The following is a 144,179-nucleotide window of genomic DNA, read 5'->3' on the forward strand; positions in this document are numbered from 1 at the left end:
CTGTGCTGGAATAATGAACCATGTTTGGCTAGGTGTAACTAAAACTACTTTTATCTAGGTTGTCTCTAATAAGCCTCCTAATCATTCCATGAGAAAAGTATCTGCTATGGATTGATTTATGCCCACCCCTCCTCCAAAATTCATATGCTGAAGCCCTAACCCCCAGTGTGACTATATTTGAAGACAAGGCTTTTAGAAGGTAATTTAGGCTACAGAGGTCATAGAGGTGGGGCCCTAATCCAATAGGATTCATGGCCTTATAAGAAGAGGAAGAGAGAGCCATCACTCTCCTGGTGTGCATGCACTCATGAAAGGCCATGTAAGGACACAGCAAGAAGGCAGCCATCTATAGGGTAGGAAAAGAGGCCTCACCAGAACCTGACCATGCTGGCACCCTGACCTCGGATTTCTAGCCTCCAGAGCTTTGAGGAAATAAATTTCTATTGTTTAAGCCATGCACTCTAGAGTATTTTGTTTGAGTTGCCTGTGCAGACTAAGAGTGAGATGGGAGGAGAACCTTTTGAAGCCAGACTTCTTGAAATCAAACCCCAGCCTTCCTGCTCACTAGCTCTAAGACTTTGGGCAAGTTATGTGACTTTTCTCTGACTCAGTTTCCTCATCTATAAAATGATTTCCTACATTTTTTTTTTAATTTTTTGAGGGGAAAATACTTGGGACAATGACTGGCACATATATATGGTGTATATGTGTGTGAGCTAGTCTTTATGGTATCTTTTAGAATTATAATGCAAAATATGAATTATGGTTTTTCCTCTGGATCTTAAATTATGGAATCTAAGAATTTTAGAAAACTATCCAATTCTCTGTTACTTTTACAGCAATGAGTGATATGTTCTCTCAATCTGTAAATATAAGGATCAATCCACTCATAGCTGACCCTAAGCCACTGACATTTAATGGTACGACCTCTCAGGGATCACCGAGGTTCAGAGAAACCAAATACACATTAAAACAGAGCCCTTGGTAAGATGCACCCGTAATCTCTTTAAGGAGAAAAGAATTTTCAAACTGAGGGTCACAATGTATTAGTACGTTGTGAAATCAATCTCATGATTTGCAACCAGCATTTTTTAAAAAAATAAACTAAACTAGATGAAAATATATCAGAATTCATTTAAGGTAGTATTGTTTTCAGAATTTTTGTTTCAAATGTGTGTGTAAGTGCACATGTGAGCATGTATGTGAGACAGAGAGAGTGAAAGAGACTTTTCTACCTCACTTTGCAATCAGAAGTTTGAAAGTCTCATCATCTCATTTCCTCTTCAGAAGTATTTCAAATGTAGACTCTCTCTTTTCCCACACTCTCTCCTCAAATGAAGCTCTTGTCTTTCTTCTGAGACTATTACAACAGACTACCAACCTCTGACATTAGGCTCTCCACAATAATAATTGTTTATGTGAAAAATTGAAAATCAAGGCAACTACAACAACCATACAAGAAGACAACTACTACAAAAATACACAAACGCTCTCCTTAAAAGCCTCCAGTGGTTGCCCAGTCTGTTAGAATGTTACCAAATTTCTCACGCAGGCATTTGCAGATCTTTGCAAGATGGTCCTTATGGGATTTTCCTTTGCTGAACCCTGGACTCTGGTCATATTACACCGTTCCCTCAACATCCTCCTGGAAGGCCGGGCCTTGAAACTCTTATACACCTCTGAGAAAGGTGAGTCCTAGAACAAGCCCAGAAAAACATCCTAGACATTATTCCAATAACTCTTTTCCCACAGCTCTGCAGGACACCTGCCAGCCCAGTCCTGTTAGAGATCTGGGTCTGTCGTTTCCACTGAGCTCTTCAGACCAGGGTTCCTGCCTCATATTTTATAGTTAATTAAGTGCAGGGACTGTATCTGTTTCCTTACATTTTTTTTTTTTTTGAGGGTGGAGGGTGAAGGGCGTGGGAGTGGGTATAGGGGTAAGGTTTGAACTAATGAAACCAGAAGCAAAACTCAGTTCAAGATGCCCTCCACAGGGGGACCTGATTTTGGCCAAGCAGATATCATGTGTGAGATCCAGGTAATTTACTCCATGCTTGAGGGTCTGCTATCAAGCCTTAGGGACTGAGAAGTGGTTTTAGTCACAAGCAATCCACATGCCTGTAGATCATTGTTTATTAGATTGTTTGCCCAAATAAGGTGTTATCCTGAAGTTTTTTGACAATTCTAAAAGCATCTTCCAACTCTGCAGTGAGACATCTAAGATATGTGTTACTTCCCTCATATACATAAATAATTTTCAATAAGAATCAGGGCGTGAATAATTTATTTTCTCCACCAACTGAAAGCCAACCATTTGGAAGACCACTTAGAAGAGAAGAGATAAGTCATTCGTTTAAAATTACTTTTATATTTACATGGAAAAGAGGAAGTTTTGTGCTTCTCTTTGAATTTTGTTGAAAATCGAGGGCTTTATTGAATAGTTTTGGCATTAGGGTCATTTTTCATTAAAAGGCAAAAAGGCATCTGAAATCTGTATCTCTATGGATTATTCGGCAGTGGAACCTGGGCGATTCCGTGCAGACGGTATTCGAGGCATTCAACTTTTGGGAGTGAAACAAACACAAATGCTCCTTCCCCAAGGGGCGGGGGCGGTGCCTGAGCGACGCACCAATCACAGCGCGCCCTGCCCTATATAAGGCCCTGAGGCCCGTGCAGTAGTTTACTCCACTTGCTAGGTGATACCTATTGCTCTACTTCTAATATAATGTCTGAGATGGTACCCGCCGCTCTAGCAGGCCCTGTTCCACCATCCATGGAGAAACCACTCCCCCAAAAAAGGGGCAAGAAGCCAGTTGGTTTGATGGGTGGAAATCGCAAGACCACAAGCGTGTCATTGTCCAAGTTGATTATCGAGGCCTTTTCCATTTCTCAAGAGAGAACTGGCATGTCTCTGGCAGCGCTGAAAAAGTCGCTAGCAGCTGTGGGCTATGATGTGGAGAAGAACAAGAGCCGCATCAAGCTGGCTCTCAAGAGCCTGGTTAGCAAAGGAATTCTGGTGCAGATCACGGGTACGGGTGCTTCCGGCTCTTTCAAGCTCAGCAAGGAGGTTGCTGCTGAACTCACCAAGGGAAAGATCAAGAAGCCTGCTTCTACCAAAACGAAAAAGCGGGTCTTGGCCAGAGACTTTAGATCTCCACAGAAAGCTAAGACCAACGAAAGAGCAAACACGCCGAGGACAGCAATGGCTGAGAAAGCTGGTACGAGTGGCAGAAAAGGTAAAGGCGCCAAGGGCAAACAACAACCGGAAAGTCCAGCGAAGGCTAGAGCAGGGGAGCCCAAGGCTCGGAATTCTAAACTGACCCAGCAGACTAATCCTAGGAAAACAACAACCAAGCAGTAAAATTAATGTAACGGCTAGTTTTCATAGAACCCAAAGGCTCTTTTAAGAGCCACTCAAATGATTTTAAGAGTGTGTGACATTGCGTTTTCAGAAGACTCCGGCCGAAAAGACTATTCGTCAACCTTATCGCTTGACAATAAGCAAGTTTGTGATGCGGTGATAGTGTCTTGTCAGACAAACGGTACAGACTCTGAAGAGCTTCGGATACTTAATGGTATGCTGACTGCCCAGTTCCAGAAAGTTAGGTTGTCCATCCTAATAAAAAATAAGGCACATTCCTTGTATGTAAGTTCCTAAATGCTTAGAGAAGTGCTGGATTTTAAGTCGAGAGGGGAGAGGAGATCAGCTCCGTGCCCAACCATACCTGACCATGTTTTTTACCTAATGCTACTCTAGTGTATGATTTAATGTGCCTTTCCATGTAAGATTTCTGAATTCAGTCTCCATGGACTTTACAGGGGTTAATATACAGAAACCAAGATCTCAATTTGGATTAGTGAGAAGTTTACTTCTCGTTAAACAGATTTCTTTCCACTATGAGTGATTAGTTGCATAAAATCACAGATGTTTCCGTTTTACATTTGCAAGAATATTGAAACGCCTTTCACCTTCCTTAGTTTGCAAGTAGTTACCAGATGACTTTATATATTAAGCACATACTGTTACATTAAAATTTGGTTTGATAATATAGTCTTAATATAATTGTTCTCTATTTATGAAGAGAATGATAGGCTTGTTCAGATTGTGCTACACAGGCTGGAAAATGTTAACTAAAACGTGTGGAGATGTTGGAGGTTCAAATATTAGGGTGTGACCTTTAAATCACAAGCCTGCTTGTACTAGGAAACGCTTAGGGTCGGAGTTAAAGCATCTTTTCCGCTTTAAACAGTTTAGTTTGTTTTCACTTAGTTTGTAATTTAGCGTTCTTAAAGATCCTCGTAAATAAATTTATACTGTTAATCTTATTTTGGGCCTTGGTATTGGGGGCGACTTCGAACAAAGCCCATTGCAAAACTACGAAATTAATGCAGTCACACATACAAACATGTTCTATATCCTGTCTGAATTCATTTGTATAACCGGGCCACAGGAAAAAAAAATTAATTGTATCCTGTATGGAAAACGACTAAATACAATGGTTTCAATTTGTACAGAATCAGCCACAGCCCTGCTTTGCTTGGATAAAGTGGCCATTGTTTTCCTCTGAGGTTGGAGTTGGGATAGTGCAGGAAAATTCTTCACTGGCCGGACAAGGCAGTGAGCTACTCTCTGTGTCCAGCAGTGGACTGACCCCAGACTATCATCGCAGAAAGGAGGAACAACTGGTTTCATCCCGCCCAGAAGCCAGCCGACCTCCCAGCATTACTCCAACCTGTGTAGAACCGGCTCGGCCACTCTGCGCCTTTGCTCCTCAGGCCCATTAGCGCCTGGATTGCATCGGATTAAAAAATTAACCAATGAAGGTTTTCCCTTAAGTTCCGGGTACCGGTATGAAACCCCTTGTTTTGGCCAATAGGAAAACAGCCTTGTAACACCACCCTCCGCAATTTAACAGTGGTTTCTTCGCCACACTGAGAACCAGCCAATGAAAGCTTGTCCCCAAAGAGCCTTCATTTGCATAGCTGTGTGTTGTGTGGGCGATACTGTGAACTTTTGTGCCATGGATGACTCCAGCCGTCCACTTAAGGACAGTTCTCGGAATATTTCCAGATGCACAAAATAGGCCCATTTCTCTCATGGGTCCAATCTTATAATCACTTCGCGTTTCACCGTTTCTGAAAGCCTCCTTTCTTCATAAAGACCCAAGTTTCTTAACACCTTAGTGAAGGGCAAGGCCCTAAGTATTGTTACATAACTGCAGTGTTAAAGCAGCTTCCGACCATACTTCACATGTTAAATTAGCTGATATTTGGCTTTCACACACCTCCGCAACGTCCAACAGCCCTTCAGCGAGTTTGTGGGCGGCCCTGAAAAGGGCCTTTTTGGTTTCTTAGAAAATGTCGAAGTCTATCTCGGCCGATGCCGTGATCAACCACCGAAGCCGTAAAGGGTGCGGCCCTGGCGTTTGAGTGCGTAAACCACGTCCATAGCGGTAACAGTCTTCCGCTTGGCGTGCTCGGTGTAGGTAACAGCGTCCCGAATCACGTTCTCCAAAAACACTTTCAACACCCCGCGAGTCTCCTCATAAATTAGCCCAGAAATGCGCTTCACACCACCACGGCGGGCCAGGCGACGAATAGCTGGTTTGGTGATGCCCTGGATGTTGTCCCGTAAGACCTTGCGGTGACGCTTAGCGCCGCCTTTGCCGAGGCCTTTACCACCCTTTCCACGACCAGACATGGCTGCTGGCACAGTAACTCCTTGAACTTAGCACTGCTCTTTAAATAGCATTCTTGCGGACCTGATTGAAAACGAGAGCCCTGGTGGATTTTCCAGATTAGGTCATCAAGGGGTGGGGCAAGGAGGGGCTTATTAACATTTCAATGTTTTGATTGGTCGGAATACCTCGCTCTTCGTCCGGAGGGCCGGAAGGTAAGGTGGCCTACAATCAGCTGAAAAGCTTTAGTTTCTATTTTGCCTTGCACTATTTTTCTTCTGTGTGCGTTTGCAAGTTGAGTATATTCAGCTCAAGGACACGGATCACAGAGCTTCACTCCACATTTCCTTTTGGTAACTTGGTAACTAATAAGTTAGATAATGGTTCCTTGGGGAAGGTAAAAATAATGTGTAAAGGAAGATAGAGTTATAGGTCAAGGGACTTTCCCTTTCAGTCCTTTTAATGTTTCAGTTTTAAAGGACGCATTTGGATGGGGCGAAGTATAAGCCTGGCCATGAAGAGGCTCTCGTCCTAAAAGATCTGTGTTTGGAAAGACAAAAAGGTAGACAAACGACTGCAAATTAAAACTTCTTTTCTTCTCTTCCTCAATTCAAACATGTACTGGGTGACTCTTTTTTCTGCAAATGCATGTGAGAGAAGGAATTTAAAACTAGGCTTGGGTAATCAGTTACCTCGACCCTCTTCCTGGCCTTCTGCGCCTGATTGGCCTGCAGTTCCTAAAAGCTCCTTTCCTTCTTTCATTAATCCTTTCTCAACCTTCTCTAGTTTTAGAGACAAGAACATACGTTTGTTTTGTAGAGTCCAGGATTACTAGTAAGATAAGGCTAATACTTGATTAAGGTCATTACAAAGCCTACAGGCCCCTCCCCTGGGAGGCCTATGATGAGATTATGGGTGTTTTGAACAGGTTAATCCCATTTTTGTTTTCATTCTTTTTTTTAAAAAAAAGCCGACTAGAACAGAACTGGATCTGAATATGGTTTGAAGAGAAGGATTTCTCAAATCAAAAAGTTTCTCTGGCTTCCTGACAACTTTAAAAAATTTCCACAGTAAGAGTCACTCTAGTTAAATTGAAAAAAAAAAAAGACACCCCTCCCCCCCCATCCTGGTTAATAAATAAATGTCTGTTGGGGAGATTTAGAATGAGATTATGGCCTGAGAGAGAACTCATATAATAACCTCAGACTTAGGTAAAAAGGGAGAAGAGACCCAAAGATGGAGCCAAAAGACCCAGGATAGGGCAGGAAAGCTCTGGATGACATATGGTTTGTATCACTTCTGAAATAATTAGATGGTTATATTCTTCTGCCCCAAAGTGAGTGTTTTTAGGATCCTGACTTTCACTACCCTTTCCCACCACAAACATGCACCTTATAAGCAGAGACTTAGCTAGGAAGAAATGCCATTCATTACAGAGGAAAAGTGCAAGGTCAGAGTTCACAGGTAAACATGAAATCTCAACATGCTTTTTAATTCATGAAAATAAATTTAAAATAATGTGTATAACATGGTTCTTTTTTTCTTATTCCCTTCCCCTAATTTCTTCTTTTCTAATTTTTTCTCAATGACATTGACTCAAAAATCGTGAATGTCAAAACAGAAATATTTAAGAGGTATACAATTATAGATTTATATTAAAAATGGATTCTTCCACTCTAGGAAGAGTTCAGGTATTCCTTGGTCCTGTAGCTTGGGAAAGGGTGGGTCACCCTGGAACTCTCATTCTCAGAGTGAACCTGGCTTCACAGAGCCCCATTCCTGTGAGCGAGGCTCTTCAAATAAAAACCCTGCAAACAAGTTGTGGCTAAATGGACACATGAAATATTCACACAAATAAAACTGCGATGTTAAACAAAAGTCTTCTAAAAATATAAAATGTCCAGAACCACTCTCCACAAACTAACTCAATCAGAATATCAACGTTGAGGAATATATGTACACATATCATCCCATGGAATATATATGTATTCAAAAGACAATTCTGATACTTAGCCAGGGTTGAAAACTACCAGAATATACCAACACTTTTTAGGGTACAGCTGTACTTTAGGAAAAAGAAATCCCAGGGTAGAAATACTTTTGAGCAATATTATAGTTGCAGAAATACATAAGTACAATCTCACCCCACTTAGCCTGACAGGGATTTATAACATGACAGCAGTTAGCTCTGGGCATTTGGGGACACCACTCCTGGTCTGGGGCAGACAGCTCATCTGACCTCTGGCTGATTTATCTCCTTCCCATCTAAGTCTTTAATGCATTTCTCTTTTTCAGCCACCTAATCTTTACTTTGTTATGATCTATTTTCTTATTCATTTTTCCTGATTTAAACTGTCATTCCCACTGGCATGTTTTTGGTTCCATAACATACATATACTGTGTCTCTCCATATTTTTCTCATTTCCTCTCCTTATCCTTCTAGGAAAACGTTCCTGCTTTTTCTCCTTATTTTATTTTATTTTTTAATTTTGGCTGTGCCATGCGTCTTGCGGGATCTCAGTTCCCCATCCAGGGATTGAACCCGGGCCACAGCAGTGAAAGTGCCAAATCCTGACCACTAGACCACCCGGGAACTCCCTGCTTTTTCTCTTTAGTTCAAACTCTTTTACTAAAAGTTTTTGGCACTTGCACTTTCTAGGCCTGCTGTCCTTGTGTGAGTTTTCTCTCCTAAATATTCGTAATACCTTTTGACCTTCTTTAGTAGGTCATTTGTTATTTGGAAAGAGAATTTCTAACAGTATCCTTTCTTAAACATTTGCTTCAAAATTTTTATAAACATGTTTGTAGTTAAATTTGATTTTCAAAATTCCATTGAATACTTCCTTAATCACACACACAAAGCCCAAAGAAAGGATTTTGCATTTGTTTTAATGGTGAAAACTGAACACAAAAGTACACAAAGCAAAGATCATTAACTGTTACATCCATGTTTAAAACAGGTGCTTTCTTGCACACATTATGAAGCTCCTTTGGCAGTATCCAAGTTGCTTGCTGACTATCTTATGAAAATGCCATTGTGGTCACTCTGTTTACAGAATAAGATCCAGGATATTTCATCAACTCATAGGGTAACGTTAACTGACAAGACTTTCACTGAAGTTTATACAAATATTGGTATTATCCTCACCTCCCCCTCCACACACAAATGCACTGAAGGCTCCAAAATTCTATTTTAGAATCTTTGGGTCAAAAGCCAGAATTTATTTTTTTTACTTAATTACTTTATTTACAATACTTTCTATGCAACTCTGGTGAAAAATGATTCACAGGTGCTTCAATGCTACCCATCCCATAATATCTCCCTGAATGATAAATAGAATAAATAAAAATGTGAATTTGATAGTTAGAATTTTGTGTGTGAACAGAAAAAAGAATTCCCAAATGTTTCAAATATTTATGAAAAAATTATAGAGTATATTCTGAAATGTTAAAACAGGTTCTCTCCTCACTCAGGAAATAATCAGAGGTGCTGCCACTAGACAGCAGAATGGATACTCAAAGGAGTATCCTAAAAAGATGGAACAATGCCAACCACATGTTTTCTTGATTCAGAGAGAGGGATTGTGTAGTGGCTATGAAGATGAGCCAGGCTAGCTGGGAAAAAAAATCAATACAATCATTTTCCAGCTGTGTAAACTTCAGCAAGTTAACCAACCTCTCTGTGCCTTGGTTTCCATACAGCAAAATAAGGGTAGCAGAATAACAAGAGTTTCTACCTCACAGGATTCTTCCGAAGAATTAAATTAATATTTAGAACAGGACCTGGCATCTAGTAAGTACTCGATAATTATTAGCTGAAAAAAAAGTTAGTTTTAGAAAATATTTAAGCCTAAGAAGACTTTTCTGAGAATGAAAATTCATTCAGCCAAGAAATAGAAGCTACAGAAGCATCTGCTTAAAACACATCATATGTATCTCTCATATACATGAGTAAACACCTTAGAGAATTCCTCAGAATCAGCATATGTGAGATACCAGCATGCATGCCAGGCCAAGTAATAAATGCATGCAGGATGTCAAGCCAACCCAGGCTTTTTAATCAAACTGTCACATGAAATGATTTAATATTGTATTAATATTCTACATGTTAATCACTGATTCAAAAAGGGAGAAGAAAATATGATGACCCAAAGTCCACAGAAACAAATCAAAATTAAAAATATCACTCCACGCGTGTGAAAATCTTCCATGGTTAAAGTCATGCATTTTTAAATTCTAGTTATTATTAGAGTGTGTCGCTTATAAGAACCTTGCAGCATTTTAGAGAAGGTCTTTTGTTTTTAAGTGTGTGTTTGTACCTGAAGAATGTATCAAGTACACGGTACTCTAAGACTATATGATTATAACTTAAGCCGAAGTTTTGCCTGTACCGCCCAGCAGCCTTAACCAACTGCTGGCAGGTTGCCTCAAAGATCAGCAGGTTTGTTCGTTTTTCTTCTGTTCTGTTCCCAGTTCAGGTAGCTCAACAGTGCCCTGTGATTCCAGCGATTCAAATAGCTGGTGAATAGTTTCAGCTTTGCTCTCTCAAATTTTCAGGGGCTTTTCTCCAAAAGTGATCCCCAGCGCCCCACCCCTTGTTTATTCTTTTCCCCTGAGGAACCCCCTCCCCCCACCCCATAGTCGAAAGACCACTGTGACATTTTTGGCCACCAGATGGCGCGCTTCTCCTTACTACCACCCTTGTCAGTGGTTTTGCCAGAGGCAAAAGAAGATACAGATTTTTAAATGTACAGATTTTTAAATCTGACTTTTCAAATGTAGTTGACCTTAAGAACTGATGAACAAGGCTAGAAAAAGTAAGCTCAGAAACACTGAAAGAAAATGGAGATTTATAACTAGAGTTATTAAAAAAAAATTAGCAGGCCACAGTTGCCGACTGTTAATAAATGTGTATTACTGTGAAGAGTAGAATGTTTCTTGAAATTTTGGCCTTTGTGAAACAAAACCAGTATAAGACAAATGTTGCCTAATTAATTGTAACCTATCCTTAATGAGGTAGGACGCTCAGTATGAGCCAGGAAGCTTTTTGGCAGTCTGCTTTGAGTATAGGATGATGTTTAAGGAGAAAGAATTTGTCAGTGTGCTTCCACCATGGTTTGGAGGTAAAATGACCAATGTGTTACAGCTTAGATGGTAATGTGTCTAGTGTGAAGAAAAACAATTAATTCAGTTACCATGGTTTAATGAAAATATTTCATGAAACAAAACATTAAAAAATTAGAAGCAGTATAAATGTCCCCAAAATAACACAATGATTAAGTCGATTAAGTATATACATAAGATGGACAAATACATCAGGAAAACCATGCAGTACACAACACAATGAATTATGCATTTATTAAAATATATGTATCTACTAATTTTATATATTTTAATATAGCAATAATAGTGAGAGGAAATATGCAAATTTTAATAGACTTTATGACTGACTAATGGAATCATAGTTTCAATTTAATTCATTTTCAACTTTTCTGTAGTAAGCACAAATCCTATATACTTTTATCCACTTAACTTTGGGAACTGCAAAAAAAGAAAAGTTTAAAAAAATAGTTGAGATCTCTTTGCCCAAGTTCAATATCTACCAAACAAACTTTTGAGCAGTATTTGGTCTGAGGCAGCTGCCCTCCAAGACAGAAAGCCTTGTTCACAGTTATGCAGCCAAATACACGTGGCAGGACAAAGTAAACACAAGTTTTCTGTGTGTAGATATTAGTACTCTTTTGAATATGGTCAGACAAATTATTTTCCCAGAATCGACTAATTCCTGAGTGACCTGGTTAATTTTTTTGAATGTGCACAGCTGGGGATGAGAACCAGACTCTCAAGGACCCCAGGAAGATGCTGGGGTCAGCATCTTGGTGCTGACCAAGGCCACTTGGTGGCTTCTAGTTTTCCATCTTTAATATGAGAGAAGTTGTTCCAGTTTGGGGAGGGAAATGCCTCCACCCTGGTGGTCCTGATTGGAGCAGGACACTGAGGTCCAACACAGTAACTAACTGACACCCCCAATCACAGTCCCATGGGTGATGCCAGATAGAGCTGGCCAGTGGTGGCAACAGGGGTCACATTCCAGGGTTCTTCCCTCAGGGACTTTGAAAGGAAACATGGCTGATATTGTTTTCTGCTGTTTTTTCCCTTCATTTGGATCGAACTCACTGAGAATATAGACAATGAGACAAGAGAAGAGTGATCTCCACAGCCATCTCCTTCCTTCCCCATTTACTCCAGGCATCTAACCATCTGAATGCAGCGCCAAAGAGCTGGATCAAAGAGCCAGATTGACTGAGTTTGAGACCTGTCTCTGTCTCTGGCAAGCTGTGAGATACTCTATTTTATATTTCACTTTCTTTATCTTAAAAAAAAAGAGGATAATAGTACTTACATCAAAGAATTATTGAGATAATGTACGTAAGTAGGCACTCAGAACTAAGTCTGGCACCAAGGAAGAGCTTTATAAATAAGTGTCAGCCACCTTTCCATTATCATCATCATCTTAATTATTATTTTCATTGTCAGAACAAGGAGAGGGTGTGAGCAGAGATCAAATCCTGTGCTACTTCAAGTCCGGCATTGTAAGTGTGGGTATCATTAACCTAAGGAAACCTACATGGCACCTTTGTGCAAGTTAGAAAAAGACATTCCCTCCTCAAGACACTTCCCACCCATTTTCGGGAAGACTATCATAACACGCACAAACATCCATGATGCCTCTTCTGGGAAAGGTGCCTCCTCGGGTTGTGCAGTGGACAATCTTCATGCTGTACAACGGTCCAGGTCTCCCTCTGATGGAAGAGACCATGGGGCTTGGAAACAGGTGAGTTCTTGTATAACAGAGAGAGGGTTAAAAGGAAACTTGAGTGGGTCCAGGAAATGCCTGAATGTGTGTGTCAAATTCTGGTAGGGGTATTAGAGTGTATGTCCCGAGGAGAAGGTTCAAAGCTATTCTCAGATGTTTAAAGGAATCACAAGTCCCCCCAAATTTAAGCAGACTCATTCCACCGTTAGGAGATGAGATGACGTAGGTGTATGGAGTCTGAGGTGATGCAGGAAATGGAGGCAGGCTCTAGATGCAGCTTGGGATTCAGGAGAGCCAGTTCTCAGGGAGAGGTCACAACTGGGGCCCTTTAAGAAGCAGGAACTCAGAAACCTGGATGGGGAACTTTTTGACAGTGAACGGGGAAGGCTAAGAGCAGAGAGTTCCTGAGACAGTTCCTATTTGTTAGGTCCAGCTGTCCGGAAACATGAAGAACGCCTCAAGTGCACCTTATCTTTCCCCACAAGGAGTCTGCAGGCTGCACTTCATTCACATTCAGCTAAGACATAGTCCCCTGCGGCTCCTCCTGTAAAGACAAGATTCAGGAAAGAGGCATCACAGACCTACGATCCTCTTGCCTCCTCCCCTCCCCGGCCACGTATGTCAACTCTTACCACCCCCTTCCCAAGGAACTCCTGGATTTCAGGCACCATTATCTCTCATCTGGAATTGCTGAATAGCTTCCTAACTGGTCTCCTTGTCTCCCATCTCACCTCCTAACAACTCACTCTCCATATCGAGGAGACTGGGTTCCTCCTTGCTTATTTAAGTCGCTGCATTGCTCGCCGCCCCTGCAGTGCTCATAACATAATATCCCAAAGGCCCCCAGGGCTCTACAGGAGTTGGCTTCTGTCTGCCCCTCTATCCCCTGCACCACCAATGTTCAGGGAGTAGAAATGCAGACTGAAAAGTACGTAAAGTCAAGGGTCAAATTGATAATAATTTCTCACCTCCCAGCATGCCTCACACTCTCCCACTTGCATGGTTGCTTCATCTGCATTGAATTCCCCTCGTCCTCAACCTCACCTAAAGAAATCCTACTTCTTCAAGATCCAGAAGCCTTTCTTGGTCCCCAGATGGACGTGGTCATCCCTTCCCTTGACACCCCAGAGCATTTGCTTCATATCTGCCTTAGGATCTTTGGGGGTCTTTAACTGCATTTACCTGTCATGGATTTCATTCCTTACTAGACCTGGGTTCTGAGATAGCAAAGGTGACTTAACCTCAAAGCACCTGCACTACCTAAAACAACACCTTGCAAATGAATAGGCATTCAAAAGATGTCTGTTGAATTAGGAGCTTTCATTCTGAGGGAAATCATTAATTCCTGCTCCCAGAGAGATGCCAAGGCTCCCAGAGAAAAAAAGATGAGAAGGCTTCTCATGGATGCCAACTCCCCTTTGCCCTCCCCCTGCCCCACTTCCTGCAGGAGGGTTAGTGTGTCCTGGGGGCAGAGATGCTAAGAGGCTTCCTCCTTCCTACTCACTGGAAGCCTGCCTTCTCCTCAAGATTCTGAACAAAATTCCAATAAGGAAGAGGATGATACAGACAGCAATTCCACTGATGATTCCAGTGACCAGGGTGCCAGACAGCGAGGGCTCTAAAATAGCAAAGGCAAGTGAAAGCCCATGATCACTGCCCCATCCCAGAGCCAACCCTCCCCTCACTGCCCTGTTGACCACTCCCATCCCACCCACACCAGGTTTACTCAGCCCCTGGCTCCCATCCATACCCCAGGTGGCAGTGAGGGGCTGATCCAGGCCTGGGTGCTCCACCTGGCAGCTGTATCTCTGCTCTTCCCCAGGGAGCACAGCCAAAGCCACCCAGCCCTGGTAGGTTCCATCCCCATTGGGCAGCACGTCCTCAGGCTCAACATCCTTGGCATCCAGTGGCTGCCTGTCCTTCAACCACCTCATGGTGATGTCCTGGGGGTAGAAGTTCAGAGCCTGACACCGTAGAGTGGTCACTGCAGAGGCCACGTGATGAGTCACTTTCACCAAAGGAAGCGCTGAACAGGAAGGAGGGAGGATCTGGAGGGGGGATTCCTACCCACGCCAGGAAGACCAGAACTTTCACTTCACTTTCTCTACGGGTTGGAGGAAGGAGTTTCCCTGTGCAGACAGAGCAAGTTGTAGGAGAGACACACCATTTTGTGCCCTAACACATGTTCCAAGATTGGGCTCTGATGTGGTGTCACATGGAGAATAGTCACAGTCATATCAGCCTGTTCTCCGGTCCCACATGTAAATATGCATACCTGTTGCCCATGTCTTATGTTCTTTGTTAGGATATTAAGTTGAATCAGATGAAATTGCCCCTATGAGGCTCAAAAGTGATTGAATATGTACTACTGGTAATTTCACCTGGTTCAACCCAATAAGTATTCTTGTAAGAAGGGGCCTTGTAAGATAGGCAGCCTACGTGACTACTACCATGTTCTGTGAACGTAACCTTTACCCTCCAAGATTCTGCTACACTGACCGGTCGCCTCCTTGGTATTCATTTCTTGCCTTGGTATGCGTATGATAATTGGCATCTCTGAGTTCCTAAAAGTTATAAATATACATAGCGTTCTTGGTTAAATCAAGAGAAAAATCACAGTTACTTCTTCTTTAGCTACGTGCATGGGAAAAAAATGAAAACCATGACTCATGGCTGGATGATACATTGCAATCGTAAGGTGGAGACCTCAGAGCTGGAGACCTCAGGGTGGAAAACTCAGACCTCATTACCTTCCCAGAGAGTTACACAACCTCGACCATCTCTGAAAACCCAGCCGGGGATCCCATGCCCTGCGTCCCCCTCCCCTCCGTCACGAGAGGGGCAGAGGGTGCTCCCGCCATACCTTGCCGGTCCAGGGCCCCTCTCCCCAGCTCCAGCAAGCGCTGCAGCTGCTCAGGGCAGTCCCGCTCGAGGTAGGCCCTGTTCTGCTTGGCCCGAATCTTGTTCACTTCCCACTCCAGCTTGGTAGTCCGAGCCCTGGGCTCTGCTGCTCTCCAATCCAGCGTCTCAGGGCGGAACTCAAGATGGTCCTGCCCGTCGTACCCGTACTTCCAGAACCCTCTGGTGCTGTTGTCCTCTTGCACTTCACAGCCCAGGATCACCTGCAGGGTGTGGGACTCTGGCAGCACTCTCAGCTTCGTTACTGAAACCAAAGAAGCAGGCCCCTGTTTTCGCCATTACAGGGACCCAGTGACCTCAGGAATCAAACTCCTGCCCTCTTCCCTGCCCCCGGATCTCAAATAGCCAGTTCTCTCCCTCAAGATGCATCCCTGAGGCAGGGACACACTCCACCCACCTCGGGAAGGTGAGGCGTGCTCTCCACGTACCCTTGCTCTGGTTGTGGTTGTCCATGATGGTCCACAAGTCCACTATGAACATGTGATCCCAGCCTTTCAGGCTCTGGCTCAGCTGCAGCCACAGCTGGCTGGTGGCCCTGCCCCAGAGCCACGGGGCACGAGGCTCTGCACGGCGACTCTCGTGATCGTAGGACACGAACAGCTGGTCGTCCACGTAGCCCAAGGCCTCAAACAGGGGCAGCCCAAGGTCTGGCTCGGAGGCACCCATGAAGAGGAAGCGCAGGGAGTGTGACCCTGGGGAGAGGGCAGCAGGCCTTCTCTGTGAGCTGCCTGGGGAACTGGGAGGCAGGCCTTCTGAATCAACTGGTACCAGCTGTGTCTGGTCCCACCCTGTGAAAGTGACATGCGGTGCCTGCCTTCCCTCCGCATGCCTCTCCCATCTGCTCTCCCCTTGTGCCCCTCTGCCACGTGTGCCTGCCACCCCACTGCAGGCCCCAGCCCCTGCCCCAGTAGTCACAATTACAGCAGCCTCCCTTGGATCCAACAGACTCTAGAAAATCCCAAGGTGTGTCTAGCTAGGGCAGTTGAGCTCGAGAGTTAGTGCTCAGAGCCAATTAGATCCAAGTCCAGGGGAATTATTGCTGTTTTTTTTCACTACTTCCATCTCTAAATGCTTTACAGTGTACAGGCAGACTTCGTCTTACTGCACTTTGCAGCTAACGTGTTTTTTACAAATTGAAGGTTTGTGGCAACCCCGTGTCAAGCAAGTCTATCAGCACCACTTTTCCAACAGCCTTTGCTCACTTCATGTCTCTGTGTCACAGTTTGGTAATTCTCACAAGATTTCCAGCTTTTTCATTATTATTATATTTGTTATGGTGATCTGTGATCAGTGATCTTTGATGTTACTATTATAAAAAGATTTTGCCTCTCTGAAGGCTCACATGATGGTTAACATTTCTCAGCAATAAAGTACTTTTAAATTAAGGTATGTATGTTGTTTTTTTTAAGACAATGCTATTGCACACTTAATAGAATACAGTGTCGTAAACATAATTTGAATATGTACTGGGAAACCAAAAACTTCATGTGAGTAGCTTTACTGTGACATTCCCTTTATTGTGGTGGTCTGAAACCGAACCCACAATATCTCTGAGGTCTGCCTGTAAATGTTTGCTGTCAAATGCTGGAAGATGTGCTGATAAACAGCTCAGGGCAGCTTTTCAGCAGCAAAACTGTTCCAAATCAAATGCAAATATAGAAAAACCCCAGTAAGCCCAAGAGGACAGACTTCTGGGCAGGTGAAAGCTTCCTTACACCTCCCCTCAATTCTAGAATGAGGGAGTTCAGGAATGTACCCGCAATGCCTAGAACAATGTCTGGCATGTAGTATGTGCTTAATACATACTTGTCGGGTGACTAAATGCTGACTTCTAGATTTTTGTCTCTGGCCATGAACTCTAGACTCTTACACTCCAACTGCCTACATGATACCACCAGTTGAATGACTCACTGGAATCTCAAACTTGAACAAGTCCAAAACCAGGCTCCTGATTCCCCCCAACTGCTCTTTCTTCTGCCTTCACCATCTCAGAAATGGCATCACCTATCGCCCTGTTGCTCAGGCCAATGAAATAAAAATAAAAATAAAATAAAATAATAACAGAGGCACCTTCGACTTTGTCTGTCATGTGATCCTTCATAGATCCCTCAACAACTCCCTTCAAAATAGATCCAGAATACAACCGTTTCTCACCACCACTTCTGCTCCCACCGGCCCAGTCCATCAACTCCTGCCTGTCTGCTTGCCCTGTTTTTATCGTTGCCCCCTTCACCATGCTTTCCACAGAGTAGCTGGAGCAATCTTTTCAACAGCTGTGCTTGATCACATCACTGCTGGGCTGGAATCCACACTGTAGCCTGTGAGGCCCCAGGACACTCGCCCGTGGCTCCTCTGCTGAGCCCATTGCCTATTCTAGGCCTCCGGCCCCTGTGCTCCTGCTGCAGCAGCGCCCTTGCTCTTTCTTCAACCAGGACATTTCGTCTCTTCAGGGACATTTGGCAATGTCTGGGCACATTTTCTGTTGTCACAAGTGGGGACTACTAACTTCCAGTGAGTAAAGGACAGGGATGCTGCTAAACATCCTACAATGCACACGACAGTCCCCACAACAAAAAAGTTGTCAGTAGTGCTGAGGTTGCAAATCCTTGCCAGATCTCCCCAGCCTATCCGGGAAGCGCTACTCCCAGGCGGCATCACCTCTATTTCCTTCAGGTCTCTGTTCAAACCCAGCCAGGGAGAGTGGCCTGCCCTGATCTCTGTGCTTCACACGCCTTCAGGGCACCCATTACCTGATGCTCTCTATCCTTTTGTGTATTGTCATCCCCGTCTACTTGACTGCAAAGCACCAGAGGCCTAGGCTCCCTGCCCTCTCCTGGGTCTAGAACAGCGTGACACATGGGTGGTGTTCCTTCAGTATTTGTGAACAGTGAAGACTTGTGTCCAACAAATTTTATGATTCAACCTCTAATGCAGTGTGACTTTGAAGAATCGCAGCTATGAAGCGGAGACACGGGCTCTGCCTCAAAAGCCCTGAGTAACATTGAGCAAAGTCACCACCTGTGAGCAAGTCTTATCTCATTCTCATCATCTATAAAGTGTGGATACACATACTACCTACCCTCCAAGTGTGGTTCTGAGGCTACATGACAAAGTATAAAGCGTCCAGAGCTGTGCCAGACAACAGTAAGGGCAAACGCTGTCAGCTAAGATTAGAACCAGTGGTACTTCATTTAGTGTCAGAAAACCTGATTGCCTGAATTCTTTGTAACCTGGGGAAAGGATTTAACCTGAGGTCATTAACCACTAGTAAAATCAACATACGAATAGCTCCTACCTTCCAAATGCATAGTAGAGTCAAACAAGATCACAGATCTGAAGGCGATTTAAAACTGAGGTCATTACTTACATGTTAATTACCATCCCTTTGGCATCCTTTAGTAAAGGCCGGTTAATTATACAATACTATTAACACTGCAAATCAACAACCCCGGGCTGAAAAGGAGAACTGTGCGATTCAGTTCAAAAGTTCAAAAACAGCAGATATGTTATTTTTCCAGGCAAAAGAACAATCACCAAGAGTCAGTTAGTCCCTAGGCCGACCTCTGTCAAGAACCTCCCACCCACAGCGCCAGTGGTTCTGAAATGGAAACCCGGCTGGCTCCGCCGTGCGTTCGCTCGTCCCAAAGTCTCCCAGCCGTTAGAGCGCCCGGGGAAGGAAACACCGAGGGGGCGCTCCGGCCGAGGTCGCCCTTGGTGAAAAGAACTTCCTGTTTGGGGATGATCGGGGGTAAAATGACACAACCACCAGTAGAAACAAGAATACCGAGATCCGAGTCCAAGGACCCCTAATCCGAGTTTGGCCTCGATGAGAAAAGGTTTATATCTAGAAACGTCACGCTCGGAGGAGGGAGTGGGTGGTTCCGAGTGTAACTCCATAGCAGCAGGGACAGCGAGCGGGCCGGGGGTGGGCGTGGAGGTCTTGGGGCGAGAGGCCCCGTAACCCCATCTGCACCCCAGTGACCCACGTCCCCTCCGGGGAAAGTTGGGGGAGGGGACCGCGCACAGGACTGAGCAGTCGTTCCGAGCTTAGCGAACTCCCAATCGCTAAGAAAAGCTAGTTTCGATTTTTCCTCCCCCCGCCCCGCCCCCGCTCCCCTCTCTGGCCCGCAGCCCCCGGACTCACGCGGCGGTCGCCCCTGCGTGGCCACCGTCCGCAGGAGAATCAGGAGGAGAAGCGCTGGCCGGGCTCGCGGGCCCATTTCGCCGGCTCGGACCGTCCGTCCTGGCGCTTTTCAGCCGCTTGGGTAGGGCGGGGAAACGGGGGTGGCCCAAGAAGTCACCCTGGAGCCATTGCCGAGGCTCCGGGGATCCCAGATGAAACTTCCTGGCCAGTGGGATCCTTTTCCGGGGCCACTGGCGAAAAGAAATGGGTCTCCTGCACTTGAACTCTCCTGCAATCCAGAGTACCTGCTTGGGAAACACTCGGTGACCCAGCTGTCCTTCTGGTTTTTAAACCCAGAGAGAATGTTGCTGACTGGGGAAAGTATATTTAACGATTTTCTGATCTACATATTGAATAACTTGAAAATTTAATTATACATTTTCAAAAATTTTAAGTTCAACTTCCCAATCCTGATGTTTTTGCATAAAAATTTTATTTTATTCTTTGATCAGAATTAGTTAAATCATAAGATTAACAGATTAGATCCTATCTACCGACACATCTTTCACCATTTATGTAGTTAAATTATATTTCACCAACTACTGCACATTGGAATCACCTGGAGAATCGTTAAACCTATTGATGCCCTGCTGTAGCCCCCAGACACTCTGATTTAATTGCTGTATGGTGCCACCAGAGCAACGGGATTTTAAATACCCCTCTTTCCCCCAACACACACAACAAAGTTTGAGAACTACTGTCTGAGAAATTTCAAAAGGATATTAATATCTGATTTTCCTGAAACCTTTAAGTGCCTAATAAGTGATACCTTTTAAAGCATGTATGCAAATTTTGGCCATCTCAGAAAAAATCAGAGTTGGAAATTAAGGCCTCTTAACTGTGTGGGGATATGAAATCGGGTGGGGAAAATGTTGAATATTGCTGATGAGCACATGGGGGTTGATTGTACAATTACTTTTTTTTCTCGGTAACAGCTTTATGGAGATATAATGCACGTACATACAATTCACCCATTTAAAGTATAAAATTCCACGGTTTTAGTATATTCATAAAGGTGAGCAACCATACCACAATCAATTTTAGAACATTTGTCATCCCCTCCACAATGAAACATTTTAGTACCAGTTAGTCATCATCTCCAAATTCCACCATCCTCCCCCTCTTTCGCCTTACCCAGTCACTAAGCTGCTGCTAAAAAAAATAATTCAGCAAAGTAAATTTTAAAGATTGGATTGGCTTTCTTGAATGATTCATGAGTCAGGCAGCATACCATCTAGCAAGCAGAGGAGAGCTCCAAAGAGCTACAAAAAGGGAAAGATTTAACGGTACTATGGCCTTACTCCAGTTTCTCTGAACCTCAGTTTGCTCATCTGTGAAATGGGGATAATAATTTCTGATCACCAAATGATACTCTATGTGAATGACCTCTTGCAGCTGTTAACAGACATGGACACCCCTAGAAGGTAATAATTACAGACTGGCAGATTAGGAATAAACTGTATGTTGTACGTTTTTGTTTAGAGTGCCATCAGAACTAACGAGATACCATGGTATAAATGTCTCTTTCATTGGGAAAGAGTTTGGGACCATTGCAATGACTATTTTTGTCAATTGTTATCTTTCAGCTCTTCCAAGAGCCTTAGAAATTTTAAGGGAGAAAACGTCCTCGATATTTAATATCTTCTAATGAAAACTGTCGTATATATTTTTTTCATTACCGATGAGAAGAAGAGCAAAGTCTACTCTTGCTCACTTTAGTATAATCAGAGTTTTTGTAAACTACCCTATTGTATCTCATTTCTGATGAGTATATATGTGTGCTTTAAAGGCACATGAATTATAATCAATTTTCAAGGGAAAGTTATACTGCAAAACCACTGAAACTCTCCGTCTCAACTTTCTCATTTGTAAAGAGGTGATAATAACAGCTACTTCATAAAATGATTTTTAGAATTAAGTGAAAAAGAATAAAAATTGATAAATGAAGCCCTCAACAAGTGCCTGGCAAATAAACAAGGCTAAACCATGTTTATTAGTAGTACATATTCTAATATCATACTAATATTATCAATGACATTTTTTATCTGAGGATGCTGCTCCCTACCAGGTGATAGGTCAGTATCCTCTTACAGATTGCCTGTATTGTGATTATCTCACTGTCAAAATAATAATAATTTAAAAAGATAAAACATATGCAGTCTCTTTAGGTCTTTGGGGTTCTTATGCCTAATTTGCTACTCACATTTAAGACACAGTTGAAGTGGCTTCTGCACAAGACTGTTTCTACCACCATGATTTGGTAAAATTGGCCATATCCTCCTTTAGTCTCTACTCCACACTATATGGTGAAATGTAAAACATTTCTGTCCATTCTCTTTCCATGCCTTTCCCCCTTACTCTAAACTGTATGCACTTCGAGGGTAGTTATCTGTGCTTCTCCTCCTTATTAATTGCTTGAGGAGGTGAATGAATCAACCATGGGTTTCTTGTCCATTTGACAATTTATTTCTCTTTATAAAGATTATTGACTCCAAAGGTCCTGGCAGCCAGCTTGGTACTTGAATGCTCTGGGCCTTTACTCCAGTCTCACAGCTTCTCAGTACTGTCACTGTCAACTGTAGGTAATAATCATTTCTGTCCATCAAAAGACTATATATGAATGAGTTTTGAAATCTTCTGGGTAATATGTCAACCCAGAGTTAATGATTGATGACTTAGCCCGGCCACAAGAAGCATCAGCTGTCCACCAAGGACAGTGTTAATTTGGAGCGCCGTCTAGTGCCTATTGGTGACAACGACATCCTACATTGTAAATGCCTTTGGGCAGGGAAGGGTTGAAGCCAAAACAAACCCATTTATTAAATTGTTAATTGGACTTTTACACAACCTACACTTCAGTGCAGTCTACTTCTTGGGGCTTTGTTTGGAGCGTGTGTGTTACAATGAAGGTGTTGGGTTGATCTTAGGCACATTGCAAAGTCAAAAACCCTTTAACTCTTTTTATCCTTATTAGCACATAGTGTGTAATAAATTTGCTATTACTATCACCATTGTCATAATTGATATACCTTAACCAAGATAGTACCAGTGTTGTTACCTTTGCATAATAGTGTTTTCTTCTGTCATCTTCCTCCTCACTGTGGTCATTTTTACTTTAAGAAAGGAAAGAAAAGTAATTTAGTATTTTAAAAGTTGCCTTTGTAAGACTATGGCTAACCTCCACGCCTGGGGAAAGTCCACTGTTTCCTCCTTTTCATGTCCACTCTGACCTTTTCCACAGCCATTATTCCATATCTTTTTTTAGGTTCCCATCCTCCAAATTCCACCATAAGGGTAGAGCCTGTCTTATTTACTTCTTTATTCCCTAAACCCAGATGGGATTATCAAAGGTGCAGATTAATTTTTTGTGGAATGAAATAATTATCCAGCATGATATTTCTGGACTACTTAGACAACTGTCAGTCCAAGCCACTTAATTTGTTCCTCCCTTGCTCTTGCCTGCCTATAGACTTGCCTAAGTCTCAGGGCTTCACAGCGGTGTCAGGATCATCATCTGTCAAACGGGAATAAAAATTTCTGTTCACCAAAAGAGACAGAAAAGTGTTAAGTTATAACGAAAGGTTAAAAATTATATAAGGGCCTGGAGAGACTGTAACATGCCAGCCGCCAAAATGAGCTTTGGTTGGTTGGGATCGCCATCTAGTGTCCATCAGAACAGACAGCAAGATGTGTTGTAAACACCTTTGATTCTGCCGGAAGGGTATGATTTCATGCAGAATTATTTGCATGGGTGAAAACACTTTCTGCTTACAACTCATTAAACAGACTAGTAAGTAATTAATAGTTATGGGAGTATTTTAATTTTATGCACTTTATAATAGAAAAACAAAGGTCTTTGACTTTAGTTCACTTGATATGTGTGTGTGTGTGTGTGTGTGTGTGTGTGTTCAGGGTACATGAATTGTAATCAGTCTGCAGGGCTCTCCTAGGAGAAATCTCAATTCTCAATCTCCATTTCCTTATTGGTGAAGTACTAATGCTTGTAATGGTAGTCATAGGATGGTGGTGAAGACAGAATGAAAATAGTGCATACAATGCCTGGTGCATAGAAAGTGTTCGGTTAACTGTTATCTTTATTAGTATTATTGACACTCTTAAACCAACAATTACAGAATGGTGTTGTGTTTATAAGAATGTAGGTATAACTTTTAAAATAATTTTAAAAATATGTATATAAAAATTTGTACTTACAACATGGCAGGTACTATTCTTAGAACTACATAAACATTAACTCATTAATTCTCATAGCAACCTATAAAACAAGTACAACTATTGCCACTTTATAGATGAGAAAACTGAGGCCTAGAGAAGGTAATAAAATTATCTAATGGCAAAGTTGAGTTTGAACTCAGGTATTCCAGCTTCTGAGCCAGTCCTTTTGATAAATATACTGTGCCACATCTGTATTTTTCCTGGATTATTTTATAAAATTAAGAGGAAAATATAAGTGCTACTATCATTAACCATGAAAAGTATAAGAAATCTATGTATTAACTGAAGCATAGCTACAAATTCTTAGGTAAGCTAACATTGTAAGAATTTGGTCCCAACCAGAAATTATGTTTAACTTAAGAAGGTTTAGGTGAGTTCAGTAATAAAAAATGCAGGGTGATGGGATACCTTGGTCCCTCTTTTGTACTGACAACACATGGTTCTCCCTGACAGCTATGCCTGTCTGCTGTTGGAAGTATGCTCACACTTAGGATGCAGAATGCAGGGAGGAGGTGACTATGTGAATGTCATCATAATCTTTTCCTTTTGAGTTTTGGTCAAGGAGTGAGCTCCAAGAACAGCAATGCAGGGGGTAGATTCTGAGTGACAGTGTTGGTCCTTGATTATGTTCTCTCCTCTCACTCCCCAGTACACATACACACACACACATCTCCCTTCTCTAATGGGCAAGCTTCTTTTCTTCTTATTAGAATCTCTTCTTGAGGTCTTCCTTGGGTTAGTTCCTAGGTCTGGTGACCTTTCGGAAGCTGCCAGGGGACACATACATAATTGGAAAGAATGAACCAGCTTGTTGGACTTGTTCTACTCTTACTCCTCCAAATGAAGGAGAGTATCAACTGTCTCAGGGTCACCCCAAGACAGGAGGCTCCCATGTACAAGGATATAATGGAAATAAAACTCAAATAAGAGGCTACTGTGTGTTCCGTCCAATCCCAGGAACTGTACGCACATTATCTAATTCAATCTTCACTATATTCCTGGGGCGAGGGAGCAGTGGGAGTGTTACCAAGGAGGAAATGAGTGTGCTGGCTCCAAAGCTGCTGTCTTGCCTTCTACTCTTTTGCACTAACAACTCAGCTGTGTTCCCAACCTTCAGGCAGCCTTACAAGTCTCAGATTAGCCTGGGGCTGTGAGGATTTTGAATGGGCTAGGGAATGAGGAACTTTTCTGAGTTGACCTTCTATCATTTACATTTATAATACATAATATATATATAGTATTACATATTATAGATTTCATATCCAAGTCTATATATAGTATATATAAATTATACATACTATGTAGAGATTTATATGTAAAATATATAGTAGTATGTATTTAATATTATATATTTATACTACTATATATTTTACATATAAATCTCTATATAGTATATATAGTATTATGTGCTAAACATTTTATGTACAAATCTATAGTATATAGTGTAAATGAATATATAATATGCTGTTTGTTATATATAATTATGAATAGATATAATTAATTTATAGGTAGTAAACATCATATACATATGATTATTAAATTTAATACTCAGTTTTAATTTCTAAAGTAGTAAATATCTACATATATATGTAACTTACATTAACAAAACTTACTGGGGGGCTACTAATTTTTAGAAATGTGAAGGGGTCCTGAAATCTAAATTTTGAGAACCACTGTTCTAGCCTGTTCTCTGATGTCTTAATTTCCCAATTGGATTGGAAGTACTTGAAGGCAAATGTTTAAGCAGCACATGAACATTTTTGGTTTTTATACTTCTGTTCTCTCAGTGGTTTGTGTCTTTCTTATCAGATTTATCACACTGTATGATAATTATATTTGTCTGTGTCAGTCTCAAAACGTATAATTCCTTAAGAGGAGACACTTTGCTTGGCTTACCTTTGCTTTTGTTCCCTCCTGGTGTCCTTTGCTTAACAAGTGCTCAGTAAGCATATGTGAAAAGCTTATGCATGGCATGGTATTGAGCTAGGAAATAAAAAGCAATAACATGTCCTAACAAATCTACCAAAATGTGTATGCCCCTGTTTCCTCCAAAATAGTCATCGTGTAAAGCCATATATTTATTCTGATTAAGGCTATTGCCTAATATATGTTTTCATCTTGTGCTTTATAATTGCCTTCATTAGCAGCCTAAACTGAGAAAGTGTAAAAATGTATATCTTCTCGCTATTGACAAATCCTTTTCTTTTGAGGGTAGGTTTCACTTTTGAAACCATTTAAAGTCATTTGAAAACAAGCTTGAAAAATCGGGTGGCTATTAATGCCCTAGTTTCTTGTGTCACTTATGTGATTCTAATAGCAGTTCCAAATGTTTTGCAATGTATTGTTCCTTTTGTAATACTCTCTATGTATTAACTGAGCTCCCACTATGTGCTTTACTACTATATTCTCTGTTGGTTTCCGCAGTGTATTTTGAGAGTGTGTCAGGGAATAAGATAACAGAAACTTTAGTCTCAACCGAAAGTTTCCTTGGCGAGTCAGGAAAAAAACAGGTTTTAATAACTTCCATTTGGGGCCTAAAACGAACAGACAGAACACTCTTCTGGCATGGTAGAAGGAGGAAGTGAAAGAAAAATCAGTTGTCAGCCCCTGATCCATACACCTGTCCCAACATCTCCTCTCACTCTCCTTTGAGTGTGTCTTGCTGTTTGAGTCTCTCTCTCTCCAGCTCCATTTGGGCTTGACATTCTGCTCTGCATCTTTAACTTTGTCCGCCAGCTTTCCCGACCCGAAGAACGTGAAACAAAATTAGCCAACCCATAATATTTAGGATGTGTGTAAATACAAGAATACACAATTTATTTCATGGCAACATTTAACTTTGTCCTCAGTTTATTGCTGGCTATCTTGAGACCATCAATTGTGAGTGAGCAGACCACACCCTTAATCTGAATTTTCCCTGGAGCTAATTTTAGTAGGTCTTTTGTTGCTCACAGGTTTGTTCAATCTTACTTCAAAGCCTGAGACTTCATGGGACATCTACAAGATCTAAGGTGGCTTTATAGCTCATGGTCAAAAAATCTTGTATCTTCCAATTTTTTAGAATGGTTTCTAAAGATTCTGATTCAGAGCTTGTAGGACAAACTGAATAACCAACTGTAAAAGTATAATTTTCAAAACATGACTCTCATACAATTACTGTGTATAGTGAGCTTGTGCATGGGTCAGAGAATGATTTCAGTATTAATGACGGAGCAAGCAGAATGACAAAGTTATGTCAAAGCAGGATACAGGAGAACGAAATATGTATTCAGTCAGGGCAAGAAAGAATGCTGGAATGCTGAAAAATCAGATACAAAATTGTTTAACGTCCTATTAGGCAATGCAATCATAACGTTTAGGGTTATCTTTTCTACTAGAAAGAATTCACTTGCACCTCTACTAAACAAAAACTTTATTAATGTATCAATCTTCTACAAGTAAATGTATAATTTTGCATACTCTGAGCCCAATCGAAAAGGAAATATTAAGTCATACTGGACAGCGTGCTGTCCAGTATGACAGCTATTAGTCACATGTGGTCATTGAGCACTCGTAATGTGGCTAGTCTGAAATTTTACAAACGTAAAACACACACCAGACTTTGAAGACTTACTATATGAAAAAAAGAATAGAAACTATCTTATATTTTAAAATATCGATTACATGTTGAAGTGATAGTAGTTTGGATATACTGAGTTAAGTAAAATATATTATTAAAATTAGATTCAACTATTTCTTCTTATTTTTTCATTGTGACTACTAGAAAGCTTAAAATTACGTGTATGACACATTCTATTTTACTGTATAGCATGGCCTTAGAGCATTAGATGAACCACAAGTGGACTTGTGGAGAATTCTCTACTACAGCTTGAAAAGACATGAAGAAATATCTTTGCTTTGTTTTTGACTTTTCTCAACACAAGTTACAGGGATCTAGAGAAGGGCTACTTGTTTTTCTGCCTTCTGGCCTCTATTATGTGGCCAGGAGGTTGAGAGCAAGAATTTGAGTGGCTGATGTCTGGTTCTGGACTTCAGATTTGCATATAGAGAGATGTGATTTGACTGATTTAAACTGAGTGGTCATATCAGAAAACTGAATTACAGTAATCAAATTTACATGCTGCTGATTTGCAAAAAGGGACACCAATTTTTTTTTTTTTTTTTTGCAGTGCGCGGGCCTCTCACGTCACTGTTGTGGCCTCTCCCGTTGCGGAGCACAGGCTCCGGACGCGCAGGCTCAGCGGCCATGGCTCACGGGCCCAGCCACTCCGCAGCATGTGGGATCTTCCCGGACCGGGGCACGAACCCGTGTCCCCTGCAACGGCAGGTGGACTTTCAACCACTGCGCCACCAGGGAAGCCCAGGGACACCACTTTATAGTGAAGGGAGGTTCAGTGACCTGGTAATCAAGACTCCACACAGCTCTTTTTCTGGTGGTTATGCATACTTAGCTGAGTTTCAGATGAAGAGGGGGCTCATTGCACATAGAATCAGAACCAAATGGCATGTTCTTATTTTATTTTTTTACCAAAACATATTAGCATGATGAAGGTACTTTAGTTGTTCGTACACATTCAATGATTTCTTACAATTCCTATACCCAAAGTCACACTGATGGATGGCAGGTCTAAAGCGATTTTCTGCGGTTGCTAATTCATCCATCACTAATCTTATTAGGCTGTTAATTCCCAGAGGACATGACCAGTAGTAGACATAGTTTCCAAATGTTGAATGAATGTTATTCAGTGAAACCATGGGGTTATCCTTAATCTAAAAGAAGATACCTCATTTTTCAATCATCACTGAACTTAATTTGTATAACCCCTTTTGACTATCACATCTAAGACTGACATCTTTAGTACATATTTTCATCTAGATGTAGTAGTAGTAAAGGGAGCTTTAGAATAGAATACATATGGCCGGCTTTAGAGGGGTTAAGAGGTGAGCTTATCAGCAAAAAGTGGCATAATAATTTATTTGTTCTAGTAATTTTCCTCTATTTCTGTTAAAATTTTGCCATTTCATCTCTGTTTCAAATCTATAGTTCATCTTAAAAGTCAAAAGTGTATCTTGTTGAAGTCAGTTGCTTTATTTCCATCTGTATCTTTGGGTTCCCAGTTAGAGAGTGTCCTGTACCACGACATGTGTTAGATATTGTTAGTGGAAGTAACCTAGAATTTTCACGTGCTGAAATTCATCTCTTTATTGCAGCATGCAAAAATAAATAAATAAATGCTTGTTTTCTTTGAAAACAGATCATCTAAATGTCCCTAGCTGCCAAGTCTATTTGGGGGTTATTTGCAGGCTTAGGGGGTCTCCTTTGTTTCCTCATTATCCCTGTCCTTGAGGGCCAGACCCCCTGCTTTGCACAACCCAGAGGGAAACCTGAGAGCTTTTAAAAAACAGCCCAATTTCTTGCCTTTGGAGAAGTGAGAAGAGTGCCCCGCCCCCATCTATGAAAAGAGGGATTTCATAGAGTTTCAATGTCTTCAAATCAAAGATTTAAGTCTCTAACCCCCCATCATCCAGGACCCCCCCAAGGCTTACGAACCCCCTCCCATCCCGCCCTAACTGCTTTGGACTGGCCCCAGAATCCTGGTCCCAGTCCACAGTTCCTGTGGGTCTGTACGAAGAATTCACAGAGGACCTGTGTTACTTCCCTTGCGAAGAAACAGAATTATGGTGAAAATTTAGGTGGAAACCATTTCATTTTTGGCTCCAAAAGAAGGGAAGCATGTGCCCAACCACCCCTGAGAAAAAGAACTTTCAGGGGCAAAGGAGCGAACAGGTAATTTAGAAGAAAAACAGAAAGTGGTCTCCGACTGCCCAGGACTTCCCTAGGAGTTGGGGGAGTTGGGGACGACTGGACGAGTAGTCTTTGTGGTTGCGGAAAAAATAAATGGAGAGCACGAAGCCTGAGGCTTCTCGGATCCTTTCCCGACCAAACTCGGGTGATTTGGTGCTGCGTATTTTAATATTTTCCCCCTTTTGTGAAGTGGAACAAACACAACTTGGGCGCACCGCGGCGGCTCAGAGCCTGCCAGCCAGGCGGGCGACCGGAGCACCAATCAGCGCGCGCCTGCGCTCTATATATACGGCGGCCCGGCCCAAGCGTAGTTCCATCGGCGACTTGCCACTTGTACCCGAGTCCTAGATCTTCAGCATTCAGCATGTCGGAGACCGCTCCTGCCGCTCCCACCGCCGCGCCTCCTGCGGAGAAGACCCCGGTTAAGAAAAAGGCGGCCAAGAAGCCGGCCGGGGCGCGCCGGAAGGCGTCTGGGCCGCCGGTGTCCGAGCTCATCACGAAGGCTGTCGCCGCTTCCAAAGAGCGGAGCGGTGTGTCTCTGGCTGCGCTCAAGAAGGCGCTGGCGGCCGCGGGCTACGATGTGGAGAAGAATAATAGCCGCATCAAACTGGGTCTTAGGAGCCTGGTGAGTAAGGGCACTCTGGTGCAAACCAAGGGCACCGGTGCTTCCGGCTCCTTTAAGCTCAACAGGAAGGGGGCCACTGGGGAAGCCAAGCCCAAAGCTAAGAAGGCAGGTGCGACCAAGCCCAAGAAGGCTGCTGGGGCAGCTAAGAAGCCCAAGAAAGCCACGGGTGCGGCCACCCCGAAAAAAACCGCCAAGAAGACCCCGAAGAAGGCGAAGAAGCCAGCCGCAGCTACTGTGACCAAGAAAGTTGCCAAGAGTCCAAGGAAAGCTAAAGCTGCTAAACCCAAGAAGGCCGCCAAGAGCGCAGCGAAGGCAGTGAAGACCAAAGCCGCCAAGCCTAAGGTTGCCAAGCCCAAGAAGGCTGCACCCAAAAAGAAGTAGGTTGTTAATCGTCTGCTTCTAAAACCCAAAAAGGCTCTTTTCAGAGCCACCACTGATCTCAAAAAAAAGACCTGTATACTCCTTCCGTACTTGCTGTTTCTGTATACTTATATCACTTTTCGCCTTTTAATCTAGATCAAGGTTGCGCAGGAGTCGTTGCAGAAGGCTGCTCACGCTACCCTAAGATGGGCAGCAAGGGCTTGGGAGGGTGACTGCTGTGGGGTTGCAGGGCATAGACCCATCCTTGTGGGTTGCTCCTTGCTCTGCGGTGCTTTTGGTTAGTCTCCTGGTCAGCAATTACAAGCGCTGTCCGGAGACTTGCGTACTTGGGCTATCTGCCTGCCCCGCTCCACTCCTGTGAACAGCAAATACAACCACAAAGAAATCCAGCCAGTTTCTTAGTCTTAACGGGATATTCCGATTAAGCTAAGAACTCATTCAAAAGTCCCGCCCTGCTCGCGGGTTGGCTCACTTCTCCAGCCTGTGATTTTCACCATGTATTTAATTGGATGGTGGCCGGCCTCCATCCTTAGTCTCCAATGTTTGTTTTCCTTCCGTTGGGTTAGCACTATTCGCTTGATACAGAAATGTATCTGGTATTTCGGACATTTTCCATGTTTCGAAAGTCAAGTTGCTGGCTCTCGGGGGCGTTGGTATCATCCGATCCTGGGAGGAGGGTGGGTGCAGACGCTCTTGCCTCGCATTCTTTTGTTAATTCCTGTGGGCTGTGGCAGCAAAGGAACATTTGAAAAACTGCTACAGCGGTGGCAATGACTCTTCCACCCAGGGCAAGGCTGGACCAGGGATCTTTCTGTTCCTCGCATCGTGTAACTTTCAACAAATGTGTGATGGATTTGAGTGTATGAAAAACAACTTTTAGTCGGCCATTTTGTCCTGGCTGGCCAGTCAAGGATTCTCATTTTAGGTGGGCTTTAACATCTAAAAATCGAAGATGCTCTAAACGCATTTTTGTGCAATCCAAAATTTTCTACGCGAAGGAGAAAAAATATATTGGTAAAGTTTTGGAAATTTTGTGTGTATTGCGGGGGGAGGTGATGTCTCTAATAAAAGGCTTTAGTTTTCATTAACAGCATTATATGTGGATTCTTTCATATTCATGGCATTTCTCCTGGGTAGAGAAAGTCCAGCATCCTATTTCTATTCTGGTGGGCAGAGAATTTCTCAAGGCAATTTCCAGGGTCAGGGGCTTCTGCAGACCTGCAGCTCAGTTCTTCAACCATTGCCACAAGGACGAATCTGTGAGTTGAGTTATTTCTTGCATTAGTGGTAGTGGCCATGGAGTTCATTCCTCGTCTTAGTCACTGTGTAGGAGAAACCAAGAGATCTAGTGGATAAAAAGAGTAGGATGGAGCCAAAGTGCATAGAAAAGCAGAGATGAGAGGTGTACAGGGAGTGCTGCAAGATCTGGGTTCCTGACATCTCCTGAGTTCCTGGTTCTTTGAGCCACCTGAACTCCTGCCACCGGGGCCTCTCCACTTAGCTCAGGTTGGGTCAAGTTGCAACAACCAGGAGACCTAATAAAGACACTCCAAATATAATCACAGATAGGGCTTATAGTAATAGCACCATGTACTTCTATGTTCCCTTTCTCCTTCAAATAATTTCAGTTCCACCCATTTGCTTGATTTTCACATCAGCTCTAAGAGGCAGGGAAGGAATCAACCTAAGCAAAGAGAGTCGATTCTCTAATTTTTCTTCAAACTTCTTGTGAATGCCCTTTGGGGTGTAAATTTATTGGGTTTATATACAGTTGATCCTATCATTGAATGTTTCCTGCAAATGTATTTGCATAGTTGAAACATGTCCTTTACTTTCAAGTAAAACATATTCCTCAAAAACAAATATAACCATTCTTTAGTAAGGCTGCAGGAAGAGTTCATTCACAGAGAGCTAAGTTATTGTTAAAAATCTCTAATTTTATCTAGTCTTTAGACAGTCTTCAACAATGTTTCCTCAATTTTGTCCATGTTCTTTAATTTTGTTCCATTCCCTCACAACTGTTCACATAGTTTACTGGCTTGGGTCTAATAAGACATTCATTCAATTCTAAAAATTGGCTAGTTTAATGAAAAGGTCTTTGTCACGATTTTGTTTAGTTTATAAAACCTATATTTTATTTTGACATTATTAATATTATTTTCAGTATTCACTTATTATAAAATAATATTGACAACAGCAATAATATACTCAAATAATTGGCCAAACATGGCTGATTAGCCAAAAATGGCAATGAATATTGCATAAACTAAACTGCTGACTGATAATGAGGAAAATTCATGAAATGTTCATGTACGTTGAAAGTGCACACAGAAATTAAAGGTTCCTTGTAATGCATTATTGTAAAAAAAATTTTTTCTGTACATACATAGTGCTCTTATGGATGAAAAATTAAATATCCTATTACTTCCCCTAGGCAGTGCTCTAGATTTTATTTCTTCTAAGACTGAGGGAGATGTAAAAGGTAACTTTGTGGTTGAAATCCATGCCAGAGAGGAACAGGTCCAGTACAAGACGTGATTACATCATTAGAGAATTTCAGAAGGGAACAGGGATATAGGGCACAGTGGTAACAGCAATAGTGTTGACAGCTAGCATTTCTTGAGCACTAATTTACAAGGGTGCCAAGCACTATTGCTGAACACTCTTTATTTATTTTCAAACACATTCTTTTCACAGCACCTTGAGGTAGGTGCCATTATTACTGAGGCTTGGTCACATTAAGGACATAATGAGTTATGTGAGCCAGTATAATTATCCTCCATGTATGAGTGCTGTTCCTCACAAATATAATGAGCCACATAAGTAATCAAAAATTTTCTAGTAGCCACATTTTAGAAAAGTAAAAAAGCAAGTAAAATCTATTTTAATAATATTTTAACCCACTAAAATAAAAAGATTTCAACAAGTCATCTAAGGTAAAAATATTAAGGAGATTTTAAATTCTATTTTTCATACTAACTCTTTGAAATTTGGTATGTATTTTTACACTTAAGCTCATCTCAATTTGGACTAGCCATGTTTCAAGCGCTCAATAGCCACATATGGCTATTGGCTACCGTCTTGAACAATAAAGATCTATAGTAAACGCTGAAAGGAGCACACAAGAGTATACTTGCTCTAGAGTAGAATCTAGATGTTTCCAAGGAAATAATTATGCTGACCTGATCCTATAATTATGCTGACTCTATCTCAGAGTCCTGAGTCATCCGAGACCAGTGTTTCTCAACAGGGCATTCTGCTGAGGTGTGGTATAACAGAGTGGTAGGAGGGCAAGGAAGGCCATGTGTAATTTGGAAAAGCATAGCCTGTGCTGAGAAGCAGATTTACCCTGAAGTTAATGAAACTCAAGTGTCAGACCCTGTACTTCCAAGGTCCTGGGAGGGGCCCCTGGGAGTATAATATGTTCACTTGCCCTCATTTTAAAAAATACTTTTGGGCTTCCCTGGTGGCGCAGTGGTTGAGAGTCCGCCTGCCGATGTAGGGGACACGGGGTCGTGCCCCGGTCCGGGAAGATCCCACATGCCGTGGAGCGGCTGGGCCCGTGAGCCATGGCCGCTGAGCCTGTGCGTCTGGAGCCTGTGCTCCGCAATGGGAGAGGCCACAACAGTGAGAGGCCTGCGTACCGCAAAAAATAAATAAATAAATAAATAAATAAATACTTTTTAAAAAATTGCAATGTTGACAGATTTTAATCACAGCTGGTAAAAACCATTTATTTCCATTCAATCTTCTCTTCTTTTACAATTCACCTTTTGTCTGATTATGCTGGGATGTTGATGAGAATATTTGGGACTTGAGAAAATTTACTTGCATCTATATTTTGTTTGGGGTTAATGACATATATAAAGTGATGTGCAGATGTGCTCATATATATTGATAGTTCAGTTGTTGCTAGCCAGTCTGATCTAAGAATGGCTTCAAGGAATACTCCTACTGCCCACTGATAAACTCACCTGGATTAATGGCAAGAAAATATGGGACTAGATGTCATATATCCATGTACCCAGCACTGGGAGTGAATGCATAGAGGAGAATTGAGATTTGAAATGTATAGAGCCAGAAGCTAGTCTGTGAAGAATTCTTCCAAATTTTACAATTCACATATGAAAGAAGTTTGACAGAGGATTTTCCAAATTTGAAAACGATCCTAAAAACTTGACATCACCTACAGTGCTTTGAAGCTGAAATTCTTCTAAGTTATCAAGGGACTAAAACAAATTGTGATCAACCACCCTAGAGGGAATACTGAATTCTCTTCCCACTGTCTACACTCTATAGAAAATATTACTAAACAATTTTCCTTTAAAGAGGGAATCAGAGTATGCTGTCAAAAATATAGGAAAATAAAGCATTGCAGTGTGTATTCAACTTAATAAAATGTGCTTTTTCTGAATTTTGTGATAGCTATGGTTTTGTCTTTTTGTAAAATTGGAATTTGTTAATTTATTTTCTCATTATAAATATTCAGTATCTAATTTGTAATTTTGTTTGTAGTTTTAAGTCACCGCGTTGTGTAAGCGTTAAGCCTCAGAAAATCATCTGCTCCATCAGTTACATTGTACATCAATATGTGGAAATTTTTTTTAAAATTAACATTTAAGTAAATGTTCTTTGTATTAAAAGGGGGCATGGGTAAAAAAAAAAAAGCTCTACAGTTGGTACCCTTCAGTATCTCAAACCCCCTTGATTTTAAGATGCATAGGCAAGTCTTAAGGTTACATAAATTCAGTGTATCTCTGCTGGTGAGTACTGAGGTCAGTTCCTATTGCCTGAGCTACAATTCCATTTTAGGTAGACCAATTGACCTGAAGACAGCATTTTAATTATGAGATAATTCCCTGAATAACTCTAACCCGAATAAAGGCTTATTTTGGATTTTATGAATACGAAATTCCCTTACTTGAATTTTTACTATACGCTTTCTACCATTAGTGACTTCTAACACCTCAGCAATCATGTCACAACCGCCTTTAAGTAAAATTGTGGGTGGCTCTTAAAAGAGCCTTTTTTCAATTAGGAAGATTACTTTCTTTATGCTCTCTCCCCGCGGATGCGGCGGGCAAGCTGGATGTCCTTAGGCATGATGGTGACGCGCTTGGCGTGGATAGCACACAGGTTGGTGTCCTCGAAGAGCCCCACCAGGTAGGCCTCGCACGCCTCCTGCAGCGCCATCACGGCCGAGCTCTGGAAGCGAAGGTCGGTCTTGAAGTCCTGCGCGATCTCGCGCACCAGGCGCTGGAACGGCAGCTTGCGGATCAGCAGCTCCGTGGACTTCTGGTAGCGGCGGATCTCGCGCAGGGCCACCGTGCCGGGCCGGTAGCGGTGCGGCTTCTTCACGCCGCCCGTGGCCGGTGCGCTCTTGCGGGCCGCCTTGGTGGCCAGCTGTTTGCGCGGGGCCTTGCCGCCGGTCGACTTGCGAGCGGTTTGCTTAGTGCGAGCCATGACAAGTGACCACACACCCACTGTCCTGTTGCAGTCTTAGGCAGTTGTCTTTAAATATAGTTAGAAGCATCCTGATTGGTCTTGTAGTTTTTCAAAAGTACCGCGCGATAAAACCATTGGCTGAAAGGTGACCGGGAAGGAGAATTAATTACTAAAGAATCTGATTGGATGAATTCCTTTACCACCCATTCCCGGTGCCTTTTTTTGCCTCTGGGATCTGAAGGAATTTTCATACGTTCTATTTCATCCCGCCGCCAACTACAGCGTGCATAACGAGACACTTAAGGACCATGTTAACTTCCGATTCAGTTGATGAGTTCCCCTGATATTCTCAATATTCTCAGCGTGTCAATATTGACACGCTCGCGGGTTGTCAATACAGCTGGTCCACACACTAAACTGAGTACAATCGTTTTTTCTCCCCCAGACAGCTGGGGTAGGTTTAAATAAATCTCGAACCGCCAGGACTGCCACTTTCTCTGGTCATCACAGCTCCCCTAACCCTGAGTTTTTCTTTTGTGAAACTACATGGCAGTGTCACTGAGTGGATGATTCAAAAAATCACATGTAAAGACCGATTTGATGACAGATACACACTGGACTGCAGCCAAACTTTCGTCAGAAAAAAATAGATTTTTCTTAACTTTACAACCTTGAAAGCCCGAACAGGTTTATTACTGGCAAAAGGAAAATTTCTTTGCTTTTTGTTATTCTCAAGCCCGAGCGATGCTTCTGCCTCCTCTTTAGAAACGCTTTTGTTGACTACAGAAGTTTCACCCGGTATGCACTAAAATAATTCTTGTGGGAAGTCCAATTTCCCTGGAAGTCAGTGTTTTGACGTCACTCTGTCTTTAAAAAAACAGAGATAGATACCTGGCTACCAGCTTTTTTAATGAAAATGTAGATGGCTCTGAAAAGAGCCTCTAGACAGTTTATAAAAAAGAATTTCGTATTTTGTCTAGGCTTTACTTGCCCTTGGTCTTGCAGTGGCTCTCAGTCTTCTTGGGCAGCAGCACAGCCTGGATGTTGGGCAGGACGCCGCCCTGAGCGATGGTGACTTTGCCGAGCAGCTTGTTGAACTCCTCCTCATTATAGATGGCCAGCTGCAGGTGGCGCGGAATTACCCGCGTCTTGTTGTCGCGGGTCGGGCTGGCCGCCAGCTCCAAAATCTCGCCCATCAGGTACACTGGGGCCCCGACACCGACCCGTTTGGAGTAGTTGCCCTTACGGAGCAACCAGTGTACGCGATCTACTGGGAACTGCAAACCAGCTGGGGAAGATCGAGTTTTAGCTTTAGCTCGAATCTTGCCTACTTATTCACCACGTCCAGACGTAATCACCTTACACAACTTAACAACAAACATTGTGAGCAAAAGGAGAAAACGCTGGATGACATATGAACAAATCATTTTACAGACAGTACAGGGATGCCCCAGTAAGCTATCCGATTGGTCAAAAGTATGCTGTTTTTCTATCCAATAGAAAAACAAATTGTGTATCCCTTATTTGCATAAAATACGCCCCTCCCGCCCTTTTGTGACCCTGTTCTGCTCTATCCAATCAAAAGTAAGAACTCTTGATTGCTCGTTTGCATTGAACGACTATAAATAAATGGGTTCTGAACTCTTCTTATTAGTAATTTTAGTTGTGGAGGTGGACTAACGTTTACTACAGCTCTTCGGAAGAACTATGCCAGAGCCATCTAAATCTGCTCCGGCCCCTAAAAAGGGTTCTAAGAAGACCATCACTAAGGCGCAGAAGAAAGACGGGAAGAAACGCAAGCGTAGTCGTAAAGAGAGTTATTCCATTTACGTATACAAAGTTTTGAAGCAGGTCCACCCAGACACCGGCATCTCATCTAAGGCCATGGGTATCATGAACTCGTTCGTCAACGACATCTTTGAGCGCATCGCGGGTGAGGCGTCGCGCTTGGCGCATTACAACAAGCGCTCCACGATCACATCTAGGGAGATCCAGACGGCTGTGCGCCTACTGCTCCCTGGGGAGCTGGCCAAGCATGCTGTTTCCGAGGGCACCAAGGCCGTTACCAAGTACACCAGCTCCAAGTAAGTGCTTGTATAGGCACTCGACCCAAAGGCTCTTTTCAGAGCCACCCACTTTGTCGAAGAAGAGCTGAAACTTCTGTTTTTTTGATGATGAGTGCAATTCTCTACTGGTTATATTTACTTTCAGGTGTTTTTTCCCGTGGTATTGATAGTTGAAGCAATTTTGGAGCCAGAGCCCCAAGCGACTTGGAAGGTTTATCGGCTTTAAAACACATGAATTACTGTGTCGCATTACCCAAAAATCTCATCTTTTTCCCAAGGATTAAACTTCCAGATGCTTATTAAGCTGTTGGAAGTGTTCACTCCTTTCTACAAAGCCTCCTGAAATTTCTAATGGTGATGGGAATGTCCCTCCTTGGTAAGGAAGCGGTTAGGGGATTTCAGAGAGTAGAGACCCTCAGGAGATGATTATCCAGGCTGTCTTTTCAGGGGTGGGGGCGGGGGGTGAGGGGCGAGGGGGAGGGGTGGGGGCGAGGGGGAGGGGTGGGGGGAACGGGAAAGAGGGGTAAGGGGGCGAGGGGGAGTTGTGGGGGAGCGGGGTGGAGGTGTGAGGGGGGAGGGGATGTGGGGGAGCGGGAGGGGGAGAGGAGGGGTCCCTACGGAACAAAGGGCAGGTAGTGGCATTTTCTCCGGGAGCCTGAACTCCCCTGGGATTGTAGAAACAGTAAGCAAAATTGCTTATTGTTCCTTTAACAAGCTGTGGGCCCTTCTGTAGGGTACTACCTCAAGCCCTCTTCACACGGTTGAAGTGAGATTTTCTAATTTCGCATTAGAATTGTTTACTGATGGCAACAGCCAATCTAAAGCCGTTGCAATTTTTCTTTCATTTCTGAAATCTGGGCTCCCGTTTCTTGGGACATTTACCGTTCAGGGATGCCACTAGAAGAGCTTGAAAGGGTGGTACTCCAGCTCGAGGAGGGATAAAGGATTTGAATTTCCCGCCCTCCCCATCTGGTGTCACCTCGTCGCAGACCGGGAGGGCCCCCAGCTGGAGAGGAAAATGTGCTGATTTTTCTTGGAAACCTTTTTCAAAGAACCCGCGACTCCAAAAATAATCTCGATAGGAAGGGCCTTGATTGAGGAAAAGGAGTCAGTTGGGGCTGGGCTAGGCCTGGGGCTGGGGGAGGGGAAAAAGAGCCGGGAAAAGGGGCAGCAGTTGACTGCCTATTAAAAAGGTGGGGGAAAGTCTTTTCCTTTGGTTTATGAGCACCGTATGTAGGTGACATACAACAGTGTGTCTGGATGAAGAAGTAAAACTTGAAGTAGAATTTCTCAAAAAGGACCACTTTTAAAAGAAAATTTAAATTTAAATGATCTTTTCCCAGCTCCCACACAAATCAGCTGACCGCTATATGAGAAGCATTTCTTATCTAAGCTTACACAAAACATAGTTGTGAAAGAGAAGCTTGTCTTAGAAGTTGAAATTTTTGTTTTTTAGATTATAACTACCCCCCACCACCCCCGTAAAAAAAAATTATTGAACTCAAGCTGCAGTTTAAGAATAACTCCCTGGAGGGGTGAGATCTGGGAAATAATATCTCAGTCTCTTCAAAATGATCTCCTAAGGTAAGAATTATTTTTTCCCCATCTTGTCTTTCATAATATTTGCCTACTTGCTTGCTTCTATCTTTCTTCTCTCCTCTCTCCCGCTTCTTCCTAATAGTTGATATTTTACCTAAAACTATACCCTTAAATAAGAAGCCCAAACCAAAACCTGGGTCCCCTAACTCAAGGCTAGGCCCTTTTGACCTCTATACTGATACCTGGCTGATCTTTAACAAGCAAAAAGGAAATTAAAAATCAGATTCCTGGACTCAGGGCTAGACTCCAAAACTATGTGGGGAGTTGTGAGAAGCCAGAAAAAAAATTCATACATCTCCCCAGCTGATTCTGATGAGGCACCAACTTTGCTCATTTAAGTGTTTTTATGATGGCTGGTTTAGAATCCTAGTTGGAGAAATTCTAACATATGTGTCTCTTGGTCTTAATATATGTTGATTATCTTTATTCACTCAAATGGAGACTTCGGTATGACAGTGATCTTTTTTTTAAATAAACTTATCCTGGGCATTTTGGGTATTGTTATGAGACTCTAGATTTATTTAAATTTATGGTCTTAAGAGACCTCCCCCCCCTTCCCAGCCCCCTTCCCGCCTGGGGTAGAAGGAGGGCACTGCCTCATTGTCAGGTGGGCGTGGCATCCAAGTTTCTTGCTCAGCCTGTTTGACATTGACAGGGAAGAGGTGCCTCATTATTGCTGGGTAGGGGGTGGAAGTCCAGGATCCCCATGTGGCCTCTGTAGGAGGGGGAACAATTTTCTTCGGTTGGTCTAATAATTAAACTGATATGGCAGTGATGGGTTTCAGGGAAGACCTTCCCAAGATGTGCCACTTTGGCATGCAGAGAATTTAGAGCTGAAAGCAATAAAAGATGCAAGAAGATCCTCTGACCTTCCCCCTAAATGCCTAAAAGAATTTTAGATAGAGAACCTGTTCCAGGAAGGAAGCTCTCACCCTAGATAACTAGGTGTGAACGAGGTGTGCAGACAGGGGGGAACCTAGCAAAGACTGCTCATTAAATTTTTTTTCTGGGTGCCATTGTTTCTGTTTGGCCCAGCAAACATTTGTTCACAAAACATTTTATTTTTTTCATCTTCCTGTGAATTGCCTTCCTACCCTTTGAAGTCCCAAGCCCCTAACCTCTTCTCTCAGATGGCATAACAAGCCTCAACTGCCTAACTTGTCCTTGGGTCTCATTTTTCTTATTGTGTCCGACCCACAAATGAAATGAAATTTAATTTTTTCCTGTTAATTTGTCTCATGTCAGTTTAATTCTTAGACCAGCCAGAAGAACCTAGAAGGGTAGAGGAAAATTTTTTCCTGCTCAGCGACCCCAAGGGCACACCATGTCATCACCTAGAACACTCTGGCACTATTTATTTATGTTGAATAAATGCTAAATGTACATCTTTTTCGAGTTCTGTTGACCCTTCTAATTCACAGTGATTACTCTTCTCCATGTGCTCTTATAATATTTATTGCTTAAAACCTTCAGTTTTGGATGCAAAAAATGCTGTACTATTTAAACTTCAGGTATACATCCCCCCAGTTCCCCTCCCCCTGCCCTTTTCAAAAGAGTATGAAGTCTTCAAGGGAGCATCTGAGATACCTTTTTACATCTCCATCACGGGTTTTGAAACATTTCAGACACTGAGCCAGTGTTGATGTATATTGCTGTTGTCCATGGTGAAGATAATAATAAATAATAAAAAGGAAGTGAATATTGTTAAGAGAAAACGTCATAAGACTTGAGAGAAGGTAAAAAAGAAACAGGAAGTGAGCATCTTTACTCTCCTGCTTGGTTGCCTGGATCAAAATATAGTTCTCTGACCGAGTTGGTTTAGAAGTAATTTTCTCACACTCAGGCTCTTGTTCCTTTTACCATCCTGTTAGTTAGAAGACTTTTACGCTGGAGTCCTCAAAAATACCTGAAATAGGGCTTCCCTGGTAGCGCAGCGGTTGGGAGTCCGCCTGCCGATGCAGGGGACACCGGTTTGTACCCCGGTCCGGGAAGATCCCACGTGCCGCGGAGCGGCTGGGCCCGTGAGCCATGGCCGCTGGGCCTGTGCGTCCGGAGCCTGTGCTCCGCAGCGGGAGAGGCCACAACAGTGAGAGGCCCGCGTACCGCAAAAAAAAAAAAAAACCTGAAATAGTAATCCGCCTCCATCTGGGCCCCATCTATTTCTATTTCATGGACCATTAAAAGAAAAAACAGCAAGATCTCCCTCGGTAATTTCTCTTAATTTTATGTTCCTCGACATGAGAGCTTAAGACCAAACACTCTGTAGTAATATTAATATAGTGTTTTATAGTAATATACTGTAATCTCATTTTGAGTATTTATGTGCTGTGGGGTGTTTGTTCTCTCTCATTTCTTAGGAGTCCTTATGTGCTGCAAAATTTTCACTCTAACTGCAAGAAGTTCAGTGCGATATGGAGAATGATGGAGGAGTTTTCTAAAGTAATTAGAATCCTGTGTGTGGTAGCCAAGTGAAAAAAAGAGGGAGGGTAGGAAGATTAAGAGTGTCACCGGGAACGATGACAAAGTTTTTCAGCCAGGATTTTGTTGTCCTTGGTCCCATTAACCTTGGCAAAGGCAAACAAGCTGGGTCTCTCAGTTTCGCAATCTCTAAAATGAGGACAGTACTCACTCTACATACCTCCCAGGTGATCCTGGAAGGCCTCATAGGTAAGCTATGAATGAAACGGAAGACTTGCTGGATCTTCCAGTTCTTGCCTTCAGTTTTCATTGTTCAGATAGTTTAAGACTTGGGCCAGGACAAAAAATTATTTGTTTCCTCTTCTCCCTCTTTCCTGTCAAAAGACTTAAAGAGTTAGAAGAGTTAAAGTAACACTGGGCATAGAAGTAACTCCCTCTTAAATATTATGTTTCGAAACTGTTCTGCGTTTATTCCTTTCCAAAAATCATGAGTCACAATTTCAAGAGCAAAAAGTCAGAACAATACGAAGAATCACTCCTGCTTCTGATTGCATTTAAGAACAGTGCTTTGAAAAAACCAAACAGACTCCATTATTAACAGTATTGAAAGCCCACCAGACTGTATGAAATTGGAGCAAAGAGAAAACTCACACTAGACGGAAGCCTTATATGCAAATGAAGGATGCAGGTTCTGATTTCCCATTGGTTGTTAAATAGTAGCCAATGGGAGAATAGCACAAGCCTACCTCTGGTTAGTATAAATATTGCTCTCGCCGCTGTTTTATTTATTGTTTGCTTTTTATTTTGAAGGCTTGTGAGTTGTGGTCTATTAGTTATGTCTGGTCGTGGTAAACAGAGCGGCAAGGCTCGTGCTAAGGCTAAGACCCGCTCCTCGCGAGCTGGGCTCCAGTTCCCCGTAGGCCGGGTGCACCGCCTGCTCCGCAAGGGTAACTACTCCGAGCGTGTCGGTGCCGGGGCGCCGGTGTACCTGGCGGCGGTGCTGGAGTACCTGACGGCCGAGATCCTGGAGCTGGCGGGCAACGCGGCCCGCGACAACAAGAAGACGCGCATCATTCCGCGCCACCTGCAGCTGGCCATCCGCAACGACGAGGAGCTTAACAAGTTGCTGGGGCGCGTGACCATCGCTCAGGGCGGTGTCCTGCCAAACATCCAGGCGGTACTGCTCCCCAAGAAGACTGAGAGCCACCACAAGGCCAAGGGCAAGTAAAGTGTTATTTTTTTGCACGGCATTTTTGTTTTCCATTATCCAAAAAAAAAAAAAAAAAGGCAACTTACAAAGGCTCTTCTCAGAGCCACCCACCTTTTTCGTTTAAAGAGCTTGTTATGCTTTTCAGTTTTGCCCATATGAGGGTTGTGACATCAGGCGAAAAATGACAGCTAATAAGTGAGTGTCCCGAGGGAAATCAGTAAAGAATATATGCGAAATGACTAGCTTTAGAGGAAAGCCACACGAGTTTAAATTGACCGGATTAACTACAGGTGAATCAGTTTATAGTCAAACTACTTTCCTCTTTGTTTCAGCAGTGACTTTTGGAAAGTTTTTGCACTGGAGTGAGGAAAGTATACTCACTTTCAGTGTAGTGAAAAGCGCTGTATTCTTCAAAGTTAACCTTCAACATTTTTTGTTGACTTGAACACCCAAAACCTCTGCATCTATTCAACTTTATAAAAACATTACACATTTCCTGAAGGGATTGAGTAAATTACAGATCCTTGGTACTTCGCGCTCGTGTCAGAAACATCTTCCTGACTCCACAATGTGTGCCAGACTCAAGAAAATCTGAGTATCATTTTAGATGCAGCCCATCTAATTTTTCTAAGCACTTCCAAAATATCTGGTGATTATACTTTTAAAAAAAGAAAAGTGAGGGCTTCCCTGGTGGCGCAGTGGTTGAGAGTCCGCCTGCCAATTCAGGGGACACGGGTTCGTGCCCCGGTCCGCGAAGATCCTATATGCCGCGGAGCGGCTGGGCCCGTGAGCCATGGCCGCTGAGCCTGCGCGTCCGGAGCCTGTGCTCCGCAACGGGAGAAGCCACAAGAGTGAGAGGCCCGGGTACCGGGAAAAAAAAAAAACAAAAAACCCACAAAAAAAATCAATCCGTTGGCGGTGCCCGCGTTGCTTTGTGTAATTTTGCCGTACGTTTTAGAAGCGAAAGCGTAAATAAAATGACGTCAGGGTGTCGGACTCGCTATAGTTAAACGGCAGGGTTTAGGATTCACTCACCAACCCGAAAGCAGCTCTTAATTCTTCCGGGCCAGGCACAGAAATGGACCAATCCGAGGAGGGCTCGGGTACTTTTGAATGTTCTTGGGTCCAATAGTTGGTGGCCTGGCTGTATAAAAGAAGGGCGGCTGAATGCTTTCCACTGGTATTTGGGCGAACACTTATTGTGAGGCTTTGTCATGGCTCGTACTAAGCAGACCGCTCGCAAGTCTACCGGCGGCAAGGCGCCACGCAAACAGCTGGCCACCAAGGCGGCTCGCAAGAGCGCGCCGGCTACGGGCGGCGTGAAGAAGCCGCACCGCTACCGGCCCGGTACAGTGGCCCTGCGCGAGATCCGCCGCTACCAGAAGTCCACGGAGCTGCTGATCCGCAAGCTGCCGTTCCAGCGCCTGGTGCGCGAGATCGCGCAGGACTTCAAGACCGACCTTCGCTTCCAGAGCTCGGCCGTGATGGCGCTGCAGGAGGCGTGCGAGGCCTACCTGGTGGGGCTTTTCGAGGACACCAACCTGTGTGCTATCCACGCCAAGCGCGTCACCATCATGCCCAAGGACATCCAGCTTGCCCGTCGCATCCGTGGTGAAAGAGCGTAAACTTCTTTTTCCATTAAGTGCCAATCTTAAACCCAAAGGCTCTTTTCAGAGCCACCTACAACTTCATTTTGAAGAGCTGTACCGTAGGCAAGTAAAATTCTCCCCTTAATGAGGGTGGGTTAGGGTAGAATTCTTCCTGTCCCAACCCCTTCCGCCACAGCCAAACATTCCTGGAGTTGTAAGTGTGAGGCGAGGGTCTAACCATATTTCCTTAACAGGTAGCCATCCAGGCATAGTTTATCAAACATTATTTAATTATGACCCTGCTTGTAAATAGTCCAGTTGATTGCATTGCTGTATCTCACATTGCTTTTGTCTCTTCTAGGGCTATGTACCATGGTATGCTATGCTGTACAATTTTTTCACAATTCTTTGCTGTAGTTGTTACTCAAATATAGGACTTTGGCCATTTGACTCTGATCTTGCTTTTACGTTTTTTCGGTTTGGGGATTCAGTACTGGGTGAATAGTGACACATGGGATAGTGACCAAATGTGAGAAGAAAAATAACCTTTGTATTGTGTAGCTTTTACACTATATTTTACAAACTATAAAACAATACAGAATGCTGAAAGTCATGACAGCCACCAATTCCGAAGGCTTTGCTTCAGTTTTTTCCATACCTTATTCCTAGTAGTCTCTGCCTACCTCTGAGATGAGAATTGATTCACCTTGCTAAAATGATTTGCCCAACTCCCACCTACAACAAAACTCAAAATACACAGAAGAGTAATGTGTGTTGTGTTGTTCACTTGGATTTATTTACATTTCAGGGTTTCAATAAAAACTTTTGGTTTACAAAATAATTTTTTTTTAAATGACAAAAGATATTTCTCTCTGTGTATGTTGTTTTATTTTAACATTTTATTTTTTTCCAGACTGGTATAAGCCTCTGCCTGGCACAGACCTTTGTTACCCATGTAAGGGGTCTGTCAGAGGAACCAATGCCCTTGGCTTAAACCAAGATGATTTTCCCCTCAGCTCTTGGCCCCTGCTGAAGTCCAGGTATCTTGGTTTTTCTTGTTTATTGCTGTGCTGGCTCTTATAGTACACTGTTTGGCTTTTTCCTTTAATATTTTATGTATCTTGGGGAAAAAGTGTTTTATGTACAGGGCCTGATAGGATAGCTTTTAAAAAGTAAAAGTGCCCATTGCTGTCTGAGGATCAGATAGGCAGGGGACAATGACTGGGACTGGCTGATCCTTCCCCTCCCCAGCCAAGGAACATGGATATGGCTTTAAGTCTTCATTTACTTGAGCCCCTCAACAGAACAACTGTGCAGTATCTAGGGATAAGAGGTTAACACAGTCTTACAATTCATAACCTTGATAATTTTTCTAGGGTATACTGTGCAAGCTGGCAGCATTTGGATGCTAGCTTACCCGGGTTCATATCCCAGCTTTACTACTTAATGTGTCATCTTAAATCAATTTCTCCATCATCAGAAAAATGGGGGTAACACTACCCACTTCGTAGGGTTGTTATTAGAATAATATGCATCAAGTTTGGGACACATAGCATTATATAAATGCTATTAATTTTCCTGAACTGTGTATCATTTTCTCTCATACTCTAGGATTTTTCAAAATTTGAAATAAAAAATTTAGCTTCTAAATTTCCTTTTTATTTGGCATTAGTTACTTGCGTAGATTCTGCTCAGTTTAGAAATAAAATTCAGCAGACATTTTAAAATCAAACGTGGAAGAAAATCAAATTTGTGAAAAAAAATTTACTGAACACTTTGAGCAGGGGGGTGGTGCCAGCATTTTAATATCATTGCATTAAGCATCTGTTATTTTATATTAGGGGAGTGACTGAGGTCGGGCTGAAGACAAAAGGGGGTGTTTAATGTACCGAATGTATCTTTTAAATGGCTGCTACAAGGTCTTCAATCAGAAAGGGTTTTTCTCACCCAGGCCCACAGAGTGATGTTATACCACAGGTTGAAGTTTACAGCTAATGCTGTTGGAGTCTAGAATGAGTTTTGATTTGTTATAAAGACTCTCAAAGGAAAGGAGGAGGAAGTCAAGGTCAGGGTAAATTTTTCAGACTTAAAAATTTAGTAGTAGCCTTTCCAGTTGTCCCAGTAGAAGTGAGTTACTGCTCAATGAGTGTTTTCAAGAGATTTAACACAATAGTGGGAAACTGGTATGGAGATTTGAACAGCACCCCAGGCTCGGCTACAGGAAAGCTAGAAGCCTGAGGTTGTCAGTGCACCTTGGGAGAGGGCCCAAAGGAACATATTTGGACCCACCATGTTTAACATGTCGTATGAAAACAAAACAATGCTTTGATGCTTTGTGCTTTTTTAGATGCTGTGATTTAAAAATCAGTCCTCATGAGTAAATGCATCTTTGTGTGATTGATACTGTGTTAGGAGTAAAGATGAGACCTTAGGGCAATATCTCAAGTCCAGGAAGAATCTTTAAGAAATAATACCAACTGAAAACAAGTCACATTTATATAGGACTTCATGGGCCAATCTCTGTTCCAATGCTTTGCTTACAGTAGCTAAATTAAATCTTCACTAGAGTTCCATCAGTGTTATCATTACCCAGTTTTACACATAAAGAAAACAAAGGCAAGGTTAAAGGTCACACAGCTGTAGGGAAGGAAAAATAACTTTCCCTCTACGAGACCCCTGAAATAAAAGACAGATTAACAAGAGAAAAACAAAACAGAAATAACATGTAGCCCTCATGTATACGTGGGAGATACGCAGGGAAAAATGAGTAACTCCTCGAGGTGGCTTAAAATTCAGACTTAAACACCATCTTAATAGAGAAAAGGGGTTGGCGGGTGGTATGTATGTAGGCCTCTTAGGGGAGAGTAAATAATTTTTAGGAAAGATGATTGGGCCCTTAGAAGAATAGATGGGAGAGGTATGGCAGGATCAAATAAAATTATGTTTAAGGCAGGACAAGAAAATTTCTAAACATAAAATTTTCTCTCTGCTTATTTGGGCCACTACCCCTCTTTAGTGTGCATTGTGCACATTACAGATTGACCAGACTTCCTTAGAAGACACAGGAATGCCTGCTTCATTGAAAAGAGCCATTTTCTCCTGGTTCCAGCAAGGTAACTCCTTAGGAGATAACATTCCTTTCTCAATCCTGTAAGGGATTGTGATGCCCCACTACTCACCTTGTACGTGAAGGTCTGGACTATGTAGAATCAATATATAACTTTGATATATGATTCTTTGTCTCAAAAACTTATATAACTGTGCTTTGACCTCTGACAAGCAGAATAGTCCTCAGAGTTTTCTGAAAGACTGTCTCCCAGGTTATAATCCTCAGGTTGGCTCTAATAAAATCCTCTATTTCTTTCTTAGATTGACAATTAATTTTTGTGGACAATAGTTTGTGCCAAGGTTTGTCTGGGTGTGGTGTCAATTTTTAGTGTCCTTTCCTCAGATAAGTGTCACTCTTCCCTAGTTAATGAAACTCCTTGGGAAGGGATTTATGACAATTGAGTTCCTTTTGGAGGATCTGTCTTTAGGCAGATAATGGGAGTTCAGAGAAATCTTCCCTCTGCATTTGCTGTTTTTCTGCTACAGTTCAAAATAATCAACATACCTATAAGGGAGGGAAAATAACTTTCCTTCTACCCTTCTAAGTTCTTGGCTGAGAACCACTGTATAAAAGGTAGATTAACAAGAGAAAAGCAAACAGAAGCTTAATAACATGTATACCTCACATAGGCTTGAGAAATACCTAGAAAAACTGAGTAAACTCCCAAAATTGGCCCAAGCCACCACCTTAAATACCATCTTCAGCTAAGAAGTGGGTGGGAGCCAGTTATGAGAGGTTACCAGGGAAAGGAACAAGGAGGGTAAGGTTGTTATAAAGAATTAAGTCTAGTGCCTCCTCATTGATGAGATCCTCTGGTGATTTAGTCATCCTTCTCTTCCCGGTACAGAGAAAAAGACACAAATTAAAATTCCCTTTATAAATGTAAATGTCCCTCACAAAAGAGTAAATTCTACTCTGTTTTTAGAAATGTTTTTGTGTATGGTGTTTTTAAAAAAATAATCAGCTCAAAAATAGTCCTGCCAAAGAAGCATATGGGAGTGGGGGAATGGGGAGTCATATTCTGCTACCCTTAGCAACTAACAGTCACTTCCTCCCGAATGAGAAAGTACAGTATTTGCCATAAAATACTGTATAAGCCTCCACTAAAATTCTCAGGCGAAGAAATAAACAGCCTCAGATGCAGAGCAAAGGGAGCAAAACAATCCAGAGTTTAAAAGTGAATCTCTTTACTAGCTTCTCTCTCCCACATAGTCATTGGATCACTGCCGAGAGGGGCGGAGCCAAAGGGGCGCTGTCAGTGCCTCTTTTCCCTCCTGCGCTTTCAGTTCTCAACGAGGTCCGACTATAGCTTATAATTACTTTTGACCAAGCAGTGGCCTATTGCATCCTGTACGTTTGCGACAACTTAGGTAATCATGTCTGGACGCGGCAAAGGCGGTAAGGGTCTGGGTAAGGGAGGTGCTAAGCGCCACCGCAAGGTTCTGCGCGACAACATCCAGGGCATCACCAAACCCGCTATCCGCCGCCTGGCCCGGCGTGGCGGCGTGAAGCGCATTTCCGGTCTCATCTACGAAGAGACCCGCGGGGTGCTGAAGGTATTCCTGGAAAACGTGATCCGGGACGCCGTCACCTACACCGAGCACGCCAAGCGCAAGACTGTCACCGCCATGGACGTGGTCTACGCGCTCAAGCGCCAGGGACGCACTCTCTACGGCTTCGGCGGCTAAAGTCTTATTCTATACATTTTTTTAAAGGCCCTTTTCAGGGCCGCCCACCTCCGCTCAGGAAGAACTGTACGCGACTTCCGTGTTCAAAACGTATCTATTGGGAAAAAAAGTTCTGTTTTAAGGCTAACGTGGCCTTAACTACAGGCCAAACTGTTCGCTTTCACTGCCGGTCTCCATCAGCCAATCTTTGGGCACCTGCTAGGAGTAGCGGTACCTTCGCCTAATCAGGCTGCAAGGGCTCGCTTGTGGGTGGGGCTAACGCTGGACTAAGGAAAGCTAATGAAGAAGGGTTTGGAAGTCCCGGTAACCTCGATGAAGGACTTATGGCCCGGTGTCCCCGGCTTTTTCTAGAGGGAGGGATTCTGCCTACCCAACATCGTCTGTAAAAGGAGCATCAATTGCCAGCCCGAGTTTCGTCGAGGAGGCAGTTCCTTTCCTGGGAAGCGGGCATTACTGAATCGCCGCCGATCTTGTTTTTGGTCCTGGGAGGGTTCAGAAAATACTTGTACAAATTGCCAGAACCTGCGAGGGTGCTGCTTCCCTCACAAGGACTCAGAAGCCAGATCAATTAAAATACATTGCCAGCAAGACGCCAGCTGTTAGTCCCTAATGTATTTGCCTTTAGCAATGTCAGGAAAGATCTACCTTCCATGATCTCTCTCTTCCCAGCACCTCCCCGTCCTCCGCTGGGTCGCGCCCCAGACCTTGGCCTCAGGTACCTCTAGAATTTGAGCCAGGCATCATGCTGAGTGTCGTCACCCCCCGTAAAGCCAGTGATCTCGGGTTTAAAAATGCCTCGGCATTGCTGATTTTCATCCTCAGGCTGGGGGCCCTCCCTAAACCTCTAGCTGAGCAGAGTTTGTAAATTCCCATTTACTAGACTAAGGGATTCTGTTCTGAACTCCTAGGCCTCTGTCAGGTCCTTTGAGGTTGTCGGAGAAGCTCCTTCCTTTGTGGTTGAGTGGCTCTTAGGTGGCTCTCTTGCACTTCCACCTTCCTTCCAGCTCCTCTCTTTCCTCTGTCTGCAGTAAACTGTATTTTTTTAAATGAAACTTTCAAACATGACAACATGGTTATTATAAAAGGTTTTTTAAAGTATGTCCTCAAATTGATAAACCAGCTAACTGAATAATCAGCATCTTTGATTTAATGTTTGAAAAGGGTGTACTGATGGCTGCTCTAGAAAACATTTTGCTGCCTGGTTACTCTGCTAATGTCTCTCTCTTGACACCTACTGACTAGGTGGTTGGGAAAGCGAGATTCTAAAGTTCAGGTGAGAGGTCTGGACTAGATAAAAATTTGGGGGCTCATCAACATACAAACGGTGAGACTGGATGAGATCACTAAGAACTTAAACATGCTTTAATGCAGCCCATTGTTTGTAATAGTAAATGAGTGGAAACAATGTAAATTGTCATGAGGAGGGACCAGATAAAGAAAATATTATCTATATCCATAAAATGGTGTTTTGGTTCAGCCTGCTATAATAAAAACACCATAGACTGTGCTTTAACAACAAACATTTCTCACAGTTCTGGAGACTGAAGTCCAAGATCAAGGCACTGGACAGATTCAGACAGATCTGGTGTCTGATGACCCATTTCCTGCTTCATAGACTGCTGTCTTCCCTTGTGTCCTTTCATGGCAGAGTTGAATGAATGCATGCATGAATTTTCTACACAAGCGCTCAGGCCCTCTCCCCCCGCCCCCCAGCCCACCAGAGGGCTGGCATAATTGATCCCCCATCTACAATTCCTTGACTTGGCACTGCCTGAATCAGTCAGCATGCCAGGTTTTCTCTGGCTCTTAGGAATGATGCAGGAGTGGCAAATCAGGCAGCATTATCTTTGTTCTGAACAAGGACTTCATGACTGTTAGGCCTGAGGAAGGCTCACAGGTTTTTCACTCAGGTAGTGGGTGTGACTAAAATGAGTGTGATACTATCTACACGGCTTATGAACTAAAAAAGACAGGCCAACCATAACAGAAGCTGGTCTATGGAGCAACCACACCTCTCTCCAGTGTAGGAAAACTATCCACACACTTCATTACATACGCTCTGAATGGAGGACAGGAAATTCTAATTTGCTTACTGATGTACCCCAATGCCTACAACAGTATCTGGCACATTACATGAAATCAATACATATCTCCTGACGGACACCAGGACACCAGCTAAGGAAAACATAAAGTGACCACTCTCCCAACCAGGACCATTTTTGCTCCTCTGGTCATCTAGAATGCAGCCTTGAACTCTCCCCATTGTCAGTTTAAATTAAGCCAGGCTCTGTACTTTTATCATTCCCTCCAAAATCTTGGAGGACAGTTATCAGGTGGGAAATGGGACCAAAAAAGCTAGGAGAAATACTGACTGAAACTAACACACTGAGGCTGAAATCAGCCTTCTATAAAAATGATACAAAAAGGAACCCAATGACAGAGGCATTTGTGAATATCTTTTTAGATGAGGATAAGCTGTTTCCCTTTTAGCCAACTTCAAGTGAATTCACATCCTTTCTCCAGCTGAGTTCTAAAGTCTGGTGTGCTACTGGAACATATAACTGGACTAGAGACATTCTTGCTTAAAAACCTCCTGTGGCTATAATGACAGACTAGACCAAGCAGGCCATACTTTCAACTTTAGCAAGAGAACCTCTTCACAGACCAACAGTGCCTACCCTACAAACAATCTCCTGCTACCCTGCCTGGTGATTATGTGTGTGTGTGTGTGTGTGTGTGTGTATGTATATGTGTATATGTATATGTATGTGTATATATATACATATACACACACACACATACACATACATTTACATATATACATATATGTAAAACAGCTTTATTGGGATATAACTTACATACCATAAAATTCACCCACTTTAAGTGTACAACTCAATGAATTTTAGTATATTTACTTAGTTGTACAACCATCACTACAATCTATTTAATTTTAGAACATTTCCATCACCCTAATTTCCATTCCTCTGTGAAGTAAAGAAAAAAGTACAGCTAACTGCTGAGGGCCGTGTTGACACTGAAAGAGAAGGAAGCGCGTTTTCTTCGTAAACGAGATTTTAATTTCGCCTGAATTCAGTGCCCTGGGTTTGCTGGCAGTCTGAATTCGGTTTCCCCTTCTGCCTAACACGTCAGAGATTATTTTTTTAGAGACAAATCATCCTATTAGCGGCGGTAATTTCAGTACTGTTCTCAGGACATGACTGAGAGCCATTCAGATGTCTCGTCGGAGTCTATTTCATAACCCGTAAAAACACAAATTTAAAAAATTCTCTAAACAGGGGCTTTGGCGTTTCTCGCCCGATTTCCCATCCCCCAAATTTGGGTCGCCGCGGGGAACCACATGAGATCATCAGTTCTGATTGGTTGAAATCTATGGATGGGGCTTGCTGATTGGGCAGTGCTTCTCTTTGTTCCTACAAACCGATTCAAGTTTCTCGCCATACTTGGTTCTTTTCCACTTTTCTTTAGTAAGTTGGAGTACCATCTTTCCCCCCTACCTGTGTCCAGGGAATGGAGGCGAGAGCAGGAGTTACGTGGATATATACAGACATTAATTTTCGCAGTGTTTTCTGACTCGGGGATGTCTTAGTAGTTTTCATTTTAACCACACCATTGAGCTGCAGACTCCTGTGCCTTGGCTAATGGTTACAGCTTTCTTTTATGAGTAGTTGGGTGGCCCTGAAAAGGGCCTTTGGTTGAGAAATGCTAATTCTTGATGGCGAAATCGGAAAGCTTAACCGCCGAAGCCGTACAGAGTGCGTCCCTGGCGCTTAAGCGCATAGACCACGTCCATGGCGGTGACAGTCTTGCGCTTGGCGTGCTCGGTGTAGGTGACGGCGTCCCGGATCACGTTCTCTAGGAACACTTTCAGCACCCCCCGGGTCTCTTCGTAGATGAGACCGGAGATGCGCTTCACACCGCCACGCCGGGCCAGGCGGCGGATGGCGGGTTTGGTGATGCCCTGGATGTTGTCGCGCAGAACCTTGCGGTGGCGCTTAGCGCCTCCCTTACCCAGACCCTTGCCGCCTTTGCCGCGTCCAGACATGGTTTCGAGAGAAGCAAACCAACAGCAACTGACAAAGAAGGGGAGAGCGGATCTTTATATACCTACCACCTCTCCCCCGCCCAACCCCGCCCAACCCCGCCCCCCAAAGAGAGAATGGAAAGCGCGCAAACCGGAAGTGTGACGCCAACAGTCCCCTCCCTTAATCCCGCCTCCAAGCCTCGAGAACTCCCGCGGAAGGGCGGGGAGGGCGGGGCGGCTGGGGCAGGTGGGAAGAGGTCAGTTTGACCAATAGCCTTTGCTTCCTTGACTGGGCTACTGTTTTAACTACAGTACTTGGAGGAATTAGGCTTAGAGGAAACATGATTCCAAATATCCTAAGTAGAAGAAATACTTAAAAAGGCGAAAATTTATTATCAATAAATTTACATAATCGTAAAAATATCAAGATCAAAGTTAGAAACGTAAAAATGTTTATACTCATACTATTCCTGTTTGTTTCACAACTAATACAAGGACATGTTTTAAAATGCTCTGCAAATGCCAATCATTTTGGGTGCCTCTGAAACTCTGGCTCTTTACTAAGGTAAGAGAAAACAGTACTATTTACATAAACACTTATAAAGGGCCAGTGTGTTCGCATACGCAGTGGATATTTAGACAAAAATTATCCCATAATCCGACAAGTGTTGATGCATGTCTTTTCATTCCCAAGTAGATGCAGTTATACTGAACAACTTGAGTTGGAAAGTTAGTTTCTTACAGCCTTTACTTGAAAACGTGGGTGGCTCTGAAAAGAGCCTTTGGTTGAAGTTTCAGAGAAAAGCAGTAATTATGCCCGCTCCCCGCGGATCCGGCGGGCTAACTGGATGTCCTTGGGCATGATGGTAACACGCTTAGCGTGGATGGCACACAGATTGGTGTCCTCGAAAAGACCCACCAGATAGGCTTCGCATGCCTCCTGCAGTGCCATTACCGCCGAACTCTGGAAGCGCAGGTCGGTTTTGAAGTCCTGGGCGATCTCACGCACAAGGCGCTGAAAAGGCAGTTTACGGATAAGAAGCTCCGTGGACTTTTGGTAGCGGCGGATCTCGCGCAAGGCCACCGTGCCGGGTCGGTAACGGTGAGGTTTTTTCACGCCGCCGGTGGCCGGCGCACTCTTGCGAGCCGCCTTGGTGGCCAGCTGCTTGCGAGGCGCTTTGCCACCAGTAGACTTACGAGCAGTTTGCTTAGTGCGAGCCATGACAAGTGACAGGTACACAGACGTAGCGAATACTAGCGCAAAAACATCACCCAGCAGTTTGCTAGTATTTATAGTACCTAAGGTGAAGTGATTGGGCGAGAAAAATGTTTGAATATTACGTTACAGGCTCTGATTGGCCTACATTTAAACGTTCCAAAAACCGTGCAGTTTCGTTGGCCACTACGTTATATCCTCGGCTCTTTTCAAATTTTTTTGTTTTTCCGACCACGATTTTCATGAGAACGCAATGCCTTGGGCGTTACCTTTTCGAAAAAACAGACCTTAACTTCATTGGTAGTGTAGTTCTGTGTACTTATTTAGGTTCGAGGGGAGGGGAGATTGAGGGAATATTGCCCTTATGTACTCTACATTCCCTGCTCGATAACTCGATAACGGATTATAAATTTCCAAAACCATTTCACAAAAAAAGAAATCCCTCTGTAACGCTTAAACTGAGAAACTTCTTTGAAACCAGAAGATGTAAACTCAAGCATAGCAAAATCAAACTAGCGTTTCCAGAAATATTTCCTGTAACAAGGTACTTCTTTGTTAAGTGTTTATGCTCTGACTTTACACTTGGAACTTACTGAAACTTAAGTTTTCTAAAGTTTAGAATACATTTAGCCGGGTACAACGCCAGACACATAATCACGGTATGCGCGACGTCTCAGAGTTTACCTAGGAGGAGCAAGCGATGGACTAGGGCCTATGAATGGATTACGGACCAAAACGAGGACAGCTTAATACTGCCAACGACTGTCCCTATACGTCACGCAAAATAGTCGACTTTAAGAACAGCGAATGAGAACCTTTTATACGAAGAGGCGGTAACCCAGATTCTACCTTCTCATTGGCTAAGTTTATTAAACTGGGTAGCCATTAAAAAAGGAGATCTAGCATCCTTCATTTGCATGGAGCGTTTCTATTGCATTGGAAGCTGTTTAACCCATTAGACACGGGAGGTACAAATTATTATCTAAATAAGAAAATTCTGCATGCATATTTTCTCTTTTAAAACCTTTGTCTGATTAGAAGCCACGTTTATTACTCTAAGAAAAGTTTATGTCTTTCCAGAAATTTTCACTTACAAAAACTTCACCTTGGAGAAAGATTGTATACCTGTGTTATAAATGACTATCCGTCAAACTAAGACGCATAGTTCCAACTGTCCTTTTTCAAGTTCTTAGAAATTACGTAATGCATTTTGTAAATACAGACTCTCAAGAAAACAAGTAACAAAGGGTGGTAAAGAAGATGGAGGAATCGTGCGTCTGGAACCCTTACATTATTGGCCACAAGCCGGAAACAAGCTCTTGTGTTGTTTGAGGGCTACCACGGAAGCTCCGGTTACTGAGGCCCGTGCGGACTTGTTTGAAAACTGCAGTCGCGCGCGCGGGAGTGACTCGTCCCTGCATTCTCCCTGCTGCTAGGCGATCCCAGGGCAGAATTGTGAGGGGATGTCACCCAGAACGGGGCTGTGAGAGGGGCATTTTATTCTCTCAGTAGTTAGCCTGATTCGCAGTCTGAAGTCGTTTTAGCATTGTTGACGCTTTTACAACAAAAACAAGTTAAAGCGAGACTGCCCTAAAATGTTATCCCCGGGCTGTGCTTTCACACTAAAGCAACGTATCCCCCACCCTCGCCCCGACACCCACACCCACACACTTCCCCGCGTGCAATGCCTTTCTGGGAACAGTTCAGTCCACCCAGTGCTTACTTGATGTTTCTCTTGTGCTAGGTTTTGAGCTTGGGATATGTTGTGAGGATGAAAAGGGGTCAAAAGTTCGTTAAGTGCATTACACTATAGAAGCAAGTTGCAATTACAGAAATTGCGTGCTCTTTTCCACCGGTGCTGCTTGAGTGTTAATTACGGTTAGCCAGTTCTTTTGCTTTCTACAATTCTCCTTTGCCCCAAATAGATACACGCTGGTTCAGAGCAAGGGCACCGGCGTCTCGGGTCTACCACACATCACTCAGCGCTGCCAGGAAAGGCAATGGCATCGATGAGAACTTGTCCCAAACCTGCAGACCAGGCCTACATCCCCTCGCTTTCTGCTCTCCCTCCCCAGTCACTCAAGACACAACGTTTTGCATTTATTGCAGATTAGAAACAAATGTCCTTTTGACATGGCTTCCTGGAGACAAGGTTTCACGTGAAACTCCTTGGATTCTTACGTGATTGCCTTCTTTACAGCTCTTTCCCACCCCACCTCCCCCTAGGAAAAAACCCTGCTTTTTTAAAGAGAAGTAGCACCCTCTGATGGTAATGGGCGGCAGAGCCGTACCCTTCCCTGCCTAGTATTTGTCTCCATTAGGCGACCAGCGTGGGGGATGGAGGGAGGCAGGCTGCTGTCTGGGTGCCTCAGTGCAAGCGGCAGGGAAGAAGGCCTATAGGCCCCAGCGGCCGGCATTGGCCTTCGGAGACCCGGCGGGGCGCGCAGGGGGCGCTAGGGTGCCGGGGGCGGGCGCCAGCGCGCACCAATCACAGCGCAGCGTCGCCCTATAAATACCGCGCACTTGGGCCGCTGGAGTTTTAGTGCTTTGTCAGGTTGTAGTAGTTTACTTAGTTCTTCTTTGTTTCCGTCATGTCCGAGACCGCACCGCCCGTTCCAGCTGCTTCCACTACCCCCGAGAAGCCTTCAGCTGGCAGGAAGGCGAAGAAGCCTGCGAAGGCTGCAGCAGCTGCCAAGAAGAAACCCGCGGGTCCTTCAGTCTCGGAGCTGATTGTGCAGGCCGTTTCTTCTTCTAAGGAGCGCAGCGGCGTGTCCTTGGCTGCGCTCAAGAAGGCGCTGGCGGCCGCCGGCTACGACGTGGAGAAGAATAATAGTCGCATCAAGCTCGGCCTTAGGAGCCTGGTGAGCAAAGGCACTCTGGTGCAGACTAAGGGCACCGGCGCCTCGGGCTCTTTTAAGTTCAACAAGAAAGTAGCCTCGGTGGATAGCAAGCCCAGCGCCACAAAGGTAGCAGCGAAAGCGAAGGTAACAAGTTCTTCTAAGAAACCCAAGAAGGCCACCGGGGCGGCTGCTGGTAAAAAAGGTGTCAAGACTCCGAAGAAGGCTAAAAAGCCTGTGGCGACAAAGAAGTCCTCCAAGAGTCCCAAGAAGTCCAGGGTTGTGAAGCCTAAGAAAATAGGTAAGAGTCCTGCTAAAGCCAAGGCTGTGAAACCCAAAGCGGCCAAAGCAAAGGTGACCAAGCCAAAGACTGCTGCCAAGCCTAAGAAGGCAGCACCGAAGAAAAAGTAAAAGTCCTGGTTGGAAGCTGTTTCCAATAACCCAACGGCTCTTTTAAGAGCCACCTACTTATTTCAGGGAAAGAGCTTTAAGTACACAGCTCTCCTGTCTTACAAGTTTCATAAATTTCGGCCCCATGCAAAAACAGTGTGTTTAAGCCAATCCTTGCTCCACGTCAGAATTCTTTTGAGCTTAAATTCTCACTGTGGGATTTGTAAATTGATAACTGAGGAAGGTGGTGTTTTGGTTTTTTTGTTTTGTTTTGATTTTGGTCTCCCAAGTGATTTAAACTTCAACGCTTAGGATCTGTTTCCCTAGTCCCGTTTTAACCTGAAGCTTACATCTCTACCTGTACGTTAGAAATACCTGGGGGAGCTTTTTGAACCGATCCTGAAGTCCCATACCCCAAACATTCATCCTCAGTGGTAACTGCCTGTAGCTGCGATTGAACCCGTGGCTGAGGCTGGGTCCGTGTACTATGTGCTCATTTGTCTACTCAACATTTCCTTGGCGTTCTCTGTGAGACCAAAGTTGGGGACATTATGTTCTTGGGCAATATTGCTAAATCGGCTTTTTCCAAAATTGGGTGGCCCTGAAAAATGCTTTTGAGGAGATGTGGCTCAAGAGCTGTCTGACCTTGGGAATAACGGTGATCCTCTGGCTTACATGGCACTCAGATTGGTGTCCCTGAGCTTACTAGGTAGGCCTCACACGCCTCCTGCAGCGACATCACAGTCTAGCTCTGACCTTGCAGATCGTTCATGCTCGGCGACTTACCCTGGGTCCATTTGCAGGTTGTCAGCTAGTCCCGGCTTCTCTTGATAGAAACAGGACTGCCCTGATTGGATAATATTTGAAACTCCCACTCTGCCTAACTAGATTGTATTTCTCCGCCTGCAGGATTTTCAACCCTGGTGCGCAGCACCACGTTAAATACTCGGGGACACTTTCATAGAATTGCCCCTTTAAACTTTTGAAATTTTAATTCTGAGATTCATTTTAATAACGTCTTTTTTCACATCCGAGAAAAAAAAAGTACCATATGTTGAGCGAGGTTTACTCACTTTTACTTAGTGAAGCTCAATTAGTTGTAACACTTTTACATATGTGCATACAAATTCTTTAATAGTCAATTGTTTTGTTTTGTCTTTTTTTCCCCATTGTTTTGCATGGCTCCTTGCATCTCCTTAATGTCTGCCTTACTGTCACTTCACATCCCTACTCCCCTTTCCCAAACAGGTATGTAGCTATTCATGTTTTCCTTTGAATTCAGTCTTTTACATACACTTATCTATAAACATGCATGATTGTTTTCTTTTTCTGGTAGTGTTTTATTATTATTTACAAAATGGCGATATATACGCTTCTCTGCTTTTCTCTTAACCTTAAAGGAAATCCTTTCAAGTCAAATCTTTTTTTTTTTAATGTCCTGAATGTGAAGTAGAATAATTTATTCATCCATTTCATATTGATAAGTATTGACATCTCTATTTACAACTGCTGAGCATGGTGCAATAAACAATAGAATTCCAAAGCTGAAATTGCTAGATTAGTTAGAGTGTATTTTAAATTTCAGTTGGCCCTGACATAGCCTGAAAATGGCTCCCCCTCCTGCATTCCAACCATCAGGGTGTGATCTCATTAATTTCTGTCAGTCTAAAGGGGGTAAAATTATTTCACATTGTCACTTTGATTTGCATTACCATGACCACCAGTGCATCCTTTCTTTAAGTTCATTGGCCATTTGAATAAGCTTTTCAGAGAACTTCCATTTATATCTCTGCTAATTTTTCATTAGGCAGTTTGTCTTTTTCCTGCCCAGTTGTGTTTTTTATATGATAGAAAAATGAACCTTATACTTATCACCTGTGTTGCAGATAGTTTTCTACTCTTGGCTTTTATCTCTATATTTCCTTTGTTTATAGTATATTTTCCGTTTATATGTATGATATAAAATTTATTAGATATATATAAAATTTGAATATTAGACATTTTAATCACAGATGTATCTTTTATAGCTTCTAGATTTCCACTCTTGGTTTAGAAACTGAATCCCACCCCTCTATTATTTATTCACCTCCTAGCTTTTCTTCTAAAAATTTTTGCTTCTTAAAAAATGTTTAGTTTCTAATCCATCTAGAATTTGTTTTATGTAGTTTAAGAGAGAATCCAAGTTTACATCCTTCCAGATGGATGGCCAGTTGTTTTAACACCATTTGTTAAATAATCCATTCAGTTCTCACACTGAACTGAAATATATCATTTTTATTATTTATTAAATTCTTATATAATGAGATCTATTTCTGTATTCTCATTCTTTTCTACTGTTCTCTCTGTATGAGTCATGTGTCCTCAATTCTATTCCTAATTAATTTATTTCCTTGTTTCTATTGTGAATGGAATACTCATTTCCTATTTTTAGGTCTTACTGCTAGGAAGGAAGAAATGTATTGATATGTTGTATCCAGCAAACTTACTGATTTCTATAATTCTACTTTCTTTACTCCTTAAACTAAGAGCCCCTTGAGTTTTTCCTTGTCATTAGCAAAATAATTTTAACTTTTTTTGTTTTCCTTAAATGTGAAAACCAAGCATTTAATTTTCTTTTTGTATAGCATTTGCTAAGAATTTCCAAAATAAAGTTGAATAATATTTTTAGGAGGCATCCCTTTTTAGTTCTTGGTTTTAATTAGCATGGTATTAAGAGTTGTCTTTTAGAATAATATCTGTTATTAACTTTTTGTATCTCCATTATATTTAAATGGTTACCTTCAATTCCTATTTTACTTTAAAAAAAAAAATTGAATGGCTGCCATACTTCATGTATTGATATAATCATATGGTTTTTCTCTTTTAATTTGTTCAGTGCTTTCTTAGATGTTAAGCCCTCAAACTCAATGTGGCTGAAAGAATGAGATGAGTTTTCCTAAGGCAGTCACCTATAAGAGAGAAGCAAGTGTGTTGTGGTGGAGTTGGGGGAGGGTGAATCAGAAATTCTGTTGTGAAATTTGCAGAGTCCAAGAGATTACCAAGTGGATAAGGGAGTAATCAACTGGGTTCAAATGTTGATGATAGACTGAAGTGATTAGAAGCCTGAGAATAGTTCCTTGGTTTAGCAGTATGGAGGTCAGTAGTTTTGACAAGAGTAGTTTTGGGGAGGATGGAGTTGAATTAAGATGGAGTCATTGGTCTATGGATGGCATTTAAAGTCATGGGACTTCGTGAGGTCACCAAGGGGGCGACTGAGGTAGAGAAGAATATAAAGAAAGGGGAAAGGACAGAGGAGACCGGGCCCTGATCATTTATCATCCATAAATCTGAATCATTATTCTACCTCTTTGTGCTTCCATTTGCTTATTTAAAAGCAAAACGGTTAGATTAGAGTAGCGTTTTTCATGGCCTGTTAGGAATAGAATAGACTAGAACATATTAGAGTGTGCACATTGTAAGGATAAATACGGCTTCCTGGAATTTAGGCTTCAGACACTTATGTTGTTAGGCATATGCGTGTACGTTCTGGGTCATAAAGAAGAAAGCATATCTTATTGGGGTTACAGTCAAAGTAGTCTGAAATCCAGTGTTTAACATGCTCCTTATGGTCTTTTACAATTCCAGGAGTCTATTGTTTTGATGTTCTGACCACAGAATTATATCAGCTCTAACATCCATGTAAGAGGAGACAGACTTGAAATCAATCTCATTGATTGTCTGAGAGATCTTCTGAGACAAGTAGGTAAGAGTGGTGACACAGAAATTATATTCTTTACTAATAATTGGTTTGATTATCCCTGCCTGTGGGGTTTTTTTGAAAGAAAAGAAAAAAGAGAGGGACAGAGAAAAGAACAGAAGGTTATATGACTGCCAGAACAATTGAAGACCAGTGGGGCCTCCTTAAGAAGATATAAACCATAAATAAGGGGTTTTGCTGTGTAAGATGTACAATAATAACACGTAAAAGAAAAAAAAAAAAAGATGAGGAGAGAACTCTCTCATCTTGATGCTACAAGTTTTATTGTATCCTATGTGGCCAAAGTAAAAACGGGGAATATTGGGGGAGGAGAAGGGAATTTGTTCTTTTCTTTATACCACAACATATTTTTCAGCTCTTCAACAATGTGCCCATGTAGAAATATGTAATTATTCTGCATATAAAAACAGAACTGGATTAAAAAAGAAGTACTAACTCCTAAATAGTAAAATGGCGGCCTTGCAAATACCCACAGTATTCCATTGTGCGATGCTACATAGTTTATTTCACAAGTCACCTATTGCTGGATTCTTAAAAATTTAGTTAACAACAATTACATAATCATTTTCAAGTGTGTCTCAAAAGTAGGTCCCCAGAAGTTGGATTTCTATTGCAAAGGGTGAAAAGTAACATTGCAAATAACAGGGCATGGTAAAAGTATAACAATGGAAGCTTAAAAACAAATACAAATACCTAAAGACAAAAATATTACTAGATTTTAACTATCATGGGTCACATCTTTTTATTTTATTTTTTAATAAATAATTTGATTCAAAAATCAAAACTGTATGAAAAGATATTCACCTAGAAGTCAAGTTCCACACCACTGTCCCTGACGACACAGTTCCCCTTCTGCTATTTCTTTATGCAAACAGAAATGAAAAATATATATACTCTTCCTTCTCACCCTTTCATAGGATAATATATACATGTTCTCTACCATTGTTCGCTTAGCAGTATGTCCTGGAGCTGTGTCTACAACAAGAAACAGAGGTCTTCCTTTTCCTTTCCATGGGTACATGATATTCATTGTGTAAAGGAACAACGGTTTATTCTGGTTTCAGAATCTCTATATATATTAGTGAGATTAGCCCTTTATAATGAGTTGCAAAATATTTTTTTCAGATAGTCATTTGTCGTTTAACTTTGATTATGATAAAATTTGTTATGCAGCCTTTTTATTTTTATGCAATTGAATTTACCAATATTTTCTTTCATGGCTTTTGGATTTTGAGTAATATTTAGAAAGGTCTTTCCCACTTCAAGAATCAAAGGAATTCGCCTATATTTTCTTTAAGTACTTCTGGCTTTTTGTTTTGTTTCGCTTTTATGTTTCAATCTTTCATCTACTTGAAGTTCCTTCTGGTGTTTTACAAATGGCTATCTAGTTGTCTCAGCACTTTTAAAAAAGTCCATCTTTACTCCTAGTGATTAGAAATCCTTTCTTTATTGGATACAAAATTCCTGTATTACTTGTCTATTTCTAGACTTTCTATTCTGTTGTGTCAGTCTTTCTGTTAAGTACTAATACCACATTGTTTTAATTGAGGATTGATGATCCTTTATAAAATATGAATAAGATCATCCACTCTTCCTGTTCTTATTTTTCAAATATAGGGCAATTGTAGGACAATTCCAGCTTTTCAAAGAACTGTGGAATTCTTAGAGCTAGAAAAGCCTTAGAAGTCATTTAGTTTTTGTTTCTTCCAGGGAAAATTCTGTAGGAATTAACGTGCTCTCTGAACTCCACCCCACAGCATCTCCTTACCAGCTATTAAAGGCCAATAATATCTTAAGGGTAGTACGCTTTTACGTCGAATCTATACTGAGCCATGGTCAATGCAAAAATGTGAGAAGAAAGGGGAGTACATTTTATAATTTGTGGGTGTTCTCTTTGAACTAATTTATCACTTCTTCCTCTAAACTCTCTGGAGGGTCACGATGCTTCCCTTTCCACATGGGAACTCCTAACTACAAAGGGAGATGTAAGGAAGTAGGTGAAATATTATCATTCCGGTACCTAGGAAGATGATGTAGGTTTGGTAAACAGCCACTCTCTGCCACACTTCTGCATGTTTCTGTTTTTTAAAGGCTCATTCACTTATTTGTTGACTCTTCAGAGAGAGGGCAAGGTCCAAGTGTGCAAGCCTAGACAATGTGCAGGTTGAATTATGTCCCACCCACCCCCCCTTCCCCCAAAAGTTATGTTTAAATCATAACCCCCATTTCTTCAGAATGTGACCTTATTTGGAAATAGGGTGGTTGCAAATGTAATTCAGTTAAAATGAGGCCACGGTTGAATAGAAAGGGCCCCTCTGATTGGCAATTCCTCGTAGACCAGCTCCCGCCAGTTCGCGGAGGCCTGGACTCCATTCTGCGGCCGCCCGTCCCACCTGCCACCCGCCTGCCAATGTGGAAGGGAGGCCGCAGCCCGAGGGCAGCCCCCAGGGGACCTGCTGCCCACCCTGCTTTAGTTGGGGGGAAACACGTGGCCCGAGTGGGGGTGGGACCTTGAACGCCCCCAGGACCCACATCTGGAGAGAAATGAGAGTGCCCCGTGGAGGGGGGGAGGTGCTGAAGTTATGTTGTGGTTCGTCTGTGGTGTGGTGGGCCTGGGTAAGGCTAAAGAAGTGACACCCGGCAACACCTCCCGGGGAGAAGACCCTTCAGCGTCACCTACAGAACCGCAGGATGTCAGTCCTCTGCCTGAGCTCCCCTCTCTCACGTCCACATCCCTTTTTAGTTTGTCTGGAGCAGGCCAGTCTTCAGTAAGTTATTTAAAAGCTCTCTAGGTACCAGAATTTGCTTCAAGGGCTGAGAACCACTGATCTGGGCGGAGCCCCTCACAGTAGTGAATGTTGTTTCTTTGTCGATCTCTAAAACTGAGTTAATATTTTTCTGGAGTAATGGTAGGCCCATAGAAAGAATTGAATTACCCAGGATTCCACAAAGATTAAGTGATGGTGGCCCAAGAATTCCTCTTCAACAGGTCAGAAGTATAAAAGTGCTTTGCAATCATTATATAAATCAACAAAAATCCTGTTTATTGTGTTGTATACCTAGTGCTTTGTGCCTGAGCACTTCTCACTACAAACTGGGATTATTGACCCACTATTACACTTGAGGAAGTGGATGGAGGCACAGAGGGGTGGTGTCACTTGTCTACTTGTAAGTCAAATCAGAAATTGGACATAGATCTGTCTGGATCATAGAAAGGTGGAAATTTTTATTTTTAAATTTTACCTAATATCTTTAATGGATCGCATGATGTCCAGAGAACTAAAACAGGAACTCAGGAGTAGCATCAAGATTGAAAAAAGGAAAAAAACCAGTCCCATCCTCAGAGAACCTAGAGAAAAGAGATACAGGGAGACTGATGGCTGAGAGACAAGATGCGGGAAGGAGAAGGAGCTCTGAAGACTCGAGGCCCTGCCCATGAATTGGAGTGATGAGCGGACACCCAGTTCCTGGAATATGACAGATTGGATCATTTTTACTTGTCCACGGGCATCAGGATAAAATCAAGGAGATTAGCATAATCTCTTGGCCACAAGCTAATTAATATGCTAATCAAGCACCTTCTTGAACAACGATCACTGTCTTCCTTATTCCTGGTGAAGGAGGGGCTTTTTTGGGGTGAAGAGCCTATGTGCAGAGCTTCCTGCATTTCCAATCCCAGCTGCCTGATAACACCGTTCCCTCGCTGCGAGTCCCAGAGAACCGGTGCACAGGCTTCACTTCAGGCTGTTGGTGTGAGTGGGCGTGAGAGGCAAGGCTGAGAGAGGAGGATGTGAGGAGCCGTTCTCACAGAATCCCAGGCACTGAGGCTGTTTGTGTGGATGAAGAAAGTGGAATTATTGATGGTGCTGAGAGCTCTAATAGACCTTGTCTTTGGGGAGAAACTGGTGCTGAATCTACTGAGGACTAGGCACTCAGAATGTCTCTGCATCTCTGTCCCTCCTTAATTTAGATTTTGAGACTGTATGCAGCAACTTTCTTATGATAGATTGCAAAAATTGCCCCAAATTTATCTCATCTTATTGCTCATTACAATGTGACATTGTAGCTCCTCTCATCAAGAGGTGGAGTTTATATCTCTGTCCCTTGAATCTGGGCTTGGCCAAGTGATCTAACAAATGTGACCTGAGCAGATGCTTGAAAAGAGCCTGGCACATTGCAGCTTGTCCCTGTCTTGGTTCTCCCACAGCCCTGAAACACCCATGTCACGAAAGAGACTGAGCTCGTCTGCTGGAGAATGAAGCACCCAGTCAACAGCCTACCAACTGCCAGACTTGCAGGTGGGGCCATCCTATATTACCCAATGCCAGCTCACTCTCCAGCTGATAGAGACACAGGAGAAGAACCAGCAGAATTCAACCCTGACTACAAGAACCACCAGCTGACCTACAGAATTGTAAGTGAATAAATGGTAGTAGTTTTAAGCAAATAAGTTTTGGGGTGGTTTGATACTCATCAAAAATTGACACATGCTTAGTGAATGGCCATGAATTAGTCTTCTAGGACAGTGACAGCTTTGCCTGTCCTTCAGAAGAAGCAACCATGCTTCTGCAGCAAATCCCAGATGCATCCAGCTCCTTGTTCTCTCCCCTCCCCCCTCCTTTTTTTTTTTTTTTCCATTTTTATATCCCTCCCTTTCCTACATTAGGAAACAGAAGTGGGGATTAATGAAGTGGTCTAGGCTCCAGTGATGTTTTCACCTGCAAACTTTAGCATTCTCCATTCCCATCTCCTCGGAAAGATTCTCCCATCTGATTTACCAGCCCATAGTTTTTCACATTATCAAAGCCCCTCCAGGTTCCCAGCTCCTGGAGGGGTTGGCTGATGACAGTGAGAGTTATGGAAACAGAAGAGGTGGGTAAGGGAAGTGGGGGAAAGGGAAAGAGGGAGATAAGAATATATCAATAGTATTTTAAATAAATGTTCACATACTGTGACTCGGAAACTTTCTTTCAAAAACCCACCCTGAGGTAAGCAAGAGAAGTGAAAACCTACTTACATACAGTGATGTTCATTTGAACATAAGTTATAATTGCAAGAAACAACCTGAGCCTATGTGCTATTATGAGATCGCTACAGTCACTTAAAACCACATATTAGCATGTTTAATGCCATGGGGGAATGCTCACACTGAGAAAAACATGCAATATCAAATATATGTATGGGGAAGGTGATTTACCACCACAGTAGGAGTGTTCATTCCTTAGAACTGAGAGTATAATTTATTGTATTTTACAGTATTCCATAATAAATATCTGTTAATTTAATCATTTAATATCTATATCTTTCTATACATATATTTATATATAGAAAGAGGACAAGAGTGGGGGAGGTAGCAGTGGTTGCTGTCTCTGAAAAGTTGAGCTCAGATCTGGTTGTGTGTGAAGGTGGTAACTAAGATGTGACCCCAGAATGCAGGGTGTTGGCACAGGGACGATGGAAAAGGCAGTCACAGGTGCATTCCTGACCTGGTTCCCACTTTGAGCACTTGCTTTCATTTCCCTGGATGTCCTCTGAGGCACTGTGTAGATGGGGTCTCAGAACTGTTCGTCTGAAGCTCATTTGGTTGAAGCTTTATCCATCCACACCATTACCTCTTCAGTTGAAGTTTTACTCCTGGGATGTTAATTCCCTAACACTTTCTGTCTGCCAAGCTGGTGATCAAAATGAGCTCACCCGGCTTCAGAAAAACCTGGGAAAGACTACTCTGAACCTAGAACACATTATGCTCAAAGGCTCTTGGACCAGAATGACCTTGGCATTGTCTAGGACCAAAGAGAAGGCCACTGTACATGGAAAATGAGAAGTGGGAAGAACAGATTATTAATCCAGGAAGGCAAGGTCTGCGGGGCCAGAATTTGCCTTCTAGGCCGTTATGAGGAGTTTGGACTTTACCTGAGAACAGACTCTTTCTGTGTCAGTTGGACTGTTTATGTTCCTCTGCCTCCTTCAGTTGTTATCCTGTCTGTCATTCCTGCAGTTCCCTGCCTGTCTGTGTCTCTGGTCCTCTGCCGCAGCACCACGTACACTACACATACCTGACCCTTCATGCAATTACAGGGGGAGGGGGTGTCAAAAAGGTATGAGGAAGGGGCACCAGAGGGCCCCTCTTCGTTTGTTTCCTGGCTAAATATGTACCAGATGCTGAGGGTTTTCCAGACTGGCCACGTGAGACATTGGTCTGGGTGGGTGTGGGAGCCACACTCCCTGTAGCTCTCTGATGAATCTTGCTCAGAATTCTAACAACGTAGAGCTAAGCTGCCCGAGTTCATGTACTGCCTCACCAAGGTGGAAGGTGGCTTTGGACTAAGTTCTGGCTAATGGGATGCAAGCAGAAGGTTGTAGGGTAGGTAGTAAAAAGATAGCTCTTGGATACATGTCCTTTGCTCAACTTCTGTATCTCTCCATCTTACCTCTTGGAATGAAGGTGTGATGCCTGGAGCTTTAGAAGCTGTCTTGGATCCTAGGGATGGTGGGAGGGTTGCTGGAAGGCTTGGCGATTTTGTGGAGTTGCCATACCAGCCCTGGACTTTCTGGATTTCCTGCACTTCCCCATCTGGACTGCCTTTACATGAGAGAGACATGAACTCATTTCAGCCACTGTCCTTTTGGGTTTTCTATTCTATAGAACTTAATTGAGTCTTCAGCAGTACAATGAGTTGCTATCCTTAAAAAAAAAAAATGCAGCCATAAATCCATGAGCTCTTTATTTGTTTTGCTTTTTTCCCCTTATTTAATTGGAATTCTGTAACTTTCTGAATTTCATTTGTATGTATTAGTCTGTTTAGATTTTCTTTCCCTTTCTTCAGTCAGTTAGGTCTTTTAGTTTCTTTTTTAAAAAGTCACTTAGTCAAGATTTTCAATTTTATATGCACATAATTCTTCAAATTGTTCTCAAAATTATCTCCAGTATATGCTTTTTCATGTTTCCATTTTTTCTGTATTCTCCTTTATAAAAAATCTTTATTAGAGCAGCCAATGGTTTATCTAACATAGTAGAATTTTTAACCCATAAGGACAAATAGGACTTATTTTTCTTTCTATAACTTGCCTGCACCACAATCAACTTGTAATTTTATCTTTCTTATCCTATGGTTTCCAAAGATTTATTTTGTTAACTAAAATTTTTTTTTCTTTAGTTGAATGTTTATCATCATTTTTTCTTGGTCAGCAACTTAAGTGTTTAAGGACATAGAATTTTCTCTGAGCAAAGCACTCTAGGCCCTGACACCATTTTAAGGAGGCCACCCCTCACTGGGCAGGACTGTACTTGGATAAGACAGGACTGCAGGGCACCTAGAGGTAGAGATGAACTTAGCAATATCCAGATGGTGCCTTCACTTATCCTGCACGAAGGTGGGGTCTCTCAGTTATCCAGTGGGTCTGAGGCTCCAGAGTGGGTGCATGTGCTTGGACTATGGGGACAGAGAACAAATAACATTGGGGTTGCTTGTATAGGGGAGGAAACAATCATTTTCCTCTACCCATCTTAGGTTCTCCAACCAGGGACCTGTAAATTAGACTAACAAGAGAAAAACAAAAGTTTATTAACATGTTGTGAAATAATTATAAAACATATGTACATATATATATATATATATATATATATATATATATATATATATATATACACACACACACACACACACATATACTGGCCTCTTCCCTTGGTTCCTAGTACAGAGCTCCTAAATCCCTTGGAACTTCCTAGGTGATAGGAATGTCTCTTGTTCTAATGAGGTAACTCTTGGTGAGCTCCTGGATAGGTCAGGATGGGGGCTAATCACCAGAAGGACCAGGCCATGATTAGTTGCTTGGAACTTTCAGCCTCACTCCCTAGCCTTTGGGAATGGAGGAGGGGCTGGAAATTAAATTGATGGTTGATCATGCCCACATCATGAAGCCACCATAAAAATTCTCGAAGTACAGGGTTTGGAGAGCTTCAGAGTTGGTGAATACATCCACATGCTGGGAGGGTGATGTACTCCAACTCCATGGGGACAGAAGCTCCTGTGCTAGGGACCTTTCTGGACCTCATCCTATGTATCTTTTCATTTGTTTGTTTATTTGTATCCTTTATCATATCTTTTATTATATAAAGTGTTTCTCAGAGTTCTGTGAGGTATTCCAACAAATGATCAAACCCAAAGAGGGGAACACGGGAACCTCCAATTTATAGCCAGTCAGTCAGAAGCACAGGTGACAACCTGGACTTGCAACTGGCTTCTGAGATGGGGGTAGGAGGGTGGTTATTGCTCAAGCAGATCTCACCAGTTCTGGTAGCCATCCACACTTACTACATCAGATTATTGATGGCTCAGATTATTAATGGCTTACTGTGGCTCAGATTATTAATAATGTCAGTGGTTAGATGAGTCATTGCATTTTTTATTTTCCTGCTCTTTTCTGCAGTTGATAGAGACAATTGCAGCTTTTCCTCATCCCCCATCTATGAGTTTAAATGGCACCAAACAAACTGGGAGAAGTCAGACCTCCTGGTCTCTGAGTCACCCTCCCGGTCACTCAAGAACTCTTAGAACTCAAAACTCTGAACCCACTGAAGAGGGATGGAGAGGACAAAGCATAATCATCACTATTATCTTGCTTTTCCCCAGCTCAGGCTGACCACTTGGGGTATTTTTACAGTCATTATAGTCATTTATTCAATGCAGATTTATTAAGTATGCACTAAAAACCCAGCACTGTTTTAGGTACAAGGAAATAGCAGCGAAGAAAAGAGACCACATTTCTGTCCTCATGGGATTCAGATTATACTCTCTATGCCAGTTAAATCAAGGAGGAGACTTTGCTCCTTCCCTTACTCATCTGGGGGAGGCAGGAACAAAGGAGAATATTGATAGACCTGGAAATAGGGCCGGAGAGTGTCAGAGAAGGAGGCCTTTGGAAAGGTGAAGATGTGGGAACCAGTGGTCATGTTGTAAAAGGATACAACTCCAGCCTCGAAGTCCAGAAAAATCCCCACAACCAGGGGCTGCTCCCTCAGCTGAAGGGAAGTTAGGGGAGAGGTAAGCGCTACATAGCCTTTCTTTTTGCACAATCTGATGGCCCAGAATCCAGACTGAGGCGTCTGCACCATGACAGTGTCCCTCTGCACATTTTCCATACAGACTCCTAAATCCCACCCAGTTCCCTCTCCCACATCCACTTCAAAGTAATGTTTTCCTGAGGTGAAGCCTTCACAGCCCAGGATACAGGGTAAGGCACTAAATCTCCTAGAAGAAGTATCAAGATTCTCCTGGGGGCATCCACGAGTCACTTGTCTCCGATCCTCAGACAGAATTAGTTCGTAATAAGCTGTATCTGGATCCAGAGTCACACTGACTGGGGGAAAAAAAAAGACATGATTTTTGTAGCTGAGAGCACAGTTTATTTTAAATAAAACCAGCCTGCATTCAAATCCAAGCATTGTTTCTTTTTTTATTTTTATTTTTATTGGAGTACAGTTGATTTACAATGTTGTGTAAGTTTCAGGTGTACAGCAAAGTGAATCTGTTGTACATATACATATAACCACTCTTTTTTTTTCACAGCTTACCCTTCCCCCTATAACCACTCTTTTTAAGATTCTTTTCCCATATAGGCCATTACAGAGTATTGAGTAGAGTTCCCTGTGCTATACAGTAGGTCCTTATTAGTTATCTATTTTTTATATAGTAGTGAAAATATGTCAATCCCAATCTCCCAATTTATCCCTCCCCCCACTTGCCCCACTGGTAACCATAAGTTTGTTTTCTATGCCTGTGACTCTATTTCTATTTTGTAAATGGGTTTATTTGTACCATATTTTTAGATTCCACATATAAGCGATATCATATGATATTTGTCTTTCTCTGTCTGACTTACTTCACTCAGTATGACAATCTCTAAGTCTATCCACGTTGCCACAAATGGCATCATTTGGTTCTCTTTTATGGCTGAGTAATATTCCACTGTATATATGTACCACATTGTTTCTTACTAGCTGTTGTGAGCTTAGGCAAATCATTCTCCAAGCCTCAGTTCTGTTAAATATAAAGTGGAAATCATCGTATCTGTCACCAAGCATGGTGGGGAGGATTGAAGGAGCTAATGTATGCTGAGTGCTTAGTAAAATTCCTGGTACATAGTAAGTGCCCTGTAAATGGCAGTAATAATAATGATATCATCATCTTCAACATCATCATCAGCTTAGTCACTCAGAGAAGCCAAGGAGCAGAACTAACCAGAGTTAACATGGTTACTGTCCTCTCCAAAGCCCTTCCTCTCCCTTGTAGGACTTCTAGGAATCATGGAATATTGGAGCAGAAATGAGCCCTTCATCATCTCTGCTTAATTACCATTAACACTGAGGATCAGAGAAGGAAAATGACACAACTAATGTCATAACTTGTTATTGGAAAACCCAAAATTTTACCCAGGCTTCAGGACACACACCTAGTCTCCCGACTTTTAAGTGTAAGCTCTTCTTTCTTGCTTCAGGTAATGCTCTATAGGGATTAGTATAAAGTAACACACCAGAGACCAATATACATGAAAAATATCTGACTAGAGTCAAGTAAGACATAAAAAAGTATGATAAAGTGTGATATTGGCCAGCAATGCAATTTTAAAAATGAAAGGTGGTAATGGGGTGGTCCAGCAAGAGAGTTAGCAAACCACTGTGTTACTGGGTTAAACACTGATCATTTGGGCTGTGGCAATACGGGAAATCAAGTATTAGGAAACACTTCCACTGCTGGATGTTCTCCACTTGCCCCTCCAGATCACTCCCCACCTTTCTCCAGCCTGCTCTGTGTCCAGGAAGGCTAACCCCTATGGACACATCAATCAGGCTCCCTTCCCTCTGAATGCTATTTGGTTAAGCCAATGAGAAGCACTAGAGGAGACCACAGGGCAAAAAGAAATAGAGTTAGAAGTATTTAGTACCCCAAGTCCCTCCCCACTAGCTATGATTTGGAGGGTCTGCATTCCTCTGCCTCTGGTTACAGCTCCCTCCATCTGCTACCGAAGCCTTGGGGAGGTGATGGCTCCCTACATATTCCTAGCTCTGGTTTGCTTCACTGTTCCTTGATGATCACCCAAATCCTCGTCTTTGTAAATAATCCCTTTATTAAACTCTCTTCAGTCAGTCCTTATCATGAGCCTGACTCACAAAAGTTTCAGGCTTCATTAGTATTCCCTGAATGATCCAGGAAAACCAAGCTGAGAAATTAAAATGTTTACAGGTTGGTAATATCACTAGAAATATGGCTGATTCCTGAGCTCTTTGGAAACAAAAGTCATAGACCTTGAAGACAAATGTGTCTACTCTAAGTTTGAATCTCTATACATCAAAAGATAGGATGAAAATGTAAAATGTCATACACATAACAGAAGATGTTGGCTATAATAAGCTCCCATAAATCAATAAGGAAAAGAACCCAAAAGAAAAATTCTTAAAACACAGAAGAAGCCTGAAGGGCTAATGGACTTACTAAAAGAAGCTCAACCTCATTAGTGACATTGGAGAAACTCAAATTAAGTCCACAATTAGGTACCATTTCAAATCCATCAGATGGCCAAAAATTATAAGCAGAGAGTCAGGGAGATGTGAAACAGTGGGATCTCATATGTTGCTGGTAGGGTATAAAGTGATACAATTTCAAGATCTGTAGTATCTAGTAAAATTAAATGTGCATCTCTACACAGCAGCATTTTTAATTCAAGGTATATCCCCAGAGGAAACCATTCACAGGACACAAGAAAGCATGGACAAGAAAGTTCACAGTAGTATTGTGTGTAATAGCAACAAACAAACAAAAACCAACTACACATACCTTCAGTGTCCACTCCACAAGATAATGAATTAAAAAATACATCATTTTCATTTTTTGCCACATTGCAGAGTGATTAAGAGAGTGAGTTCTAGAGAGATACTATCTGAGTTACCACCTGCTGGTTGTAGGAATTTACAACAGTCACATAACCTCTCTGTGTTTTGGTTTCTTTATCTATAAAGTAAAAAATGCTCCCTACAGAGAGGCTTGTGGTGTAAAACAAGATAACACATGTGAAGCTCTTCTCATCTGTCGCAGAAAGAGTGTTCAGTATGTGTGAATCGTTTTTACTGGTGCTGGTGAGAGAGTGCATGTTGCTACATTGGAACAAGTAATCTAGTAACATGTGTTAAGATTAACAACAATCCCAGCTTTAGGTATACGCCCTACAGGAATGAAAGCACCAGGATATAAGGTTGCATGGACTAGAAAGTTATTGTTGCAAATGTTATAATACCCAAGTGCTGAAAGCAGCCTGAAGCTCCATCAGTAGGAATATGGTTACGTATAGTTATGACGTACTATGGAATATTAGACGGCTTTAAAAAGCAATGGGTGAATAGGAAGAGATGATCTATGTATTAAATGTTTGTAAAAACATAGAGAAAGACCTAGATCTTGTTACCTGCAGAAGGGTAAGAGAAACCTTGAACTTTTTTTTCATATCTCTCTATACTGTTTGAGTGATTACAATTTATTTATATTACTTTTTTAATAAGAAAAGCTTTAATAATGAGGGTTTCAAAAAGAAGAATTATCTAGTTAAAAGATGAGCTCATTTTAGAAACAGATTGACTTGAACCATGTTGTAATGCCTTCTGTGAAAGATAAGAGTAGAAAAATCAACTCAGTTAAATCTGGACATAATTTATATAAAGTCCTTCCTTGCATCTGTACAGGATCAAATACAGAGTTGCTATTTTTTGGTAGTTGTTATTGTTGTTTGTTCTTGTTAACTTGAGGGGAACCTGAATACAGGTTCATAATCCTTATCTGAAACCCCTGGGGCCAAATCAGTTTTGAAATCCAGAATATTTTTGATGTTATAAAGGCAAATAATACAGATACTCTAAATTATGTGCCCACCCCTGGAAGGGTCTAAGGCATTGTCTTTTAATCTAATGCATCAATATTTCTGCAGTAAAACATAAATTCAAACTAAGCGGGATAAATAAAGACTTTAAATAATCTCATATCAGGCAGTTCAGGTTCAGCCACCATGTCACTCAGACACAAGGGTAGCCTTCCGTCATCCTGCCTCTTGGTGTTCATACCTTTATGCAGTTCTTTCCCTTTGAGTGTGGGCAGGACCTGTGAATTGCTTCTGACCAATAGAATATGGCAAAAATGATGGGATGTGACTCCTGTGACTATATTTCATTTTATAAGCCTCCATCTTTTTCTGGCAGACTTGCTCTAGGAACTCTCTCCTGAGCTTACTCTGAAGAAATAATTGGCCATGTTGGGAGGCCCATGTGCAAGCAGCTGATGGCTTGCTTCTAGAAGCTGAGGGCAGCTTCTGGCCAACAGTCAGCAAGAAGCCAGGGCTCTAAGTCCCATAACCATAAAGAAATAAATTCTGCCAACAACCTGAGTAAGCTTGGGAGAGGATTCTTCCCCAGTCTAGCTTCCAGGTAAGAACACAGCCAGGCTAACACCTTAATTGCAGCCTTGTAAGACCCTAAGCAAAGGACCTAACTAAGCTGTGCCCAGCTTTATCTCACAAAACCTGTGAGATAATATATGTGTATTGCTTTAAACCACTAAATTTGTCTACAGCAATAGATAATTAATACAGCCACCAAATCATTTTAGGTTAGGTCCAATTTTGCAGCCAAACAAGTTATGAAAAAATTGTCAGTTTTCAGAACTTTTGGAATCTTGTAGTTGTGGATAAGGGATGGTGGAGATATAGCAAGCATTGGTGAAGAGAATCAAAGGAGCAGGAAGCTCAGGCTTTGGAATTGGTGAAACTTGGTTTTTGTCTTGGTTCTAACATTTACCATCTGTGTTATCTGGGCCAAGGCCCTAAAACATTTGGACCACAGTCATAATACTCACCTACCTTTCTTGCATTGCTCTGAGAATTGACCAAAATATTAACAATAAACACTATGTCCCAGACACTGCTAAGCACTTTACACGTGTTGACATATTTAATTTTCCCGACAACCCAATGAAGTGGGAGTCATTAATATTTTCATTTTTCAGATGGGGAAACTGAGGAGGTTATTTGACTGGAATGACATAGTTGATAAGTGAGAGAGCAGGAATTTGAAGGGTCTTCACAGGTAACCAGTATGCCATGTCCCTGTCTAAGCACTGGAGCAAACTAACAAGGGAGAGGGTGACAGATCAACTGAAAATATCTGAATGACCCCTCTGGCTGTGAGCCTGCCCAGGGATAGGTGGTGAACTTGGCTACCACTTAAGGTCCCTCTGTCCGTAGCATTTAGGGCTTCTTCACCTACCTTGATAGCTCCTTAACATTTTCTTCACATCAAAGTAAAGCTCAGAAACGTTGCACACAGTATGAAGGTCCAAAGAGAGGGCCTCTGGTTGTTCTAGCTTCACAGCCCAACTCCTAGAATAAGCAGAGACCAAGACTTCTTCAGTGGTAAATTCCATTCAGCTCTATATACCCACACCCCTTCCCTCCTGCATTTGTACAGGACTCACCTGCTCAAAGTATCTTTCACATCCTATGGAGAAAGACAAAATGTAAGTGTGGGAGCATCAGCATTTCATGGGACTTGGCATGTGGGGCTGTCCTCTATAAACACTCCTTACAAAGAAGTAAAGAGAGTAACCCTGGCCTTAGATATTGATGGATACCCAGATAGAATGACTTCCATCCCGGCCCCCTGGGATATTCAGCATATCAGAATGTTTATCTGTTATCTTCCTTGCTGTGGTCTGTGGAGAGCTGCAGTGTCTGCAGTCACATCTACCTGTGGGCTGCTTAGGATAGAGGGCCAAGAGCTTTGCCCATGCTCCCTCTGGAAAGACTTGCTTTCAGTGACCTAATTTCCTTCAGAGTGAGCCAACAGTAGAGACCATTCATTGCAAAGGTCCGTAATGGTGAATCCATGCATAGCCCCTGTGACTGGGCCATTAAGATGGTAGCAGCAGGTATCACATGGTGGTGGGACAGTCATGCTACATTCTCAGGCTACAGTGTGACCTCCAGTTCTATTAGTGGGGGAATAGAAAAAACAGCTCCAGTCGTAGTTTGTCTTAATGGGCTGGATCCATTATGCAGCTGAAAGAAGGACCCGAAAGAGCTCTGGAGGGCTCTACAAGCAAATCAGGGAGAAGGTTATCACTCATAACCTTCTTTTGGCTGCCCCACTTTGTTGGCACCCACCAGTCATTTGGAGGAGTATTTCAGGAGACAGTTTGACAGTCAGAGTTTTGTGAACATGGGACAGAGGCAAATGGTAACAAAAGTTATCCCATGGTTCCATTTGGCCAAGGAACCCACCATATCTATATTTTTTCTGATTCACCTAAAGCTGTTCTATAGACCAGTGAAGGCCAACTTGCAAATATTGCTGTGCATCCAAAAGAAACATTACTTTAAATTCCCTACACTAATGTGCCATTTTTGAGTGAAACAGGCAGGCCTTGCCCAGCTTCCCATGCTTCCTCACCATTCTCCTCCTAAAAGCTCAGGAACAGATACCTTCCTTCCCTTCTCCAAGTTCATGGCCTTACCTGCAGCAGATTTTGGGCTGAGCCCTGACATTTATGCTCTAGTTGCAGGATGTAGCTCTCGAGTTCATGGCTCTTCTGTTCAAGATTGGCCTCATTGTCCCTCAGTCTCCTCAGAGTCTGCTCTTTTTCTTTCTCCAGTTTCCATAGGTAAGACTTCTCTTCCTCATGAAGGAAGCTCTGGAGATTCTTAAAGTCAGACTGGATTTTTTGTTTCTGAACTTCTATCTTCTCCTAGAGTCAAGAAAGGTGGAAACAAACAAAATGTCCATTGATGGATGAACTGATAAACAAAATGCAGTGTATAGATATAGTGGAATACTATTCAGCCTTAAAAATGAACGAAATTCTGATACATGCTAAAACACGGATGAATCTTGAAGACATTATGCTAAGTAAAATAAGCCAGAAAAAAAAAGAACAAATATTGTATGATTCCACTTATATGAGGTATCTAGAATAGTCAAATTCATAGAGACAGAAAGTAGAATAGTGGTTACCAGGAGTTACGAGGAAGAAGGAATGGAACTGTGCACATAAAAACAGTTAAAGAGTAAATTTCATTATGCATATTTTAACACGTACGTACACAAAAGAAAGTTTGCTCAGCTACCATAACATTATTTTCCCATGAATCATTCGAGCTGGAAGAACGTCCCAAATTGCCCGCTGCAGAGTCATGCCTGAAAGGCAGGTACTCAGATGTGGGAGAGGTTATCACCTTATTAATATCCTTCTTCAGGCAAGGTGCAGGAGTGCTAGATAATTTAATCATGGGACTAGGGCCAAGGTTAAAAACTTTATCAGTTACAAAGATAAAAATGAGTTTTTATTCAGGATATAAGAAAGTAGCTCTGAGTCTAAGGGAATTTCTTGAAGCAAAAGCTTGTAATGAACATCACCAAGACTGGACTTTAAGACAACCAGGCTATTAGGAGAGTCCATGATTCTCAGTAGCGGGAGGTCTGGGTATCAGGCATTTGTCATAGTTAACTACGAAATAGTCATCCACCAACTCGGGTCCACCTACTCATCCTTATGTATAAGAAACCAAATGGTACACCTTGTCGGACTCAGCTTTCATTTGGGGAGATAAGAATTGCAGTTTCCCTGAGTGCTTTTTCAATTTACGCAGTGTTTTGATGACTGTGATGTTGTGGTAGAGTGTCATTGACAGCGTTTCCATATGTATTAGTTATAATCAAGATCCTCCCCATTGCCCAAGATCCCAGAAATGAGGGAAGCAAGAGTGTCCTCTGAGAGTTCAAGTTTAACAACTGTACACAAAGGATTGGGCAGAGGTTGGAAGGTTGGAAGAAACCTCTGAAAGAGGCAAAATGGCTCACTGGCCTGTGGGATTTGACTGTAAGCCGGTTAATTACATAAATATTTCCATAAAGGAATGCATCTCTGATCACGGGGAGGCTGGTCAGCCATGGAAACAGTCTTTCAGACCCTAGAGGCTACAGTGCCAAGTGTGTAGGTTCTTGGAGCACTCTGGTCCTCCTTATAAATCAGATAGATTTCCTTCTTCAGTCTAATGAGCTTGAGTAATAACGAACCTCAACCTGGAGTGATTCTGTTTTCTTAGTGCTCACAAAGGGTGGTTTCTGAAACTGTAAGGCTGAAAGCCATACCCTGCACTGTGGTACATGTGCCAAAGCAATAAGGTTAATAAGGCCTTCAAATCCAGAAGGTACTTTGAGATATTAAGAACTGAAACCCAGTCAAGAATGGCTCTAGGTAAATGGGCACACCTGTTCTGCTTCTCCTAACTGAGGTTTCGGAATCCTAGCCGGTTACTACTGAAAGGTTGAAGGGGCTGGAGATAAATTCTCATAGATATTAGACAATGAGGGACATAAAAACAAATGTGGTTTCTTCTTTGTGTTTTATCTGTTTGGTCTGGTTTAGTGAGAATAAGCCATCACTATGTTTTGCTCAATCATCCCCTGTACCTAAGCTCTAGGATGGAAACTAGCTTGAGATCAATAAACCCAAACTCTTACATTCCATTCGGTTATTTGCTTTGCCGTGAACACCTTCAGGTTCATACATTCCTCTTCCAGTTGCCTCAATTTTGTCACAGCTTCCTGGAGCTTTTCCTGAAGGAAAAATTGGGTGAATAAAGTCTTTTCAATTCAACGATTCTTCATTGGGCACCTAAGGAGCATCCCAGCCCTCCAAGACTATTAGAATAGCATGACTATTGAATATGTATTGAGTCCTTACACTTTACCAGGAAGCATGCTGAAGGCTGTATAGGCGGTAACATATTTGATTCCCTTGGCAACACTGAGCAGTTAGTAGGATTTTTAACATCATTTCTGTGCCGCAGAAACTGAAGCTTAGAAAGGGGATAAATAACTTGCTCAAGATGCAGTAACTGGTGGGTGGTTGGGCTGTGATCCCAGCTCACCTGCTGACCCTGAGCCTGAGCTATATCCACCACTAACAGTCTTGCCAGGGAAATTCTGCACATAAAACAAGATAATAATCACCTAAAGAGATTTTATGAAGTAATGTGCTGACCCAAACAGAACCAATACCTGAGTGTTTGGCACACATGGAACTGTATGTATTATGGTGAGTCAGGAAGGAAAGACAGACCAAGATGCCAGCTGAAGTTATTAGAAACAGTTAATGGAGGAGCGGAGCTCTGAGACCTTTTGAAGAATGGTATCATGAAGCCCTTTAAAAATGATTTAGTATCCATATCAAGCTTTCAGGTTATTTTTCAAAATAGTTTCTCACATTTTCATGGAAAGCAAGTTTAAGCTAAACCAAATTGCTACTTGTTATCAACACTAAAAGAATTGGCTCTTGGGACTCCCCTGGTGGTCCAGAGGTTAAGAATCTGCCTTGTAATGCAGGGGATGCAGATTTGATCCCTGGTGGGGGAACTAAGGTCCCACATACCACAGGGCAACTAAGCAACTAAGCCTGTGCACTCTAGAGCCTGCATGCTGAAACTAAGACCTGACACAGCCTAATTAATTAGAAAAAATTTTTAATCTTGATTTAAAAAGAAAAAGAATTGGCTCTTGTCCTAAAGCCAATAAGTATACTCAATTCTCACGTGCTCTCAAGCAAGGGCTCTATAGAACTTGTTAGCAAAAGACTGTATTGCCCTCACTACGCGCCAAGTGCTATTCTAAGCTTTACATGTATTAATGTCCCTAAAGCTTATAATAACCTCCTGAGCATGTATGTTGGAGAGGAAGGGAACTACTATTATTCCCACTGATAGTTGGGGAAACCAAGGCATGAAGACATTACATAACTTTGCTCAAAGTCACCCATCTAATAAGTAGCAGAACTAAGATTTCAAACTAAGCAGTCTGACTCTCAAGGCTTAGAACCATCACCCCATGCTGCTCCTTTTACTACTTGGTGGGAAAATAATTCCAATGGGAATATCCCCATTACAGTAATTAGCTGCTCCATGGAGTTTAAGGAAGAGCTGCCATGTGCCGAGTGGTGGTCAGTATTGACGTGTCCTGATGAAGGACCCAGAACCTTAATAGAAGACCACCTCCACGTCATAGGGGAGGGAACAAGGAGCTCACACTGGGGATGACAATTTTCTCAAATCTAGCCAGCGCAGAGAAGGAATAAGGCAGCAGGACCATGCCCCCTCCTTCGTTCCACAATAGCAAAGGTCAGCCTTCCTTTATATGCTCTTAAGTGATAAACAGGAGTGGCCCACAACCTCTCCCTCCATTTCATACTCCATGACCAATCACTTCCAAACCCTTCCACTCATTCCCCTTCCTGAATCTTGCTTGGAACTGCTCCCTTTCCCCCTTCTTATAGGAACAATCTAAATTTTACTCTTTGGTATTCCTTTCATTGTATCGGTACCAGAATGTTCTTTTCAACGTCACCCTGATCCTTCACTGTGCAAATGAAAATCCCCCCGTGGCCAGGACTACTCTGGGCTAGGGCTTAGACTCTGAGCGGATACCAAGTTCTGGGCCCTGACTTCCTTTCCCATGACATCACCTGCCTTCCCTGCACACAGCCTCTGGCCTGGTCACAGCGAGTCAGGTACGCTCTCATGGCTGTGCCTTTGCACGTGTGGGCCCCTCGGTCTGGAATGCCCTCTCTCTTCTCCCTACTTCTATATCTGGCTAATTTGTATGTGTTCTTCAAGAGTCACTTTGGGGACGATTCCTCAGTTACCATTCCACACCCCTTGGTGCTCCTCCCCACCATCCAAATCAGGGGACTCCAGACAGTCTTTTTGCTGGTTTGTCTGCCCTATTAGACTGTAGGATACCTAAAAGGGGGTGTGTCTTCGTCCCCTGTGTTTTCAGACTCTATCCCATGGACTTGCACATTGTGGTTTCTCAAATTACACACACGGTGTGAGGCAATAGAACATGCAGGTGTGCATTGGAACACATGGCATTCTAGAGCAGGGAGGAGTTCATCTGAGCAAGAGTGGATAGGGAGAAGAGTGACCATCAGGCCTTGATTCAGTGAGGGCCCATCATAAACTACTTTTCAGAAGAATGACACGATGAAAACTATATTTCAGGATCCCAATCTTGGGTTTCAGGCTAAATAATCTCAGGTCTTGGGGGGCAACATGAGGCCGGGTACTCGCCAAGGTCCTCTGGCCCACCACTCACCTTGTAACCTTGGCATGCATCTTCCACCAGAGCTGTGGTGTGCCCTTTGTGCTGCAATCCCCGATCACAGCGCCAGCAGATGAGCTGGCCCTCATCTTCACAGAACAGATGGAGCTTCTCTCCATGTTCCTCACATGACATTTCCTGGTCCATCTCCTTGATGGCCTCAATGAGGTTTCCCAGCTGCTTGTTGGGTCGGAGGCTCGCCATTTTAAATGGCGCCCGACACTGGGGACAGGAGAACGTCTCCAGCCATGGTTGCATCTCACAGAAGCTCACTATGCACCAGTGGCAGTAGCTGTGTCCACAGCTGATGCTCACTGGCTCAGTTATCAGTTGCAGACAGATGGAACAGGTGGCTTCCTCCCTCATCTTCTTGGTGATTGGGGTTGAGGCCATGGCTTTCTCTGAAAACCTCTAATATTGGATCTAAAGGCAGATGAAGCAGCCAGAACTTTCCCACAGTGATGGAACTTCACCTTGTCTGAGCCTCTTTCCGATGCACTGGCTGCCACTGGCCTCCACAGGTCACGTGGTCTTCTCTCTAGAGAGAAGAAATAGATTGGAATTTAGAAGACGCATCAAATGTAGCTGTGCTGTGGAATATGGTAGTGACTATTACATGTGGCCACTTTGAATTAATAACAATTAAATAGAATTTAAAATTCTGTTTCTCACACCCACTAGCCACATTTCAGTGCTTAATAGGTGCAGGTGATTGGTGGCTACACGAAAGCCCAGGGAGAGAACACTCCATTATTGTGAAAAGTTTTCTTGGACCAAGCACTGAGAGAGATAGAGAAATAAGGCAGACTTCTTCACCAAAGTTGCAGCAAGAGAGAGAACTCAGTGAGGGACTGTCAAACTCTTTCCTGCTCTAATGAATATTAAGAATACTTAGTACCAGAGTTACTTCTTTGTAACTGATAGTAACACTTACATCCAGGTAACCCAGGTAACTGGGTGGTCTATGAAGGATTTCATTGAGACAATCACATTTGATTCTAATTTTTTGTTGTTTTTTGTTTGTTTGTTTTGGCCACGCCTCTCAGCTAGTGGGATCTTAGTTCCCCGACCAGGGATTGAGCCCGAGCCCTCGGCAGTGAAAGCAAGGAGTCCTAACCACTGGACCGCCAGGAATTCCCTAAATTTGACTCTAATTAAACCCTCACTCCCACCCCACAAAGAACAAAAGACACCAGGTTAATAAAGTCCCCAGTGGAGACCCACCCAGGATGATAATGAAAGTAAAAAAAGACAACCAGAAAAACCAACAAGTTCTTTTTGCCCTCCCTGACCTGAGGAAAAGAGAATTGGAAAGAGAGCTGGGAAGAGAAGGAGTTGGTCTTGGGGTGCAGAGCTCCTGGAGACCTAGGGAGGTGACTATCTTTTCAGGCCAGGACTTGTCTCCCAGGAGAAGTTCAGGGTGACTGGAACACAGGGGGTTGGCAGAACCCAGGATGTGGGGAAGGTGGGGCCTCTGTAGGATCCTGGGTGCTGGACACCTAGTGTCCACCAGCGAGGACCTGACAACCAATAGACAAAGGAGAGGTGACTAGGAACAAAGGACTCGGTCCCTTCACCCACTGCTCCGGTTGCTTCGTGAACCTAGCCCTGTTCCCTGCTTCCCCATTCCTGGGAGTTTGTCAGGGAGGGCAGCAGAGGACGGAGGAAGAGAGCGGCCTTTCCTTTGAACTGACAGTGGCAGAATTAAAAGCAGGGATGCAACTAAAGTTACTGGATAGGCTTTGTCCCTCTCATAACCAGGACGGCTCTCTTGGATCCGTAGAGAATTTCTTCCGGAGACTTCTATCCTTTGGCAGGTTATCTCCCCCAAGAGATACACTAGGCTCCGCTCTGCCAGGGGTGCTTTGCTCCCGGGGACAAGGACCTCCCCCTCCTCTGAGGCCCCAGGGTTCCCGTCCTGGGCCTTCACTCACCTCACATCCTGGATCTTCGGAGATCTGACATGGAGTCTGGCGAAAGAGAAAGCAGACAGGGTGTGAGAGCTATGAAGCACAGTCCTGACCATTTTCAGAGTTCCAGCAGCTGTTATCAGGAAACGAACTCCCTTCTCCGTGCCGCCCACCGCACACACACACACACACACACGCACGCACACGCACACACACACACACACACACACACACGTCTCCTTTCCCTCCACCGAAAAAACCTGGGCCTGGACCCTTCCCACTCTCTTCACCGTGCAGCAGGCACATATGCACTGCTAGCTCCCTCCGTAGCTGCCGGTTCCTGAGATCTGGATGAGGAAGTTAACTCAGACTGGACTAAACTCAGAAGTGAAACTGCTGTGGGAGGTGGCGCCCTGTAGGTCCGGGGAGGAAGCTCGTGAAATTGCCCGTATCTTTTGCACTCAGCTTGTCCTGAAAGGGAGGGGAGACAGTAGGAAAAATATTTTTCTTTTACAGCAATAAAACGAAGGGACAAATTAATAATTCAGTAAACTCTTTTGTGACCCCAGCACAGAGGATCTAAAAGCAGGAAGTCTGCAGAGTTCACAGACTCTGACGTGAGATCTTTCTCCTTTTGCCACCAACCCCCCTTGGGATTTATAAGCCTTTCTGGCCGATGTTATGTTTTACTATTTTTAGTCACTGATTGTATCATAACTGCTCTGAAGGGTGTGGTGAAAAAAGGGGCGGTACAATAATAGGGCTCATTGGTATCAGAGAATTTGCTCAAGCCATTCTCCTATTCTCTTCTGTCCTGATACTGTGTCTCATTTTCCTCCTCGGTATCCCTTCGCAAGATTCAATTACTTATCAATAGTCAGAGTCAGGCACCAAGGACAGCAAACAGGAGTCACTAATGGCCCAGCAGTGAGTGGCCTCAGCTGGGGGCCATGTGAGGCCTGGGGGCCATCACCTGCAATGTGCAGGAAAGACTGTGGGGTCTGGGGTTGAGTAGTTGGTGTCTTAGCTCCAGCCTCTCCAGTTCAAAGTAAGAACAAATATACTGTCCCTACCCAATTTAGAGTTATTATTTAATGGGCAATAAATAAATAAATAAGACCCTGCCACATTTATAGCCTTAGGTGTAAGAGGTATTTATGATAAGTGCACAATAAGTGTTTGCTTAGGAAATAAATATATGCAGTGGCCCAAAGGAGCCAGTAAGGAAGGCTGAGGACACAGGCAGGGGAAGTTAAATTTGGCTTCTGAGAGCTGCCTGGGGTAAACTCTGGGCCCCTGGCCTGGCTGGTCAGCTGCTGACCCTGAAAGCTCATGGAAGCCTGTGCTCAGGGCAATGGACCCACAGATGGATACTGGGGGGAGTTGGGTGCAGCCACAGTCCTGCTGGTCCAGCAGCTCAGTCTGGAGGCAAAATTGTGAAACAGGTTCCTCTCTTCCCACCAAAACAGGAGTCTCTCTTCAGCACTGCATCCTCCTGGGTGCCCACAGAGCCTTCTGCCATTTTGCCACCAGGTGACTGAATCATCGTGCTCAGGCATGTCCTGTGGTAGCAGGCCCTGCACACAGTACAGGACAGATCTACTCCTGAGGCAACCGGCACACAGACAGAAGAGAAAGAATGAGCCCCTGTATCCCTGATCCAATGATGACTCCTTACAGATTCCCACGACTTTCATTGTTGTGGCTGTGACTCTGGATGTAGGCACAGCTCACCCCAAATTTGTCCTGTCAAAGGATCAGGAAAAGGAAGCTAGTGAATGCCCCAAAGAAAACAGACTGCCACTACAGGCAACGAAAGCAAGACAAAAGCATCAACCTCATGTGGGGACTGTCTTGTGACAGCTGCCCCATCTTGCACCTCTTTCTTGTTGCATGAAGGAGGGACTGGTTCACACAGAGAGCTGAAGGTCTTAAAGGGGAGAGGGATGCAGATGAGGCTTCAGAGATTTGTTCTCCAAAGTTGAGCCTAGGGAGAGACCAATCGGAGCTGCCCCATGGGGGATGCATCCCCTCCAGTAAGTAAGGCTGGGCTTGACCCTATGAGTCTGGGCTGTAGGAAGCTGAAGACCCAGAATGGGGAGTGGGTCACTGGAGTCTCCTTAAAAAGGCCTGGACTCTGGCTGTTCCTTCGGTGGGGAACAGTCATCCCTTAGATATCCCTAGGGTGCCTTCCCTCAACTCCTTCAGGTGTCTCTTCTCAGTCAGGCTTACTCTGACCACCTAGTTTACAGTTGCACCCCTCCCCCACTCCCAAGCCCTCTAACAGTGCTCTCTTTTGTTCCCATGGCACTTATTACTGAATATTTTATTTATGTATCTTGCTTATTGTCTGCCTCTTGCATGAGGATGCAAATTCCACAGCGGTAGAGAGTTTTGTCTGTGTTTTTAATTGATGAATCTCAAGTGTCTAGAGTGGTTCCAGGCATAGTGGTATGTGTTAAACAAGAGAGTAACTTTCTATGCTGCACTAAACACACATCATAGGAGGTGTGCACACATGTGTGTAATGTATGTAGTGTGGCGTGGGTGATATGTGAAATGTGTGATGGTTTGTGCTATATGTAGTCTGTGATTTATGCTTGCATGAGTGTGATTTGTGTGATACGGTATCTGGTACGCGTGTGTATGTGTGTGTGTATAGTGTATGTTGTGGGGTGTGTGGTGGTGTGTGCTAGGTGTGGACTGTGATACATGGTTTGTGTTTGTGTGATATGTGTGATGGGGTATGTCTGTGGAGTGTGAGCAGTGTGTGTATGTACATGTTGGAGGTGGTAGGCAAGTTAACATGGCAAATACTGCCAGAAAATACCAGAATCCATGATGGCTACTGGTTTTCTAGAGAGCTGTTTCTCTCTCCTGTAGGATATATTAATGATTTGAACTGGAAGAAAATGAAAATGAAAGAGAAGACCTAGGCTTCTGAGAAAGAGAGCTTAGCAGAGGTTTGATAAGAGCACACTGCAAAAGTGATCTTGAGGACAAATTTTTCAGATGAGCAAAGGGGAGAGAGGAAGCAACACCCAGAGGTAAGAAGAGAGGACACAGGATTATAGGTTTAAAAAAAAAGCCTGAGAGAAGACTTATCTGAGCTATTCAGAATGATGAGCATAACAAAGACTTCTCCAAAGAAGTCTTAGCATCCTTTGCAAATAGTTTGTACCTATATCTCTCATGATATAGATGACTGTTTCACTGAAGCCTGCTGTGAGGTGAGCTGGGACTTAAAGAGGAGCATTTTCCTTGGCTGGCCCTAGGAAGAGCTGGTAATAGCACACCTAACAAGAAAAGGATGTGTGCTCTTACCATTTCTATTCAACATTGTACTGAAGGTTCAAGGAAATAAAAGACATCCAGATTTAAAAGGAAGAAGACAAATACTCTATTTGCCAATAACATAATTTTGTATACAGAAAATCTTAAGGAATCCGTATACAAAAAATATAGATCCAATAAATGAGTTCAGCAAGGTTGCAGGATACAAGATCAATATATAAAATTTCATTGTATGTCTAGATACTAGCAATGAACAATCTGAAAATAAAATTAAGGAAATAATCATTTATAATAGCATCAAAAGTAACAAAATACTTAGGAAAATTAACAGAAGCAAAACAAAATTGTACACTGAAGCTTGTAAAACATCACTGAAAGAAATTAAACTGACCTAAATAAATAGACATTGCATGTTCATGGATTAAAAGCCTTCATATTGTTAATTAGCAGTACTTCCCAAGTTGTTCTACAGACTCAGTGCATGCCTATCAAAATTCCAGCTGGCGTTTTTTTTTAGACATTGGCAAGCTTATCCTAAAATTCATCTGGAAATGCAAGAGGCCCACAATAACCAAAACAATCTTTAAAAAAGATCAGAGTTGCAGGACTCGCAGTTTGCAATTTCAAAACTTACTATAACACTACAATAATCAAGATATGTGTTACTATCATAAGGATAAACCTATAGAGCAATAAGATTTAGTATAGAGTCTAGAAATAAACCCATACATTTATGGTCAATTAATTTTAACAAGAGTGCCAAAACAGTTCAATGTACAAAGAATAATCTTATTACCAAACAATAGTGGGACAACTGGATAATCCATATGCAAAAGAATGAATTTGGAGCCCTACCTCACACCATATACAAAAATTAACTCAAAATGAAACAAAGATCTAAATGTAAGCACTAAAACTCCATAAAACCCTGAGAAGAAAACTTTGGGGCAAATCTTTGTAATCTTAGCTTAGCAATGGTTTTTTGGATGACATCAAAAACACAAGCAATAAAAGAAAAAAACAGGTGAGTTGGAGAGCATCAAAATTAAAGACTTTTGAGCTTCATAGGACTCCATTAAGAAAATGAGATGACAGCCCACAGAATGGGAGAAAATTTTGTGAATTATATATCTGACAAGGAACTTGTATCTAGAATGGTAACTTGTATATAAAAAGTTCCTACAACCCAATAACAAAAAGATAAATAACCCAACTTAAAAATGGGCAAAGGGTCTAAGTATACATTATTCCAAAGAAGACATACAAGTACCCAATAAGCACCTGAAAAGATAGTCAACAACATTAGTCATTATGTAAATGTAAAACAAAACCACGAGATACCACTTCACATCCTCTAGGATAGCTATAATAATAATTTTAAAAACCCAGACAATAACAAGTGGGGAAATTGGAACCCCATACATTGCTTGTAGGGATGTAAAATGGTGCAGTGTTTATGGAAAACTGTTTGGTAGTTCTCTAAAAAGTTAAACATAGAGTTACCATGTAATCCAGCAATTCTACTTCTATGTAAATACCTAAGAGAATTGAAAACATACTCATGTAGAAACTTGTACATGATTGTTTATAGTAGCATTATTCACAGTACCCCCAGGGTGGAAACAACCCAAATGTCCATCTACTGATCAATAGACACATACAATATGTTAAATCCATAGAGTGGAATATTATTCAGCCATAAAAAAGAATGAAGTACTGATATATGTTCCAACACTGATGGACCTTGAAAACATACTAAATGAAAGAAGCCAGACACAAAAATAACACATATTGTATGATTCTTTTTATATTACATGTCTAAGATAGGCAAACTCATAGAGACAGAAGGTAGGTTAGTAGTTGCCAGGGGCTGAGAGGAGGTAATGGGGAATTGCTACTTAAGGATATAGGGCTTCTTGTTGAAGATCTTGAAATATTCTGGAATTTAGATAGTGACAATGATTGTACAACTTTGTGAATACACTATAACCACTGAATTGTACACTTTAAAAAGGTGTGTTTTATGGTATATGAAATATATCTTGATAAAAATTTAATATTGAAAAAAACAGATATGCAAACAAGAAGGAAAATATATCCTAGGAAAAGAGAGGAATCAATCAATCAAAATTCACCCAGAACTGACACAGGTGTTGGGATTAGCAGATAAAGACATTTAGAATGTTTTTATAACTGCATTCCATATGTTCAAAAAGTTAAATAGAGACCTGAAAGATTTTTAAAAGACACAAATTAAACTTCTAGAGGTGGAAACTATGGCATATGAGATAAAAAGTACTCTGGATGGGATTAATGACAGATTAGACTTTGCAAAAGAAACAATTAGTGAACTAGAAGGCATAGCAATAGAAACTATATAAAATGAAATGCAGAGAGAAAAGAGAATAAAAATAAAAAGTGACTACGGCACCAATGAGCTGTGGAAAAGCTTGAAGTCTCAAATATATATGTACTTGCTGTCCCTAAAGGAGAGGAAAAATTGGAAGAAGGGATAAAAAAGAATATATGAAAAAATAATGGCTGAATTTTTTTGAAATTTGGTGAAAACTATAAACCTACTAATCCATGAATCTCAATGAACCATAAGCATGAGAAACAGGAACAAAGCTAAACCAATACATAACATAACCAAATTACTCAAAATCAATGATAAAGAGAAGATTCTTAAAAGTAGCTAAGAACAAAAGTCATATTATGTATAGAGGAACAAACATAGATCACAGATTTCTCATTGGAAACAATGCAAGCAAGAATACAGTGGAGTAAAATCTGTAAAGTAATGGAAGGCCTAGAATATTTTACCTAGCAAAAATATTTTTCAGAAATGAAAGTGAAATAAGGGCTATTTCAGATACATGAAAGATAAAGGAATTCGTCTAGTCACATGTAGGAATTGAATGATGTTCCTTACACCATAGGTGTAAGTTTTCTGTTTTATTTTTAAAATCACCTATACAATTAAATATTTTGTTAATGGATAATTTTGTTTTTTAAAATTGACTCAGCCCTTAGATGAAATATTGTAAAATATTTTTTCTTTATCTGACCAAAAGCAATAAACACCTAATCAGCAGATTAGAACTACGAGAAATATTAAAGGAAGTTCTTTAGACAGAAGATACCAAATTGAAATACCAATCTGCACAAAAGAATAAAGAGTACCAGCAATTGTGGCTTCATGGGAAAATAGATTTTAAGAGTTTAATGTTATTTAAATCTCTGTAAAAAGTGGTTGACTGTTTTAGCAAAAATAGTAACAATGTAATGTGGGATTTATAAGATGTAAAAGTAAAATGCAAGGTAACACCAGCACAAAAGTAAGAAAGAGAAATGGAGTAACAATTTTAAGGTTCTTATTCTATATAAGTGTTATATCACCTGAAAATGGACTGTGATAAATTAATGATGTACCCTATAAAGTCTAAAGTAACCACTGAAATTACAAAACAAAGAATTATGGCTAATAAGCCACAAAAAGAAATAAAATAGAATCAAAAAATATTCATGTTGTTCAATAGAAGAGAATACTGAGGGAAAAGGGAACAAAGAATAGATGGAACAAATGAAAAAGTAATAATAAGGTGACAGACTTAAATCTACACATATCAATAATCACATTAAAAAAAATAAATTTATTTATTTATTTTTGGCTGCATTGGGTCTTTGTTGCTGCAAGTGGGCTTGTCTCTGGTTGCCGTGTGCGGGCTTCTCATTGCGGTGGCTTCTCTTGTGGAGCACGGGCTCTAGGGGCACGGGCTTCAGTAGTTGTGGCACACAGGCTCAGTAGTTGTGGCTTGCGGGCTCTAGAGCTCAGGATCAGTAGTTGTGGCGCACGGGCTTTGTTGCCCCACGGCATGTGGGATCTTTCCGGACCAGGGCTTGAACCCGTGTTCCCTGCATTGGCAGGTGGATTCACAACCACTGTGCCACCAGGGAAGCCCTCAATAATCACATTTAATGTAAATGATCTAAATACTCCAATTCAAAGGCAGAAGTTGTCAGATTGAATACACACACACACACACACACACAGATCAAGCCCCCTCTATATGTTGTCTACAAGAAACTCACTTTAAACAGAAATACATAAATCATCCACCATCACTTTTCACAGGTTTATTGAAACTTCCTAACTAGTCTCCATTCATCTATTCTTGCTTCTCGCCCTCCAGTCCATTCTGTGTGCTTGGTTGTTTTACTATTATTTTCTTCATTGTTCTGGTAAAATTATTTGTGGTTTTGAGGACTGGGGTGAAAGTGCTTTCCTCCAGAGGTGATTTGTGTTTGCTTTTGCCTGGCAGCTAGCATACTACCAGTCAAGAAGTAAACTCAGTTCATGGCTTGAGGGTTTTTTGCTTTTGTTGTTGTTTTTTTGATAACCCAAGTGATGTGAAATTTTACCCCAGATATGTATAAAAATTGGCTTGTGGTTACAACTTACCAGAGTGTCTCTCTCTCTCTCTCTCTCTCTTTTTCTTTTCTTTGTTCCCTGCTCTGCTCAGCACCAGAGTTCCCAAATTCTTGAAATTTCCAGGAAGTGAGATCTGTTTACTTCTAATGCACCTTTATCACCCTTTGGGATCTCAGTTTTATAGGTAGTGATGGCGGTGTGTGTCTTCTCTTAGATATACCACCTTCACAGGATCTAAGCTTTGATTTTTGATTATCTTTGTTTTCTAATGTAAACAGTTTAAATTATAAACTTTCCTCTAGGCACTGTTTTAGTTGCCTCTCACAAAGTTTTGTATGCCTTATTTTCATTATTCTGTAGTTCAAAATACTTTATAATTATTCTTATGATTTTTAAAGTGGTAGATTATTTAGAAGTATGCTTAATTTCCAAATATTGGGGGTTTTCCCCTAGATACCTTATTTTTTATTGATTTCTAATTTAACCCTCCTGAGGTCAGATAACATACTCTATAGGATTTAAATCCCTCTAAATTTATTGACTTGTATAGTGGTCCAGAATATGGTCTATCACTATGAATGTAACCGTGTGTACTTGAAAAGAATGTGGATACAAATATTCAGGGTAATATCCTATAAATATCAATTCATTCAAAGTGATGGATAGGGTTTTTCAGATCTTCTATGACTTTTCATATATTTTATCTAGTTATTCAATCATTACTGGTATTAAAATCTCCAACTGGGATTGTAGAATTGCTTATTTTTCCCTTTAATTCTTTCCATTTTTACTTCATGTATTTTGAAACTTTGTCATTAAGTTCATACACATTTATGAGTATGCTTCCTGGTGAACTGACCCTTTTACCAATATAAAATGTCACTTTTTATCTCTGAAAATGTTCTTTGTCTTCAACTCTACTTTATCTGTTTTTAGCATAGATAATCCATTCTTTTTATGCTTACTGTTTGCATAGTACATGTTTTTCTATACATTTATTTTAAGCTTATCTGTGTTTTTATATTTCAGGTGTTTTTGTTCTAGCTAACATATGTTCAGTTCTTACATTTTTAAAATCCATTCTAATAATCTTTGCCTTTTAATTGAAGTATTTAGACATTTAACATTAACCTTTATTTTTCTTCCCATACTACACTGGCTAGTATATCCCATACAACATTGAACATAAATTGAAATAGTTGGCATCCTAATTTTATTCCTAATCTAGGGGGGAAGGACAGAAGTGGAAAAAACTTTCAATAGTTTATCATTTTGTATAATGTCTCTTGTTTTACTGATTTCTTTTTCATTTAAAAATATCATTATATTTTGCATAAATTACTAGTATAAAATATTTTCCAGGAAAATACCATATAATATCTGTCAATTTTGCTTCCATCTTTCTTTCACATTTTATACAAGCTACATAAGGGACACATTGAAAGTAAACATATTTTACCTGGCTTCTTAGTGCCTTATCTGTTTATATGTTTACCAATAGATGGCACTCTTGCATTTTTGGTGGCTTATGTGCCTATGGTTTTGCCTTTATGAAAGCATAACTACTTCTTTGACCAATATTAAAGAAATGTAAATTTAATCTGGCTCTTATGAATGATTTTAAGTGATTCATACTAACAATGGCAATTAAATCCAGTCGTTTAAAAATGTATTCATTTATTCACACAGTGAGCATTTATTGAACAGCTTTTTTATGGCAGACACTAGGCTGGACCCTATGGATATATCAACTAAAAAAGAATGTATTTCCTTTAAAAGTTTCCAGAAAGTTAAAATATCTTTTAAAAATTAATTATATTCTAAGGGCTTCCCTGGTGGCGCAGTCGTGGAGAGTCCACCTGCCGATGCAGGGGACACAGGTTCATGCCCTGGTCCGGGAAGATCCCACATGCCGTGGAGCGGCTGGGCCCGTGAGCCATGGCCGCTGAGCCTGCACGTCCGGAGCCTGTGCTCCGCAACGGGAGAGGCCACAACAGTGAGAAGCCCGCATACCGCAAAAAAAAAAAAAAATTAATTATATTCTAAATGTTATACAAGGTAAGAGAAAGTGTTGAGACTGAGGAAGAAAAACAAAGAAGCAAGTAACACTTGGCAGAACTTGGATACTTCTGCAGAGGTGATAACCTCTGAGCTATGTTCTGAAGAAGAAGTAAAAGTTCACCAGGAGAAGAAGGGAGTCCGGGAATTACAGAAAGACTCTTGTAAAAATGTCAAGGGTCATTAAAAATATTCCATATTATTTGCAAGTTCAGGACTGAGAGCCTGGACTACATGAGGTGGATTGATTTCAAATAAATCTGGGGGGACTTCCCTGGTGGTCCAGTAGTAAAGAATCTGCCTTCCATGCAGGGGGGACGTGGGTTCGATCCCTGTTCGGGGAACTAAGATCCCACATGCTGCGGGACCACTAAGCCCGCATGCCACAACTACTGAGCCCACAGGTGCCTCAGTGAGAGCCCATGCACCACAACTAGAGAGAGAAAAACCTGCATGCCACAACCAGAGAGAAGCCTGCACACTGCAAAAACAGATCCCACATGCCGCAACTAAGACGCAGCACAGCCAAAAAAAACAAAAAACAAAAACAAATAAATCTGGGAATGAAATAGTCAGGCATCCAGCAGAGCTCACATCTCCTTCCTCCCCTTTCCCATGCACATTTTCTTTATGGAGTGATTACACGGCTGGGAAAATTCATAACCACCGTTGGTCCGGAGTGCTGGGGTAAGGTGGAGAATGAACCTGTTTGTTTGCTTATTCCAAGCTAGGCCCTTCCTCATTCTCACATAATCCCCTCCCCTCAAAGGGACCTAGATAGCCTAAGTCTAGATCTCAAGGACCCCTTACCTGAAGACAGAACCTGATTCCATCCAGAGATGAACAAAAACCCTTCCCTGACACTTAGCCACAGCCAAACTCAATCTCAGCCTCCCTTCCCATAAGTCTCCCACCTCTAGGAAGACTCCTCTACATTCTAACACCCTTCAGGACAGTGACGGTGTTGCCAGGTCCCTAGATCTATACCTGATAAAGCAGTAGTGGGATGATAAGGCTTTCAGCCCTTGGATCAGACCCTTTTCTGTGGTTCCTATGTATCTTACACACTTGTTTCAAACTCTGCTGCCAATACATCTTTGGTCTTCAAGGGCACATTGCTAGGAAGTTTAAAAAATCAATCTATAAAACACCTCACATATAATCCTTAAAAACTCATTGTCACGAAAGATAAAGAAGCTGAGGAACTTTTCCAAATTAAAAGAGACTAAAGAAACATGACAACTAAATGCAATGTGTGATCCTGAATTGAGGGAGGGAAATGTTATAAGAGACACATTGGGACAGCTGGCAAAGTTCAAATTTAGGGATAAAGTATTAAAGCTGAAAGAGGATGAGACCTACAACTTATTCTCAGATGCTTCAGCAATTATACATATATAGAGAGATACAGATCTATAAATAGATGGATAGGTGGAGAGAAGAGTAATATTAACAATAGGTGGATCTAGGTAAAGGTTATATATGAGAGTTCTTTGTATTCTTCTTGTAACTTTTCTGTAAGTCTGAAATTATTTCAAAATAAAAAGTTTTTTAAAACCACAAGTCCCATTGACCCTTGACCCATATCGCTAAGAGTGCAGGCCAAGTAGGTGCCCTGTGTCTTTAGGCTGCAAGATGGAGGAATCCTAGGAAAGAGATAAGCTGTTTTGTTCCTCCCTATTGGGGCTGGGGCTCTATCTCTCTTTTTGTCTCTGTCTATGTCTGTCTCTATCACTCTGTTTCTCTCTCTTTCTCTCTCAAACACACACACACACACACACGCCTCTGAATATCAAATCACGCTATCACTCCTTAGTCCAGTCTTCCTCTCTCTCCCCTCCACGGTTTTGTGTTGTGGTGGCTTGTTTTCTTGCTTGCTTGTTTTGTTCTTTTTCTCTGTCTGCACCTGAGAGAACTTCCAGACCAGCCTTTTGCCCATTAGAGTTATGATGGCTCCATTCAGCCTTCAGAGAGAGAGATCTGGGTCAACCCAGGGTCGGGCACTGGGGGTTCAGCAGTGGGGAGCATTTATCCAGTTCAAAATAATGCATTCTCTCCAAGATATAACTTGAAATAAAACAATACTAAAATACAAAATTTGATATATGCTGAAAGTTGAATCATATTTTTCCGTATGTTTGGGGTAGAAAGTCATGCACACACACCCACACACACTCCTGCTTTGCCGATTGACACAGTGGTCAGTTTGGTAACACTTCACTGGGAATTAGTATTAGAGTGGGAGAGGGTACAGTCTAAAGCCAAGACTCCTATTGCTTCATCCAGCATTTTCTGGAGTATCTGTCCTGGGCCTGCTTTAGATACAGTGTGTCCAGGGCTTCTTTATACATCTAGAAGAGGGCAACGGCTTTCTTTGGGAAATGAGTCTGTGGCCTCTCTTTTATTTCTGCTGACTGATCCATAGTCTAGCTCAGCTGTCCAGAATAAAATTTCCATGTGAAGGGTTTCAATAATTTCAATAATGTTCAGCCTGGCAGAACATTAGAATCACCTGAGGAGCTTTTAAAATTCTCATCACCCAGGACACACTTGAGAATAATTACAACAGGATCTCTGGGGTTTGGCTCAGGCACTAGTGCTCTTTAAAGCTCCCCAGGCAGTTTGAATGTTTATCCAAGGTTGAGAACCACTAGGTTAAGGCCAAGCTTTATAATAAAAATTTAAAAAGTAGTCTTCATTTGTCTAGAGATGCAGCAGCTGTTTTTTTAAAGGGGAAGTTTTGCTGCCATCCACATGCTTAAGCTTCACTCCTGAGAAGCCTGGCACCTGTGTTTTCCTAAAATTCCCCAGGTGATTCTTTTTTTTTTTTTTTTTTTTTGTGGTACGCGGGCCTCTCACTGTTGTGGCCTCTCCCGTTGCGGAGCACAGGCTCCGGACGCGCAGGCTCAGCATCCATGGCTCACGGGCCTAGCCGCTCCGCGGCATGTGGGATCTTCCCGGACCGGGGCACGAACCTGTGTCCCCTGCATCGACAGGTGGACTCTCAACCACTGCCCACCAGGGAAGCCCCCCGGGTGGTTGTGAAGCTCCCTCCTAGAGAAGAGCCACTGACCCCGGAATGTCTCCACTGCCAATCTTCCCCATGAAATTTGGGAAGTGGTAAGTTGATTGTTGGAAGATCTTGGGCCTTTAAATCCTGAAAAATATTTTCTATCTCATTCAGACTAACATTTGGTACAGTGCAGCAAGTTAAGTGAATTTTGGAGACCGAGTCCTTTCACAGCTTTTGCATTGGAAGATGCTCAGGTGGTAATTATGTAGTTAAAACTATAAGCTCCGCTGAAGGCTTGAGAGACAGTGTGTTCCGTTGGATGTGGTCTAAAGTTTCGGTTAAGAATTCAGACAAATCCAGGTATCAAACTTCAGGGGTAACTGCCTATCCTAAGACCCAAGTCATGCAAAGAAATTAGGTGGAAAATGACATTGGAGAGACTTGAGGTTATGACGGTTGGACATTTTTCTAAGAGGAACTTCTGCCTCTGTTCTGGAGGAGATAGAGTTGGTACTCCCAACAGCATCAACACAGGGTTATTGAGGACTTGGGGTGTTGCATAAATTAGAGAAATAAAAGCAGAAGAACTGGAGACTAGGATTGCATAAAGTACAAGGGCATGGGCCTTGTTGGAGAATTGCCTGTTGTAAATGTGAAGTAATGACCACCCTGGAAGGCAGTCTGGTAGTAACTTTTACAACTGAGCCACTTATTTTACTTCCAAGACATTATCTGAAGAAAATAATCAGACCAGTGTGTAAAAATATATGTTTTTTTTGTTTGTTTGTTTTTTCAGTTTTTAAGTGTCTTTTTTTTTTTAATATCTTTACTGGAGTATAATTGCTTTACAATGTTGTTACAATGTTAGTTTCTGCTGTACAACAAAGTGAATGAGCTATATGCATACATATATCCCCATATCCCCTCCCTCTTGAGCCTCGCTCCCACCCTCCGTATCCCACCCCTCTAGGTCGTCACAAAGCATCGAGCTGATTTCCCTGTGCTATGCAGCAGCTTCCCACGAGCCATCCATTGTATATTTGACAGTGTATATATGTCAATGCTACTTTATCACTTTGTCCCAGCTTCCCTTTCCCCCCTGTGTCCTCAAGTCCATTCTCTACCTCTGCGTCTTTATTCCTGTCTTGCCACTAGTTTCATCAGTACCATTTTCTTAGATTCCATAAATATATGGTTTATAATAGCATATGTTTAGGTAGGCATATATTTATGATAGAAAAACACTGGAAACAAATTGCATGCTAAAAAACAATAATTTAAATAAATTATGATTCATCTATACAATATATTATATAGATATTAAAAAAGGAAGATGCTCATATATACAAAGATTCAATATTATATAAAGATCTCAACAAAATATTAAGTAAAGAATAGGTCACAAGACAACATGGATACTTTAATCCTATTTGTCCCTTAAAAAGTGCATGTTTTAATGACAATGAAAACACAACAACCCAAAACCTATCGGATGCAGCAAAAGCAGTTCTAAGAGGGAAGTTTATAGCAATACAATCCTACCTCAAGAAAGAAGAAACACCTCAAATAAACAACCTAACCTTACACCTAAAGCAATTAGAGAAAGAAAAACCAAAAACCCCAAAGTTAGCAGAAGGAAAGAAATCATAAAGATCAGATAAGAAATAAATGAAAAAGAAATGAAGGAAACAATAAAAAAGATCGATAAAACTAAAAGCTGGCTCTTTCAGAAGATAAACAAAATTGATAAACCATTAGCCAGACTCATCAAGAAAAACAGGGAGAAGACTCAAATCAATAGAAATGAAAAAGGAGAAGTAATAACTGGCACTGCAGAAATACAAAGGATCATGAGAGATTAATACAAGCAACTATATGCCAATAAAATGGACAACCTGGAAGAAATGGACAAATTCTTAGAAAAACACAACCTTCTGAGACTGAACCAGGAAGAAATAGAAAATATAAACAGAGCAATCACAAGCACTGAAATTGAAGCTGTGATTAAAAATCTTCCAACAAACAAAAGCCCAGGACCAGATGGCTTCACAGGTGAATTCTATCAAACATTTAGAGAAGAGCTAACATGCATCCTTCTCAAACTCTTCCAAAATATAGCAGAGGGAGGAACACTTCCAAACTCATTCTACAAGGCCACCATCACCCTGATACCAAAACCAGACAAAGATGTCACAAAGAAAGAAAACTGCAGGGCAATATCACTGATGAACATATATGCAAAAATCCTCAACAAAATATTAGCAAACAGAGTCCAACAGCACATTAAAAGGACCATACCCCATGATCGAGTGGGGTTTATCCCAAGAACTCAAGGATTCTTCAAGATATGCCAATCAGTCAATGTGATAAACCAAATTAACAAATTGAAGGAGAAAAGCCATGTGATCATCTCAATAGATGCAGAAAAAGCTTTCGACAAAATTCAGCACCGATTTATGATAAAAACCCTCCAGAAAGTAGGCATAGAGGGAGCTTACCTCAACATATTAAAGGCCATATATGACAAACTCACAGCCAACATCGTTCTCAATGGTTAAAAATGAAACCATTTCTACTAAGATCAGGAACAAGACAAGGCTGCCCACTCTCACCACTCTTATTCAACATAGCTTTGGAAGTTTTAGCAACAGCAATCAGAGAAGAAAAAGAAATAAAAGGAATCCAATTTGGAAAAGAGGTAAAACTGTCACTGTTTGCAGATGACATGATACTATACATAGAGAATCCTAAAGATGCTACCAGAAAACTACTAGAGCTAATTAGTGAATTTGGTAAAGTAGCAGGATACAAAATTAATGCACAGAAATCTCTTGCATTCCTATATACTAATGATGAAATATCTGAAAGAGAAAATAAGGAAACACTCCCATTTACCGTTGCAACAAAAAGAGTAAAATACCTAGGAATAAATCTACCTAAGGAGACAAAAGACCTGTATGCAGAAAACTATAAGACACTGATGAAAGAAATTAAAGATGATACAAACAGATGGAGAGATATACCATGTTCTTGGATTGGAAGAATCAACATTGTGAAAATGACTATACTACCTAAAAGAATCTACAGATTCAATGCAATCCCTATCAAACTACCAAAGGCATTTTTCACAGAACTAGAACAACAAATGTCACAGTTTTTATGGAAACACAAAAGACCCTGAATAGCCAAAGCAATCTTGAGAAAGAAAAATGGAGCTGGAGGAATCAGGTTCCTGGACTTCGGACTATACTACAAAGCTACAGTAATCAAGACAGTATGGTTCTGGCACAAAAACAGAAATATAGATCAATGGAACAGGATAGAAAGCCCAGAGATAAACCCACGCACCTATGGTTAACTAATCTATGACAAAGGAGGCAAGGATATACAATGGAGAAAAGATAGCCTCTTCAATAAGTGGTGCTGGGAAAACTGGTCTGCCACATGTAAAAGAATGAAATTAGAACACTCCTTAACACCATGCACAAAAATAAGCTCAAAATGGATTAAAGACTTAAATGTAAGGCCAGATACTATAAAACTCTTAGAAGAAAACATAGGTGGATCCCTCTATGACATAAATCACAGCAAGATCCTTTTTGACCCACCTCCTAGAGAAATGGAAATAAAAACAAAAATAAACAAATGGGACTGAATGACTCTTAAAAGCTTTTGCACAGCGAAGGAAACCATAAAAAAGATGAAAAGAAAACCCTCAGATTAGGGTTATATTTCAAAAAAATATTTGCAAATGAAGCAACTGACAAAGGATTCATCTCCAAAATTTACAAGCAGCTCATGCATCTAAAAAATATATCAAAATATCAAAAAAACAAACAACCCAATCCAAAAATGGGCAGAAGACCTCAATAGACATTTCTCCAAAGAAGATATACAGATTGCCAACAAACACATGAAAGAATGCTCAACATCACTAATCATTAGAGAAATGCAAATCAAAACTACAGTGAGGTATCACCTCACACCAGTCAGAATGGCCATGATCAAAAAATAAATGCTGGAGAGGGTGTGGAGAAAAGGGAACCCTCTTGCACTGTTGGTGGGAATGTAAATTGATACAGCCACTATGGAGAACAGTATGGACGTTCCTTAAAAAACTAAAAATAGAACTACCATACGACCCAGCAATCCCACTACTGTGCATATACCCTGAGAAAACCATAATTCAAAAAGAGTCATGTACCACAATGCTCATTGCAGCTCTGTTTACAATAGCCAGGACATGGAAGCAACCTAAGTGTCCATCGACAGATGAATGGATAAAGAAGATGTGGCACATATATACAATGGAATATTACTCAGCCATAAAAAGAAATGAAACTGAGTTATTTGTAGTGAGGTGGATGGACCTAGAGTCTGTCATACAGAGTGAAGTAAGTCAGAAAGAGAAAAACAAATACTGTATGCTAACACATATGTAAGGAATCTTAAAAAAAAAAAAAAAGGTCCTGAAGAACATAGGGACAGGAATAAAGATGCTGACATAGAGAACAGACTTGAGGACACGGGGAGGGGGAAGGGTAAACTGGGATGAAGTCAGAGAGTGGCATGGACATATATACACTACCAAATATAAAATAGATAGCTGGGGGAAGCAGCTGCATAGCACAGGGAGATCATCTCGGTGCTTTGTGTCCACCTAGTGGGATGGGATAGAGAGGGTGGGAGGGAGATGTAAGAGGGAGGAGATATGGGGATATAGGTACATATATAGCTGATTCACTTTGTTATACAGCAGAAACTACCACACCATTGTAAAGAAATTATACTCCAATAAAGTTGTTTAAAAAAATGCATGTCTTTATGAATATATGATTTGTCTGTGCACCAGAACAAATTGTAAGTAGTAAACACCAAAAGTATGATTATCTCTGGATTACTATTACAGGTGATGCTTACTCTCTTCTTGATAGTTCCTGTATTGCCTTTATTATTTTTAGAATCTGTATTTTACTCCTATGGGTATAGAAGCCTTATTGCCATATAGATTCCTTTATCCTTCCTCATTTATGTTTTAGTCATCTTTTGTATTACATCTGCATACATCGATAATCCCATCAAAAAATGTTATAAACTTTGCTTCCAATGGCAAACATATTTTAAGGAACCAAAGAAGAGAAGAGTGGTCTACTATTCAATATATTTACCTAGGTATTCACTATTTCTGTTGCTCTTTCTTTATTCCGAGTGTCCAAGTTTCCTTCTGGTATCAGTTCCCTCCACCTGAAGAACTTTAGCAATTCTTTTTGAGCAGGTTTGCTGTGAATTCTCTTATTTTTCCTTCATTTGAGAATGTCTTTATTTCACCCTCATTCCCGAGGGATATTTTTACTGGATATATAATTCTGCCTTGACAATTCTTTTCTCTCAGCACTTGAAAAATGTTATGCTACTCCTTTCTGGCTTTTTTGGTTTCTGATAAGAAATATGTAGTCTTCAAATCACTGTTGCCTTCTAAGTTTTCCTCTGGCTGATTTCAAGATTATTTCTTGGTTTTTATCTTTCAGTAGTTTGATTATGGGCATAGATTTCTTTGGTTTTATCTTCTTTAGAGTTTTCTGATCTTCACAAATCTGTACACTTATGTTTTTCAGTGTATTTGAGACTTTTTCAGCCAATATTTCTTCAAATATTTTTTTCTGCTTCTCCTCTGAGACTCTGATGACACAAATGTTAGAGTTTTTCAAGATTGTTCCACAGGCTCCCCAGTCTCTGTCCATTTTTTTTAAATCTTTTTTCCCCCTTTCTCTCTAGTTCAGATTGGACTTGAAGAAAGAACACTACAAATTATTCACTGACTCTTTCCTCTGTCATCTGCATTCTGCCATTGAGCCATTCAGTAAGGTTTTTGAGGGGAAGGGGTATTGTATTTTTCAGTTCTAAAATTTCCATTTGGTCCTTCTTTATATCTTCTGCTTCTTTGCTAGACTTTCTATCTTTCCAGTCATTTCAAGAGGATTTGCAATTTTTTGCTGGAGAGTTTTTTAAAAATAGTTGCTTTAAATCTTGCCAGAAAATTTCCACATCTGTGTCATTTAAGTATTGGCATCTGTTGATTGCCTTTTCCCTTGTGAAATGTTGCCATTTTTCTGATTCTTCATCTGCCTAGTATGTTTGGTTTGTATCCTGGCCATTTTGAACACTGTCTTATGAAACCCTAGCTAACGTTTAAATTCTGTTGAGAAGGTTGATATTTTTCCCTCAGTAAACAATCAACCTAATTAGATTCAGGCTGTATGTTCCCATCAGCTTGCTGTGGGTCAGTTCAGTTTTCAAGGCTCCTGCAATGCTATTCAGGTTTACCGCACATGTGTGCCACCAGTGACCAATCAAAGTCCTTGGTGATAATATATCCATAGTTCATTTCTCAATTCTATAGTATACTATTTAAGGTCGGATCCATGCACACACTGCTTGGAGGTGAGCCCAGGAGTTCATAAACAACCTCATGGGATTGCTTTTCCAAGCCCCCCTTTCTTCAAGATCTCCCTGGCACTTTCAGTTTCTTGGTTCTCTCCTTTGAGAATCCCTTTGTCTGGAAAGCTGGGACTTTATTTACTCCATTCTGCTGCGTTCTTCCTGTGACTGCACCTCTGTCCAGGGCTAAATATCAGAAACACTGAAAAAAGAAATGAGCATTCACCACATCATTTTGAGACCCCTGACATGAGATGAAGTTTCACTTTACTTGGAGTTTTGGCTATGGGGTTGCTTGAGGGCTAGGGTTGGAGAGAATGGAGAAAAGAAAAAATGGGTTTACTCCCACTCTTTTTAAGGGTTAGAAGAGCCTTTTTCCAGTCCTTGAGCCACAACTGGAGGGCTTCTTTTGAATTTGTCCTTGTATCCCTGTGCCCACTTCTGGGTTGTGAGCTGCCTGGAGTCCAGGTCAGCGGATACTGAAGAAAAATAAATGACTAATTCACTCCAGCTCAGTGGTACTTCAAATTCTCTTCTTCCCCTTTCTGCTACTGTTTATGTTTCAGAGTCCACAGTTGCTGCTCTATGCATTATTTCCAGATTTTATAGCTGAAGTCAATGGAGGGACAGCATGGAGTATGCTTATCCACCTTACCCTGAAACACCTAGGGTAGTTTTAAGGCAGAAGTTAACAAATAAGTTATCTATTTCTTTTGTAAACAGAAAACAATGAAACTAGTTTTATTTTAAAAAACAAAACTTTGGTTAAGATGAATATAAAATTCATTCTCCTTTATTTCATTTCATTATATTTTATTTTATTTTATTTTATTTTTTTTTTTTTTGCGGTACGCGGGCCTCTCACCGCTGCAGCCCCTCCCGTCGCGGAGCACAGGCTCCGGACGTGCAGGCCCAGCGGCCATGGCCCACGGGCCCAGCCGCTCCGCGGCACGTGGGATCCTCCGGGGCCGGGACACGAACCTGCGTCCCCTGCATCGGCAGGCGGACTCTCAACCACTGCACCACCCGGGAAGCCCCATTATATTTTATCTCTTTAATAGGTAAAATATAAATAGAGGAGGGAAGTAACAAAACTTAGAAACAGTATAAACATCTCTGTAAGCAAGAAAGTAAGGAGAAATCTTTGCATAGGGCTGAGGCCACAGGCCTACTGAACCCCAGGACTGAGAGCTGGTAGTAGTGTTTGGGAATTTGACCTCTCAGAATTAAGAGGATAGAGATAAAGAGTGGTCTCTGTAAGGACATGGGACCAGAGACAGGCTCACTGTTTGACATCTATTGCTGATAGACTCTACTGCTCATGGGTATTAGTTATCTACAACTGCAAAATGAATTACTAGAAACTTAGTGGCTTGAAACAATGCATATTTATTTTTACCCAGTGTCTGTAGGTCAGTTCAGACATGGCTTAGCTGGGTTCTCTGCTTCAGGGTCTCACCTGGCTGCAATCCAGGTGTTGGAAGAGACTGAAGTCTCACCAGAGGCATGATGGGGGAAATATCCACTTCCAGGCTCCCTCGAGTTGTTGGCAAAATCCAGTTCCTTGCAGCTACAGAGCTGAAGGTTTAAATTTCTCGGTGGAGGCTGCCTCAGCTCCTACAGGCTCCTAGTTTCTGCCTGGGTGGGTGTTCCCTAATACAACCACTTGCTTCCTCCAAGCCAACAAAAGCGTAAGAGAGCAAACCTATTAGCAAGATGGAGGATAATATCATATCATATCATATCATATCATATCGTAATGGAAATGACATTCCTTCACCTTTGTTATATTCTGTTGGTTGGAAGCAAATCACAGGTCACACCCACACTCAAGGGCATGAACATCGGCATGAACATGGAGGAGACAGGGGTGACTGAGGTCATCTTAGAATCTAACACATGATGAAAGAGGCGGCAGATCATTCTGTGACTGATGACATCCAGGGCTATGGGCCTTAGCAAGATAAAGTCCTGAGGAGGCAGGGGGGCAAACACAGACTAAGGCTGGCAACTGGGACCTCAATCAAGCTGCCCACAGGATCAGAGACCAGATTTGGGATGACCAGAATATTATCACAGGGCAGGAGACCTGGAATGCTAGGGTAAGCCCTGGAATGGTTCTGGAACATGAACCTTAAAATGCAGATGAAGGCGACACAAAAAATTCTAGACAGTGTAAGGTAAGCACTGAGAGAGACAGTGAGGGGAGAGAAGAGAGAGACTGAGAAAGAGAGATAAGTAAAGACACTAATTTGGTTTGTACCCCAAAATTTCAAAATTTATGAATATAGACCTAAAAGACAGCAGTCAAACTCAACAAACAGAACATGAATTTACTTTAAAAGAAAATAATTTTAGTCAGACAAAGGTAACTATGTTTAGACTGCTCAAGGAAATAAATGAAGGATTAACTTCTAGTTAAAATCACCAGGAAATTACGAAACTGAAATAAGTAGAAATTAAACAAGATAAGTTGACTATTTTTACAATTTAGAAATCCTAGGAAAAATATGGGCATTGAAAGAAGGACCTCTATTGCTAAATAAATTTTTGACTAAATATTATTCCTGGAATGAATTATAGACTAAATACAATGGAAGAGAGTATAAGAGCATTTCTTTCTATACAAAGTAACAATGGGCCAGCAGCATGGGAACTTGCACCATCTGGAAGCTTGATACAAATGCTAAACCTCAGGCCCACCCAGTCCCATATATTTAACACTTTAATAAGTTCCCTATGTAATTCATATGCACATTAAATTTAAGAAGCACTGTTTTAGGGCAGTGGAAGAAAATTTTGAGAGATTTGTTCAGAATGCAGAACAGAAAAACAAAGAAACCCATACATACATATATGTATGTACATGTACGTACACACATAGACAAATGTGTGCATATGTAAACTTACACACACACACACAATTCTACATACTTAGGCTATAACTGTTGCTTTTTTGTAGTCACCTTTTTGTTTAGCTTTATAGGTTTCTTTTAGCATCTCACTAGTTACCCAAATCAGATAACCAAAGTTAACAGCCAGGTCTGGCTCATAGAATCTCATACAAAAATACTCATAGAGGCTTTTCTTGGGTAAATAAATTAGAAATTGGATAAATAAATTAAAAATTTAGAAAAAATGGATCTCTTTCTATGTACTCTGCATCTGCTTTATTCATTTAAAATTACATTACGTTGGGCTTCCCTGGTGGCACAGTGGTTGAGAGTCCGCCTGCCGATGCAGGGAACGCGTTCATGGCCCGGTCCGGGAAGATCCCACGTGCCGCAGAGCGGCTGGGCCCGTGAGCCATGGCCGCTGAGCCTGTGCGTCCGGAGCCTGTGCTCTGCAACGGGAGAGGCCACAACAGTGAGAGGCCCACATACCTCAAAAAAAAAAAAAAAATTACATGACATTGTACAAAAGCAAGTCAAATGGTATAGATGCAACTCATCCTATTAAACTGTTGCTTAATTTTCTGTGATAAGGCTGTATCACAATGTATTCTGTTAGTCCCATTGATGAACATTTAGGCTATTTCCAGTGTGTCCTTCCATCTTTTCTTCTTCTAGTTGGATCTTTACTGAATCTGTCTATTAATTCAGAAAAGATCAATATTTTTATGATATTAAGTTCTCCCACCCAATCATATAGTATATAGTTCCATTTAGCCAGATCTTGTTTTATGTCTTTTAATGCAATTTTATTGTTTTCTTCCTTTGAGTCATACTCTTCTTGTTCAAATAATTCCTAAAAAGTTTAGAGTTTTTGTTACTAGATAACATTAAAAGCTTCTTTCAGTTTCCATTCTTGGCTAGTTATTTCTACTACTGAGAAAAGCAATTGATTTTTTTTTTTAATGTTTGTCATGTTTCCCGTCAGTTGACCAAATTTCCTTCATGTCTTTGTACTTTAATCCCCAGGGATGTTGAACAATTCTAATTCCCCACACCTGCCTCTATAGCCGTGTTCTTTCTGGAAAGTCCTTTCCCTATATTATTGGCTCTTTCACAGCACCCATGAAGACTGACCAGACTACCTTCTCCAGAAGGCCTTCCTCTGACACCCTTGTTGACAGGGGTCCTTATTTGTTCTCTCCTAGTGCTTTGTGCATGCTTATATTGTTAGTTTTTATTACTTTTCATCCTAGTTGTCTGTCTTTGTGTATAGTCTGGCTCAGTGGACTCTGAACTCTGTGGAGTCATGGGTCAGGTCTTAAACAAATTGATATTCTCAGAAGCTAGCATCCTGTCTGGAATATAATAAATTCTCAAAAAAGAGTGTGGGATTGAACTCCTCTGATTAGAAACAGCTGCTAATGCCAGGCCAAAGAGACTTAACTTTTTAAGTTTCTGATCTTTTCTGCTACATTACTCTTGATATTTGTAAATAAGTTATAGATACTTGTTAAGTGTGGAGCTCGCTGAGTTGATTTAACACTTTGTTATGTGAAAATCATGATGGGGGCTAAGGGGTTTGGACCAGCTACAGAAATCTTGATTTTTAATGGCAAGCGTGACTCAAGAATTCATCCATTCAATGAACTAATGTTTATTGAATATATTCTATAGTCCAAATACTGTGTCAAGAGCTATGGATATAGAAATTCTCAAAATACACAAGATTCCTTCAGGGAGCTTGCAAAATCCAACTATAGGATTACACTATTTAAACAAAATATGTAGCTTGAAAAATATAGTTTGAACCTTACTTCTGGCATTGGACACTGTTGATCATTCTTTCCTTATAATATTTAGTCCTATTTTGGGGATCCAGTCTCAGCTACGTTTTCTGCCAAGGCTGCTGCCAGGTCATGCTGTACCTTTGCACAAATTAGAAAATGTCACACCTTCATTGGGGCAAACTAGGCAAAAGAAGTTTTCATTTGCCCTCTTTTTAACTATTTTTATTGGCTGACCAAGTACAGAATGACTTTATAATAAGTCATAACCAGAATTTTCAATTACAGGAAGGAAGACACTGTTGTTTCAGCTCTCCATGCTACTTCTCCACTTTTCAAAACTGGACTGTGGTAGGCTGAGGAATGCCACCTGAAGATTTTCACATCTTAATCCCCGGAATCTGTGAATATGTTACCTTGTATGGCAAAGGGGACTTTGTGTGTATGATTAAGGATTTTGAGACATGAAGATTATCCTGGATTTTCCAAGTGAGCCTGCTGCCTTTAAAGATGGAGGAAGCGGCCATGAGCCAAGGGAGGCAGGTGACATCTAGAAGCCAGAAAAAAAGAAATAGATTCTCCCCTAAAGCCTCCAGGGAGAGTGTGGCCCTGATGGCATCTTGATTTTTGGCCCAGGGAAACCCATTTGGGACTTCTGACCTCCAGAACTGTAAGAATAAATATGTGTTGCTTTAAGTCACTAAGTCTGTGGCAATTGACTACAGCCACGATAGAACACTAATACAGAGGAAACAAGTAGCTAAGCTAAGGTGCTGCTTCCAATAGGCTCCTTGGGCAAGACTAACTGGGACAGGGAAACTCAACTAAGGCAGTTTAAAGCTAATAAAGGCAGAAAGGGCAGGACTTCACCTCATTTTATAAGGGCTGAGAGTCAAACTGGGAAGACCCAGTAGCAACCACAGTACAAAATTTAAGAATCTCAAATAAACACAAGTCCAAATACCAAGAGTCAAGCAGAGACTGGATGAGAAAGAGCACAGATAAGAAGCAGGAAGGAAGGATGCAGGGTAGCTTCATGGGAAGATGTCAGAGTAGCCAAAGTTCACATTTATTAAGCTGTGGGCACCAAATTCTTAAGGAAAGTCTAGCTGATTTAACAGAACCCTTTTATGGGAGCATCTCATTTATTGAGGACCTATTACTGGTTAGCATATGTATTTCATTTTATTTGCCCAATAACCCCATGAGTTGAGCATTAAACCCTTGTTTTACTAAGGTAGAAACCAGTTCAAGGAGGTTAAATGACTTGTCCAAGGCCACAGAAAACACTAGGAAATGAAGGTGGGGTTGACCTCATTCCTCCAGTCCCAGGAGCCCTGATCTTTCTTCCACATCATGCTGTCTTCCCTTCAGGAAAAAGTTGTGTTGACTTTTTCAGCTGTCTGCAGAGTTCAAAGCAGAAAAAACATGGTGTCATCTTTTGAGATATTCTATCAGTGAGAACTTGAAAATGAAGTTAAAAATTAAGCGGCAAAGCCAAACCCAGGCTGTCTGCTCCGAGAACGTAGGGCTAAACCTAATGCAGTCTGCCTGCCGTGTGACGCATTATTTATCCTTGTGAAATTGTGGAATAATTTGAAAGAGAAGAAGGGACGAAAATGCCTTCTTTCTTCAAGGTAGCCTATAGTCTAGGGCTTCCAATACTGATTTAATGGTGAAGGTAAGTGCATTTCTTCTTTTGGGGTCAGAGGATAATTACTAATCAATCAGAGATCCATTAAAGGGAGGGAACAGTTTAAGGGGAAGTCAGAGGAAAACATTATCAGCAGCCTAAGGATCTCCACCTGGGAATGGTTTCTGATTTCAAAATGAAGAAGAAACTTTCTAAAAAATGTAATTGACTCAATCAAGACCCTACAGCAAGGCTTGACAGGCCACCAGTGTCAATGGACTCTGTGGACAATTGTCACTTCTCCAAGGATTCCGTAAGTATTTACTGTGACACCTTGATGAGTTGAACAGGCTTTGGCTGCAGAATAAAATACTGGATCAGAACTAACGAAGTTTGGGATTGGGGACTGTGATTCATGGGCCTTTTCAGATTTCTGTATGTAGTTGAAATTGTCTCTCAGGAAAAGGAGAATATGAACAAAGTTGTGGATAAAACTGAAGGCAAGAAACCTTCTACACTTGTGGAGATCACCTGGTTTGTTGCCCTCATTGTATAGCTGAGGAAAGGTGCCCCAAGAGATTATTGTTAGTACCTATCAGTGCTGTGATGGGAAGGCCTAGGGGAAAAGACCCAAGGAAGGTGTCCTCTCCCAACCTGCCCAGAGAAAACCCCAATTCCATAGCAGAGATGGACTCATACAGGCCTGGAAGACATAACCTGAGGTTGTTCCTTGGAGGAAAGGTGCCCAGGCACTCCTGTGTTATTTCTTGGTGAGCAGAGCTGTGAGTCCCCTGTGGGCAGGGCCCCAGTTGCACCTTAATTTTGACCTAACCCTGCCTTCTAGGATTACCTACTATTGGTGCTTAGTACATTTTTCTTTTTCTTTTTTTCAGGATTACATTCACATGAACTAACAGCATGATGTAAATGATCTACTGGAATAACCAATTTTATTCCAGAACTACCAATCTTTCAGAAAGGTAAATAGGTGATAAAAGAGGCCTCAGTTTTACTAGCATGGAAGAAATTACTTCTTGGCATGTTCTCTGATGTTGGTAGCAAGGTGCATCCCTTTCTCATCCATCTTCTGGATTCTAGTCCAGAAGAACCCACTTCTAAAAGGAAACATTTAAAACCAATTTAACAATCAATCAAAAGCATTTTTATAGAAAGATATTTCATGTGCTGTAAACCTGTATTTATTAATCTGAGAGGGCCCAAGTGCCAATCTTGTGACTACTTATTATTATTTCTGTTGTTAATATCAATAACATTTTATAATGTATGATATTTTACATTGAGAAGGCATGTCTCATACCTTTGTTTTCATTCCCAATAGTCCTGTGAAGTAATATTATCCCCATTTTTCCTATGAAACTGTGACAGCTCTGGGATCTTATAAAATCTGCTCTGCTTTACTCAGACTGTGAATGACAGAGAAGAATTGGTCCTTGGATACCCTTTGACCTGCAGGTTCCTGCTCTTTCAACCAAAAACATTTACTCTGAGTAAACTAGGGGACTCGGCTAACAGAGGTGATGCAAGACAGGCTCAGTATTAAAGGAAATCTAAGAGCAACAGAAAGACCATTATAACGAAATAGTGAGTTCTAGACTAAGAGTAAGAGGATAAAAATTATTTTGCTTATGCATGTCATCTTGTCTATGTCTATATTATTTTTATACCAAATATAACTCTATTTTGTGTCATAAAATTATTTTTAAAGTATAGAATTTTCATTTTACTTAATTTTAATTCATTTTTTCTACGTCTATTTACACCTTTTTTTTTTTTTTTTTTTTCGGTACGCGGGCCTCTCACTGTTGTGGCCTCTCCCATTGTAGAGCACAGGCTCCGGACGCACAGGCTCAGCAGCCATGGCTCACAGGCCTAGCCGCTCCGCAGCGTGTGGGATCTTCCTGGACCGGGGCACGAACCCACGTCCCCTGCATCGGCAGGTGGACTCTCAACCACTGTGCCACCAGGGAAGCCCCTATTTACAGCTTTGACACTACGATTCACTATTTTTTAGAAATGTCACTACTGAGTAGGAAGGTCCTTGACAATGTTTTAATTGGGCTAAAACTCATTCCACTGTCTCTAAGTGATATCAATTATGCCAATTCTCAGATCCCATACTATCATATGCTTCTGTGATTATTTTAGAAAAATAGTTGCCATTACTATGTCACAGAAGGACCCTCTTTTCGATTGGTTTGGGATGTCTGCCTGATTTCTGCATTTGTCTCATACACAGGAAACAGGGCAATTAACAACTGAAGTTAGCTTTTAAGGCAAATTTCAAAGTAGCATTTGAAACTACGAAAGCCAAGGTAGGGATGGCAGCAGATGGAATGGGAACTGAAGTGATGGGTTTGTGATATAATTCCACTAATCAAAAAAGCAAGAAAGAGTAGTCTTTCTTCTTTTTTAAAATATTCAAAGCTCAACCAGAACGTATTTTCATCATCAAATTTCCTTCTGGAATAAATGATTAAAACTTAATTTAAAATCGTAGATAAGCAACAAGGATATACTGTAGAGCAGAGGGAATTATGGCAATTATCTTGTAATAACTTAGAATGGAGTATAATCTGCAAAAATACTGAATCACTATGCTGTACACCTGAAACTAATATAATATTGTAAATCAACTATACTTCAATTAAAAAAAAACTTAGGGCTTCCCTGGTGGCGCAGTGGTTGAGAGTCCGCCTGCCGATGCAGGGAACACGGGTTCGTGCCCCGGTCTGGGAAGATCCCACATGCTGCGGAGCGGCTGGGCCCGTGAGCCATGCCCGCTGAGCCTGTGCATCCGGAGCCTGTGCTTCGCAACGGGAGAGGCCACAACAGTGAGAGGCCCGCGTATAGCAAAAAAAAAAACAAAAAACAAAAAACTTAACTTAAATTCATATAAATTCCTATCTGGAATACATTAAAATGAAACTACCCAATTGTATTTTAAGCTTGTGCTTAAAATATGACCATAAAGAGGAAGTAGTATTAACAGATAGAAAAAAGCAGTAGTCTGGGCATCGGGAGACCTGGTGCTGACTCAGTATACTCTGTGACTCGAAGCAACTTTTCAAGCATTCTGCACATCAGTCTCCTCATCAAAAAAAAAAAAAAAAAAAAACAAAGAACAGTTGGGTCAGAGAATCTCCAAGTCTCTTTCAGCTCTAGAGCTCAATGTTTGTCAGATTGGTTGGAGAGGTTGGTGGGAACCTTTAATTGGAGTACATGTACTTGTAGGTGAGTGTACAGTAAAAATTGCCTTCTGTCAAGTCTTGGAAATCTTACACAACAAGAGAGATCAAATAGAAAATGGTCCAAACTCCAGGTCAACCAGGTGGCCACTCCGTTTCTTCAGCTAAGATCTGAGTGTAGAGCCCTGAACTGAACTCCTGATATCATCCAGATGTTAGCAGGACTGGAAAGCCTTCCAAAGCACAGCAAAACTTTTTGACTCACCTCCTAGAGAAATGGAAATAAAAACAAAAATAAACAAATGGAAACAAATGAAACTTAAAAGCTTTGCACAGCAAAGGAAACCATAAAAAAGACGAAAAGACAGCCCTCAGAATGGGAGAAAATATTTGCAAATGAAGCAACTGACAAAGGATTAATCTCCAAAATTTACAAGCAGCTCATGTAGCTCAATAACAAAAAACAAACAACCCAATCCAAAAATGGGCAGAAGACCTAAATAGACATTTCTCCAAAGAAGATATACAGACTGCCAACAAACACATGAAAGAATGCTCAGCATCATTAATGATTTCTCACTATTCATTAGAGAAATGCAAATCAAAACTACAATGAGCCACATCTTCTTTATCCATTCATCTGTTGATGGACATTTAGGTTGCTTCCATGTCCTGGATAGCACAGGTAGATCAGCTCAGTGCTTTGTGACACCTAGAAGGGTGGGACAGGGAAGGTGGGAGGGAGGGAGTCACAAGAGGGAAGAGATATGGAGATATATGTATATGTATAGCTGATTCACTTTGTGATAAAGCAGAAACTAACACCATTGTAAAGCAATTATACTCTAATAAAGATGTAAAAAATAAATAAATAAAATAAAAACTACAGTGAGGTATCACCTCTCACCAGTCAGAATGGCTATCATCAAAAAATCTACAAACAATAAATGCTGGAGAGGGTGTGGAGAAAAGGGAACCCTCTTGTACTGTTGGTGGGAATGTAAATTGATACAGCCACTATGGAGAACAGTATGGATGTTCCTTAAAAAACTAAAAATAGAACTACCATACGACCCAGCAATCCCACTACTGGGCACATACCCTGAGAAAACCATAATTCAAAAAGAGTCATGTACCACAATGTTCATTGCAGCTCTGTTTACAATAGCCAGGACATGGAAGCAACCTAAGTGTCCATCGACAGATGAATGGATAAAGAAGATGTGGCACATATATGCAATGGAATATTACTCAGCCATAAAAAGAAACGAAATTGAGTTATTTGTAGTGAGGTGGATGGACCTAGAGTCTGTCATACAGAGTGAAATAAGTCAGATAGAGAAAAACAACTACCATGTGCTAACACATATATATGGAATCTAAAAAAAAAAATGGTTCTGAAGAACGTAGGGGCAGGACAGGAATAAAGATGCAGATGTAGAGAATGGACTTGAGGACACGGGGAGGAGGAAGTGTAAGCTGGGACAAAGTGAGAGAGTAGAATTGACATATATACACTACCAAATGTAAAATAGATAGCTAGTGGGAAGCAGCCGCATAGCACAGGGAGATCATCTCGGTGCTTTGTGACCACCTAGAGGTGTAGGATAGGGAGGGTGGGAGGGAGATGCAAGAGGGAGGAGATATGGGGATATATGTAAATGTATAGCTGATTCACTTTGTTATAAAGCAGAAACTAACACACCATTGTAAAGCAATTATACTCCAGTAAAGATGTTAAAAAAAAAAAGCACAGCAAAAGCCAACATGTTTCCTGGTGATGACGTTCTCTTGTTGGCAACTGGGCATCTATTTGGGTCCACTGTAACAAAAAAAGAAAATTTCAAAACTCAGATGGGGTGATCTTGTTCTCAGAATTCTAGAGCCATTTGGTAAGCAGAAAACTATCCTGACTGGCTTTCTGAAGCCTAATTATTGTTCCTTCAAAGACACTGAGTATAAAATAACTACTAATTGTTTAAAAAATCACTTGATAAATATGGAAAATCATAAAGAATTACATGACCACAGTGTGTTCTGTAACCCAGAAATAGCCATTGCTGGCACTTGTGTGAATCCATTTCTCTCTTCTTGGATGTGTGTGTATCAACACAGGCATAGTGCTTGTTTTGTATACTAGAGTACAGGCATTTCCTTAATATTATTGCATATCTTTGAAAACATTATTTTAATAAAGTCCACTATAAGAATCTATTAAAATTGACTCACCAAACCCTTATGGTTAGGTTAATTTGTCTCCAATATTGTGTTGTAATAATACTGCAAAGCATATTTTTGAACAAAATTGTTCACCTGTCTCTTTCATTATGATCCTCCATCCTCCATTCTTAAGTGTGCAGATAAGTCTTGTTAAATTTATGTGCAGAAAGAATGCAAAGTTTTGAATGATGCAGTATAAGCATGATATATGTGTTTGTGAGGTCATGGATGCTTCAGTTTAGGAATGACTGCAAAACTTATGATATTCTTAGCATGAGGATTGTACCTAAAAGAAATAAATGTATGAATCCCCAAATATTGGGGTACAGATATCAAATTAGATGTGTCCATTTCACGGTCATGAATTCCCTTTACCTGTCAAGTAGCTGGATTTATTCATAATTATAGTAGAAAGCCCTCATTCAGGTGATTTGAAGAACTTTTCAGCCCAGTAAAGTGTGCAAATTATGTTAGCAAAGACAAGAATGAACATTTTAAAACATTAAATACTACTAGTATTATATATATGTGTTATGCAATGTCATTCTTCATGTTCAAAGAAGGAACCACGGGACATTGCTCTGGTCGTGCAGAAAGATGTACAGAAACATGGTCAAAATGAAAGAAAGGGCTGCTCTGGAACTTTCCTCCCCAGCTCTTGGGCTTAATTTTCCTGTCTTCTGACCTTGCTTCAAGCCATAATATGCCTTACCTTTGCATGGTTCTCTGTGGTTTGCAATTTTCTCATTCAGTTCTTGCAGCACCACTCAGAAAGGAGATTTATTTTTATTGAACAGACAAGGAAATGGCCAATTAGAGAATTTAAATGACTAGCTCTACGTCACTTAGCTGGGACTTAGCCAGATTTCTTATAAAAATCGAGTCCTCTGTAAGCATAGCAATAAGGAAGCATACGGCAAAATGTAAATCATATACCTGTGTTGGGTCAAAATTTCATTGATGCTGAGAGAATGCAACATTAACACAAGAAAATTATTTGTGTGTCTTGTTTTGGATTGTTCTTCTTCCCCATAGATAAAAGCCCATCGTGGTAAAAGAGATTGAGGGCAGAGGGAATCTCCCCCACAAAGTGTGGTACCATTTCCCAGAGGAGCCAAATGGATGAGAAGCCTTCCACCAGGAAAGGTAAAGCCACATATCTCTCTCTCTCTTTAAAATTTATTTATTTGGCTACACCGGCTCTTAGTTGCGGCACTCAAGACCTTTAGTTGCGGCATGTGGACTCTAGTTCCCTGACCAGGGATCGAACCCGGGCCCCCCTGCATCAGGAGCATGGAGTCTTAACCACTGGACCACCAGGGAAGTCCCAAGTCACATCTTGTATTTGCAGGCTACATTATGGACGAGTGGAAGCTTTATTTCCACATCCTCGTTCTCCATTCCTTCTCCTTTGTTTTTTATCAAGCCTCCCTGTTGTGGAGATTCTCCCAGTATAACATTGGACCAAATCCAGCCCCTCATCCTGTTACCTGCTACTTTTTCCTTAGGGAGCCCCAATGAGGTATCTATGAGAAATTACGTCAAATGATCACTGAATCCCAGGACATAAGGAATGGAATGAGTCCAGAAAAAGTCATTTTAAACAAACCCCTAACCCATATATGAGTTCCTGCTACAATATCTTTGCTATGTAGCTGGTTATTTCCCATGAGCTTTGGAAAAGTCCAGTAATAGGGAAATAATTATTTTGCAGGCAACCAAATCTCATCCCTGAGCCTATTTGGCCATTAAAAATTATTTCTCCCATTATATATATATATTTTTATATGTTTATCTGTTTCTTCACAGGTTCTCTCTTTGTTTCTATTTAGTCCCATTTCTCCAAATGTGCAAAAAAATTTAATCCATCATTCACATGGGAACCCTTTCAATATAGGCCCATTGTTCCACTTCACGGGGACCTAAAAGAACTTGTTGCTCTTGTAACAGAATGACAGTTCCTCCAGTACCATATCACCTACAAACAGTAAAAATGGTTCCCCATATTAGTTTCTTTTAAGCTGAATATATGTGAAGGCAGAGCCTAGTGACATACAACAAAAATACTTCCAAGTGAACATTACACTAAGGAGTTAGTGGTTGTGCTCATTTATACACTATGTATCAGGTATTTTAAAAGAGAACCCTTGGATGTTCACTTAATTCAAAGGGAGCTCTCTAAGTATAAACTTCCAAGCTTTATGGTAGATGAATAAGCAAAACAGATGGGACCACAGACTTGAGACTAGGAGACTCAGGTTCTGTGACTGGCTCTTCCCCCATCTTCCTCATTCACTTTATTTTGGAACAATGTGACATAAATGCCTTCATTTAATTTTTCTTATATTTTCATCTGCTTCCCACACCTCTGAAAAAAGGCCATATTTGTTTTACTTGATGGTAAAATCCCCGATTTATTGTCTTGAAGCCAACTAAAGAATATGACAAAGAACAGTTGTCGTTATGATTATTTCGGTGAAAAAAGATAGTGGGACTGCATGAAATCATCTGTAGTTTTCTCAGACTTAGCAGTGGGAGAAATGGAAAGAAGGTGATCTCAGTCAGGATACTCACTGCAGACATCTGTGTTATTCTCTAGTTCCTGAATTCTGTTCATTACGCTATGGACTGGCTCTCATCATGCACTTCTCAAACTTTACTGTGATAACCCAGCGTGTGAGTCTGAGCATTGCAATCATTGCCATGGTGAATAGCACTCAGCAGCCTGGTTTATTCAATGCCTCCACAGAAAGATCTCTTGCATTCACCCTCAATCACTCCAACAGATCCACCAAGGAATTTAATTCGGGAGTAAGTATAATGGAGAACAAGGCTCTTTGTTGAGAGGGAAAAGCCAGTTTGAAAGGAAGAATTGTATCTTGATTCTGTGGCATATAGAAGCATGAATTTTCAGTGGCAAACTAAAAAGGACTGGAAGTTCTTTTCTTTGAGATATTGCTTACCTCTGTGATTAAAATAGTCTCACTGAGATTATTATGATTACAAGGTTGGGGGTGGGGACTATAGGAAAAAATTGTGAACACTTCTAGAAAGGAATAGATTACTGGGTATCTTCAATGAAAAACTAGGCACTAGGATATATCTATGCATATCCTTCTGCCTGATTCTAAGCAGGTCTCTGTACTTTTCATAGTCTTTGAGCCATTTTACAACTCAGTAAGTTCTATATAATAAATAGTAATGCAAAAGATTCTTGCCCAAAGCTCTGCAAATGAATTTTCTTCTGTGAAAAATCAATTGCTACTCTCCTCCACTTGCCCCTCAGTTGAATAAGCCAGTTTTGCTATATATTTAAAATCTATTTCAGCATTACTTCCCACTTATAAATGTGGGGTCTTTGAATTCTCCTTTGGGCCAGTTGTAACATCTTACCAATTCCCCCATTAATCAATGAGTTAAATAAAATCTTTATTACATGTTCATTTTTTATTTGTATAAGAATCATGATTATAACCCATTTAAATTTTTTCTTTAAACTAACATTTTTTTTACATTTCTAAAGTCATCCTCATATTTCATGATTTTGTTACCTTGGAGTCAGCTTTTTTTATAATGACCTCTCTGTCTCCAGTCTTTCTTCCATCATTCATTCTACACATTCACACACCTGTGCTTAAGAATCCAGAATACCTTCAAGTCGCGAACTCCTCTCTTAAGATGCTGTACTTCTCCAGAACCTGGGCCCACTTCTCAGCACACTCATATCTGCTGTCAATGGCTCAGGGAGAGTCTTTGCTCTGAGCAAGTCAGAGTCCCAGTTAGTTTCATTGGGTATCATTCCAAATACTGCAAGTCCACTTTTGCTGTTTTTCTTCAATAAGAATGAGTTTTCCTATTTCTCTTTACACAAATCATAGGCATTCTTCAAAGAACGGTTCAAATACTTCTTCCTTCCTGGGACCTTCCCACATTGTTCTTGCCTCTTCTTAAAGTCCCTATTTTACTGCCATTCATCCTCAAACTTGAATTCTGACATGAGTCATATATCTTGTATTATTTATAGTTATTTTAAGTGGACAAAATATTTCATATTTTACATTTTTTTGCTCTTTACTTCAATTTATACCATGATGCCATGTATCTAGTGGTCTACCAAAATTATTTATTGGGTTACATCAGAAGAAAATGTGATCTTATTAATGTGTAATATGTGTTTTAGGAAGTCACCTCTGCTAGGGCAGACCATGATTCCTAAACTTGATTTTAGGGACTAATTTTGATCAACATTCAGTAAAGATGTGTTTTCCTTATTTTTTGAAATGAGAGTCAGCATGTCACCTGAATTATTTACTAGAACCAAAATAGTTAAAAGAAGCTCTTTCACCATATTTCATTTACATCTTCCTATCAACTACCTATGTAATCATTTCTTTATCTCTTTTCTTCTTCATTTCTCTATTCTTTTTCCTTTTCTTCTTCATTTCTCTATTTTTTTCTCCCTCTGAGAGGAGCAAATTAGAGATATAATTGGTTGTTTGGAAAAGGTGGAATATTTGTTTGGTAAAAAATGGAGGAAAACCAAAATTGATATTTTATAGGAGGGTCAAAACCCCAAGCAGCTCTGGCTATAAATCAGAATTTTTATAAAAGAAATTCTTAGCAAAGAATTTTCCTTTTTTTCCCCCCAGGCCTCTGTATATGAATGGAGCCCAGAGACTCAGGGTATCATCTTTAGCTCCATCAACTATGGGATAATACTGACTCTGATCCCAAGTGGCTATTTAGCAGGGATATTTGGAGCAAAGCAGATGCTTGGTGCTGGTTTGCTGATCTCCTCCCTTCTCACCCTCTTTACACCACTGGCTGCTGACTTTGGAGTGATTCTGGTTATTGTGATTCGGACAGTCCAGGGCATGGCCCAGGTAGCCGATTACTTTCTCGTTCTGTGTGGGATATGGATTCCTGAATTCTACTAGAGATCAAGAGTCTTAATGATTTTCATTTCAGGGAATGGCATGGACAGGTCAGTTTACAATTTGGGCAAAATGGGCTCCCCCACTTGAACGAAGCAAGCTCACCAGCATTGCGGGATCAGGTAAGGATATACATATAGATCACAACTTTGTAATCTCCTTCACCCTATTACATCTTTCCTTCTATGCATAGGATGGTTTGAGGGACAGGGAGAAAAGTGCTGTAAAAATATTCAACAATGTAAGACAGTCACATAAAAAATAAGACAGATACATCTGTGCTGTAAAGCCACTAAGACTCAGAAGCAGAAAAGACCATTGTGAGCATTGTGAGGGTAGACAGAAAAGCATTGTAGGGAAAAGTTTAGAACTTTAAGAATTTGCAAAAATACAAAAAAAAAAAAAACCAAGTAAACTGTATAAACACCATTTTAGCAAAGATATGCAAATGAGAATTAAGACTATCAGTGGTAAGGAGATAAATCAGTCTGGAAAGTAGAGTTTCAAGAGCCCACAATATTCTGAGTTCTTTACTCTTCTGAGCTAATATTCACAATATCCCTTTGAAGATAATTTTTAACTCTCATTTTCTTTTCTTTTGAATTTTATTTTATTTATTTTTTTATACAGCAAGTTCTTGTTAGTCATCCATTTTATACACATCAGTGTATACATGTCAATCCCAATCTCCCAATTCATCACACCCCCACCCGCACCCCCCGCTGCTTTCCCCCCTTGGTGTCCATACGTTTGTTCTCTACATCTGTGTCTCTATTTCTGCCCTGCAAACCAGTTCATCTGTACCATTTTTCTAGGTTCCACATATATGCATTAATATACAATATTTGTTTTTCTCTTTCTGACTTACTTCAGTCTGTATGACAGTCTCTAGATTCATCCACGTCTCTACAAATGACTCAATTTCGTTCCTTTATTGGCTGAGTAATATTCCATTGTATGTATGTACCACATCTTCTTTATCCATTCATCTGTCTATGGGCATTTAGGTTGCTTCCATGACTTGGCTACTGTAAACAGCACAGCAGTAAACATTGGGGTGCATGTGCCTTTTTGAATTATGGTTTTCTCAGGGTATATGCCCAGTAGTGGGATTGCTGGGTCGTATGGTATTTCTATGTTTAGTTTGCTAAGGAACCTCCATACTGTTCTCCATATTGGCTGTATCAATTTACATTCCCACCAACAGTGCAAGAGGGTTCCCTTTTCTCCACACCCTCTCCAGCATTTGTTGTTTGTAGATTTTCTGATGATGCCCATTCTAACTGGTGTGAGGTGATACCTCATTGTAGTTTTGATTTGCATTTCTCTAATAATTACTGATGTTGAGCAGCTTTTAATGTGCTTCTTGGCCATCTGTATGTCCTCTTTGGAGAAATGTCTATGTAGTCTTCTGCCCATTTTCTGATTGGGTTGTTTGTTTTTTTAATATTGAGCTGTGTGAGCTGTTTATATATTTTGGAGATTAATCCTTTGTCCATTGATTCATTTCCAAATATTTTTTCCCTTTCTGAGGGTTGTCTTTTTGTCTTGTTTGTAGTTTCCTTGGCTTTGCCAAAGCTTTTAAGTTTCATTAGGTCCCACTTGTTTATTTTTGTTTTTATTTCCATTACTCTAGGAGGTGGATCAAAAAAGATCTTGCTGTGATTTATGTCAAAGAGTGTTCTTCCGATGTTTTCCTCTAAGAATTTTATAGTGTCCAGTCTTATATTTAGGTCTCGAATCCATTTTGAGTTTATTTTTGTGTATGGTGTTAGGCAGTGTTCTAATTTCATTCTTTTACATGTAGCTGTCCAGTTTTCCCAGCACCACTTATTGAAGAGACTGTCTTTTCTCCATTGTATATCCTTGCCTCCTTTGTCATAGATTAGTTGACCATAGGTGCGTGGGTTTATCTTTGGGCTTTCTATCTTGTTCCATTGATCTGTTTCTGGTTTTGTGCCAGTACCATATTGTCTTGATTACTGTAGCTTTGTAGCATACTCTGAAGTCAGGGAGTCTGATTCCTTCAGCTCCGTTTTTTTCCCTCAAGACTGCTTTGGCTATTCAGGGTCTTTTGTGTCTCCATACAAATTTTAAGATTTTTTGTTCTAGTTCTGTAAAAAATGCCATTGGTAATTTGATAGGGATTGCATTGCATCTGTAGATTGCTTTGGGTAGTATAGTCATTTTCACAGTATTGATTCTTCCAATCCAAGAACATGGAATATCTCTCAATCTGTTGGTATCATCTTTAATTTGTTTCATCAGTGTCTTATAGTTTTCTGCATACAGGTCTTTGTCTCCCTAGGTAGGTTTATTCCTAGATATTTTATTCTTTTTGTTGCAGTGGTAAATGGGAGTGTTTCCTTAATTTCTCTTTCACATTTTTCATCATTAGTGTATAGGAATGCAAGAGATTTCTGTGCATTAATTTTGTATCCTGCAACTTTACCAGATTCATTGATTAGCTCTAGTAGTTTTCTGGTGGCGTCTTTAGGATTCTCTATGTATAGTATCATGGCATCTGCAAACAGTGTCAGTTTTACTTCTTCTTTTCCAAATTGTATTCCTTTTATTTCTTTTTCTTCTCTGATTGCCATGGCTAGGACTTGCAAAACTATGTTGAATAATAGTGGCAAGAGTGGACACCTCGTCTTGTTCCTGATCTTAGAGGAAATGTTTTCAGTTTTTCACCATTGAGGATGATGTTTGCTGTGGGTTTGTCATTCATGGCCTTTATTATGTTGAGGTAGACCACCTCTATGCCCACTTTCTGGAGAGTTTTTATTATAAATTGGTGTAGAATTTTGTCAAAAGCTTTTTCTGCATCTATTGAGAGGATCATATGGTTTTTCTTCTCCAATTTGTTAATATGGTGTATCACATTGATTGATTTGCATATACTGAAGAATCCTTGCATCTCTGGGATAAATCCCACTTGATCATTGTGTATGATCCTTTTAATGTGTTGTTGGATTCTGTTTGGTAGTATTTTGTTGAGGATTTTTGCATCTATATTCATCAGTGATATTGGTCTGTAATTTTCTTTTTTTGTAGTATCTTTGTCTGATTTTGGTATCAGGGTGATAGTGGCCTCATAGAAGGAGTTTGGGAGTGTTCCTTCCTCTGCAATTTTTTGGAAGAGTTTGAGAAGGATGCGTGTCAGCTCTTCTCTAAATGTTTGATAGAATTCACCCGTGAAGCCATCTGGTCCTGGACTTCTGTGTGTTGGAAGATTTTTAATGACAATTTCAGTTTCATTACTTGTGATTGATCTGTTCATATTTTCTATTTCTTCCTGGTTCAGTCTTGGAAGGTTATACCTTTCTAAGAATTTGTCCGTTTCTTCCAGGTTGTCCATTTTATTGGCATAGAGCTGCTTGTAGTAGTCTCTTTTGATGCTTTGTATTTCTGTGGTGTCTGTTGTAACTTCTCCTTTTTCATTTCTAATTTTATTGATTTGAGTCATCTCCCTCTTTTTCTTGAGTCTGGCTAAAGGTTTATCATTTTTGTTTATCTTCTCAAAGAACCAGCTTTTAATTTTATTGATCTTTGCTATTGTTTTCTTTGTTTCTATTTCATTTATTTCTGCTCTGATCTTTATGATTTCTTTCCTTCTGCTAACTTTGAGTTTTGTTTGTTCTTCTTTTTCTAGTTCCTTTAGGTGTAAGGTTAGATTGTTTATTTGAGATTTTTCTCATTTCTTTTTTTTTTTTTTTTTTTTTTTTTGCGGTACGCGGGCCTCTCACTGCTGTGGCCTCTCCCGTTGCGGAGCACAGGCTCCGGACGTGCAGGCCCAGCAGCCATGGCTCACGACGCCAGCCGCTTTGCGGCATGTGGGATCTTCCCAGACCGGGACACTAACCCGTGTCCCCTGCATCGGCAGGCGGACTCTCAACCACCACGCCACCAGGGAGGCCCAAGATTTTTCTCATTTCTTGATGTTGGATTGTATTGCTGTAAACTTCCCTCTTAGAACTACTTTTGCTGCATCCCATAGGTTTTGGATCATCGTGTTTTCATTGTCATTTGTCTCTAGGTATTTTTTGATTTCCTCTTTGATTTCTTCAGTGATTTCTTGGTTACTTAGTCACGTATTGTTTAGCCTCCATGTGGTTGTGATTTTTACGTTTTTTTCCCTGTAATTGATTTCTAATCTCATAGCATTGTGGTCAGAAAAGATGCTTGATATGATTTCAATTTTCTTAAATTTACTGAGGCTTGATTTGTGACCCAAGATGTGATCTGTCCTGGAGAAGGTTCCATGCACACTTGAGAAGAAAGTGTAATCTGCTGTTTTTTGATGGAATGTCCTATAAATATCAATTAAATCTATCTGGTCTATTGTGTCATTTAAAGCTTGTGTTTCCTTATTAATTTTCTGTCTGGATGATCTGTCCATTGGTGTAAGTGAGGTGTTAAAGTCCCCCACTGTTATTGTTTTACTGTTAATTTCCTCTTTTAGTGCTGTTAGCCGTTGCCTTATGTATTGAGGTGCTCCTATGGTGGGGGCATATATATTTATAATTGTTATATATTTTCTTCTTGGATTGATCCCTTGATCATTATGTAGTGTCCTTGCTCATCTCTTGTAAAATTCTTTATTTTAAAGTCAATTTTATCTGATATGAGTATTGATACTCCAGCTTTCTTTTGATTTCCATTTGCATGGAATATCTTTTTCCATCCCCTCACTTTCAGTCTGAATGTGTCCCTAGGTCTTAAATGGGTCTCTTGTAGACATTTATATATGAGTCTTGTTTTTGTATCCATTCAGCAAGCCTTTGTCTTTTGGGTGGAGCATTTAATCCATTCACGTTTAAGGTAATTATTGATATGTATGTTCCTATGACCATTTTAATAATTGTTTTGGGTTTGTTTTCATAGGTCCTTTTCTTCTCTTGTGTTTCCCACTTACAGAAGTTCCTTTAGCACTTGCTGTAGAGCTGGTTTGGTGGTGCTGAATTCTCTTAGCTTTTGCTTGTCTGTAAAGTTTTTGATTTCTCCATCGAATCTGAATGAGATCCTTGCTGAGTAGAGCAATCTTGGTTGTAGGCTCTTCCTTTTCATCACTTTAAGTATATCATGCCACTCCCTTCAGGCTTGTAAAATTTCTGCTGAGAAATCAGCTGTTAACCTTATGGGAGTTCCCTTGTATGTTATTTGTCATTTTTACCTTGCTGCTTTCAATAATTTTTCTTTGTCTTTAATTTTTGCCAATTTGATTACTATGTGTCTCAGTATGTTTCTCCTTGGGTTTATCCTGTATGGGACTCTCTGCACTTCCTGGAATTGGGTGGCTATTTCCTTTCCCATGTTAGGGACGTTTTTGACTATAATCTCTTCAAATATTTTCTCTGGTCCTTTTTCTCTCTCTTCTCCTTCTGGTACCCCTATAATGCGAATGTTGTTGCATTTAATGTTGTCCCAGAGGTCTCTTAGGCTTTCTTCATTTCTTTTCATTCTTTCTTCTTTATTCTATTCTGCAGCAGTGAATTCCACCATTCTGTCTTCCAGGTCACTGATCCGTTCTTCTGCCTCAGTTATTCTGCTATTGATTCCTTCTAGTGTATTTTTCATTTCAGTTATTGTGTTGTTCATCTCTGTTTGTTTGTTCTTTAATTCTTCTCGATCTTTGTTAAACATTTCTTGAGTCTTCTCGATCTTTGCCTCCATTCATTTTCCAAGGTCCTGGATCATCTTCACTATTATTCTGAATTCTTTTTCTGGAAGGTTGCCTATCTCCACTTCATTTAGTTGTGTTTCTGGAGTTTTATCTTGTTCCTTCATCTGGTACATAGCCTTCTGCCTTTTCATCTTGTCTATCTTTCTGTGAATGAGGTTTTTGTTCCACAGGCTGCAGGATTGTACTTCTTCTTGCTTCTGCTGTCTGCCCTCTGGTGGATGAAGCTATCTAAGAGGCTTGTGCAAGTTTCCTGATGGGAGGGACTGGTGGTAGGTAGAGCTGGCTGTTGCCTTGGTGGGCAGAGCTCAGTAAAACTTTAATCCACTTGTCTGCTGATTGGTGGGGCTGGGTTCCCTCCCTGTTGGTTGTTTGGCCTGAGGCGACCCAACACTGGAGCCTACTGGGCCTCTTTGGTGGGGCTAGTTGCAGACTCTGGTAGGGCTCACGCCAAGGAGTACTTCCCAGAACTTCTCCTGCCAGTGTCCTTGTACTGACGGTGACACACAGTCACCCCCCGCCTCTGCAGGAGACCCTCCAACACTACTAGCAGGTATGTCTGCTTCAGTCTACTGTGGGGGTCACTGCTCCTTCCCCTTTTTTCTGATGAGCACACTACTTTTTGTGTGCCCTCCAAGAGTGGAGTCGCTGTTTCCCCCAGTCCTGTCAAGGTCCTGTAATCAAATCCTGCTAACCTTCAAAGTCTGATTCTCTAGGAATTCCTCCTTCCGTTGCCAGACCCCCAGATTGGGAAGCCTGACGTGGCACTCAGAACTTTCACTCCAGTGGGTGGACTTCTGTGGTATAAGTGTTCTCCAATTTGTGAGTCACCCACCCAGCAGTTATGGGATTTGATTTTATTGTGATTGTGCCCCTCCTACCATCTCATTGTGGCTTCTCCTTTGTCTTTGGATGTGGGGTATCTTTTTTGGTGAGTTCCAGTGTCTTCCTGTCGATGATTGTTCAGCTGTTAGTTGTGATTCTGGTGTTCTTGTAAGAGGGAGTGAGAGCACATCCTTCTACTCCACCATCTTGAACCAATCTTAACTCTCATTTTACAAAGGAGGGAATTAAAGTATGCAGAGATTAAGTAAATTTCCCAGAGACAAATAACTAGCTGGCAGTAGAACTGAGATTTGAGCCCCGGCAATTTGGTCTCAGAGTGCACACTCTCAATCACCATGCTACACTCCCCCACCAGAGCTTGTGATCATAAGGACTTGATAACTACATCACTGCTATTTGCCCCAACTGGTAGCACTGAGAATGTGTACTTGAAGAACAGAACTGAGGGTCATCAAGCCTCTCACTCTCCAGTCCAATGCATGGCTGCGTCCTGCAGATTTTTACTCCAAAGCCACTGTCCCGTGTGGCTCCTTCCATTGCAGTTGTCAACATCTCCTCTATCTACAAATGCTCAGTTGGTCTTCTCTCTCCTCTAGCTTTGTTTCCTTCAAACTTCTCATCAAAGCCAAGTTATCTCCCTAAAGCACAGACAGGGCATTTTTGCTAACCTGCTTGGGAATCTTCAGTGTGTGCCTTCATGATTACAGAAGACTGACCTCCTTATTGCATGGATACAAAGATGCTCTACCATTTGGTCCCAACTTGCCTTTGCGCTCAACATCCCTCTGTAAGCAATGCTCAGATTGTCGCATGTACAGTCTGCACTTAACTTCTCTCTGGCTCTATTTCTACTGGCTCATTTTCCTGGAAGGTCTTTTGCTCCCAGCTTCTTTTACCAAAATTCCATCCATCCTACTATTAGTTCATGTAAACAATTTGTGAATCTTATCATCAGTTTTAATTTTCTCCTCATGTATACTTTCAAAGGAAATTGTAGTTTTATTATCATATTTATATTCCACATTCTTTTTTTTCAAATTGCATATATTGGGACCCATTGAAGGGGTCATAAAATCAATTAAGTAGGTCAAAACCAGTATTTTTAAAATGAAAGTGAATAGAATAGAATGAAAAATTTTGGAGGGAATTGCACATGGTAAGACTAAGCATTGATTCATGAAACTCTTGTTTGGTGTGTGTGTGTGTGTGTGTGTGTGTGTGTGTGTGTATTTGTGTATGTATTGTGTTGCCATGAAAGATACATTTCTTATTATGGGTCTCTGAAAAATATGTTCAGACTCCAAGGTCTACATTGTGTTACACTTATAATAGTGAATTTTGTTCACGTTTTTCTCTGCAACTGGGCTGAAATCCCCTTGAGGTCAAGGACTTTATTTTATTAGTTTTTGTAAGAGTTTCCTTTTCTGTTGCCAACCTCATATTGCCCCTGCCAGAATGTAACTCTGATTATAAGGAAATACTGGTGGGCTATGTTTGCAGAGAGTTTCTATGACAAATAAAGGGATTTGTATTTGGTCACATTGGAGTTAAGGAGCCATTGAAGTGTCAGGTGGCATATTTTTATTATTTATTAATTCTAATAACTTCTCATGACTTTATTGGGGGAGATCTGTGAGCTGGAAGAAAGACTCTCATCACCCAGTAATTCTAAGTCTGCCACCTCTTTGTTGGGACAACATCCAGGGAAGTCACTCAGTCTCAACCTTTGCTATTTTCCTCAGTGTTTTTTTATCCCTCTTCTCTTCAGGGGCAGCGTTTGGGTCCTTCATCATCCTCTGTGTGGGGGGACTAATCTCACAGGTGTTGGGCTGGCCTTTTATCTTCTACATCTTTGGTGAGTCACTTTCTCTTAACTCCTAACACCTCCACTTCCCAGGCATTTGTTTTTATGCTTACATTACCTATCGCCCACATTCTTCCCATTTGAGAGAAAATGTCCATTGTTAAATGGAAGATGATGAAGAATGTTGAGGGTTGGTAGATTTCTTAGTCTAGTCTAAGAGATGACCATCTGCATGGTGCTGACTTCTGAGAAATCAGGAGTGTAGCCTTACACACCCACCCCAGGCATCTTCTGTAGAATCTCTGCCACCACGTCTGAAACACCAGGTCTAGTTGCTCTGTGTGGTTAACATGTCAGAGCTGGTGAAGCACATTTTCAATATGTCTTCATATTTTATTATAATTATTATTTCTACCAAGATGCCCTTAACCTATTTTCTACCAGGTGAATCTTGCAAAGCTCAAATTAAACGTACACCTCCCTATGGGGACTACCAAGACTTATCCCATCAGATTAAGTCTTTCTGTCCTCTATGATGCTTACTGATAATTTCTTTTCTAGGCTGTGTTGGCATGTAATTATTTATTTCCCCTTCTCCCTCTCCACTAGATTATGAAATGACCGAGGCAAGAAATTCATTCCATATTTTTTTATCACTTTGGTACTATCATAGTACCTGACTTATAGCTTTATAAATAAAAGAATGGATAAATCCAGTAATTAGAGGAAATTTAAAGAACATTAGTCCACAGAGTCTTTTAACATAGAACCTCTTCAGGTGACAAATCTCAGCAATGAGACAAGTTTCTATTCTCAATATGGTTCCAGCTAGGATGGCTTTCTCATTAATGATGCTAATCCCAGGTCATTTTTGTCCACACATGTTGATCAGGTACTGTCAAGAAATATTTTTCTGGAAATCCATAATGGATGAATTGTTTGAATACAAATAATACTGTCTTTTGCAAATGTGTTGGAAAATTTTCCTTGCCACACTCATTTTATGGCAGGTTGTTTTGTATATGGATGAATACTTTTCTCTTCAATCCTGACTATTCAGATCTTCTAAAATAAGACAGTAATGTGTGTATTAAGAAGTTGTTGCTAATGACACACCACGATATATCCACTGGAGTCTGAAGATTAACTAATCAGCTATACAGTGGTACGTTCATGCTCCTGCTCTGTCGAGAGGGCTCTGACATTGACAAATGGCACTCTACATTTAGTCAAAAGGAGATTTGTAGATGAGTTGAGATGAAGAAGTGGGAAACTTTAGGTCATGATGGTGGAACAACCATGAATTGATATGTGTGTTTTGGGGTGAGGTGTGCTACTTCAGAGGAAACTCCCTTCCCCTAGCACACAAATCTACCTGAAAACTAATTGGACACCAGCTTCCCAGGTAGCATTGGCTGTGTCTGCTGTCTCCTGTGGTTCATGGTGATTTATGATGACCCCATGCATCACCCATGCATAAGCGTCAGGGAAAAGGACCACATCGTGTCTTCACTGGCTCAACAGGTACAGTGCAGCCCTTCTACCTGTGGGCCATGCAGAGATCTCCAGGGTAGGGTGTGGGGCTCTCAGGAGAGGCATCCTCTGTCCTGTTCTAATACCCATACTGATTAGATATTTCCTTTCAGTCCAGTTCTCCTAGACGATCCATCCCCATAAAGGCTATGGTCAGATGCCTACCACTTTGGGCCATTTTCACGGGTTTTTTCAGCCATTTCTGGTTATGCACCATAATCATAACTTACCTACCAACGTACATCAGTTCTGTGCTCCATGTCAACATCAGAGATGTGAGTATGCTTCCTGTACTTCTATGAACATGATAATGGCAATAAGAACAAACAGCTCTGTGCTGCCTACTACATTCTGACTTTACACATAACTACACATATAACCCTCACAATGATTGAGAGACATTGTAATGATTTCCATTGCACAGGTGTAGAAATAGGGACATAGAGGGGAGATGACTTGCCCTGGATTACACAATTACTGAGTGGTAGAGCTGCTGCGGTATCTATGCAACACTGCCATACTAGCTGATGCTTCAATTTCCCTTAGAAATGAGTAGTGCTTTCCTCTGGAGACCAGTGTAATGCAAGTGCTGGCTCTCTTACCTGAGAAAGTGTGCTCCTCATGTGGAAAAGGATGCTAATTTCCTTAAAGCAACTCCAAGTTTCAGGAGGGTGGGCTAATTGTTGGTCTGTGTAACTGATAAAATCTGGTGCCATATGCACCTCTGTAACTACTCACTGTATACATTTCCTTCCTTCAGAGTGGGGTTCTGTCCTCCCTGCCTTTTATTGCTGCCTCAAGTTGTACGATTCTAGGAGGTCAGTTGGCAGATTTCCTTCTGTCCAGGAATCTTCTCAGATTAATCACCGTCCGAAAACTCTTTTCATCCCTAGGTAAGGATGGGGGGACTCGGTTAACCAATCCTTTTATCCACACATGGTCAGAGAAGTTTCCTGATGGTGTGTCCCCATTTCCAAGGGCTCCTCCTTCCATCGCTGTGTGCTGTCGCCCTGCCTTTTGTGGCTTCCAGTTACACAACAACTATTATTTTGCTGATACTTATTCCTGGGACCAGCAACCTGTGTGATTCAGGATTCATCATCAACACCTTAGATGTCGCTCCCAGGTAAGATTTTACCTGTTTGTTCCCCTCCCCCAGGCCCTTCCGGAGGTTTAGGCCTCAGTCTTCTTGCAACTACTTCTTGTTGTTGACATGCACAAAATGATGGCAGAGTAATAGCAAATAACTAGAAATGTCAGTATGTGGCCATGACCTAAGATGTTTTTAGAAAAACAGTGCCCAATCCTGGCCAGTAACAAGTAGATGAAACTTCCTTAGCTTCTCCACTAGAGATTAGACTGTGTGTTCTGGGAAAGAACCCACACACGTGTTTTGGAAAAGCTTCCAGAGTGTTGATGATATTAGCTACCACATATGTATACACCTGTCCTGAGCCAGATCCTATTCAAAGGACTTCTCATATATCAACACATCTGGTCTGCATAACTACATGTCCTATTGTTATTCTCACTTTATAAGGGAGATGATTGAGGCACAAGAAATTTAAGTGACATGCCTGAGGTCACACAAAGGCAGAGCCAGGATTTGGACCCAGGCTGTCTGTCCAGTGTATGTTGTCTCATCCACTGCACAAACTGCCTGCCATGCTGAGATGCTGGGATGGGAACCTGGGCTCCTGAGAGACAGAATTGTTTCCTAGTTGTTGAGTTGGTGGATAGGTGATTTCAGGTTTGGCAAACAGACATTGCCCTAACTATCTTGAAGTGAACAGAAAAAACTGCATTAGGCTAAATGACTTTGCTACTAGAGCTGAACTGCATTAAAGTTGAGTTGCTGAAAAGTGATAGGCAGCTTTCTGTATAAAATCATCTCCCCGCAGGTATGCAAGTTTCCTCATGGGAATCTCAAGGGGATTTGGGCTCATCGCAGGAATCATCTCTTCTACTGCCACCGGATTCCTTATCAGTCAGGTTGGGCCAGTTTATTGAACATCTGCAAGTGGCAGGTATTGTTTTAGGCACTGGGGATTCACAACAGGGCCTCTGTTCTCAAGTATTGTATGGTCTGATGGGGAAAAAAAGCCTGGTTGCCTACACAATTACTCTATTCTTAGGGGACTCTAAATCAGAGTCTGGTAGTTCATATTTCCCAGGGAAAGAGAAGTAAAAGCTGAAATTCTAAAAATGAATAGGTATTAGATTAATGAAAATGAGCAGTTCAGGCAGAGAAAATAGCACATATGACTTCCTAGAGGAACAAAAGTATGAAACAGCTCTTGGTTATGAACAGAGTGAATGATACATGTCAAGGATAAGAGATGAAGACACAGGATCAGAAGGGGATGGTTATGAACATTCTGTTCAGATTAATTCCAATTTCTAAAAAAAAAATCACACAATGGAAACCCAAAGGGTCCCAAGGCCAGCTTGAAGAGAGGTTAAATCTTGGGTGGAAAGAGAAAGGCTGTGACACAAAGCAGGGAGCATAGCCTGTGAGGATTGCTCAGTACCAAGTGTGGGCTGATAGGGAGGATGGAAAGGCAGAACCAGGCTGGGATGGCAGGATGACATGAGCCAACTTACAGAAAAAGATTTGTTTTGTTTTCAATGCATCTCTAGGTGATCTATTTTCAGGTTGATTTTGACCAAATTTCTAGGAATCCACTTTGACTATAATGTCAGAAATGAACTGTGACTTACAAGGGCTAGATGAGGAAAATCATACAGTCAGACCAAATGTAACTCACATCATATTGAGATGTCCATCCAGGCGGTTGGTGTGATTGATGTCAACAGTCAAAAACAAAACAAATCAGAGAGAGCACAAGAGTGAAAATCTTAAAGCTGTTGTTTTAGGCATAATTTAAAATGAGTAATACGATATTTTCAAGAATGTTGAGATCCAAATTTCTAGAAAAACATTAGTGTAGGTTAATTTATTTGGGTTTAAAGAAAAGTTCATCCAAGCCAGAACCCAGTGTTCATTTTAGCATCCTCTTGTTTCCATCAGTTTCATAAAACCTTCTTTGAGACTTCAAGGTGCTCAGTGGTTATTGCATATTGTCCCCTAGATTCTTTGTGATCAGTGTTGTAATATACAAAATGGAGGATTTCTAGAACTAGTGGAGAAGGAACTGTGAGGCTGATAATTCTGTGTATTTTTATTTTTTTTCTCCAGGATTCTGTGTCTGGATGGAGGAATGTCTTTTTCCTTGCTGCTGCTGTCAACATATTTGGCCTGGTTTTTTACCTCACATTTGGACAAGCAGAAATCCAGCACTGGGCCAAAGAGAGGACTCTTACCCGTCTCTGAGGATATAGTTGCAGATTTAAATGTAGTACTAAGCATTAACTTTTTCAACATTTTTTCCTTATCGTCATTCTTTTTTCATATTCTTGGCCATAGGCTCAGCAGTTCTCAATTTTGGTTACATGTTCTCATTTGGTTAGATTTCCCTGGGGAGTTTCTAAAACATACAGATGAATGGGCTCTACTCAGGAGATTCTGAATGAATTGGTCTGGGATAAAGCCCAGATATCACTAATTTTTAGACACTCCCCAGGATTTCTAACATGCAGCCAGGGTTGCAAACTGCTAGACAAACTTGAAACATCAATTCCTGTTGCCTTTGAATTTTCCTTTTTGTAAGAAACTAGATAAAAAGCTGTGTGAAAATAATCACTGATAAGTACCTTCATGAGGGCGATTATAGACACAGAGAAGATCTACTAGAACCAGAGTTGTATGTTCTAGAGATCAGCACAGAATTTTAAGGCAGTAATCCACAGCGTTAACATTTTTATTGTTTTTATACATTGAGAAACATGGATGTTTATGTGGTTACATTCTATTAAAATTCACATGCTAAAATTAAATGGGCCATTTAAAAATTATTTACATTAGGATTATTTCCATCAGGAAAAATAGATATTTATTTATCCTAGCTAATTTCCAGGAGATTAACAACCAGGAAATGACAAGGAGAAGATTAAATTAGGCTAACTGAAAATCATGGGAGAGAGAAGATAGAATTGGAAAGCTTACAATGTAAAAAGAATGGATGTGAAGGGAAGCAATGTAGGCAGTTCTACGAGAGACACTGAGATAGTTTGGTCCATAGAATGAAAATTAGAGGAAGATGACAGAGGCATTTTCAAATGAAAGGAAGACTTAAATGGAGGAGAAGAATACTGAAGGTATAACAAGATGGAAGAAATCATGGAACAATATCACACACCAGAGAAATTCCTTTTTAGGATTGAAAAAGATCATTTGACCTTCTTCAGATTTTCCTTATTTGCTCAAGATTCTCAGATAGTCATCATCAACCCCAACAGGAATTAATTGTCTCAACCCTTAAAACACATCCTCTAGGTTGTCTCTACACAGAGAGCTGATGTCAGTTTTGCTGCAACTATTCCAGAGGAGAAATTCTTAGCATGTTTAGGAGCCAAGTAGAACCACAGAGACTAAAGCGTTGAGCTAATTTAGCAGAGAAAGAGAATCTCCTAGTGCAAATCAACAGGTATTTTTGAGCAGGTGCTTTAAAGAAAACAGACTGACAGGCTATGAGGGTGATACTGAGATAAGAACACTCTGGTTATGTCTTCTGGGTATTTACAGTTTAGAGAGGAAGGAGAGTTTGTAGTAAACAAAATGAAGAAAAAAAGAGAGGAGTAGTAAAATGAATTAAATTAAATATAGGCAAATTAAATACAGGCAAAAAAAAACCCAACAGACAACACAATAGGCAAATATTTTGAACAAAGACTTCATAATAGAGAAATTCTAAGTGGCCTATAAACATATAAATTGGTGCTCAACTTCCTTAGACATTAGATAAATGAACATCAAAACCACAGTGAGATACCACTACATGCTTAACAGAAAGGACAAGATAAAAGGAGATGGAAAACAGCAAACGTTAGGAAGGTGTGGAGCAACTGGAATTCTCACACCCTATGACTGTAAGTATAAATCAGAACTCGGGGAAATCTTCTTAGCAATATCTCCTAAAGCTAAATTTAGACATTCCAGTGACTTAGACATTTCACTTAGAAATGTACATAGATATTTGGAAAAAGATGTACAACAATGTTCATAGGAGCACTACTTATAGTAGCCCAACAGCAAACAAATTGTCAAGAGAACAATGAGTAAAAACAAATTATGGTGTATTCATACAGCAATGAGAATAAATAGACCACAATACACAACACCATGGATGGATCTCATAAACACAATTTTAAATGAAAGAAAACAAAACAAAAAAAAACTTACTTAAGAAGTTTAGATAGTTTAAAAAAAAACAAAAACAAACAAAACTAATCTATTAAAAATCAAGTTAGGAATTCCCCTTGAGTAGGAGTGGAAGGGGGCACTTCAAGGAGGCCCCTGAGGTGCTGGTAATGACCTATTACTTGGGTGCTAGTCACATGGGTGTTTGTACTTTGTGAAAAGTGTATATTTATGATTCGTACGTTTTTGTGTATATAAAAAGTAAAACAGGGCTTCCCTGGTGGCGCGGTGGTTGAGAGTCCGCCTGCCGATGCAGGGGACACGGGTTCGTGCCCTGGTCCGGGAAGATCCCACATGCCGCGGAGCGGCTGGGCCCGTGAGCCATGGCGGCTGAGCCTGCGCATCCGGAGCCTGTGCTCCGCAACGGGAGAGGCCACGACAGTGAGAGGCCCGCGTACTGCAAAAAAAAAAAAAAAAGTAAAACACTCACTTAAATTCAGTGTTTCATGCACTTCAAAGTTTCTCCTCTCTTTTCAGCTTAGGTCTGACAAATGGAACAGTTGGGAAGGAGGCGTGGTCTCTACTTTCACGTGCTCCCTGATCGTCTCTCTCCTCCTCCTTTGCCCGACCCTCCAGCATCAGAGCAGGAAGGAAGGCAGCAGGACAGTCTCTGTTGTCAGCTTTTGGATTAAAGTCTAAGTTCCCAAACAGCAAAATGAATGAGCTTGGGCTTCCCAAGAAACCCAGTCCCTGGAAGCATTGGTTGTCATCGGTGGTAAAGGTAAGAATAATGGCTCAGTACTTCTAGGCTTTCTGAGCACCTGCTATGATCCATTCCTGACAAATAACATCTGTGTGTCAGAAACGCTTCAGTTATCTTTCTCCATTTGATGGTTTGAAAAAGTTACCATTCACATTTCCTAATGGCTTCAGAATAGTTGCATTCTGAGTTGATAGGAAGCATCTCTAACCATCTCCCCCATCCTAAAGAGTTGTTTCTGATTTAACAATTCTTTTCTAACATTCATTTCTAACATTAATGTGAGTTAGTTCGCTTTTCTTGAATAGCTTATTGACATCTATTGAACAATGAGATGATCTGCTTTTTCTCTTTTGACTGTTAAATATTATGAGTTATATTAATATAGTTCTTAATGTTGAGCAGACTGTTCTTTGCATATCCTTTCGATAAGGCAGAGGATTTGATTCACTGATAGTTTATTTAGGACTTTGGCTGCTGTATTGGTATATGACACTGGCTCTGTATGCGTGTGTGTCATATCTAGATATGGGGCTTATGCTGATTTCAAAAAAAGAAAGGGAAACTTGCCTTATTCCCCAGTACTCTGAAAAAATTAACTAGAACATAAATTTTATCATTGTTATTATTATCTGAAGGATTGAAAGCATTGGTTTGTAAAATTATGCAGGCTTAAAGCTACTTTGAGGAAGGTTCTTTGATAAGGTTCTAATTTACTTCATGGTATGGGCCTGTTAAGGGGTTCTATATTTTCTTCCATCAGTTTTGACAACTTAAGGTATCTTGGAAGATCATCCATTTTATACACAATTTAAATTATATTTGCAAAATATAATTATCTATTATGTTTTATCAATTATCTTTTTACAATATATTCATTTTTTCTGTAGCTGAAGTTTGAGCTTCTTTTGTACTTCTGACATGATTCATGTGTGCTTTCTTTCTGCTTCTTCATTAGACCACTTATGATTTATTTATTTCTAAGAGATCTTGTCTTTTATTTTTTAATATATTAGCCTTATCTTTTGTCATTCTTATTTCCTTTTCCCCTTTGTTTTACTTCCTGTAAATTATGTTTTGAATATTGAGTTCATTTATTTTTATTTAATTATGAAAGAATTTAAAGCGTAGAGGAAGACTCCTACTCTAAGTCCTCTTGTGTGGAAAGATTACATTTTACTGTGTTGTGACCCCAAATTTATTGTTTTCTAAATGCATTATTTCTTAAGTTAATAACCTGTGGAGTAAAAGAGCAATTGTTGACTCCTACCTTACATACAATGAGGAAACTGGTTCACTGAGACATCCGAATATCTCACCTAAGTACAGTCCCTTGTTTTCATTGCTGTTCTCTGAAATTTTGTTCTAACTTGTTGCAGTTAATGTATTAGTGTTGCATTAAGTACTTTGCATACAAGAACTGCATTCTATCGAGCATCATAATTGTCACTGTTACTTGGATATAATTCAAGGGTCAATAGGGTGAGGCAAGCCAGGTGCCCAGGGAGGCACTCTTCCTCAGGCTCATTTCGTGCAAGCACAAGATTGGCACATGAGAGTGAATATCTCCCTAATTTTGCACCATGGGCACCTCTCACTTACCTTAGCCTAGCCATAGCCACTGACATTTCTTTTCATGAACCCCCCTCCCACTTCTCAAAATATTGCAGTGGAGATTATTTTGGAACAGTACTTGGATGAATCCCATAATAGTGGAGAATTTCTTTTTTCATATGCCATATTATCATTATGGAGCCTTAATACATTAAAATATTAACTTAGCCAGTATTGACTTCCTGCAAGTCTTTTCCGGTGTCTAATACAATAAGGAAGTCTGGTTAGCCAGCTAACTTTTGTAGGAGAGATATATTTAGGCTCAGTGGTGCAGGATTCCCTCTTTAACCTGGAATTCCATACTTTCCCCAAAATGTTATAAAGTGTAAATTACTTTCAACCAATGTTGCCTTGAACATTATGAATAATTTGCTTTTCAGCTAGTGGTCTTAAGAGTTTCTTTCCTTGTATCTTTTTTTCTTTTCTTTTACTTTGCTTTCTTCATGGACTTCTCAGTGCTGAAAGCACATGAACACATTTCCCAAGGTCTTCCCCAATTTCCATAAGTTCCAACTTATTTCCTAAAATTGCCTGAAAATATGCCTATGTTCACACTATCCCTCTTTCCATTAAAAAAGAAAAAAGGCATCCACACTTTATTGTGGAACAATACCTAGAATGTAAACAAATGGTTTCCAAATATTGGTTTGGGGATTACCTATTAATGATTAATATTCATCTGGCTTTTGGTTTTCCTGCCTTTCCTTGTCTGCTGTGTGTGCTCTTATTAGAGATTGGCCAGAGTTGGAATGTTCTGAGTTCAGAACAACTGAAGCAAGGCAGGTTAGGGAACTGGTTCTTTCAAATGAAGTTGGAATCTTTTCCTAAAGTACAAAGCTTCAAGATATATTCGATAAAAGCTTCAGACAAAAAAGTTATGTGATTTCTTCTAGATTTGCTATAAATTATACAATAAGATGGTTAAAACTTTTTTATTAAACTCAAATCATGTCATGAAATATTTATTCTAACTGTAGTCATTCCTCATTTTATGTTTCATATTTTCTTTTATTTACAAAGCAAGTCATTTCTATTTTTGATGAAAAGTTTTAGATGTCAAGTTAAAAATATTCAAGGGAGTACCTGAAGTTTTCAAAATTCTTTTATGTGGTACACAATCAAAAGAGTTTGAAAACCACTTCTCTATACAAATTGTCTATTTTTAAGCAGTAACCATTCTGATATTTACTATTTCCGGTTTGCTTTAAAAATTTGCCATAGCATTATTTGTTAATTAAAATCTTTCTTTAATACTATCAGTTTCTTTTTCCTCTCAGCGAGTGTCATATTTTAATTTTATAACTTGCCTCAGAGAGTACATATTTGTTCTGAGTTCTTTAAAAAAGTTTTAGGAATTTACTCTTACTTCCTTGAGAAAATCTCAAGAAAAATGTGCCCATCATCTATACCCCATGATGTTGATTTCCCTTTTTTCATATTGAGAATGTTTAAGAAATGTTTTCATCAATGAGGCTGGATTGTTTAAGCTATTTATTTAAAGATTTATTCAAAGAAATTGAAGGAGAGGCTGCTCCAAGAAACCTGAAGCGAAACCTCAAGAAGCAGGCAGCCTCAAAAGGTCTGAGCTACAGCAGCTCACTCCATTGCTAAAATATATGCTTTACCCTAAGTTCTCCATTCTCCTGTCCCTCTCCTCAATAGTTAAGGTCTCAGGAGAGAATTTAATTGGTGGAATTTAGGTAAAGTCCTCACTCCTTGGCTTTAACAGAGCCTGGAAAGCTGATGAGCAGAGTCTCAACTGACCCTTTCAGCTTCCAGAAGGAGATCAGAGCACCATGATTCACTATCACAATATGGTTACACACAACGGGCAAGAGATTGTTCCCCCAAATAAAGTTGTGATGCAAGTAAGAAGGAGTAAGAAATATTGGAAATAGATTTATACAAAATCTATTTTTTTTCCTTTTTATTATTGTGGAATGAACTAGTTCTACCTAACCAGCTGTTTGCCCAACTAAAGCGGGGATGGTTTCTCCTCGGGAACCTCCCTTGCTGCTCCGACTGCCACTACGATTCTTAAGACCTGAGCTCTTTGCCAAGGGATATCAGTTTATATGATGAATAATTCATTTAAATGACTCAGTTGTGCCAAGGGAGTAGAGGCATGCACATCCCCAGCAGGTGAATGTAACGGCTTCCCTTAGTTTGCGTTGAGACCACTTTCAGAGTGGTCATGCCCTGTTGTTTTTCTTAAACCAGGGGAGTGCCCACTCCCTGTTTATATGTGATTCTTTGGTTCCAGAAAGCACTCCCTAGTTTTAAGGGTGAATTATCCCCAATGGTCCAGCCCTACAGACCCATCTCCACCTCTAACCCTGGCCCCTAGGGAACCAGAAGAGAAACTGGGTACCCTAGACATAGTCTCAGTAAAGCAGAGAGGCTGAACATCACTGAGATTAGTGGACAGTAGCCATACTTACAACTCTGTTATCACCCAGGGGCTTGAGAATTCCAGCCATTTTGGCAACTGAAGCTATAAATTTTGTTGAGGTTCTTGGAACCAATCCTGAGGATGAGCTGTTTAGCCATTTCAGGGTATGGTGTATGTTGATGCTGCCATCCAGAAGTTGTATGCAAAGGGGTCTTTGGCCTCACATACAGGTATAGGGAAGAACCAAAATGTGTCAAACAGGTTCAGATTGGTGGCCTAGAATATTATTTACATGTGAGGTACAATGAAGTTGAGGAACTCTTTCTTTTCATGCAGGTATCATCATTATTCATATATTTCTTCAAAGTCAATTTTTATCAATCTTTATGAGTTCTTTTACTCGTTCAGTAATTCAATAGTTTCTTCTCAAGATTAGTCTTTAATCTTAAGGTTGAACCTCTCCGTGTTAGTTCATAAAACGATTGGTTGCTCATGATGTATCCTGGCCTCCAGATGGGATTCTCCTGTTTTGTTGTTCATTTATCTATGCTTCGAGCCACTTCTGTGTGACTGGAGGTGAGGTGCTGGAGGTACAGTGATAAGTGATGCCATTGTTGTTCTCACCACAGAAGTCAACATCCTAAATGGGGGCTTATACCCCAGTTCCAAAAATACACGTCACATGCCTGCCATGTAACCTACTTGGGCGAAAGTAGTGACAGGGACAGACACACAGTCCCTATCCATGTGAAATGGAGGAAGACATTAAATAAACTGAATATTGTATACAAGTGATAAATGCTAAGGAGAAAAACTTAAACAGGGAAGCAGCGCTCATTAAAAAGGTGACATTTGGGTCCTAAAGAGGGGAAGAGCAGTCCAGGCAGAAGGTTAAACAGTGGATTCTAAATCAATCACATATTACAATTAGGGTGAGAACTAAGGGAATGTAATGAAGAAGAATTAAAAAGATTGGAGGGAGAAGAGGGTGGCCAAGGAAGACCTCATTGAGAAAGTGATCGTTGAGTTGAGCTGAGCTCTGAAAGTTAGTGAGAATTACTAGATAAAGGAAAATGTTATGTACGTTCCAGGTAAAAGAACCAGCATGAATAAGAAGAAAAATGATAAAAATAATAGTATAATAGCCAGCATTTTTGGAGTGCTTATTATGTGCCAGTTAATTCTTACAACAATCCAACAGGTAGGTAGGATTTTTACCCTCATTTTATAATGAGGCAACAGAGGCAAATAAGATATTACATAACTGGATTTAGAATCCTGGCAGTCTGGTTGGATCTTAATGATCAAGAAAGTTTGGAAGATTTGAAATGGTTCTTTTCAGAAACTGAGGATAGCAATGATTTTGAATAAGTTGACACCCTTCTGGAGGTTACTGGTTTATGATACTGTGCAGGGTGCTGAGAGCCTTCTTAGTGTGTAACCAGTGTTTTAAGAGAACTTGTAGAGAAATAGCAAACAGTTGGGAGAAAATTTAATCCAACTTTAAGCCTTGCTTTAGTTAAAATGGCTCCACTTACAAGACAGAAGGTTATTATCTGGCATTTGACTTCCAGTGAAGGCTAATAGGACTAATTAACGAAAAGCTTTCAGAACACAACAGAGCACAAAAAAACCAGAACTTTTATGGTGTGCATAATAGTTCTGCACCCCACAGTGTGCAGAACTCCAAGTGTGCATGAGTGGTGTGCACAGAGGCAGCCTGAGGTTAACACCTGCTTATCTTGTAGGTTGCCCATTTCTCTCCTAAAATCAATTTTCCCAGCTGATCAGCTCATCAAGAGCCTTAACTAAACACAGCAGCAACAGTGGGAAGGGGTTGCTTTTGGTAGGCAGTTGCCTGACTATGCTGTGTGGTGAACATGCTCTACCTGGATCCATCATGTTCAGGTCTCCTGGTTCTCCAGTGTTCCTGGTGCCTGGAAGGGACCCCGGTACCCTCATAAGCTGAGTGAGTTCTCCTGTCTGCTTTACACTGAAAACTCTCCTCTAGGTCTGGACTTTTGTCCACTTCTATTTGATTTGTTTTCCAGCACATGATTTGGCACTGGATATGTCACTGCTGCTAGCTCAGCAATTCCAGGGTCATTGCCCCATTGCCCCATAAAAGGATTTCATAGCATCTGCCAGCCTCCTCCTTCTTTATACTTAGATTTCAGCTTTGCCATTTCTCCCCTCAAGTGTTACAGCTCTCTTTTCCCCTTCCCCATGTGTTATTGGCTTTCCACTAACTCCTCCTTTCCCTAGATTTCTGTTTTCCTTGCTCGTAATCATCCCACCTATCCAGAAGCACCTGCAAACCTTAATTCTTTGGAGGCATCAAACCCTAAGACTCTCCACTAGTCATAATATAGACTTCCCAATTCCCAAGCCAGCAGTCTTTTGTATATATTCTCCATTGTACATGCTTTCCCACCTGGAAAACTCTTATGCCAATACTCCTTCCCCTAGGAAGACTTTTAAAATATTCCCAGGCAGTCAATCACCCTATTTGGTCCTTTTCATGTCTCATTTTAAAGTTCTTCACTTTTATTTGTTCTATTTGAATGAAATCTCCTGGAGGGTGGTAATCATCTTTTTCTTTTCAGCTTTTAACAAATAGCCTGATACAAAATGGATGTGTGATAATAACATTTTGAATGGTACATAACTGAATGAATATTTCAAGATTCCCTGGTGCTCTCAATGTTTTGTAATATAACAGAAAAAGAAACATCTTGAAGTACTTGCCTTAAATTTTATCTACACTGTGATTTCCAACCAAATGAAAAAATAAGTAGGGGTAAGAAAAACAACAAGGAAAATACATATAACTGAAATTTGGGGGTAAGGGTGAGGATGATGAATCTTGGGCAATTTTCCTGTTTCCCAAATTTATTTGAAATAGTATTAAAGTTTTTTTAAATGTATACTAATTTATTTAAAAAGAGGTAGCCTGTCATCCTTTCTGTTAACAAGAAAAAAATATGTTAAAAAATTGTCTCTGGAAGGATACGAGGAAACATTACTCTGGTTTTTTTCAAGAGGGAAATGAAGGACTGGAAAACATCACTAAGCAGAGTTTTTTAATTTGTTTAATTTTGTTTGCTTGCTTTTTATTATCTTCTTTTATAGGTTTGAATTTCAAACCACATGAATGTGTTACATGTTCAAAATAATGTTATGTTTCAGATAGAACTTTTGAGAGTTCCCTGGTGGCCTAGTGGTTAGGATTCAAGGCTTTCGCTGCCAAGGCCCGGGTTCAATCCCTGGGTGGGGAACTAAGATCCTGCAAGGCACATGGTGCGGCAAAAAAAAAAAAAAAAAAAAAAAAAAACACTTTTGTTTCAAAATACTCAATATTTAGTACGAAATAATTCTGAATTTTAGAGTTAAAAGTACTTAGGGGACAGTTAGTAACAATGATATCATTTTAAATGATTTTATTGAAGGATCATTTATAACAGGAAAGTTACACATATCAACAAGCTAAATTTTCACAAAGGACAGGCCCATATAATTAGTTCCCAGATTAAGAAGAGAACCACTATTACCATCTAATAAGACCCTTCAGGCTCCATTCCAGTCCCTAGGCCTCTCAAGGCGACCCTTATCCTGACTTAAATTAGCATACAATTTTTTATTTTGGAGTAATTTTAATTTTCAGAAAAGTTGCAAAGATAGTACAGAGAGTTCCCATATACTTCTCACCCAGTTTCCCCCCATTAGCATTTTACACTATTGTGGTACATTTGTCAAAAATAAGAAACTAACACTAATACATTAATATTAACTAAACTCCAGAGTTTATTTAGATTTTACCACTTTTTCATCAATATTTTCTTTCTGTCCCAGGGTCCATTCCAGAGTACCACATTGCATTTAGTTGTCATATTTCTTTAGCCTTTCTTGTTTTTCAGAACCTTAGCAGTACTAAAGAGTACTAGCTAGGTACCTTGTAGAATGTTCCCCAATCTGGGTTTGTTTGTTTTTCTTACGATTGGAAACAAGTTATGGATTTTTTGAAATAATACCAGGGAAGTGAAGTGCCCTTCTCATTTCATGATATCAGAGAGTACATAATATTCACATGACATCATTGTGATGTCAACCTTCATCAACTGGTTGAGGTGCTATTTGCCAAGTTTCTCCCCTGTAAAGTTATTATCTTCCTTTTCCTCACTCTATTCTTTGAAAGTGAGTCACTAAATCTAGCCCAGCCTCAGCTTATCAATTTTTTTCCCCATGGATCATGCTTTTGGTATTATAGCTAAA

The 144,179-nt window shown here is 41.1% G+C and overlaps 14 protein-coding genes and 1 pseudogene across 15 annotated transcripts; 8 read left to right on the plus strand and 7 right to left on the minus strand.

The window, feature by feature from the left end:
* Positions 1-2,725: 2,725 nt before the first annotated feature.
* On the plus strand, positions 2,726-3,361 carry H1-6 (H1.6 linker histone, cluster member; the record flags this gene model as incomplete). Its single annotated transcript, XM_079712684.1, has 1 exon — positions 2,726-3,361. One exon carries the CDS (start codon positions 2,726-2,728, stop codon positions 3,359-3,361), a length of 636 nt encoding a protein of 211 aa, XP_079568810.1.
* Positions 3,362-5,389: 2,028 nt separating this feature from the next.
* LOC307059606 (histone H4) lies at positions 5,390-5,701 on the minus strand (the record flags this gene model as incomplete). The annotated part of the gene is made up of 1 exon (XM_079713685.1): positions 5,390-5,701. One exon carries the CDS (start codon positions 5,699-5,701, stop codon positions 5,390-5,392), a length of 312 nt encoding a protein of 103 aa, XP_079569811.1.
* Positions 5,702-12,998: 7,297 nt separating this feature from the next.
* Positions 12,999-19,634, minus strand: HFE (homeostatic iron regulator; the record flags this gene model as incomplete). The annotated part of the gene is made up of 6 exons (XM_079713657.1): positions 12,999-13,039; positions 14,000-14,113; positions 14,246-14,521; positions 15,359-15,658; positions 15,843-16,106; positions 19,559-19,634. 6 exons carry the CDS (start codon positions 19,632-19,634, stop codon positions 12,999-13,001), a joined length of 1,071 nt encoding a protein of 356 aa, XP_079569783.1.
* A 10,366-nt stretch (positions 19,635-30,000) lies between these two features.
* Positions 30,001-30,778, plus strand: H1-2 (H1.2 linker histone, cluster member; the record flags this gene model as incomplete). The annotated part of the gene is made up of 1 exon (XM_079712739.1): positions 30,001-30,778. One exon carries the CDS (start codon positions 30,001-30,003, stop codon positions 30,640-30,642), a length of 642 nt encoding a protein of 213 aa, XP_079568865.1. The 3' UTR covers positions 30,643-30,778.
* Positions 30,779-35,694: 4,916 nt separating this feature from the next.
* Positions 35,695-36,105, minus strand: H3C3 (H3 clustered histone 3; the record flags this gene model as incomplete). The annotated part of the gene is made up of 1 exon (XM_079713850.1): positions 35,695-36,105. One exon carries the CDS (start codon positions 36,103-36,105, stop codon positions 35,695-35,697), a length of 411 nt encoding a protein of 136 aa, XP_079569976.1.
* Positions 36,106-37,070: 965 nt separating this feature from the next.
* Positions 37,071-37,469, minus strand: LOC307058999 (histone H2A type 1-D-like; annotated as a pseudogene). Its single transcript has one exon. The product of its transcript is annotated as a histone H2A type 1-D-like (transcript).
* A 325-nt stretch (positions 37,470-37,794) lies between these two features.
* Positions 37,795-38,175, plus strand: LOC307058540 (histone H2B type 1-B-like; the record flags this gene model as incomplete). Its single annotated transcript, XM_079712044.1, has 1 exon — positions 37,795-38,175. One exon carries the CDS (start codon positions 37,795-37,797, stop codon positions 38,173-38,175), a length of 381 nt encoding a protein of 126 aa, XP_079568170.1.
* A 4,830-nt stretch (positions 38,176-43,005) lies between these two features.
* On the plus strand, positions 43,006-43,466 carry LOC307058539 (histone H2A type 1-B-like; the record flags this gene model as incomplete). The annotated part of the gene is made up of 1 exon (XM_079712043.1): positions 43,006-43,466. The coding sequence occupies one exon, from the start codon at positions 43,006-43,008 to the stop codon at positions 43,396-43,398; it is 393 nt and encodes a 130-aa protein (XP_079568169.1). The 3' UTR covers positions 43,399-43,466.
* Positions 43,467-44,594: 1,128 nt separating this feature from the next.
* On the plus strand, positions 44,595-45,005 carry H3C2 (H3 clustered histone 2; the record flags this gene model as incomplete). The annotated part of the gene is made up of 1 exon (XM_079712041.1): positions 44,595-45,005. The coding sequence occupies one exon, from the start codon at positions 44,595-44,597 to the stop codon at positions 45,003-45,005; it is 411 nt and encodes a 136-aa protein (XP_079568167.1).
* A 4,449-nt stretch (positions 45,006-49,454) lies between these two features.
* On the plus strand, positions 49,455-49,766 carry H4C2 (H4 clustered histone 2; the record flags this gene model as incomplete). Its single annotated transcript, XM_079712045.1, has 1 exon — positions 49,455-49,766. One exon carries the CDS (start codon positions 49,455-49,457, stop codon positions 49,764-49,766), a length of 312 nt encoding a protein of 103 aa, XP_079568171.1.
* A 3,751-nt stretch (positions 49,767-53,517) lies between these two features.
* H4C1 (H4 clustered histone 1) lies at positions 53,518-53,829 on the minus strand (the record flags this gene model as incomplete). Its single annotated transcript, XM_079712046.1, has 1 exon — positions 53,518-53,829. The coding sequence occupies one exon, from the start codon at positions 53,827-53,829 to the stop codon at positions 53,518-53,520; it is 312 nt and encodes a 103-aa protein (XP_079568172.1).
* Positions 53,830-54,619: 790 nt separating this feature from the next.
* H3C1 (H3 clustered histone 1) lies at positions 54,620-55,030 on the minus strand (the record flags this gene model as incomplete). The annotated part of the gene is made up of 1 exon (XM_079712042.1): positions 54,620-55,030. The coding sequence occupies one exon, from the start codon at positions 55,028-55,030 to the stop codon at positions 54,620-54,622; it is 411 nt and encodes a 136-aa protein (XP_079568168.1).
* A 2,585-nt stretch (positions 55,031-57,615) lies between these two features.
* Positions 57,616-58,272, plus strand: H1-1 (H1.1 linker histone, cluster member; the record flags this gene model as incomplete). Its single annotated transcript, XM_079712040.1, has 1 exon — positions 57,616-58,272. The coding sequence occupies one exon, from the start codon at positions 57,616-57,618 to the stop codon at positions 58,270-58,272; it is 657 nt and encodes a 218-aa protein (XP_079568166.1).
* Positions 58,273-70,604: 12,332 nt separating this feature from the next.
* TRIM38 (tripartite motif containing 38) lies at positions 70,605-82,592 on the minus strand (the record flags this gene model as incomplete). Its single annotated transcript, XM_079712038.1, has 6 exons — positions 70,605-71,368; positions 76,314-76,426; positions 76,522-76,544; positions 77,560-77,790; positions 79,566-79,661; positions 82,194-82,592. The coding sequence occupies 6 exons, from the start codon at positions 82,590-82,592 to the stop codon at positions 70,845-70,847; spliced, it is 1,386 nt and encodes a 461-aa protein (XP_079568164.1). The 3' UTR covers positions 70,605-70,844.
* A 33,553-nt stretch (positions 82,593-116,145) lies between these two features.
* On the plus strand, positions 116,146-133,215 carry SLC17A2 (solute carrier family 17 member 2; the record flags this gene model as incomplete). Its single annotated transcript, XM_079712039.1, has 11 exons — positions 116,146-116,227; positions 117,681-117,892; positions 119,731-119,964; positions 120,050-120,137; positions 128,313-128,399; positions 129,754-129,872; positions 129,995-130,156; positions 130,642-130,774; positions 130,860-131,007; positions 131,783-131,873; positions 133,081-133,215. The coding sequence occupies exons 1-11, from the start codon at positions 116,200-116,202 to the stop codon at positions 133,213-133,215; spliced, it is 1,437 nt and encodes a 478-aa protein (XP_079568165.1). The 5' UTR covers positions 116,146-116,199.
* Positions 133,216-144,179: the final 10,964 nt, after the last annotated feature.

The sequence above is a fragment of the Hyperoodon ampullatus genome (assembly GCF_949752795.1).
Source record: "Hyperoodon ampullatus genome assembly, chromosome: 10".
NCBI classification, from domain to species: Eukaryota; Metazoa; Chordata; class Mammalia; order Artiodactyla; family Ziphiidae; genus Hyperoodon; species Hyperoodon ampullatus.